The sequence below is a fragment of the Tachysurus fulvidraco genome, chromosome 24 (assembly GCF_022655615.1).
Source record: "Tachysurus fulvidraco isolate hzauxx_2018 chromosome 24, HZAU_PFXX_2.0, whole genome shotgun sequence".
Classification (NCBI taxonomy): Eukaryota; Metazoa; Chordata; class Actinopteri; order Siluriformes; family Bagridae; genus Tachysurus; species Tachysurus fulvidraco.
In genome coordinates, this window is record NC_062541.1 from 11,120,037 (window position 1) to 11,264,215 (window position 144,179).

At 39.2% G+C, this 144,179-nt stretch overlaps 5 protein-coding genes across 10 annotated transcripts in view; 3 read left to right on the plus strand and 2 right to left on the minus strand.

Moving 5' to 3' along the window:
- Nucleotides 1-6,945: 6,945 nt before the first annotated feature.
- si:ch211-57n23.4 (immunoglobulin superfamily DCC subclass member 3) lies at nt 6,946-20,138 on the plus strand. Its single transcript, XM_027175966.2, has 13 exons — nt 6,946-7,728; nt 7,854-7,998; nt 8,083-8,213; nt 8,560-8,697; nt 8,868-9,026; nt 13,125-13,290; nt 13,901-14,151; nt 14,361-14,525; nt 15,075-15,263; nt 16,219-16,335; nt 16,455-16,581; nt 16,660-16,792; nt 17,219-20,138. Exons 1-13 carry the CDS (start codon nt 7,341-7,343, stop codon nt 17,306-17,308), a joined length of 2,199 nt encoding a protein of 732 aa, XP_027031767.2. The 5' UTR covers nt 6,946-7,340; the 3' UTR covers nt 17,309-20,138.
- Nucleotides 20,139-37,050: 16,912 nt separating this feature from the next.
- Nucleotides 37,051-47,966, minus strand: gnrhr1 (gonadotropin releasing hormone receptor 1). Of its 2 annotated transcripts, none has more exons than XM_027175680.2 (4): nt 47,726-47,966; nt 43,979-44,510; nt 40,169-40,376; nt 37,051-40,089 (listed from the first exon to the last, which is right to left on the minus strand). In XM_027175680.2, exons 2-4 carry the CDS (start codon nt 44,507-44,509, stop codon nt 39,677-39,679), a joined length of 1,152 nt encoding a protein of 383 aa, XP_027031481.1. In that variant the 5' UTR covers nt 44,510; nt 47,726-47,966; the 3' UTR covers nt 37,051-39,676. The 2 variants fall into 2 exon arrangements, with proteins under 2 accessions (XP_027031481.1, XP_027031480.1); XM_027175679.2 differs by having other exon boundaries at nt 37,051-40,092; nt 47,726-47,965.
- A 9,323-nt stretch (nt 47,967-57,289) lies between these two features.
- Nucleotides 57,290-96,537, plus strand: gatad2b (GATA zinc finger domain containing 2B). 3 transcript variants are annotated; one of them, XM_047807869.1, is made up of 12 exons: nt 57,290-57,579; nt 69,309-69,438; nt 79,287-79,637; nt 80,936-81,065; nt 84,485-84,616; nt 85,785-85,913; nt 86,456-86,626; nt 87,937-88,315; nt 89,938-90,140; nt 90,230-90,340; nt 91,137-91,329; nt 91,504-96,537. In XM_047807869.1, the coding sequence occupies exons 2-12, from the start codon at nt 69,431-69,433 to the stop codon at nt 91,629-91,631; spliced, it is 1,935 nt and encodes a 644-aa protein (XP_047663825.1). In that variant the 5' UTR covers nt 57,290-57,579; nt 69,309-69,430; the 3' UTR covers nt 91,632-96,537. The 3 variants fall into 3 exon arrangements, with proteins under 3 accessions (XP_047663825.1, XP_047663826.1, XP_047663827.1); XM_047807870.1 differs by lacking the exon at nt 69,309-69,438 and having other exon boundaries at nt 57,292-57,579; XM_047807871.1 differs by lacking the exons at nt 57,290-57,579; nt 69,309-69,438 and adding an exon at nt 69,518-69,537.
- A 14,139-nt stretch (nt 96,538-110,676) lies between these two features.
- On the plus strand, nt 110,677-129,616 carry tinagl1 (tubulointerstitial nephritis antigen-like 1). The gene is made up of 12 exons (XM_027175879.2): nt 110,677-110,833; nt 114,200-114,525; nt 115,452-115,518; nt 118,657-118,749; nt 118,878-118,992; nt 123,398-123,518; nt 123,616-123,766; nt 123,888-124,074; nt 124,737-124,782; nt 125,414-125,537; nt 127,483-127,528; nt 127,608-129,616. Exons 2-12 carry the CDS (start codon nt 114,210-114,212, stop codon nt 127,767-127,769), a joined length of 1,428 nt encoding a protein of 475 aa, XP_027031680.1. The 5' UTR covers nt 110,677-110,833; nt 114,200-114,209; the 3' UTR covers nt 127,770-129,616.
- A 1,577-nt stretch (nt 129,617-131,193) lies between these two features.
- trioa (trio Rho guanine nucleotide exchange factor a) overlaps nt 131,194-144,179 on the minus strand; it is an 88,135-nt gene continuing 75,149 nt past the window's right edge. For 2 of the 3 annotated variants that reach the window (XM_027176044.2, XM_027176043.2), the window contains 23 exons: nt 143,775-144,073; nt 143,504-143,674; nt 140,665-140,760; nt 140,388-140,536; nt 140,239-140,305; nt 139,774-139,877; nt 139,569-139,638; nt 139,395-139,484; nt 139,152-139,244; nt 138,982-139,032; nt 138,826-138,903; nt 138,523-138,714; nt 138,198-138,378; nt 137,158-137,921; nt 136,259-136,506; nt 135,823-135,961; nt 135,696-135,723; nt 135,440-135,602; nt 135,192-135,313; nt 134,996-135,074; nt 134,537-134,737; nt 134,272-134,410; nt 131,194-133,917 (listed from right to left, as the gene is read on the minus strand). In XM_027176044.2, the coding sequence (XP_027031845.2) occupies nt 133,372-133,917; nt 134,272-134,410; nt 134,537-134,737; nt 134,996-135,074; nt 135,192-135,313; nt 135,440-135,602; nt 135,696-135,723; nt 135,823-135,961; nt 136,259-136,506; nt 137,158-137,921; nt 138,198-138,378; nt 138,523-138,714; nt 138,826-138,903; nt 138,982-139,032; nt 139,152-139,244; nt 139,395-139,484; nt 139,569-139,638; nt 139,774-139,877; nt 140,239-140,305; nt 140,388-140,536; nt 140,665-140,760; nt 143,504-143,674; nt 143,775-144,073 (4,070 nt within the window). In that variant the 3' untranslated portion in view covers nt 131,194-133,371. Of the gene's footprint in view, nt 133,918-134,271; nt 134,411-134,536; nt 134,738-134,995; nt 135,075-135,191; nt 135,314-135,439; nt 135,603-135,695; nt 135,724-135,822; nt 135,962-136,254; nt 136,507-137,157; nt 137,922-138,197; nt 138,379-138,522; nt 138,715-138,825; nt 138,904-138,981; nt 139,033-139,151; nt 139,245-139,394; nt 139,485-139,568; nt 139,639-139,773; nt 139,878-140,238; nt 140,306-140,387; nt 140,537-140,664; nt 140,761-143,503; nt 143,675-143,774; nt 144,074-144,179 lie in introns of those variants that run through there. The other variant, XM_047807649.1, reaches the window with a different exon arrangement.

Sequence of the window (144,179 nt, forward strand, 5' to 3'; positions counted from 1 at the left end):
ATTTGCAGACTTGCATTGTGTTCACTTTCAAGACCCAATAAAGTCCTTTCCTTTACTGTTGCTCAAGTGAACTGTTATAGTGGCCATATGGACACTGGACAGTGAATACGCCTGACCGAAAGGGTCTATGCAGCGTTTCCCTAGAAAGATGTCAGGTGAACCCCATTGATACAAACGTGTGTATAAAAGCACAAGTGGATCTCTGCTTTAATGAACATGTGCGGGTGTGTATGGTGTTAATCCCAGCCCCCATGTTCCTGCTGATCCTGATTGGCTCTCTGCAACTGTCAGGGTCCGCGTTCACTGCTGTGTGAATGACAGCGAGACGGCAGGAGACGCGCACTGATGTCCAAGGCTCATTGCGCGCATTTACGCAGGCGAAGAGCATTTTAACGGTGGCTTTGAACATGAGCAGCAGCTCTCCGCCCGGCATCAGCTGTACTACTGCGCCAAATTAGACATGTTTTCTTAATAAACCATAAATAATACATAAATAAATAAACAATTTTATCTACACTTTAATTAAAACAATAACTGAACGATTGTTGTAGGTGAAAAACGCGTTCGAATCATTTGTTTTTACACATTTTTAAGTCCAAAGAAGTTTTTTTTTCCTGTTGTGTTTGGATTTACGTGAATATGAAGCCACGGATTCTGCTGACCTTTTTACTGACGTTGATCTGTTCACGTAAGTATCATGGCATTATTGTTAGACTTATTGCTTTTAATATCTATTTCTGTTTAGACATCAGTGTCTTAATAGTGTCACAAGGTTTGTGCTTTAGGTGATGTGCCTACACACCGGTTCATCTGTTGTTTAAACTTGTTTATTTGTAGAAACATTTGACATTTTATTTCAAACTTTTGACAGGTATGATCACCACTGACACAAATGCCTTGGATATTTGTTTATAAAGCTGTTTCGTATTTGTACCTGCTAAAATGAGATCTACCAGGTTAAATAATACTATTATTTATTTATTTATTTATTTATTTATTTATTTATTTATTTATTTATTTATTTATTTTAAATTTAAACAGACAGCATGGACCGGAATCTGTTTAATGGCTGTGGTGCAATAGTACTGTATGAATATTATAATTAGTATTATCCAATGGTAATTATCCAGTAATAGCATCTAACAGACGTTTGTGTTGTCAGTTATCATTCAATTGTGGACCATAAAGGACATTATTAAAATGGTTTAATATACACTGTATGAGTTTAATGTGCATTGTATTGAAAATTCTAGAGGTTTCCATACTTTCATGGTGTTCATAATGGCCAGTCTAATATGTCATTTCTTATCCTTCTAAAATGTTTCCCCTGTAATGAATGATGATATACTTATATAGAAATAAGGACATTTAGGGACAGTCTACAGTTTTTACCCTTGATGGTGGTGTACAGTATGAGCATCAGTATACTATGGTACAGAATGAAAATAGTTCAAACTAGTTACAGACTCATTTATTATTTGTTACTTTAAGTGTCTTTACACTTTGTAAAACTCAGAAGTTTGTGTTGAACTTGGATAGAGGCTCATTTAGAAAATAAATGATTCCAAAAAGGGATTTGGAAACTAATTTGCCTTTATCCATTGATTGTGTTCCAGTGAGTGCAAAGTGTATTCAGCTAGACATTGTATTAAAAAGATTGTTTGGGGAAAAAAATGTTTTGGTCTGAAAAAGGTTTTGGAAACAAAAATCCTTCTACTACCTACCAACAATACATGAGGGAATTTTTATAGTGACATTCAGAATTAAACTCCTTTAAAGACCGTGTTCCAAAATGATTAAATTGCACATTACATGTAAACTTTTCTTTTGAAGGAAAGTAAACACTCTTTTTTTTTAAATGAACATGGTTTTATTCTCATCCATACATATATTCAATGTATTAGAGAACTCTTTTTAAATGGCAGCCTGCACTTTTAATTACAGCCTAATATTAAAGTTGGCATGGAAGTAAGAAGTTTATTGAGTAAGAAGTTTATTTTTAAAGTTCATGTTTATTTCTTTAAATCTTGTTGTGTGTATTCAAAGCCAAGATCCATAAATAATCAGTGCGCTAAAGCAGTGGAACAGAAGGAGCTGGTGTGTCCCATGAATGAGGAGGGAGACTTGTGGTTTTAGAGAGAAGGTCTCGTGATGACCTTGGGTGACATTAACCTCTAGGATCCCCCCGTCTGGTCAGTGGAGCAGTCCATAGAGGGGTCTAAAAAAAGAGCCATGGGGACAATAGTGGCCGGTTTTCTCCACCCCCTCTGACCTGACCCTCACACTCTCATCTCCATAACACTGGCCAGGCCTTCTGGGGAGACTGACTGAGATTGAAACCTTTATTAAAGCATGTGTGCACATGCATGTGTGCATCTGTGAGTGTTAGGGCAACCCCTTCACAGCTGCCCGTGATTGTGTTCAGCCTCCCCTCCTCTCTTGCATGGTGCACCCCAATCTTCAGGCAGGCGTACTAGAACCCAGTAATTCAGACAAGACACCCCTCTAGCTAATCCACCATGCTACAATAGGAGTGAATTAGACCACAGCAGTATGGTACAGAGGTGGGTGTGTGACGTCTCTATCACTGGTGGACTTAAGGTAATCCTGCAGGGCTCTATCCTGCTGAAGGTACAATTATGTTCCTGAGGTGTAGGTCACATCACAATATGGATCTGTACATCTAATCCCTTTCTAATACACTTTCCTGTAGGGATATTTGTGGGATGTGTAACCCACAGGCCTAAACACAAGTTGCCCTTTTTGTAAGGGTTGTGGGACACTAACTGTTGTGATTACTTTCTAATTGTGGACACAATGATTGTACTTTCAGATTGAGACATCTTAACCTGAACACTGAAAACTGGTGTCAAATGCCTCAGACACTTAAACAAGGGATTGGGTTGAGATTTTGTATTAGAAGACTCATCCATAAAAATTTTAAAAAACATTTTTACACTCAAGAACACTTTTAATTTTGTGAAAAATCCTGAACAGACCGTGTGATAGTTAATATTTTAACTAAAATATTAGCGTAAAATCTTGTTAGACCATTTTTTTGCACTTAACACTAGTAAAGAAGAAGCTTGGTCATTTTTATTAGGCAGTAACCTTTACCAGTTTGTGTTTTAGGGCTCCATATATCACTCACCATATATCAGTCCTACCAGATTAGGTAATAAAAAATAAGTTATTATATTCTTCTTAACTTTTTAGTAGCTCTAAATGTGAGCCATTTGAACAATTAATAACAAATTAATGAGATCCAACAATTTTGTCCATTCTTAGAATTTTATGAGATTGTGGCTTAATAGAAGTGCAGGTCCTTTCCTTTGGTCCTCCCCCCTTTAATTACAGACTGGAGACCAAACCCATGTGTTATCCTCCCCCAATTACAGAATATTATTTATTGATCCAAGCTAAAGGTTTGTTGCATGACAAAGCCTTACAAAAAGAGAGTCTAAGGATCAAATCCAATCCAATCAGCAAGAACATTTTAGCTGACACAACAAATACCTACTGAGATGAACAAGCCTGATCAGTAATATAATAATAACAACATTTTTTATTTAATATATTTTTGTTTTGCCAGTTGTTAAAAATCAGTAATAGTTTAATGAAGTTCATAAAATTATTTAGGTTTGATACCATAGGGAACAACTGAAGCATATCAAAGAGGTGTGATGAACAAAACACACGTTTCCTGGCCCAGTTGGAAACTATGGGTGTTTATATGGCTTTGAACTTGGCATATGCCTGCTAATGACAATTAGCTCTTAAACAAAAGAAAAGTCTGGCCTCCCTGCTAGCTCACAGAGGGGTGTTAATGCAGCACGTTGATAAAGAGCTTGTGGCAGTCATAGTTGGGGATAGTTTAACTCCCATTATTAATACAAAAGAAAGAGTTCCAGGCCACTTCGTTTCACGAATCCCGGCAAGTCCCCTTTTTCTCCTAGCTTCTTTACAATTCCTCCCCCAAGGTTTGCATTCAGCCATTGTTTGTGTTGTAGCTCCTGCAGCAGTCATTGACATAATGGAAGAAAAAAGGGGAGGGAAAGGAATTTGTGAATGTGCATATGCATTTGGAATTCCGTTCAAAGCCTTGTAACACATTTTGTAAGTAGGGTCCAATTGTGAATCACCAAATCTACTTACTCTTGTTGGAGCAGGCCATAAAGAAATGATAATGAGCTTAACATCAGCATGCAATCAGCATATCTAAGCACAGATGTTCAGAAACAGAAGTCTTATATATGGTGTAATTTTTACTTTACTGAACATGCTATATTTGAGCATTTTTTTTAATGAACGTGTTTGTTAATTTCTGAAATGTCTGTATTTTATTTAAATCTAAATGAATTGACAAAATCTTCTCTAATTAAGATCCACAAAGATTTACGTTTATTTTTTTAATCACTTTTCTGTATCATTTTTCTTGTTCTGTGGTAAAAAATAGTGATGAACAAGAAATTATTGTAATTATTATTGATTATTAAATTATTATAGGTATTGTAAACTAAAATATTTGTTATTTTAGTATATAAAGAAGAAGGAGAACCTTAAATGAAATTTGAAAAGCCTGTCATTCTTTTTCATTTGCCGTAATCTTGATTTTACTGATAGTCTCTTACAAAAATGCACTTGGGGTGAAATCAGTGAACATTTTGCTAATACTTGCCTTGATGGGTGTCCAGACCCAGTTAAGGTTTTTGTCTGGGGGATGGGGAAGCTTAGTGAAAGGTCTGGCTACCAAAATAGTAGCGAAGTTCAGGGCCAACCCCAAGTGAAGACAATAAACTAAAAGAGGGATAGAGATGGCTATGATGACTGGACACTGGCTGTTCTTTACAAGCCCCCACTTCTACCATTCACATATAGCCAACTCTCTCATGACCCTTTAAAGGATGGGGCCATGATTCAGGGGGTGGGGATGGGTGGAAGACTCCTGCTGTGCTGGACATCACTAACAATAATACCAGAATCTCATTTTCGCTATTCTTTAACAGTGACTGATAATGAATTCCTCTCAGACTTGAACACTCTGTCATGTAGATTGGCTGAAGGTTTTATAACCAGGAAACTTAAAATATGATTTTAATCCATGATACTAGAAAACTCCTAAAAACTGAGGTTCAGTTTATACAAATAAAGGTCCCTGGACTGTCATGTGCATTATGGTATACTATTTTATTTTAGGAAGTAGATATTTGTAAAAAAAAAAAAAAAAAAAAAAAAAAAGTAATTATTTAAAATGACTTTTATATGATGGACAACACTGATACCTGCTTTGTGACAATGTGGTGTTTATATAGACTGACTGAATCCAGTTTATGACATAATCTCCCTTCCCCAAAAGTCACCTCTGAATTATATTACCCCACAGAAAGCAGGTGGGGGGTGGACCTGGGGTCGTAAGGCAGCACTGCACAGCTGAGCAAGGCTTTCTGCATCTGCCGAGTGTGATACATCATCACAGAGGGAATGAGCATGATAATCTTTTAAAATCATGACCAAAGTGTGTGTGTGGTAATGAAACTAGATCCTGTGTCATGTAGTAACACAATATCACAGGTTTGACTATAATATATATAAGTATAATATAACAATGCACAGTACCTGAATACCAGAATGATTTTCTCATCAGTGTGGAACAAAAATGTGTTTGAAATTTTAAAAAAATGCATTACACAATATTGTGTTCCTGTTTTTACACATGTTGCCTGGTTCATGAAGAAAGCAGCTGTATGTTTTAAATATGGTAATGAACCTAAAAAATCTGCATAAATTCCTACTTTTAAGTGTAAATTGTCTATTTTGATATGATTCATCCATATCATTTAAAAGTAGCCTACATTAAAAAAAAAAACAAGCTACAGACAATTTACTAGCTCCTTTTTTTTTAGAAATAGCCTTTTAATACACTTTACAAGTGGGTCATATAAATACTTTGCATGGTTCAGCCCCTTCAACTTTACCATGCTTATTGACATAATATACGTAATAATGTCAGTATATTGTTGTAGAATATATAATAATTGAATTTATAATAAAAAAATAATATGCTGATCACAATTAAACCAATAGCCTGAGACTAAACTGTTGTAGGTAAATGTTGTGCTGTATATATTATAATGGTTAATCCCTGGAGTTAAAGCAGGTGCATGTTTACGAGGACCAGTTGTCACTGCTGTGATGTGCATAATGTGCATACCAGGTTGGGGGTGATGTGTGTCCAGAAGCATTAGATGCTTACTGCACATTTTCTAGTGCAAGTTCAAGAGCAGACCAAAAGCAATGGCTATCTCCCTGGGTCATTTCGGGGCATACATGTGGATGGGGGTTTGGAGACGTCCCTCTGAAAAGAAAAGCAAATGAAGGAAAGAGCCGTAGCGTAAAGGTTGACACTTCGAGAGGACTGGGGTTAGCAAGTGGCATGGGAAAGTCACCTCCAAGTCAGAGTGAAAGGAAAATGGTTTCTGGGGTGGGGGTATGGAAGGGTGGGGGTCTGCATAAGTAGGGGGCAGATGGCCCAATCTGAGAGGAGCACCGATGGTTCCTGATGGTTGATTGCAGTTTTTTCGGGAGTTGTGACACTGCTATTGTCATCAGGGTGGGCTTACTCAAAAGTGCTGCTTTAACTTGACCTTGTAACCCTCACTACTTTTTAGGCCTTGTTTTGTCTTTTTTTCAGACCTTTTTGGTTCAGTGGCCACACGGCATTTGGCCTTATTGTTATATCCAGACTTAGTTTGATAATACAGAGCTAAACAGGATATTGAGAATATATCACCTCAATCTAGCAAGGCAATGTAGATATGAATTAAAGCTTGCTTATATAGTGTAGAATATTGTAGTTACTAATATTATTTATAACCCTGTGAGCAAAATGGATTTCGTGGAATAGAAAAAAATATTTTCCAGTGATTTGTTTTTGGTGTTAAAAGGTTTATATCTCAGAATATTAGATAGAGAAGTTTTTGCTCAAGTAACAGTGTACCTTCAAAGAATTTGACTTAGCATTTGCTTCATTAAAAAAGACTGAAACCTGTGAACTGAATTGCAGGGGAAGTTACTGTCTCCATGTCTGATAACTCATTATTTCCATGGTTTGATATCACACCACTTTACAAAGTTCTACATTGTAAGTAAGAACTACTGTCATCGGTTACTAAAACTCAAAACGTCTACACACTAATCATTTAACCAAGCAACAGTGATCTATATTACATTTGAAGTCAAATTACTGTTAGTGTTGAAATGTCACTGCATTGTTGTAAGTTAACAAATTCATTATCTTACCATAGTATTATAAGGTTTTATCTAAGCTAAAAACCACAGAGATGGAACCTTATAATACCAATATTACAGTTTTCTACAGTCGATGTCTAAACAGCTGTCTCTTCCTCTTATGGACAGGTGTATGTCATGGCTTAGAGTTGGCCTTTCTGCTCCAGCCGATTGATGTGATTGCTGTAAGGGAGAGACCTCTCATGCTGGACTGTCGGGTGGAGGGCGAGGAACCCATTACCGTGACGTGGCTTAAGAATGGGAAACCAGTGCCTACAGGAGGTGGCACAAGGGCCACGGTTCTTTCCAATGGCACCCTGCTGATTCGGAGCTTTCAGAAGAAACGAGATGGAGATTCCACTGATGCTGGAGAATACCACTGTGCTGCCCAGAACCGCTATGGCATGCTAGTCAGCCGTAAGGCCCGTGTTCAGCTGGCATGTAAGTGAGATAAACAAGTATTGACTGTATGATATATGCTATCAGCTTAAAAAGACACTCACCCGTCTGTCTGTCTGTCTGTCTGTCTGTCTGTCTGTCTGTCTGTCTGTCTGTCTGTTCCATAGCTCTTCCTAAGTTTCACACTCATCCAGAGTCCATGACAGTGGATGAGGGAGGAGTGGCACGTTTTCAGTGCCAGGTGAACAGTATTCCGGAGGCCAGCATCACCTGGGAGAAGGATCGTATGGCCGTCAGCACATCAAATGAAAGGTAATATGAGGACTCATATTTTTTGCCCTATCCTCTCCCTCACAGACAGTCACTTATTCTCCTCTCTCTTTGTGTCAAATCCAGGTACACGCTTCTCCCCATGGGCATCCTGCAGATCACTGGGGTGAAGAAATCAGACGCTGGTGTTTTCCGCTGTGTTGCCACCAATATTGCTAACATCCGCTACAGCCATGAAGCCCTGCTCAATGTCACTGGTCAGTGAACATTTCCTATTTACAAACAGATAGAAATCATGCTGGTAATATAAATATCAAGTCCAAGTAGGCTGTGACTTTTGACATCATGACATTTCAGCTAATCAATTGGTTTGAGCTATATATGCTTCATAAAATAATAATTATACAAATCTCTCTTGAAATATTGGATGATAATTGACATTTTGCATCTTTATTATTTTATGAAGCTGATCATAAATAAATCATACAGCGACGATAGTAAATGTTTGAAATGTCTTGATTTCATATTGTCAAATTTTAGAGATAGTTGATTTCTTTTGTTTTTATTGCTCGATTCTTAACCACATTTTGACATTTTTGTCAGGTGGAGCTCCACGCATCTACAAGGAACCAGTGATCCTGTCTGGACCCCAGAATCTCACTATTACCGTCCATCAGACAGCCATTTTAGAGTGTATTGCTACAGGAAACCCCAGACCGATCGTGTCTTGGAGCAGACTGGGTTAGAACAATCCTGTAACACTCATCTTGTACAGCTGTGTATCACCTCTAACACTGCTCTTTTTTATTTTATATTTTTAATAAATTGTATTGCTTTTAATGAACAGGTGTGTAGATTTCAGATATACAGTACTGTAGTTCACCTGTGTTTCTGTGTATGTGTGTCTTCAGATGGCAGATCCATAGGTGTAGAAGGAATCCAGGTCCTGGGCACGGGGAACCTGATGATCTCTGATGTGTCACTGCAGCACTCTGGAGTGTACGTGTGTGCTGCCAATCGTCCTGGTACCAGGATGAGAAGAACAGCGCTTGGCAGGCTAGTAGTTCAAGGTAAGATAGTTAGAACTAAAACAGCTACCATGATGTACAACATGTATAACTATGAAGATGTAAATTACTCTAGCGGCGAAGTACAATCTTGAGCTCGAGCTACATGACACATGTTAGATGCTTGTATTTGTGCATGTAAGGGTACAAAGATTATAGACACATTGGCTGCAAAAATGACTTCATAGCAAGTTAAAATAGAAATAGAATAGAATAAAAATTTTATTGAAATGACCTGGTATTTACTTTTTTAAAGATCAGAAGACACTTTAACATTAGGTTCAAGCTTGAATTTTGTCCTGTTCTGTTAGCAGATGATCTTGCTATTTAAAGTACTTATTTCTAGTAAATAGCAAAATTATTTGCTAAAAGAAAAATCTAAAGCTTCCAAAATTGTAAAATATGTCTAAAAATAGGCTTTATAAAGACTAGAGTTTTTGACTAGATTTAAGATGTTTTCATTTGCTAAGATGCCATTTTTTTGCAGTGTTGATAACAAAAATGTCCATGGATGAAACCTGACTTGTGTTTAGTGATTATTTCTGAAAGCTGTTTTGCAAGTAGGAGGTATTCAGTCTCTCCCACCAGAACTGAATGGTGTCTTCCTATTTTCTCTTTTTATGTATACTATGAGACAAATAACTAGCATTTTGGTAACTAAGCACTAATGCTGTCCAATGAAGCTTGCCATAAGTAGCCTCGCACTTTGTGCCTCAGGCTGACATGGCTCATCCATCACCGTGCCACTGTCTCTCTGCTTAGCCTGCTCATATTTCTCTATGACATGACTTCACTAATTGGATGTCCTCAGGGTAACTGGACACACAGCATGGCCATAAACGTATCATAAATTTCAGACTGTATTCAGTTTTGTTAAAACTTAGTTGTAATTGTAAACCAACACATTTTCTTCCTGAAATTTAAACCTTATTGCATTACCATTACCAAGGGAATAATTTGCCTTGCCTTAGAGAGCACACAGAAAATAGCACACCGGATGGAAAAGTCATTATAATGTTCAGTGAGACTTAAACATTGCAAAAACATCTGATGCTAGTAACACCAAGATGGTGTTATAATCCACACTGTGACGCTCATCTCATGTGCTTTTGGAGACAAATTCACTGTTCTTAATTAAACTAGTAATCTATCAGATTATGTCTAATTAGTCTTAATACTGCTTTGCTTTTGCTAAATCCCTGCACTCGGTTGTTTTTTTTTTTTTTTAATTTATATACCATGTGTCCATACTTAACCTTTTCAATCAATAGCTCTACCAATCTGCCCTGTGCAAAGGGGTTAGCAATATAGCCATGGGGATTAATTTGTAATATATTCATTAATTTATTGATTTACTATTTGGTAAGAGTAGAACAAAGATTTTTACTGTTTTCAACCAAAATGAGAAATATACATTTGTATTTGCAGATTTGAAGTTCAAGATATTTCCAAACAGAAAATTCATAATAATTTCATAACTTTGGATTTCACTTCACTTACAAGAAGAACTTATGCAGAACTTCTATTGCCACATTCTAGCTGTATTTGAATAAATTATAATAATGGCCTAATCATTTTAAATACATACTAGGTACACTCATAACAGTTTTTTACTTTTACTTTTTTTATTTTATTGATATTCTGTGCTTTACAATATGCATAGGTTGATGTCTCAGACTAAGACATCGATGATTGATAACATTAGAGATATCCCTTCTTCTACATAGCTACCTCTCTCACACTGTCACACTTTCCTGTGTACTTGACCCATTTTGGTCTGGACAGACATCCTGTCCAAACAGATGCCTACATGGAAACGTATAATGAAGAATAGACGGAAGGGTCAGCAAAAATGTGTGTTTGTGTGTTTAGTGTGAAGAGCTATCACCTCTGGCCTTTGACCTGTCGGTTCTCACCTTTGACACTGACCCAGTGGCGGTTATAAAGAGGTGGGGTGGGGTGGAGCCTGGTCTGACAGACAGCCGATGAGAGGTGGAGTCCAGCAAAATTTATGACTCCCAAATGAGAAAGGGTGACCATGTCTCATGCCCCTGCCCCCACATTTACTACCACAGCAGTAGGGTTGGTCGTTTTCCTCACAGCTGGGAGTCAACAGAGAGTGACGAAGTTCAAGGTGCCGGGGGGACATGTGGCTTTGTGTGACAGACCCTTTGATATTCATTCTCTTTATATCTGGGGTGAAAATTTTCATATGAAATATTATAGCAAAGCCGTTGACTGGCTTTATAATGCAGAGTCCACAGCTGCCAGATCACCAGGTTTTCTCTAAAAATGTAGGAAAATATTATTCTACAAAGTGAGTGTCTGAGATAACCATTTATTTCTGTGTCACATGCAAAAGAGCTGCAAAGCTTTCACTATAATTTCTTCAGTTTTCTATACATCAAGGGATTCTTTAAAACGTCTTTAAAATGTTATTATATAAAAAGTGTTCTTGTTTGTAAGGGTTCTAAAAAAATTATACTAATAATAATTTATGACATTAAGACCGAAAGCAAAAAACAATTATAGATACGCATGTGGAATGATCTGATCAAACCTAAGGTCATCACCGAGTCTCTGCAGACAGGAAAGCTGATCGATACTCTTTGAAAGATTGGTTGATGTGAAGGTTAGTGAAGCTGTCTGTTAGGTCTCAGCTGTAAAGATAAAACTGATCAGGCCAAAGAGCAGGTACTTATCCTGACAGGATTTTGTGCTTTCACTGTGTTTTCTCTATTTTATATGTCATCATGTACAGTATTTGTTTTTTTGATATACTATATAATAACTACAGGCTTAGAATGGAAATAAAAACAACAAAAGTAGATAAATCCTATACAATATCTTAAATGAATACATTAATTGTCCTAAAATTTGAAAGGTTTGTAACAATTCATTTCACAGCCTTATACACATATCCATTCTTTGCTTTTGGTTGATGATGCAGGGTTAAATATCGATATGTCATGTGGGGGGTTTAAATTTCCATGTTTCATGGTCCTGTCTGGATTGAGGCATACTAGAGACCCATGTTTCTTAAAAAAGTCTATATTGCAAATATTTAAAAGGTTATTTTAACACTTTACACAGAGAATTTATGTGGGGCACCAGTTATACATTGCCTTTCTGAAATAATCTTTCTAACTGAGTTGGTTTCAATTGTGAAACCATAATCAATCAGCTCAGACACACAATTAAACTTTTCCCCCTTTAGGGTGTTTGTGCATCCAGCTGATCTATATTTGTCTATAGTCTTTAAAAAAAAGGCTTCACTGAATAAACTGATGAATGGTCTTCTATTGAAATAATCTTCCCTTTGACCCTTGACCTTCCACACCTCCATGGACACCCGCAGACCCTCTTCCCAGGGTTGGCGAGTCATGGACCTTCTGTGGGGGTGTTGGAGGTCTGATGGGGGTTTAGCCTTAGCTAGTGTCAATAGGTTAATAAGATGCAAGGTTCAGGGGTCTGGATATATATGCACGGCTATTGTGAGGCCGTTGAATGGGTGTCATGCGGAACGGCGAGCCCACATCTGCCCCGCTGTGCATACGGGCGATCCTCAAACATCACTCTGGGAGACGGAGCACGTTTGGAAAATTTAAGTTCAAGATCAAATATTTTAGGATGAATTCAAAGACTGGTAGATTCGATTGATGAAACCTCATTCATATGCACTTCCCTTTTCTGAAAATGAGGTCTCAAGCTGTCTTAATACAGACCTGATTTCAAAACCTATAGATTCTCAAATATGATAAAATGGTCATTTTTAAACCCATTTTGGTAAAAGTAGAATACAAGAGCACCACACTAATGTCTGTTCCTTATTCACCTTGACAAATATAGGACCTATTAGTGTTTTATTTCCTTTTTTCTAATTTACCATGATACATTTACATAGGTGTATAATATTCTGATGTAGTGTCATGTAACTTTGCTCATTTACATACAGATTAGCATTCAATTTTTCACATATCCATATGTGAAAATGTCCATAAATGTTAACACTGCAGGTTTTCTGCAAGTTTTTCTTTGTATTTTTACCCTCATCCATGTTTTCATTGCGTTTGTCCTTATGCCATCTGTTTGCCTCTTCAGCTCCTCCTGAATTTATCCAGTGGCCACAGTCTGTCTCTAAACCAGTAGGGGGCAGTGCAGTGTTCACATGTGTAGCTCAAGGAGTTCCTGAGCCTCATCTTATCTGGCTAAAGAATGGCAAGATCCTCACGCCTGGAGACAATGTCAAGCTCACCAACAACAACAGGTGCACAATAGCTTAATGATATTCATCCTCAAAAATTAATCAGTGAGCTTTGATCAATGTAAGATTAATTAAATTTATAATATGTTCCGATCTAAGTTTAGGGAAATTCATACGAGTCACCACAAGATGGCAGTCTACTACTTAATTCACTGAGTCTCAAGTTAATAAAAGGATGTGAACTGCTACTAATTTACATTTTGTCATCATCCTCATATTGTTATTAGTAGTAGTAGTAGTAGTAGTAGTAGTAGTAGTAGTAGTAGTAGTATCATATATTTATAATACTCAATAATAAAAACTAGCCACAACAAAACAACAATAAAAATAAATAATAATAATAATTGATCATCAATATTTCTCAGGTGAAATCATAATATTTGCATTAAACATGCCTGTAATGAGTCAAGTATTTGGAGTATTGTTCAACATATTTCCCACCATGTACCAAATGTTAAATGTAAAACCTATGAAGCTTTTTATATATATATATATATATATATATATATATATATATATATATATATATATATATATATATATATATATATATATATATTAATGCACATGTGCCCTTTGCATCCTGCTTGTCTCTGTACAAACGTATGTCCAGTACCCTGGCAGTGACTCGTATCACATCTGAAGATGAGGCCATCTACCAGTGTATAGCTGAGAACAGCGCTGGCACCAACCAGGCAAGTGCTCGCCTGGCTGTGTCTCTGGCCACAGAGCTGCCTGATGCTCCTCAAGGCCTGAAGGCCACACCTTTGTCCAAAAACACCCTGCAGCTTTCCTGGACTCAGCCTCCGATAGAGGTGACAGACAGCATCATAGGATATGTGTTACACATCCGCAAAATGGGTGGTAAGTAATACTGCTATACCCTACAGTGGGATTACTGTGTCATATGTCTGAATATTAAGATCCATTTAAATCGATACACGTCTTAACATACGACTCGTTTGATTTTTGATACCTTAACTCCCTTTGAGATTTTTACATTTTAATATCATACATGTTTATTCCATAACTCTTAATACCCATACATGTGTTTGATGATTTATTAATTACAGAGCCAGAGAACAAAGAACTTCAGGAGGCTGTGAGCAAGACAACCTACCAGCATGATCTCACCAACCTGGAACCTGCTACCACCTATTCAGTATACCTGAAGGCCTACTCACCTGTGGGTGCAAGCCAGGAGACCCGCACTGTGGTTGCTACAACACTAGGGGGCGGTAAGTAACTGTTGGCTGTGTATGCCAAAAGAACTTAAATCTAGTTGGTGAGATTTCTGCTCATGTTTTACTTATGAGAATATACTATAGCTTCACTTCATTTCTCTGTACAAATGTGTACACTTCTCAGACTTTTTTCATTAATTCAGGGATGTGTAAGTCTTCTGAAATGTACAGATGCTTGAGCATCTGTTTTCCTGCTGATCTACTTCTCCTTGGAGCTTTTGCATTTGTGACTCACTTTTTTACTGTTGTGGAAGTTCCCTTATGGATGCCCTAATGATTTGCGTCAGTTTAAATCTCACCTTTTTACTTGGATACTGTAGCACTGCCTTCATATAGTCTAGGGATCCCTTGCTGCTATTGTGGAGAATCAGAGTCTCTTTATTTTTGGTAATAATACTTACTATGCCAATCATCTCATCAGTCATCGAATCAGGCATCACCAAACAGGGAAATCACTAAACTTCACAAAACTCCACAAATGGAGCTGGGCACTTCTGAAATAGATGCTACATCTGTACATATAATATCACTCTCTGTCTTTAGTTCCTAGTCCACCTGCATTCTTCACTAAAGTGGTGAATGTCACATCAGTGCAAGTCCTGTGGGAGTTGCCCAACAAGCCGGGGAAAGTTGAGGGTTTCAGACTGTCCTACCGCCGAGTTCCTCATGGAGATTTTCATGGGCCAGTTCAGATGTCATGCCAGACTAATATCCACACCATTGCACAACTTGGTAAGTGTAAGAATGTGTGAGATCACATACTTTAATATGGATTGATTTGTACATAAATGTGTGCTGTTGGGGTATTCACAAAATGTTTCATTGAATAGAAGATCTGTATGTGTGGTTTCTTGTAAATAACACATATTATGCAATATTTCAAATCCTAAGCCAACACTTGTTTCTATGAATGATTGTAAATGCTTCAGTATTATTGACTTTTGCAATTATTGAGCTTTACTCAATAATACAGGACACAGTTCCTATGTCCATAATAAAACCAACAGTGGCAATTGAAACACTTAAAAATAGAAATCTTTAATTCATCAAGTGTGTGTGTGTGTGTGTGTGTGTGTGTGTGTGTGTGTGTGTGTGTGTGTGTGTGTGTGTGTGTGTGTGTGTGTGTGTGTGTGTTGGTGTGTGTGTATACATTTCCCTATCATATGAATTTCTGTCTATGAGACTCAGAGTATAATGCATTGTCCTTGACAGTTTAATTATTAACTATTGATAGATATTAGCTGCTATCCTCCAGCCTTTACAGGTCATTAATCTGTTATCCCTTTAAATTGAAGATATATATATACTTGTACATATATTAAATTACAGATCACAAACAGCACACATCTATGACACCGGCCTTTTACTCTTGGACAGCTGATTATGCCACTGAGCATGTTATATTTACGTTACATATTTATTAACACTAGAACAAGGTTAACCTCATTACAAGATGGATATAAAAGAACGCAGTGATTTAATTGAGTGTATTACAGACAGGAAGTAAAGAAAAGTGCAATAAACAGACGGTGATATAAAAACAGAAAAGGGAGACAAGGAGGTACCTGCACAAATCCAGTCCAATAGTTATAGTGTGACTTTGTGATTAATGTTTTAATGCAATCTCTGATAGTTTCAGTATATTTTGGTGGCCTGTGTGATTAATGCTTTTGTGATGGTGCCTCAGATTCTGGCGCTGTGTATGAAGTTAAACTGGTGGCCTACAATGGTAATGGAGAGAGTGACTGCTCCAAGAAACTGGTGTCACTGGCAGAGGATGGAACAGCTGCTAAAGCCAGTGCTGGTAAGAGTTATTTGAATGGATGTTTTGGATATTTTGGAATGACCTTCTATATTACATTTTCGATACCTGTTTGGAGAATTGTGCTAATGATAATCAATTTGGGGTTACAATTTGTGCAGGAGAGGAGAGCAGGTGCAACTGTAGGGAAACTGAGGGTTCACTAGCAGGGATGGTGGTTGGAATCCACATCGGCATGGCCTGCATCATCTTCTGTGTGCTGTTCCTCATGTTTGGATACCGTCGCAGGTAAGATTTCTTCATTGAAATGATCATTATGATATTTTAGTTCATGAGTGGAAAATTGTAAATCTTGGGCATCTTTAGTTTCCTCTGCAGGAAGGGGACTCATGACAGATGGTCTGTGCCCAGAGGTGAGAATGGAGGACACCATGTTCAAAACAATGGCATTTCTAAACATGTGGCACAACATCCTCAAGCCATCGAACTTGTCCCCCAGGTAAGACTTATTACATAAAAGAATCATTAAGATCTTCCCTTCTGGGTCTAGTTCACAACCACATGTACTCATTATATCAAAATAAGGTCAAACATCTGTCTTGTTTGGCAGGAGATTATTTCCAGGCCATTAAATGTAAATGTATGTAATGAGACATACTTGAAAAGTTTGATCTACTACTTAGAAATATTAGATCGTTGACAGATCGGCAGAATGAGTGAATTTTGTCTTCTTAAGGCTCTCAGCATTTTCGGTAAGTAATTAGAGACCATCAAGGTTTAGTCAAGTGCTGTGACATGGTAATGTATTGTAACTTGAAAGAATTACAGAGAAAGAAGTTTACAGTTTAAGGGACTGCCGTCAAGACAATTAGCTGACTGATTGCTCTAAATGAATCCTGACTTTTGCTTCTGCTCTCTATCCCAGGGACAAAACCAGGCTTCCCCAACACAGTGCCAAGTTCTCATAGAGCAGCACTCATCTGGTTTGCCTGGCACAGATGCGGGCACTGGCTAGCACAGTCTCTAAACCCACTTCAGCAGCACTCAGCCTCCCTGTGGTTTCTCTATCTGGCCTGCCAACCAAAGTCCCCCATTGAACCCCCTCAACTTACATGTCTTGTTTGTGTAAAAAAAAAAAAAACTGCTGCTATAATGAATAAGGGCTTAACTGGTCCTGTCTTGGGCCAGAATGACAGTAGTACTGAACAATTAGTCTGAACTAATACAAGATTTAGTAATTCACCTTTTGTTTATAACCAAAGCTTTAATACCTGTAAATTCTTGTGATCTTACTTGAAAATTGGAACACAAAGTGATAGCCTTATTAGGAAGTATTCATCACATTACAGAGTTAGTGTTAGAGAGCTTTATGTCAGGCATGTGCACCAAAATATGTGTGACACTGGAGCCAACTTAACCCAAACTATGTTTTAATACCGAAGGACTTTCTGCTCAAACCAAAATTCATTCTAGCAAAGGTGTCCTCTGGTAATAAGACATTCTAGTCTTGCACTATACAAACTAAGGCCTAATAAATATTTACCGTATGTGCTAGAGGCAGATGAAGGCTCTACAGAGTGTGCCAAATACCCTAGCCATACTGTGACTAGCTTTATCTTTTAGGTTTTTTCTCTTTTGACTTAATTCAGTACCAAGAATAATACATTGCCTTGTTAAACACCATACACGCCTTGAGGCAGACTGAGATAGAGGAATCATAAAGGTGGTCCCTTTGCTGTACCTTTCCCCTTTCCTATTTTCACAAGTAACCCACCAAAAAGCTGAATACCTCCAAAGATAGCTACCTTGGAATGTCTGAGCCATTGTTGCTCTTGAAAGCCAGCTGCTGTTCAAGCAAGCCTACCTCAGCCAAAAAAGATTCTGGGTTTATCAAATTTCTTTGAGTAGGAATGCTGACCTCGGAACACATGATAGATGATTATGTGATTATGTGATTATTTCAGCACTCTCACTATCAGAAGTTTGATCTATTAGCTGCCCTATCTCATTTACTCTGCATGCCAGTGCCCATGCCAGTGCCCATGCCAGTGCCCTCCATTGCCCACCTGGTTACTGCCATGAAGAGTGTGACCCTGGTTTGTCTTCACATTGCTGCTGCCTTTAACCAAAATTTAGCCTTAGTGGACCAAAGTGACTGATTGTCTCACTGCATTTCAAATGAGCACAAAGTACATCAGTGGTGGAACAGAAGAACAAACGCTTTCATACATTTTCTTTTGCCTTCACTTTGAACAGTGTGTATAAAGCCACATTGCACTAAGAGTGACTTGGAGCCTGTCAAAATTCAAAACTTGATGAAGGACTCTTGTCTCTTTGTACTACCCTCCAAAGTAAACAGAGACAGGAATCACATTTCAGTGCTTAAACTTAACAGAAGAGATTTCATATGAAGAGTGCTTCATGGAAAGTAAGGACCTTATTCATTACCTTTTGCCTAGTGGGAAATGAAGTTTTTGGCCTTCATATGGAGTACCACTTATCAATGCTGCAAAACCAAAAGCCCAACCCCATCCTTCTGAAACATGCTGCCTGGAGACTACAGGATGTGCACCAAAGCTGCCCTGACACTTCTTAGATTGTTATCCAAACCAAGCCAGAAGGTCAGCTTTTTAGATGCCAAATCGGTAGCCATAGGAACATGGAGGTGGTGATGTAACGGCTAACAAGCTTTTGAGCTCACCGAGAGGATGTAGGACCTTGATTTGCTCTTCTCTCTGGACAAACAGGCATGGCACCAGATTCCGAAAAAGCTTTTGAAATGAAAACCACGCTTTATTATACCCAAAGATGTAAAAATTAAAATGGTTTTTGTTTTGTTTTGCTCATCCAACCTTGTTTAAGAGAAACGTACACCATTAAGTTCCTGTCATGAAAGGAAGTCATTGTGAAAGTGCTTTAACTGAAGCAAACCAAAAGCTTCGTACCATTTTTTGCCTTCATGAGGATGTGTGAATAAGCCTTGACTGACAGTCTGTCAGTTTTCAGTGACATCCTCATTTCAGACTTCCTTGATTGACATGAAACTGTCACCGTTTTTGAATATACATTTTAAAGAATAACCAAAATGAAAATGGGATATATTTTCAAGGAGATTTTCTATGATGATATTGGAGAAATTGTGTCTTCATTTTATGTTAGAAATGAAATTGGCAAATACGTAGACTAATAATACTGTAACCAAATAACTTGTACCTATTTTAACATTTATTGACTTGATCTTTTATATCACTCCCTTAACCAAAGCACAGAATCATGCATATACAGTATGTACATTATGTGTGTTTGCAGTATGTATGTATGTATAAGTGTGTTGTCTGTGATTGGATAACAGTTGGCTAAACCTTGCACCAGTAATGGTCACATTTTCTTAGATTGCCTTACAAAACAGATTCAAAGGGATTCTGTGTTTTTACAGTAACATATAAATGGAACCAAAGAACGTAACTGTTTTTATGGTGAACTATTAGGAAATTGACTGATATCTTTTGCAAAGCTTTACAAGTTGGCCAAAGTCTGCACACTTCATTCATTAGGGTTAGATAATATTTTGATCTGGCCAACTCTTTCACTGGTTGAAAGAAGAACATCTAGTTTTGTAAATATATCATACTGTGCTAAAGGTTTACCTACACAACCAGGTGTTAAAAGGTTCATCTATGATTACTGCAGCTTGAACAGACCCCAATTTTTACTCCTGTCCATTATTCTGAAGACACAAATATGCTACCAAAATATGTCTAACAAGATTGTTTGAATTGTGTCTATTTTCTCCAGTGGTAGACTGATAGGTTTCTCTTTTTTGAAATACAGTTTTTGTTGGTTCTTTTTGTAGAACTTAATTTCTTTTTCACTATTTCCCACCCCAAAAAGCTGCACTTATTGTAGCTAAAGAAAATAAGGGTCAGGAACCTTTTTTTTTTTAAAGTGTTAATATTATAATTATTGTTATCATTGTTATTATTGCTATTTTTTTCCTTCCCTTTTGACTTCTATTTTTATTTCAGTGGAAGGAGCATGTGAAATGTTTTTTAGAATCTTGAGAAAAACAGTGGGTCAAATGAACCAACATTTCATAAAGACACAAAACATTTTAAAAGCAGAGACTTATTTTAAAAGGCATAATTTATTATTCATAATCTAAAACGTTGAGATTATTCTCATCATAATATCTGTTAATACCAAAATCAAGTGCAGAAAATACAAATGACGATAATAATAATTTAATAAAATTATTTTATAAATATTTCACTTTTGACCCACTGTTTATGAAAATAAGAAAAAAAATGTAGACAGCTAGCAGGCTAGAACCAAATAAGGGAGAATTTGTAGTTTAACAATTGCTTTCTTTTTGTTTTATGTCCTTCAAAATGAAACCCCAAAGCTTTAAACATAGAGACTAAGATGTCTCCAACCAAAAAGAAAAAGAGAGAGAGAGACTAGTGCTGTGCGGTGAAAAAATATTGTGTGACATAATAAGGAACCAAGCAGATTTATGTTTTTTATATATATTTCTGGTTACTAACTGTTTGAATGCTTTTCAGATGGTTGTGAAATCGTGGTACAAGATTTCTCAGCCTTTTTCAGGCCATTTTACTAATAACAGAATAACATTTAAATTCGGCAGATTATAAAATGAGATGTGTAAAGAGTACGGGGAGTCTTCCTCCTTTACTGCATTATCTGCTTTGTGTATGTCTTATTATAAAGTGAGAAAAAATAGTTTTGCAATATTCTTCTTTTAAAAAATAACCTTCTGTCATATGGGGAGCCTGTGTTTCAGCAATTTATACTGCCCAGATTCTGAAATATATTTTAAATATATCACACAAAAGAAATTTATGAAGAATTTATAGTTTATCTGCTTGGTTTTCTTAATGATGGTGATTATGGTTGGTGGCGCTGTCTCTGCTTTCTGGTTTTCCTTATGTGCTCTAATTGCATAGTGTATAATACCAAATAAAAACTAAGTGAAAAAGATGTTGAATGATCAGTATCCTTCTTTTTTCCCTCTGTCTTTTACACACACACACACACACACACACACACACACACACACACACACACACACACACACACACACACACACACACACACACACACACTTACTAAAAATACGTGTAAATAAAAAATATTATCCCAATTTTCTTTACTTTGCTACAAATATTTGTCTTTTGCTATAAATAAAAAATATTTACCTTTTTAGCAATAGTCACTTTATTGGGTTTCCATTCTCCTTCTTCCTGTTTTTCTGTTTTTCAATGTTCTTTAAAGTGATGCTAAGTGAATTATGGTGAGCATTGAATAATGCCACTTTGTGATAGGAGCCAATGTGCATTACTCTTGAACACAGAAAGTGGCCACTCTCCATAATAAACCCAATTCTGCACATAATTTTAAAATCAGGGTTGAGTCTGAATGTCATTACTTGATCCTTCAACTCTCTGAGACATTTAATCCAAGAAATAAAGAGTTTCTGGAGTGCTGCTGATTGCTCCAAGACTGTGTAATTGCTGGAACTTTGTTGAATCATTATCACAGAGATAACGATTTCATGCCAATAAATGTTGGAACTAGCTTGATGAAGATCTATCCATGCAGGGGGCTGCTAATTAATCCAACTGTACAATGTGCTTCAGAACAGACTGATCACACAATCACTCCGGCCTCTCTATCTGTAATAGTTTCCGGATTATTTAGGGGATTTTTTCCTTATCGAATCCACTAACTATCCAAGAAGGGCCTTTGTTATTTGTATTCATATCACGTTCATGAAGAAAAAACTCAAAAAAAAAAAAAAAAAAAAACCTAAGCAAGAAAAGTCTGTAAAGTTGATTAAAGTGGAATATTGATTAAAAGTTTGAAATGTGTATTATATTGTGTTTAAATTATAATTGTACACTGATATGCACTGATGTTGGGTGAGAAGGTCTAAGTTGCAGTAAGAGTTCCAATTTATGCCAAAGGTGTTCAGTGAGGTTGAGGTCAGGGCTGTGTGCAGGATGCCAACCTTAACAAATCATGTCTTCATAGAGCTCACATTGTGTATAGGAGCAATGCCATGCAGGAGCAGGTTTGGAGCTCTGCATTCATGTGAAAGAAAACTGAAATACAATCATTCATTTTGTTAGAATACATGTTTATTTATGTAATCTTGGTCTGAATCTAGATTTCTGTTATACGTGGCACAGCAGTTTTCCTTCATCATATTCGGCATGACTTGGCTTCCTTCACCTGCTCATTCAGGTTTATAAGTAAAACTTTCATTTTTCAATCTTCCAATGTCATTTTGTAATCCGACAGAGATTATATAAAACAATTTGTCATTTTAGACATTTGTCCATTTCTTTGCTCAATTATTTATAGAACATTCACTCTGGTTTAAATCAAATGAACTTTTAATACTGACTCAGCTCACTTAGATGGAGTGGTATATATGCTGGTCTCTCAACATAGAGGGCAGTGGGTGGACACAAGACAGAGCCCTTGCTACAAACAAAGCAGACACACTAAGACACACTATAGACCAGTAGAAAGGAACACGATAGTCTCCAGTGTGTCACTGAACAAAAGATAATCAACTTATATTCAGCGCCACAATAATGAATGTTCTGACCCTTTAGCACTGAAACATGTGACTGTGGACCTTATCATGGTCAAATAAAATATAATAAAATAAAATGAAAAAATGGCATTGAATATTGTATAAAATACTCTTTAATTATAACTGCAACACTGAGTACTAGTACTCAACATTTTATAGTGAAAATATATTATTGTAATATTTCCCATGATTGGTTGCCACTATTCTCTTTTATTGTACTTTACAAATGTTCGGATAAGACAAGATATTTTTCTTAAGGCATTTTATTAAGGCATTTCTTCTCATAAATTCATTCAAAATCAAATGTGTAGGACCATTGGGACCATCTAGAATTTGTCTATTAAATATAATGTAGGATTCACTCAATTCGAAAGAGAACAAGTTTTCATAAATTTATAAATTCATAAATAACAATCATGAAACGCAAAGCATAAATGTGTGTTTAAGATGTTTGTTCATTTATTCATCCATCTTCAGTAATTTTGCTTTAGCCTGGTCAGGGTCACAGAAGTAGTATTCCAAAGGCATGAGGCAGTAATAACCCTGGATGGAATTCACAGGTCATCATGCACACACAGGAAAACAGGACTCATAGGAAGGCCAGACCATTCGGAGAACATTCGGAGTGTAAGCTGAGCTCAGGATTAAACCAGGAGCCCTGGAGCTGTGAGACAGCAATGCCACGCCACAATCATTCTTCCTCTTCTTGGGCTGCCTTGTGCCATGCAAGCTAACCAGAACCAATACAGTTTTAATCCGTGCTAAGAATGGCATTTTGTTATTGCTATGCACACACACACACACACACACACACACACACACACACACACACACACACACACACACACACACACACACACACACACACACACACACACACACACACACACACATGTACATCCTTATGCTGTTGCCATGGAAACTTTGCCCTCTGTGCTCTTCCTCTTCCTTTGCCACCCAGATGTCTCACCCCTGCTTTGTACTGTGCAAGGCCATATATGAAACTATAAACAAATGAGTTTTTAAGCTAATGTAAATATAAATATGTTATATAATATTGCTTCCTCTATCTCTAGTCTGGAATTACACGAGTGTGAGCAAAAATATTCATAAATTCAGAGAGGTCACAGGTACAAAAAGGATTGTCCTAAAACCGCATTTAAGCAACATACTGTATATTCATATAAAACACAATGCAGGTATTTGGAGCAGGAAGTCTGATGGCTGTATAGGAATCTCCAAACTTTCTGTATCTTCTGTAGCTATTTCGCTGGAGTTTTCATTCTTATCTCTATCGGAAACAGCTGCATTGAATTTGACATTTGTTGCAGTTTGGATTGTAACACGGACTTAATGCTTACCACATACCCAAATAAATGTGTGAATGTAAATGGTTTGCCCTCTTCAATACTCATGTAGATTAAATTTATTTGCTTTTAGCAGGCAGTTCTTTCCTTGCACTCCTAATCAATCATAAAGTGTTAACGGCCAGTGAGGGAAGGAGGGGGTCCTGTTGCCGCAGTGCAACAATCTCAGGCACACACAGCAGGATAGCTATCGATTGATGAGTATGCTACTGTATCTGCAATAGCAACAGTTTTGGCAGCAACTGTAACTGATGGTAATTTATAAGGTGTCCATCTTCTGTCTATTTTTTGAAATTGGACACTTTTGACCACCAGCCCCACCTTCTCTTCCTATAAGGAATATTATTACTACTCCAAATCAAGATTAACGTTTGGTCTGACTCATGGATCTTTAAACATGGTGTTGATTATGGCTCTGGTATTTTAGGGGCTCTTTAATCAAGTCTGATTCGGAACCATTATTAATCCGCATTTAATTAGACTGTGACATTTTACTCAGAGCACTTAAACTATTGCAGGCTGCTGACAAAAAGGCTATGCAGAGAAGAAAAGTCGTCATATATCTGCTTGCATTGGCATACGGACAGAAGCAGAAACAAGGCGGAATACGGTATAATATGGGTCTTTATTCTTATACCTCTTACATTCATTGTATATGCGATTTGTTGGGGGGACTGACTTCAGTGAATTTCAAAACATTTTGCCATATAGCATATTGTCATATCATTTGTCTTTATCTTTCAGTCTTTCCATATTAAAGAGCTGTCGTGTCTGTCATTCACTTTAAATAAATCTGTTTAAAAAAAAATAAACTTTTTTCAGTCTTCTTTCATTCATTTCAAAATTTCAGGTTCTTTCATTCTCTGAGCCTTGTTGACTCTGTTAATACTTTCGTGATCTTTTGTCCTCACCATCACCCTCTGTCTTTTTCTCCTGACTGGCTGTATTCCTGCTAAATAAAGTGAGCTGAGTTTCTTTATTGCCTGTGATCCTGAAGTTAGTGCATGACAACAGTTGATGTATGTGAGCTGTCATATGATGTATGCATATAAATTTTCCATGAAATTCAACATAACTGTCTGCCTCAGCACTGTGAATAAATTACAGAACTACAAGGGTGACTCACAGCAAATCAGAGATAATATAGTGTATATCTTTCTCAAACAACACAATGATAGGGATTGTTTTTGTTTTTGTTCATATTTTCACCTTTTTAACATAAAAAAAATCCTATTTACTATATAATAATAGAATCAGACAATAATGCAATGTAAACGGTGACATAAAACCAGTTTTCTTCTTGATAGCAATTGTAGCACTGCCAAAATTAGACTTAGCTAATAAATAATCTTAATGAAAATGAATAATCAGCTCTAACCTTGCAGCTGTTTTCTTTCTCTTATTAATATAAGATTTAACTTCCTTTGCACACTCTTCTGTCTCTCTGCGGTTCGATTGGCACGGTTTGCCCTTTAATGCATGGTAATACAGCCGTCAGTGCTCTGACACAGAATGAGTTTCAGGATGATGCATGAGTAAGATTACAAAGCAGTCCTTCAAGAACCTTTGGATTCATGACAGTAGGAAACCAGACATCGTGTACATATTGGAAATATTGCTGTTGCTTTGGAAGCAGTACTCAGCTCACAGTGATGGGTTTCTTCTCACTGAAATTGTGTTTGCTCAGAGCATTATAACCCTGTGCTTTCATTCTCCATGAGGAAAAACGGAATGCAATGAAAACAGATTTTCACTTGAAATATCCATCTGTCTTCAGGAGCAAGGTATTACAGAGACTACATTAGTGTGCTAAAATACGTGTAGTGAGCCAACACAATATACTATGATAATGGAGCCAACATTTTCATACACTGAACTATGTTATTTATCACCTAATTGTGTGAAATGTCTGGTAAGTGTTGTGTTACTACAATATAGTGTATTTGCTTTAAATATACAAGTTTGTTCCGATTTGTTAAGCCTCATTGATCACCAAAATTCAATTTTGTCTCAGTCTTCTTGTTTTGATTCAATGCACACGAAGCAACAACAAGCCTTCTATCAATATAATCAGCTTCCCAAATGCCCTCTTTCTTGCTTATTAGTCACACTCTGTTTAGTCTCTTTTATTCGAAAGCAGGACTTTTAAAAAAATAACTAAATAATATAATTATATCATAATTATATAATTAAAATTTAGGAAACTATTCTAGATCCTTTCCTGGGATCCACATGGCACAAGGCAGGAAATACACCTTTTCAGTGCATCACATTACATCACACACACACACACACACACACACACACACACACACACACACACACACACACACACACACACACACACACCAGACAAAGAGGGAATATGGAAATTAGAGTAGCCGCTTAATATTTAACATGGTACACATTATTACACATGCATGTATGTATGTGTTTATATGTATTTACTGTATACTTACATTCATAAGTGTATACATAGGTGCATAGTTGAATCTTGAAAGTATCTATCTATCTATCTATCTATCTATTTATCTATCTATCTATCTATTTATTTATTTATCTATCTATCTATCTATCTATCTATCTATCTATCTATCTATCTATCTATCTATCTATTTATCTATCTATATTTCAAATGTTCCTCTATTTTTAAAAAAAAGATATTAATATTTGTTATATGTGTTTTCTTTCACTATTCCCTCTTCTCTGTGCTCCCTATGTGTAAGCACCTCCCTGTATTTCAGGTTATTTTTAGGAAGGCACTGCTTGACATTACAATGCCAGTGAACATAAGAGATCAAAAGACAATGATGTGTGTGTGTGTGTGTGTGTGTGTGTGCGCGCGCGTGTGCACGTGTGCACGTGTGCGCGCGTGTTTGTCAGCATGTTTAAGGCACACTGCCAATTTTTCCCATCTATATTTCATCACTTATCCTCATATCAAATCTTCAGCTTCCTGTACCAGCATGATTCCCCATGTTGACCCCATTCTTCATTTTCTACATATATTTTGTATCATCCTTCTAACAGCTTTCATCCCACACACTGATTCTGGTGTGTCTGACATTCTAATATGCCTGTATGATTTCCATTCCTTGGGTATCACACCTCTCTCTGTACATGGGCTGTTTTAGTTGTTGTCATGTTCCATCTCGATTGTCAGCAGCATCCCACATCCCACATCACACACACACACACACACACACACACACACACACACACACACACACACACACACACACACACACACACACACACACACAGATATAATTTAATTACCACTGTGTTTACAGAAGGATTAAACTCCTCACAGCAATCTGTTATGTCAACAGCAACATGTTTAGAAGGTACAGAAGGAAGAAAAGGAATGTGATTCCTTTGTTTTCACTGAATCATGTGCTAGAAATTATTCTACTAATAGCCTCTGTTGACTCCCTCTTTGAATGCTCACTGACTCAAAGACTAAAATTCATCATTGTTTTCCAAAGAAAAGAGCATCCCATCACTCAAAGGATTAATGATCATGTCACTGCCAGCTTTAACACTAAAAATTCATAAAACATTGAGCAGAGAAAATCCTATAGATTTTCCTTCAGCTACATTTATAAGTAATACAGTAGCTTTTAATCTAAAGCGATATATCTGTGTCTCTCTGGTCCCCTGGTCCTTTTATATATGACCGGTATCAGTGTCATGTCCATGGTTGGGCTCTGTGTAAAGGGAAAGGGCAAGTGCTTCAAAGGCAGGCAGCTGGATGAAGCACCATGTAGTGTTGCGTCTTTCCTGTTCAAATGCAGACTGTCAGTGATATATTATACACACACAAACACTCACACACACTCACACAAACACACACACAAGCATTTGTATTATAAACTAAAAAAATGAAATATAAAATTGTTCGATAAGTGTTGGTTGAATAGTGCATCTCATCTCAAGATTGTATCAATAGCTAGAATAATGTGTGGAAATCTGTTATACATACACAGCTAAAGGCATATCGAGTTTAGACATTGCTCTTTTTTTCTTCAAGTCTTTACTGCTCTCCTGACTGAATAATAATTATTATAAACTAGAAGGTTATATACCCCTTACTGGCTGCATAGAAATATGTAATTCAGCCCTTTTTACGAGTCCGAGAGGGCTTGGGGATAAGTGAACACATCATTTCAAAACCTTGTAATATATTTGTGCTTCATAAATGCAAATTTTTACATTTTTTCACAAGAATACAGCATAAATACAAGACTCTGAGACACTATTTTGCATTGTGCAGTTGTCGTTCATTAGTATGGAGAGGCAACCTTTAATATGTTCCTTCTCTCTGGGTGTGAAATGTTCTATGAAGCATCTACAGTCTGATGTGAAACTGAAACTGAAAAATGAAAAGGATGTAATTTACAGCAAGAAGAACCCTCTCCGTTTTAATATTACTGTAGCAATATTTTTTTCTGTTGATTGAAATTTTTGCCACAAAACACATTGTTTTGAATGAAAAACAAGCTCATGCCTCATGCAGATATAAAGCTGTCTGTATGACAGCACATCTGCCAGTGTCTCTCTTCATTATCAATGTTTTAAGGCTGTTTAGTCACAGTGGAGCCGAGCACAACGCTTATTAATCACCACAGGACATTACATGTACTCATGTTATCTTTGATAATCAAAAAAAGAATTAAAATACATGAAGTGACCAACCGTTTCAGATCCTACTACCATTACCAAGACATGACCCAGAGGAAAATTATAGCTGAGGCACAAAAACACTTAAGCTGAATTAATATCCAATATCCTACCATCTACCCGCTTCCATATGCCTTAGGTCTGAGCTACAGGATTCTCTGTAGATAGTTATATACACAGGTTTACATTTGCACAGGTAAATGTTTAATTTTCAAGGTTTCAAATGAATGTATGATTCCTAATTATAAGATAGAGCTCACAGCCATGCTAATAAGGCAGAAATAATAATAGCAATGATACCCTCAGATCAGAGTACCAGAAAGGCTAATACATTTTCATACACATAATCATTCACAAGCATGATAATAGTAATTATATTAAAGAACTAATGAATAAACCAGGTGCTATCTGTTTACCTGTTGGGAACCTGAGGAGAAACCTGAGGTCCCACTTGTTTTTCTGTACAGATACACAACATTTCTAGTATGAAAGCTTTGGTCTGTTGGTGTGCTCTGACACCCAAAAAGATTAGGATTCTATTTGTGAATCCCATTAGTGGGAGATGAATTTTACAGCTTTTCACAGTTAGGCAGGAGACATTAATACATCTTGTGGCAACATTGTCAGCTACGAACAGCTAGTCAGTTTAATTGCCTGACATTTTGACTAGGCTTGATTTGTTTCAAACTAAAATAGACAAGCAAACTGTCATGACTCGAGATAAAAACGGACCCAAACGCAGGATAGCAAAACAAACGGGGTTTAATAACAAAAACACTAAACATGACACGGACTAAAGACAGGACAATACGACAGTAGATTCCAAACTGCCATCGGCAATGCGACACACTTAAATACAAAAGACAATCAGATACAATTAGGAACAGGTGTGGAAACAGGGAGGAACAGACAAGGGCAGGGCAGACATGTGACGAGGAACATAAACAAACAAATGCACGTGGCCAAAGTCCGGGCTGAGTCATGACACAAACACTCTTATGTTACACATTTGTACACACTGTTTGTATATATAATTGTAATATATATGTGTATATATATTACAATTATATATACAAACAGTGTGTACAAATGTATATGCTATATGGCCAAAAAGATTGTGAGGATTTGGGAATCACATCCATTTGTGCTTGGCAAAAAATATCATTCCTAAATGAAGGGCATTAAAATGAGTCATTCCACTTTTTGTTGCTTTCATTTTTATTTGATCATTTTAGAAATTAAAGCTGAACTTTAATGCTAATTGGTTAACTTGTACCCTGTATCCAAGTAAATGTTCTGAGCGTTAAGATAAAGGTCAAATTTTATAAAAAATGATAAAAAAAAATGTTCTTCTCTTTCTTTATAATTTTTTTCAACAGGCATGATTCATAAACATGAACTCGGGAGTCACAGGTCTTATAATCACCCAGAAATTTTTTTTGCATTCATCAGTGACACGGGATGCTTAATCAAACACTGCTTATTAGACTGGTGAATTTACTAAAGTGTAAATAATGTGTTAATACAGCAATTCAGAAGCGAACCCTTTCTAGAACATCTATACACTGTGTAAAAATGAATCAGGGGCCAAGAATAAGTATTTTTACATATGAAATCACAATTATGTATGGGTGCATTTTACTAATACAACAGAGAAAGATTACTAATTATTTTGACTAATTAATTTAAGTAAATTAAGTCTCTCAGTGGGTTCAATTCAATGGCAGGGAAAGAACCAGAGCCAGCCACAGAGGGGTTAACTCTCAGTGCCAGGCCCGAGCCCAGATAAAACGGGAGGGTTGCATCAGGCATAAAACCTGTGCCAAATCAAAACATCAAGATCGGATGATTTTCTGTGGTGACCCCGAACAGGGAGCAGCTGACGAACAGCAACAACATTTTAAGTAAATTAATAAAGTGAAATTTTAAACTTTGAAAGGGAAGTGGAAGCCAATTTTACACAGATAAATAGTTCAGTTATTTTTCAATAAGTGCAGTTTTCTAATTCTGTAGTCACTGAGAGAAAACCTATATAAGACCTGATTATTCATATGTGTTTAAGCAGTGTTGCTAGATTTGTTTTTGGTATTAAAGAACCTTTCTTCAGGACTCACCCTTATCAGTATGTGGCATGGTTTAGATAATCATGCTGTCTAATCAGCATCTCGAAATATATATATATATGTGTGTGTGTGTGTGTGTGTGTGTGTGTGTGTGTGTGTGTGTGTGTGTGTGTGTGTGTGTGTGTGTGTGTGTGTGTGTGTGTGTGTGGTTCCTTTTCTACCACTAAATAAATAAATAAATATAGTGGTAGAAAAGGAACCCTATTTGGTCTTCCATCTATACATTTTCTGTACTGCTTATCCTCACAGGGTTGTGGGGCACAGGGCACAATGCAGGGAACACAGTAAAAAGGGTGCCAACAGATCACAGTGTACAATCACACACACTGTGGACATTTTAGAGATGCCAGTCAGCCTACAATGCATGACTGGAATGAGAGTGAATAGAGAAGTATCAGAGGAAACCCTTGAAACACAGGGAGAATATGCAAACTCCAATCACGCAGAACAGAGGCAGGAACCTAATCGCCAACTATCCAAACATGGGGTGCAAGGCAAACTTGCTAACCACTAAGTCACCATGCTCCACCTCCTATTTATCTAAAACATAAATTCTAAAGGATAATAGATGTTTCTCTTTAAAATGCTGCAGTCTGGCTGATCTGTTCAACAACAGAGAAGGATGCAGAGAAACTGTGGAAACTATAGAGAAGGATGGCCTGAAAATAGCTGGCACATAATCAGCATTTCATCTCTAAGTATGTGTGACTAGGAAATGTCCTCTCTAAACTTTTTAAGCTGCTTGAGCTCCTTTAGCAGATTGATTTTATATCTGATTATCCAGATCCGTTTTAATAAGTTGCAATAAGCAATATGGTTTGAATGTATGACGATCTACAGAAACCATGGAGACGGATGACCTTGTCTCTTCCCTGTTTCCATTCAGGAAAATGTGCTCATTTCAGCTAGAGCAGAATGACTGAGTGCTCATGGAAAATAAAGTCTTGTTCGTTTAGAGAACTTAATACTGCAAGTAACTGAATAATAAGCTAAGAAATTCAATGAGCAGTCAGCAACATACACACTTGATTCAGGCTACACAATGTCTGTGAGGCCTAGGACAATTTTGGAATGCTTCATGACAGAATACTCTGCTGTTTCTAATGATTAAATGGGGGGACAAACCTATTGACTAATTTTATCCCAGGCACGCAAGCAGCGTAATTCTTTACAGTTTCCTCACTGCCAGATGAACGGATCAAAACTACTGTCTAACTCTAAAAGACATGAAGTCTTAGAGGTTTTGACCTGGGTTATACTATGTTGGTACAAATATGATGTATATGTGAGATAAAAAGATACGATGTGTTAGACCTTTGCTAGTAGGCATCTATGACTTCTAAACATCTAGTATTAAATTGTACCATCATCACATTAATGTACCATCATCAAATTCCTTGAAAACCCCAAGCAGGTGTGTACTGTAAGTGAGACATTTCTTTCTTCTTTTTCTTCTTTTTTATCCTGCACATTTCTCAAGAAAAGCAAAAATTTGGTTGAATCATCTGTAGCACTGAGTCACACTGACACTTAAGATGATAAAACAGGACATAACATTCAACTCTCAGACAACTCTCTGTCATCTCTTGTTCATTTGTTATTTTTTGGAGCTTGGTCTTACTGTGGGCAATTTTAATTTACTTGATCATGTGGGATCTCTACAGTCTTTCCAGAATGGCCACATTAAGAGTGATCTTGGCATTATGTAAGTAAATCAAGCTGTTTCTTACATTCCACGCCTGAACAGTTACATTTCTAAACAATTGCTAAACCTGTATTTAGCTCTGCTTTAAACAGTAGAGCAGCATCAGTATTCAATGTGATCTCAGTAATAATCCTTGGTATTCTCACAGTAATAATCCCTGAGGAAATGGAGACTGCCTACTCAGCTTATTTTCTCAGTAAAAAGTCAATGAGCAGTCTATAGAACAAAATGACTTAATTTCAAGGGTGAGAACAATAAGAAGTAAAACAGAAGAGACTGTTAGTTAAGCCACCTTGGCAAACATCATTAAGCTGCCAGAGCGGTTTACTGTTAAATATAAAATAAAATAAAATAAAATAAATGCAAATTATGATAATTTTCTAACCAAGACAACGTATTCTGCTATCTCTTGCATTTTACATTAAATGTAATTTAGATATATTTCGACAATTACTTCTGCCTGGTTGAAGTTTGTATTTATCAAGCCAGAAAATAACAAAATGTATTTATAAATTGTTTGGAGAATAGTTTAAACATGAAAATCTTGTTTAAATTGACCTAATAAAGTAAACTCTGACTGATTCAAGTTCACTCAGAGACTTCAAATCATATGGCTGCCAAGGAGTTACTGCAATCTTCAACTTCATTTTGCTTGGTGTGGAATATGAAGATATTTATTTACACATTTACCAGAAGACTGACAGATCATCAGACAGATGACAGATGACTGAAACTGAGACCAATTGTGTGCAAAGCAGGTACATAAACTTTACATAAGACTTTACTCTCATGTCTCATCCTATAAGCCTGTATAGTTACGAGTGCAAAAAGCACTGAAATTGGTGATACAGATCAAACAGTTTATTATTACCACTTTTTAATACAGATGCAGAGATTAAGTTGAAATATTCAAGAGCATTTCCTAAATAGTGTTGTTATGTACGTCATGCTTTACAGAGTGTTAATCCACAGAGCTAAAAATGGCATCTCTGCTGTGCTTTTGTTCTCCCTGAAAGTGAAAAGTGCTCCTGCACAGTCTTTTCACTGATGATTCATCTCCCACAAGACGCTGACTAGATGGAAACAATCTGTGTTTTAAAATAAATAAATGAATCTGTTTGCACTTTTCTCATTGTACATTTTACACTGTTTTATAAAAGTTGATATGGAAATCATTATATGACCACAGAACCAGCTAAATGTATAAATGTCTTTAATTAGCACTTTAGATTCAAACAGATTTTCTGTTGAAATTTTGAATTTTCGGTTTTTGAGATGAAGGAATTTTTAAGGCAAATTCACAATCTTTAAAGACAACAACCTCCTAATCAATACACGACTATAAGGCTGTATATGAATATAGAAAGGACATTATTCATAATAACACTCTGTGGTGTTTATAACAATTTATATTCACACCATCTACTGTCATTCGAATGAGGATGAGGTTTTCTTTTGAGTTCGATTCTTCTCAAGGTGTCTTCCTTTTCCATCTAAAGTAGTTTTTCCTCACCTCACTCACCTCAGACTTGTTCATTGGAGATAAATACAAACACATTTAAATATAAGTCTAATGTTAATCTTGAACATTTGTATAATATTTATCTTGAGACAATGTCCATTGTTAGAAGTGCTATACAAATAAAATTTAACTGAATTGAATTAATGGTCCAATGAGTATGAGAATAATGTTCTATATGTTATGGGCCTTGCAGTCTAATTTGTCTGATCGTCAAAACATGAGCTGAGGAAGTCTCCATGTTTCCTTCAGTTCAAACGGAAATATTTCCAGAATCATAGTTGACTGTTGAATGTTCCTCTAATTTGCCGTCTGTATACAACCCCCAGTTAACTTTAACCTCAGTCTTCTCTGTGGCTAAAGTGATCAATGTTTAATAAAGCTGAACATTTTACTGTATGTCAGAAAGACTATTACTGAATCAGAGTATAAGTGTAAGTTAAGGGCAAAGGCAGAATTCTGGAAGTTGGTATAGTCTCCTGTGTCTGAAAATAGCTAATGACGTTTACACCTCTGCCAAAGAATCTTTGGGGAAATGCGTATAAAATGGTTTACAACAATTACCACAATGTTTCACTGTGAGGACAACATTCACTGCAAGATAGTGACTGTCCTAATCATAAGCATCGACTAGCTTTAACCTTCAACCTCAAGCTCATCAACCTCAAGAAAATTGAGTCAAATAGATTTTTGTTGACATATTAGCTGGTAGCTTAGTGTCCTTCTTCACATAATGATGTGACATCCCACATATCTAAATATTAAGTTAAAGAGACATTTAATTAAGTTATTATGAAGTCTTACGGTGCCCCAACATTGTCATTTGCTTTCATGAAAATCTTAGCACTAAAATTTGACACATTTCATCATGACAGTATATTTTGTTGTAGACAGGCATTCCAAAAATTCTAAATAAAACTCAGAGAAAATGTTTATAATTCTGTTTTTATAATATAATACAAATCATATTCAAATTTTTTTTTATGAGCAGACTTTCATATCAGTGTTGGCAATTTTCATAATTGTCCAATGAACCTCATTTGGTAAGTGCTGTCACATTGCCATTAAAGTGAATCTGACAATCATGAAGTATAGCACAAGCTGTTAGTTGTCTGTCAGACTGTGAAAATCTTATCTGAGATGACTGCAATAAGCTGAGATTCTTAAAATAAGACCAGACAGTCCAAAAGCACTGGCGAAAGGTCAAACTGATAGAATCCATCTTAGAAACCAGTCTCTAAGCAAAAGGGCAAAACAGGAGAATAAACCAGAAGAAACAAAGCAGCGATTACATCCAAAAAAAGACCTAAACTGACAGACAAATGACACAAGCCTTAGACTTGTGTCCTGAAAAAAGAAATGAGTGAAATGAGTGAATTTACAGAAGCTGAAGGTCTGCTTGTGAGCGTGATTAATATGAAGATGGGGATGTAGAAAACTGGGAGTTCAGGAAATTGGAATATGATTTCTTTCCTGTCTTGTAGTGTGGTGTTTACAAGTTACTGATGAAAGTAACGATTCTTTTGATTCTTCTTCTTTTCAAGCTACACTACAAGTGATTTTTTAACCTTTAATGAAGAAAATAACAATGTAGTGTGACATAAACAGATTTTGCCATTCTAATAATATACCACTCTTAATGAGAAGCTTTGGTTTAGACTTACAGTATTCCATATAACATTAAATAGCCATGTTTACTGTATATGTTTGTGGCAATATGAATAATGCTGTTATTTCATATAGCAGACACTAACTATTTAATTAAATCTTACCTGAGGTTATCTATTATTCTACATCAACTAGGTAATCAACAACCGATTAGATTTTGGACCTTGGCAGTAGTTTCATCTCTGATTTGCACAGTGATTTGCGATGTGAATCTTTAACACTTATAAAAAAAAATAGATCAATATGTGCACTGATGTTCAATATTCATTAGGAGATGCGTCCTCTGTTGTTCTGCTGCTGTGCCGTCTACGCTAAATCAGAAATATTGCATTTGGTACTAAATTGATGTGATTATTACACACACTGCGATTTTTTTCATTCAAGAAATATTGCTAAACTGGATATACAGTATGTAATGTAGAAGACAGTGTAGTAGTTTGTCATAATGGAGTCTGTTATTGGAAAATCTCCTTTATCTTGCTGCTGCTACACTACTGAAAATGTATTGAAGCTAGAAGCATTGCTGCTTGTAGATAACTAATCCCAATCGATACTGTGCCGGCTTTACTGAAAGTCTGCCATCTTGTCACACCTTCACTTAGGTTTTATGATGTGTGTCTAATGTGTGTATAATATGTATAATGAGTGTCTGCAGGTATCATTTAATTAAAATTATTTTCCAGTTTATCACAACTAAATTGAAATAGCTACAGCACGGAGAAGGAACAGAGATTATGTATTATCATCACAACCGCCTCTACTGTAGATATACAATAACTTTTTGTGTGTTTGTTTATATGTGTGTCTGTGTTTGGTGGTGTGTTGGGGTGGTTGGTGGTTTTGTAGTGCTTCTGTGTTTGTCAGTGTCAGTGATGTTGAGACTGTTCAGAGATAAGAATGGCCCTGCTGGTGTCCTGACGCAATTAGATTGCAGCGGTTACAGTGCATCCTGTCAGGATTGTCAGCACAGTGTACACAAACAGCACAATGCACTCACCGAACGTGTGCTTAAATTCACAAGCAAAAAGTCACATATGCTAGCACGCTGAAAAAGCAGAGTCATTCGTTTATTAGAAAAGATCAGATTAGATTTATTAGGGCTAGGTTGACAGTAATGTGTATACGCAAAACACTTTACCCTGCTACACTGATCACGTACATATTTTTCATATAAGACACTGTTGTGGTGATCCAATAGAGTCAAAAACCATATGTCCTTTTTTCTATCTGTCAATAATTTCATTAAATATGAAAATACTAAATGTGTAGAAGGTCTCAGGGGCAACTATATCACTATTTAGTGGTAAATGTATATTACAAGAACACTGGCAATGGATACCATCACCACATTTTATGCAAAATGAACAGAAACCAAAACGACAAAGTACACATACTGTATAATGATATTTCGATCGTTAATACAGCATTTTGTTTAATCCCAATGGATGATATAACATAATGTTTCAAATATAATGTAACAAATGTTTCAATCCTGTATTAATTAAAGCTTCTGGAAACAACATTGCCATTTATTTCATTTCACCAAACTCCAGCTCTCTCTAGAGACATCTTCTTCTATCCAAACCTCTCTTCAAAGACATGCATGCATTTACACGCCAATACTCATATTCTGCATTCATACAGCTACATAAAGCACACCACCGTGTTTTAGTTAATTCTGTATAATATTACTGCTTTTGAGCATGTACATTGCAAAAAAAATGATATCAAGTGATTTTATTTTCAACAACCTAAAATGTTATTTCTCATTTTGAGATAATTATATAACAAATTCTAAGCTTACTAATTTCTGGCATAAATTTGTTTCATTTTATTGGCACATAATTTTGATTCTCTCTAGAAATAAATGCCTGAAATTAGCATTCTGTCAATAGAATCATTACACAACAAACAATTAAACAATAAATAAAGTTGTTTTACTTACTAGGATATAATTTTTTGCAGTATACCACCAGAACTTTCCAAGCACAAAAAAAGGTTTACACACTTCTCTCTAAGAAGAAAAAGCACACAAACATCCAAGCTTGTCACTTGCTCACTCTCTTCTTCTTTGGATGGTTTCTGTTCTGTTGCAATATTTATTGTTTCAGATTGTTTTGTACTGCAAGCCAATATCTTCCACTGCGTCCATTAGATATACCGTATCAGTGACTTTACTTTAATCCTTGCCTTATCTCCTTCATCAGTCTCGCTTTTTTTATTTATAGCCTACTTGTGTACAAAGCGTTGATGCCTGTGCTAAATAATTGATGAGGAAGGAGCACTGCTTCTGTGTGGAAAACTATCCTGGTGTGATATTTTGAAATCCCAGAACTAAGGACAGACACAAAAACATCGTAATCAGAGTATCTATTGTAATTATACAGTAGCTATCAGAATGCGAAACCAATTTAATCAGTGGGTTTTTTTAACGATTAAATCAGCAAGTTAAAAAGCAACCCATTATGTCCTCAGGTGTTTGTGTCCTCAGGTGTCCACTTATCTGCACTTACAGTACATCTATTTTTCAATTTACTCCGTCATATGACTAATTCCGATTATTAAGTTAGTCAGAGGATCTATTGAATTTAACACAACAGAATAACCATGGAAACCACATGAGATTTAATATATAGTTTTTGTTTAAGTAGAATTGTTACATGCTTTTTCCCCAGAGATTGTTTGCTTGATGTTACACATGATCAGCAGAGCTCAGGCTCAGGCTCTGCTGCTGCCACATCATCAATAAAGATAAGTGAGCAAAGTTCCAATGATGAAGACATGCTTTTTATCAGTACAAATTCTGTACAAATTCCTACTCCTACATCTTTCTTATAGCAAATACGTATGGTCAGTAACATCTATAAGTCATTTAGTCAATGTGATCAAAAGCAGCCTACAAAAAGCATAAACTTATATATATTCATGGGTCAAAAGAATCATATTGTATTCATAGTATGCATGGATCTTTTAGTGTGATGAACCTGCCTACATCATGGACCATTCCCAATTGTGCCATATATACCCAGAAGAAATCCATGAAAACACAGGGAGAACATGCAAACCTCTGCATGTAAAAGTACGATATAAAGAGAATAAACAAAACTTGTGAGGTTGTGTTCATGTACTCATTCTTTAATGTACGAGGAAATATGTGAAAGTTATATTGCTACTGAATATCCTTGAGAGTGCTGTTAAATAGTTTTTCATCACATTCAAAGCCTGTTCTTTGGTGAACTACTGCTGTGTTCTTTCATAATTTACCAGGTCCCTTGCATTCTTGCTTCAAGTTAATGCTGTACTACTGTAACTTACTGCTGGTCTTGGAAATCAACTCTCTTTTAATAACATCCTAAAACTGAGGTATGTGTGTAAGAGCTACCCTACACACTCCTACCATTCACAACCGATATGCATATACATATAATTAATGGCGACAGTTTGCAAATAAATATGTCACTGTTTCATGTCAAAGCCAGTCTTATAGATTTACAGATTCAATGCAACCTAATTTGTGTCAGAATCTGGTTACATATGAAGTGGCCTGTAATAGAGATCTCTAACTGCGCTTAGGTTGAATCATGATTTGAGATTTCTAAAGCACATGGAACAGTTACAGATTGGCAGATAAGGCAGAAGTAAAAACAAAAAAAAACAAAAAAAACCACCATATTTCCCTCAAAAACATAACTGAGTTCAAATCATTTGTGCTTGTTGTCCACTGGGTTGTTCACCACTTCCCAAGTCTGACTCTGCTTCTCCACTGACTTCTCTCCTGTGACCAGAGAACTGCACCAGAGATTTGCCTGAAGCATTTTGGTTCCTCCAGCAGAAACATCTGGACAAGTCTGCACGGAACGATGGCGTGAAGAAACCATATATTACCGGATCACAACATGTGTTGAGGTTTCCAAAAACAAAGAAGACATGGTGAACATAATCAGGGATGACTTGCAGCATCTGTGGCTGGAACCAGTACCAGATCCCAAGAAGGTAATATGGTGTCCAGCAAATGACAAATGATGCAACAATAATTATGGTCATTTTTAGGGTCTTCATACGAGCTTTAGGAATCATATCCGTTCCACTGCGTCTCAGACAAGGCTCTCCTGCTGGAGACACATATCCTGTTAGTACAACTTAGGGCATATATATCAATTACATGACCATATCAGGAGAGTCACTTACCTTTGTCCTTGCTCCTGTGCATCTGGCGGTTGATTTCAACTAGGATACGTGTATAGCACAAGCTCATGACAAGCAGAGGGAACACATAGAGTGTGACGAAGTGGAACATGTTATATGCCGTCTCCTGCCAGTGCTTCTGGAAGCTTCCGTGTGTAGCACACTGGACAAAATCAACTCCCTTGGCCTTAATTGCCCGGAAAATGAATAACTATCATATAGAGACATAAATGAGATATTTTAAGTGAATACAGCTGAGTAGAAAAGGAAAAATTTATTGCATCAATTTGATGTTACTATACATTTTTTGTTACTATATATTTTCTTACATTGTAATAAGTTCAACTGTACTAAATTTGACTAATATTAACTAATCCAGCAAAATAGTTCTCAGACCAACAAGCAAAAGTGAACCATAGCAAAAGACATAGAACAAGCTAGTAGTAGTAGCAGGCTAACGAACAAATTCTGTCATAGCCCAAAACAGCCATTAATCCATTCAGATAATGTGTTCAAACGGGCATAGACATCTATATGATTGAGTGCTATTTAAGTTCCAGTCAGGAATATAAGATAAGATAAGAAAAGATAAGATAAGATAAGATAAGATAAGATAAGATAAGATAAGATAAGATAAGATAAGATAAAACCAAGACCAAGCTTATTTACATTTATTTACAGATTTAAACATGTACTTTCATTCATCCTTAGTAACTGCCTGGTGAAAATTAAGCTAATAGTTTGTGTATATTTTGGGAAATAGAAACAAACTCTCAGTAGAAATTATTGCAGTTAAATCAGTTCTGTTGACATCTGTAGTTGAGACCAATTAACAACTTGAGCATGTAGCCACAAGTGAGGAACTGCCAGAGCCAGAATTCTTAAACACTGCTTATATTTCCTGTGTTTCCTGGGGCTTTGTGTGACAGGAACAGCTGATTGAGATACTGTATAAATAATGCAGTGTTATCGACTGCTTGGTAGCTCATGTTAGTTAACATCTTCAAAATATAGCTAGTATTAATGACATATATCTAGATCCAGACTTGAGTTTGAAACACAGACATAAAAAACTCTGGCCTGAGGGTATGCAAGAACACAGGCAGGCAGGCCGTTACACAAAGACTGGACCAAAGGTAATGCTATGATTAACTGTCAAATTAAAAGCCTGGTCATGCCTGGCCTGCTCTGGCAGCCTGGCAAAAAGCCCTTAATGCAAGCAACAGCTGAAAATGGTTGCATTACAGCCTCGATAAATCATCAGCTGAGAAGCATCCGCCAACATCTGCAGATGTTTTTAAATCACAGACTTCAACCTTTCTTCGTGTGAAAAGGATATTTAATTAACTTACTAAAATGACTTTTGTTTGTTTGTTCAATCATCTGCTGTTTTCTGAAGCGAATAAATAATATTATTCTTTAAAAAAAATCGATTCTTAGATCATTCCCCTAATGTAGCTGCAAGTCTTCTTGACATTAAGCTCATATGCTGCATTCTAACCTTGTAGTCAGTGCAAAACAATATACGGGACCAGTCTCGCAGGACAGGAGGGACGATAAATGTTCAATAAATGTTTACTGTTGTTTGGAAAATATTTAAAATGTATTAAACAGTCATTTTGTGTGTGCCCTGCGATGGGTTGGCACTCCGTCCAGGGTGTATCCTGCCTCGATGCCCGATGATGCCTCCCCGTGACCCGAGAAGTTCGGATAAGCGGTAGAAAATTAGTGAGTGAGTGAGTCATTTTAATATCATGATCATTTTTGAAAATATTTGTATTTCCTGAAATTAGAAGTCTATATTTATGTTTATTTGAATTCTTAAATTTTAATTCATGTAGCTAGATTTACCCAAAATCGATCCATGAAACCTGTACTTTAACCTCTGCCTATGCGAGGAATACTAAATGTTTTTATCCAGTAAACTGAATAACCATATCTCTGTGGTCTTGACACTAAAGATGATTTATTTTTTATTTAAAGATTTATTTATTTTTCCTCTGCTAGCATTTCAGGCAAAATCTAATAAGGAACATCAAAATGCTCTCGCTCATGACACAATAACCCCCGAGCCCCCAGCCCCCGTCCACAGCCCCTACACACAAATTATTTATATCCACTCAGCAAAGCAGTAGTTTAGGACATAAATAATAAAGATGCAGAATACAGAAAAACAATCCATCTTACAGTTAAAACATGCACCGTATTAAGATTAGTAAGGGTATAAATAACAGTGTTCTCTCCATATATGATTGACAGCAGACACTGAACTAATTCAAGTAGTTTTTTTGCAAAAAAAAAAAAAAAAGAAAAGTTGCAGTTTTGCAAGTTGCATCATAACATTTTGAAAAACATTACAGCAAAAACAAGCATTCCTGCTGACATCAGTCACCAAAAAAGATTACAAAATCCTAAAGAGACTGAATAGTTTAATGTGCAGCCTACCTGTAGAACACCCTATTCAACAACATCATCTGGTGTATGATCTTTATCTTCCTCTCTATGTGTGTGTGTGTGTGTGTGTGTGTGTGTGTGTGTGTGTGTGTGTGTGTGTGTGTGTGTGTGTGTGTGTGTGTGTGTGTGTGTGTGTGTGTGTGTGTGTGTGTGTGTGATATACTTCCTGAGAAATGTCCTTGCCTTGACTCACTCATCTCTTCCTTTATTAGCTAAAATCATTTACAGACCCTTATCTTTGTTAGGAATAACTGTATAGAGGCCTGATTCATCATCAGCTGGGAGTTTATATGCTTCAATCAATGGAATATTCAAGGTCTTTCTGAGACTGACCAAAGCTCTGAAGTTTCTTTTCAATGTCGTCAACTCTGTGGTTGCCAATTAGCTGACAAAACCTGTACGTCACAGATCCTAATACCATAAAGCTAAATAACATAAATACCATAACTTCTATTCATTAACAAAAGGACCTAAGGTGCGTTTAAGCTTTATAATATGTTAGGAAAGGAATAATAATAACAATAATAATAACAATAATAATAATAATAATAATAATAATAATAATAATAATAATAATAATAATAATAATGTCTGAATTATTATTATTATTATTATTATTATTATTATTATTATTATTATTATTATTATTATTTCAGGTCAACTCTTTTGAAATGATTATGCTTTATTATGTTCAATTATTGGTCCCTTAAATTTCAAGTGGTGAGTTATACAGGTTTATGAAACTATGAAATAGCAATTAGACATCATTTAAAAGTAATACTAGTTATCTCATAATGCACATGCACTCTTTTAACACATGGACTCATAACCATATTGACTAGTCCTCTCTCTCAGTCTGTGAGTCTTAATTAGTCTACTTTAAATTGTTGTTGTTGTTGTTTTTTTTACAATAACTATTCAAATTTCCTTATGGAATAATGTATAGTCTTCATGGACAATATGTACTTTAAGATGAAAAACTGTACAGGTATAATAAGGCATGTTAAATGTAATGGGTTTTAAAAGCAAAGCCAGTCTGTGATTTTTAATTGTTGTTAGAGTGTTGTTAGTGGGTTCAGGAAATCCCAACCCATTATTATGAATTTTTTTTTCATATCGTTATCGTTATATTTATTACCATTAGTTCAATAACTCAGAAACATGTCAGCTTTGATATAATGTGCTGTCAGTGGAAATGCTCTATGACTGCAAAAGTTATAATATCATTATAATCAATAATAAGTCTAATATCTGAACAATTAGCTTATGTTCATAAAATAAATCTATACTTAGACACACCCATGTTTAATGTCTTGATTTTAGTTAAGACACAGTTGTGTAAAGCTGAGCTGCACTGACCTGTGGGGAAGCAAGGAGCAGGCTGAGTATCCATGCAGTCACCAGCATCCTCCTGTTCCTGCGTCCCGCATCCAGTGTGTCCAGCGGGTGCAGGATGGCATGGTGCCGGTCCAGGCTCACCACCACTAAGATGAACGCAGCTGAGTGCATGGCAAACAGCTTCAGAAAGCACATGAGTTTACACATGGCATCCCCAGCATACCACTGCACCGTCACATTCCACACTGCATCAAGTGGCATCACCACAAAAGTCATGACGAGGTCAGCTGATGCCAGACTGGCAATCAGCGGCCGTAAGTGTGAAGCCAAGCGCCTGCCCCGACCACGCGTCACACTTAGCAGCACAGACAAGTTACTGACCGCTGCAAATACAAAGAGCACTAGGGTGGCAATAACACGGAATCGAGCAGCTGTGGTGAAAGTTGGGGTCTCCCAGGAAGGAAGGGGTGGTGCCATAGAGACATTGAGCACAGAAGAGTTGTCCAAGATGTTTGTGGGGCTGGAAAGCAGAAGTGTTGTGTTTCCTGACATGCTGAAAATAGAGGGAAAATAACAAGACAGATATGTCCACAGTCAGCTTTAACTCCTGGAGGACTGTTATGAGTGATGTATAATTTCCTCCTCAATACAACAAAGAGCAAAATATAATCAAGAGAAAATAGAAAAATTGAGATGGATCATGTAGGAATTAGTTAATTAAGAAGTTTCCACTTCACGCAAGCTTCACTGTGCAAGTTATAGCCAATGAGAACAGGACCATGAAGGGAGTGTGCCTCATGTGTGTGTGGGTTAAAGTGATTTTTGAAATGTAACCTGAGAATCAGATAACACTTCATTACTCAACATCTCTGTGCTATTATCCATGTCTAACCAGGTCTGCATGGGACTCATCTGGATCTGTCTCATTATCTGTGGCCATTACCTTCCTACAGCATTTTATCATAAGATGAAGACTTTGATTAAAAGGCAGTCATGCCCACTGCACTATACCGTGTTTATATCTGAATCTGCAAGAAAACTACGCTGTGAGCAAAATAATACGGAAAGTGTTATTCATAACAACCTTTCATAAGCTCAGGGTAAGCACATTGCATTACATCGTACGTTACATCCCCTGATGGTTTTATTCTCCAAAAATTCTGTTCAAATTTTAGACCCAAGGTTCATTTACTAATTATGCAAAATTCTAAACTCTATGTGAGTATAACAACAAATAAACAACAGACAGCATTAAAATTTTGTCTGGATGGTGTTCCAGCACTTTCCACTTAATATCTTGTCAACCATCATAGCTGAAGTATCAGTGTGGAATCTCAATGAGGATTTACAGGATTTTTCATTCCTTCTGGTCCCCACAGATCTGCCTCGACAAAACACGCAGCGTTATACTGTACCACAAGTCATACCAGATAAAGGAAACTGGATTTTTACAGACTGATGCTGGGTTTTATTTTTGGCTAATGGTGCAATACTGTTACTGGTGTGTTTCAAGAGATTTGAAACACAGGTATCGCAGCAGTAGAGTATCCTTGTCTCTTTCAGAAGCTGATTTGACAGGGTGAGAATTCAACAGCTCTAGACACAACATAGAATTTGAGTTGTTGCCATCTCATTGCCGAGCCACATTATCTGAATAACTGTCCAGATAACCACCAGTGGGACTGAAAAATGCATTCTTAATGTGTGTGTGTGTGTGTGTGTGTGTGTGTGTGTGTGTGTGTGTGTGTGTGTGTGTGTGTGTGTGTGTGTGTGTGTGTGTGTGTGTGTGTGTGTGTGTGTGTGTGTGTGTGTGTGTGTGTGTGTGTGTGTGTGCGTGTGTGTGTGTGCCAACTGGTACTAACTGGAATAGCATTAATGAGCACCAAGAATATTTGTATTATTTATATATGTAATATTGATATTCATTCTCTCCCATGTGTGACCTCTGAACTTATTTCTATATTTGAGATAAGTCCTCCATAAGAAGTGAATAATTAAGAGTTGAGCCTCCTATCTAGTATCAAAAACGTTTTGCTGCTGCGATAGACACATACACATTGATCCCTACAAATTATACAGCTTAGCTTCAATATGGAAATTTTGGAACCCTTTTAATTATTTGTGAAAAAGAAAAATCAGTCTGCCTTCAGTGCTGCTCACCTAGAAAAAGAAGGATGAAATGTTGTATTACATATTTTTACCTCTTTGTTTTCCCATTAGTGAATAATATACGATTATACAGTATGCTTAGTTCTGATTGGTCAGGTTCTCTCAAAGACTATTAAAGCTTTAAGGTGTATATTAACGCTAGTTCTAATACATTAGCAATTCAACAGTAACAACTTGTAATAAGAATAAGAATAATGATTTTTGTGAATAATGATTGTCTGTCTGAAGATGTTTATTAAGCATTCCAGGAGTCTTTATTATCAGCACTTTGTAACAGTTGAGGTAAAACTGGGGTAAAATAGAGGTTTTCTGACATGGGAAAGTCTTCAGTATGGAGGGCTTTGTTGATTTTGTGACCTTAATGTATGATCAATCGTTTGGTCATTAATTATTTTCTTAGAAATACATACCATTACATATCTAGCAAACCACACCCACTTACTGCAATCTAATATGTTATTTGCTGATCAAATTGATGATTTTTCTATAAAATCTTCACAGGCCGTATAACTGATTTTTAAAATCTGTTTAAGCCCAACCAGAACATTAATCTTTCGAAATATGCAGGAAGGTGTCTAATACAGAAAGATCATCAAAGTGATAGTATTTCATCCTGCAGCACAATGATGATAAAAATGCCTTAAAAACAGTGGTGTGTCTTGAACTTTACCATGAGCCACCCATTACAGAGATAATGTCTATACTATAGAGTACTTCTTATTCATTCTTAGAGGCTTTGGAACATAGAAAACATTAGTGCGGATTTCTACTGACATTCAGTATAATACTGGAGCAGCTGGTACATATCTTTGGGGAGCATTTTGGTCCAAAGCAGGTGTGATGTTGGATGCCACACATCATGAACATTTGTCTTGCCTTCTTCAACCCTTTTAAAAATGACATACTGTCCTTCAAACATATGAAACTCATCTCATATCACTAACTATGAATTTTTGAATTTGAATTTGAACTTAATTTATTTTCTAATTCCCAATGTATGTTACAACCGAGTGTTAAGACTGACAGATCTGTGAATAAGGACGTTCCCTTAAATCTTTTGGAGCATTAATATGCATCTTTTACCTAGAAAGGTACAATGTATTGTACCAGAAAGGCTTTTCATCTAAATTGTAATTTAATTTGTTTTGAAGATATATTCTATCCATGGTTGTAGGTTACAGATACACATTAAAGGTGCTATCATTATCTGGTGGTATCTCACCAGCAACAATAAATGGTACAGTAAGTTTGTATTTGTTTCTAGTCCCAATATTCCATTTAGCTTCTACAAAAGTCTGTAAAATCTCATGATTGATAAATGATGTATCTGTCTTTCATATCTGAGAAACATCACTAAGGAACATAACTAGATTAGTGATGTACTAATTCTATTTACTTAAACTTTACTTAAATTATCAATAGCATCAGGAAATCAGAAAAAGAGAAACATATGGAAATGTAAAAGGAGATGTAGACTGTCTATTCCAGTGAAATATAAAACTTATAGTCTCACTCTGAGTGATTCATCTGACTAACACTTGATAGACTGATTTTTAAAGTCTAATGCACAGAAGTGTTTTGTAAAATCCTGAAACATACCTGAGGGCAGCTGATGCTAGAGATTATTCCGCAGAACGCCCACTTTCCCCATTCACAAAGCTGCTGTTATCCAGAGGAAAACTCGCTTCATCGACTAATAAGAATTGTGTCACATGTTTCTAATGTGTCCTGGAAATCCCCTTAAGAAAAGCCCATGTTCCGGATGCTACTGAGGATGTTATCGCTTCATCAGCTCTGAGTGTGTGCCGAGCAGGTGGGCTCAGTGTGTGTGTGTGTGTGTGTGTGTGTGTGTGTGTGTGTGTGTGTGTGTGTGTGTGTGTGTGTGTGTGTGTGTGTGTGTGTGTGTGTGTTTGCGTTCGTGTGCGTGTGCGTGCGTGTGCGTGCGTGCGCGTGCGTGCGTGTGTTCAGCCGCAGTCAGTTTTCAGCATCTCAGTCTGGTCTCGGCATCCAAATGGAAAGCGACAGTCATTCATACCAGATTTCTGACCAAAGTATTGTGCAGTGCGCAGTGTATGTTTTACTGATTCAGTATACAGTGAACAGAAATAGATACAGACACAGGCTGTGTGTTGTGTCACAATTATACATTAGCGTGAACACGGCCAAATCCGCATAAGACTGAACTAAATAGTGTGTTCTTATATACACAGGATATAGTGTGCTGCATTTAGTGCTTCACTACTCAGCCATTTATTGGAGACCATTCAGATAGATAGATAGATAGATAGATAGATAGATAGATAGATAGATAGATAGATAGATAGATAGATAGATAGATAGAACTTTATTGTCATTGCATAGTACACAGCAACAAAATGCAATTTGGCATCTACCAGAAGTGCAAAAAGTAGCAATTGTGCAAATAGACAAGTGCAGATAAATGTGTGGTTAGATTTAATGGTGAATTGTAACATTTTATACAATGGAATCTCCCAATTTCACTCATACTGTATGTATTGTATATATGACATATATCGTCACTGTCGGGCGGAATCCTCGTATCTCCAAAATCCTTATTTTTCAGGAAATTAAAAAAACGCCGTTTGTGTGTGTGTGTGTGTGTGTGTGTGTGTGTGTGTGTGTGTGTGTGTGTGTGTGTGTGTGTGTGTGTGTGTGTGTGTGTGTGTGTGTGTGAACTCTGGGCTGAGACATTAGATGTCGAAATAAAAAGAGGATAAAGATACAAAAACCAACAAAACTATATAAGAACTGTAGGTGAATTACCTGTGTGTGAAGCACAGTTGTGAAGATATTCAGTTTTTGCTATAAACATGAACTTATTATTGTCTAAGTGACATTTTTGACACAAGCGTAAATAGTGAAGGTAGTGAGTGCATCACCATGTGCACTGTGTCAGGTACTTAACTAAACTCTGAGTCTCAAATTGCATAGAGATGAAACATTCTATACTGTTTTTGAGTCAGTCTTCTGGGTTTTCAAGTCAAATCAAATCAAATCAAATTGTATTTGTCACATACACATACATACAGGGTATGACATGCAGTGAAATGCTTTTTGCATCTGTCCAGTATTTAAGCATAAAAGAAATGCAATTAGGGATAAAAAAAAATTAAACCAAAACCAAAAGGAGATAGATAAATAAAAAGTATAATCTATATAAAAACTATATAAAATATGAAAATATATGTGAAAAAATAATGTATATACATAAATATACATAAATGCGTATGTTTTTTTAATGATTGTCCTTAAAGTGTCTATGTGCAATATGGTGTGTATAGAGTGTATAAAGTGGCACTGTGATGTGCAAGTCCATAGCTAAAGTGTCATAGTGCAAAAAAGGTGTGCAGAAAAACAGTGAAGATGGAGGGAGCGGTCCAGTACTGGATCCTTGGTGTTTCCTGGTTTAAACTCTGAATGGCCTGCGGGAAGAAGCTTCTCCTCATTCTCTCTGTGTTTGCTTTCAAGGAGCGGAAGCATTTGCCTGAATGCAACAAAGAAAAGAGTCCATTGTTGGGATGGCTGAGATCCATTACAATCTTCCTGGCCCTGGTCCGGCACCGCGTGCTGTAGATGTCCTGCAGGTCAGGGAGCTCAATGTGGATGGCACGTTCAGCTGACCACACCACCCTCTGAAGGGCTTGCCTGTCCTTCATGGTACTGTTCCCGAACCAGGAAGTGATGCTACTCGTCAGGACGCTCTCAATGGTGCAGGCGCAGAAAGTCTTTAGCACCTGAGAGAGTAGGTTAAAGTCCCTTAAGCGTCTCAGATGGTACAGACGCTGCCGGGCCTTCTTCACCAGGGTGTTGATGTGACAGGACCAAGAGAGGTCCTGTGTGATGTGAACACCTAGGTACCAGAAACTGTCCACTCTATCCACTGGGGTCCCGTTGATGTTCAGCGGTTGGTATGACCACTCCCTCTTTGTGCTGAAGTCCACTATCAACTCCATAGTCTTGCTGATGTTCAGGAGAAGATTGTTCTCCTGGCACCATCTCTCCAGGTTTTAGTCTCCTGTAGGTAGGCCATCTCATCGTTGTTGGAGGTCAGGCCCACCACAACAGTGTCATCAGCAAACTTGATGATGGTGGTGGAGTTGGAAGTGGCCACACAGTCATATCTGTACAGTAAGTACAGCAGGGGGCTCAAAACACAACCCTGGGGAGCTCCAGTGCTGAGGGTGAGGGTGGATGGGGTGTGGTCAGTCTGTCAGGAACTTGGAGGTCCATTGACACAGCGGCAGGCTGAGTCCCAGGACCTCCAACTTAGAGGTGAGTGTGGAGGGAATTATGGTGTTGAACAATGGTACTGTAGTTTTTGCATAAAAAATGAAACTCGGGGAAGTGTACAGAGATCAATGGTTTCCACTGAATATAAGAATATGTGAGAATATATGAGTATATGTGAGAATATTTTGGCTTCGTAGGCCAGCATCAGTGTTTTGAATCTGATGCGTGCAGTTACCGACATCTAGTGCAGGGATCGCAGCAGCAGGGTGGGATGCGAAAACTTAGGTAGGTTGAAAACAAGCCATGCAGCCGCATTTTGGATCATTTGCAGAGAACGAATTGCATTCATAGATAGACCTGGCAGCAGTGTGTTGCAGTAGTCCAGTCTTGAAATGACAAGAGATTGAACAAGTACCTGAGTAGCCTGTGTGGACAAAAATGGCCAAAATCCTTCTAATGTTATAGAGAAGGAACCGATACGAGCAAGTCACATTAGCAACCTGAGAGGAAAAGGACAGTTGATTGTCCATGGTTACACCAAGGTTGTGAGCTGTGGCTGAAGGGGAGAGCGCATCGTTATGCAGGGATATTGCAAGATCATGAATTGGGGATGAATCGCCTGGGATGATCAGCAGTTCAGTTTTGCTAGGATTGAGCTTTAACTGATGAGCAGTCATCCGTGACGATATTTCTGCCAGACGTGCTGAGCTCCGATCAGAAGCTGTGGTATGAGGGTGGGAAAGAGAAGATACTGTAAGTTGTGTATCATCAGCATAGCAGTGGTAAGAGAACTCTTGTGAGGAAATAACTTCACCAAGAGAGTGAGTATGCAGGGAGAAAATAAGAGGACCAAATACTGAGCCCTGTGGGACACCAGTGGACACCTGATATGAGCGTCCTTCCAGGTAGGAAGCAAACTATTCCCAAGCTGATCCGTAAATCCCAAAACTCCTGAGGGTGGACAAGAGGGTCTTGTGGTTGACCATATCAAATGCTGCTTAAAGGTCAATGAGTATAAGGATGGATGACAGGCTGATCTAGCAACATTCAGTTTCTCAGAAACATCCAAAAGGGCTGTCCCTGTGGAATGAGCTGCTTTATAGCCAGACTGGTTGGGTTCTGGAATGTTGTTATGTGAGAGACAGACAGACAGTTGATTATAGATAATATGTTCAAGAATTTTTGAAAGAAACAAGAGAAGTGATACAGGTCTGTAGTTATTGATGTCTGATGGATTCAGAACAGGTTTCTTTAGGATGGGAATAACCCTTGCTCTCTTGAAAGTAGTTGGTACCTAGTTATATAATTAGTTAGTAGTTATATTATTAGTAGTTATATTATTCTTTATAATAACATTTTGTTCTATGTTTATGTTATGTAAAGCTGCTTTGAGGCAATGTCAATTGTAAAAAGTGCTATAGAAATACATTTTAATTGATTATGTGAGAATATGTGAATGTTAAATTTGGCAGTGTTTACAAACTGAAAAGCTATGTAAGGACATAGCTGCTAAGTTGTTTTTGATACACATAGTCTTGAATTGGAGATTAATTTATTCATGACTCTTTTCATTTTATGCAAAAAAACACCATAATTATTTTGAGTCTATTTTGTAACTTAAAAATGCCCATTTTAAGAAACCTCATTATGTCATATAAGTTAATAAAGTTGCTCTAAATCATCATTGTCTATTCTAATGTGAACTTGTTTCACCAAGTTCATAAGTGATCCATAAAAATTCTATTATGTTGCCACATATGCACCTTGATATCATTTGTTCATCAACTTCAGTAATCTCTTGGTCCTGCTTAAGATCATAAAGGATGCAGAGCCAAGTTCAGGAATTTAAAACTTAGAGGGAAGCCACACAGATACAGGGTGATAGTATGTTCTGATAGTATGTTCTGATAGTATCTTAGGCTCAGAAGTGAACCAAAAACCCTAAAGATTTTTGCGTTCAACATAGGTCATTTGCTTGGGTGAAGACTTTTTAAATGTTTATACTATAGTTTAATACACCTTAAGAAATCTGAGGCAACAGTGGGTACAGGAGCACTGATACAAGACACCCTTCAGTGTCAACAGCATAAATCTCTGTTGTAGTGCTGCCCTCTGCTGGTCATATCTGGGTAACGCGTTTTAGTGAAAGGAAAGCTTTGGGATATCTTAACAACAGAAATTGTTTTCTTTTTACTCAAATAAATGCAAACGTATTTCTTACTGTGACAGAAAATACCACACCTAGTATTTACAGTAATGATAAATAAAACTGAGTTTTAGGACACATCATCAACAACTGTGGGGAGTTCAAATTGTGGAACTTTTAGTGTTAAATAGGGAATACTGAATATTTAAAAGTTTATTTAGGTTAGTTAAGCCACTAGGGTAAATTAATAGATATACTGAGAACTTGCTTTAATCACAATTTCCATAATGTCATAGAATATTATTCTCACATTAATATGGATATCGGTTATCTTAATAAAATAAAATTAAAAATCAGTTTAATGAAGTAAAATACAATGAATTCTACAATGAATTCTTGTTTTAGTCTTTATAAAAATAATTTTATTTCTAAATAATAATATTTAGATAATAATATCTAATATTTTTTCTAAATAATAATAATAATAATAATAATAATAATAATAATAATAATAATAATAATAATAATAATAATGTTTCATCGTATTCCCGCCTCCGCCTTGTGTGTGCGGAGTTTGCATGTTCTCCCCGTGCCTCGGGGGTTTCCTCCGGGTACTCCGGTTTCCTCCCCCGGTCCAAAGACATGCATGGTAGGTTAATTGGCATCTCTGGAAAATTGTCCATAGTGTGTGAATGCGTGAGTGAATGAGAGTGTGTGTGTGTGCCCTGCGATGGGTTGGCACTCCGTCCAGGGTGTATCCTGCCTTGATGCCCGATGACGCCTGAGATAGGCACAGGCTCCCCGTGACCCGAGAAGTTCGGATAAAGCGGTAGAAAATGAATGAATGAATGAATGTTTCATCGTTGTTTTGCTAAGACCAGGACCTTTTTTTTTTTTTTTTTTTTTTTTTTGCTCTGCTACACCATTATAATAAACCATGCATCTTTAAGATGCGCTATATCGCTGGCAGCCAGCAGAGGGCAGCAGAGGCGCACAGTCAGCGCGGTCATGCAGGAGAATTCAACTGACTGAAAGCTCCAGGCTCATTAACCTGGACTGCCAGCACCTGCCAGGTAGGTCAGGCTTTAACACAGCACGTTTGTACAGGGGTGACATGTCAAGGTAAAAAGGTTTAAAAAAAAAAAAGAAAGAAAGAAAGAAAGAAAATGAAAAGAAAATGAAATTTAAGAATGGAATAGAAATAGAAATTATTTTATTTTTCTTGGTTTGGTTAAAAACTTACTTTATTTGAGAATGCTATCTTGGTGTCTCCTTTGTTCGGAAATTACAGCCTTTTTTCTGAACTTGTGTACTTCCTGTAGCTAAACCTTCTAACCACGTGTCTAACGATTAGGATGAGTCCTGTTCTCAGTCCTGCTTAGGGCTGTTTTTTTTTACTTACTTAAATAAATGAGCAAACAGGGTTTATAAGCAAAGACTTTTCATTCTGTCAAGGTGTTCACACTGAATTACCCTATAACAGTGTACCACACCTACCACATGGTCAATAAGTGTGTATAATGTATAGTCTCTAATGTCTAAGCCTACTGTGTGCTAAAACAGAATAGATTACTATTTCTTAGTAGCACTTTTTCTACTCTTATGTTTTATATAATCTGAAGAAAGGGTTGTTTGAAATTAAAGTTTGAAAGCTCTAAATGTCACAGACGATGCCATAAATGAGACTGTCACTGAAAATAACTGAAAGGAAAATAAAATAAAGGGAAATCCTTCATCATTCTTCAGTTCTATAAGAGAGCTATTTGAATTACTGAGCTTACTCATCACAGGGTTTAGTTATGTTGTGGAAGTGGGTTTACATTTGTGGTAAACCTCTTACATGTCTCTTTGGGTCATACAACTTGAATTTCAGCCTTGATGAGCATTATCCATCCATCATCCATGTTCTGTAGAGTTTATCATACACAGGATCACGTGTAACATGTAGTCTCTCCCAGGGGACTAGGGGCACAAGGACATCCTGGATGGGGTGCCAATAATATTATTATTATATTTTTGCTTAGCCTATTTGGTACAATTGTATGTTGATACTCATGTAAATGTCTTTATATGATGTATTGTATTATTATTTATGATATAAGGGGGGCTCTGTGGCTTACAGGTTAGCACGTTCGCCTCACACCTCCAGGGTTGGGGTTCGATTCCTGCCTCCGCCTTGTGGGTGTGGAGTTCACATGTTCTCCCCGTGTCTTGGGGGTTTCCTCCGGGTACTCTGGTTTCCTCTCCCGGTCCAAAGACATGCATGGTAGGTTGATTGGCATCTCTGGAAAATTGTCCGTAGTGTGTGAGTGAATGAGAGTGTGTGTGCCCTGTGATGGGTTGGCACTCCGTCCAGGGTGTATCCTGCCTTGATGCCCGATGATACCTGAGATAGGCACAGGCTCCCCGTGACCCAAGAAGTTCAGATAAGCGGTAGAAAATGAATGAATGAATGAATATTTATTTAAAGCTGCTCCTCCATAAGGCTTTTATACATGCTCTGTTCTTGTTAATACTGTGTTACCAAAAACAACATCCTTACTTATTAACCATAATTCAAAAGTGCTGAATGAACACAAAATCTTTTTACAATGTAGCTACAAACCCACAGAACAAAAGTATGAGTGCCGTAACACCGTGCAGGAAAAAAGTCATGATCATTTCATTAAAAACATCTCGGTGCAGCAAGAAAAAGATCACAGAGAGAAAACTCATGTAAATGAGTATTTTTATTCATTTAAATTTTATTTTCCTGCCTGATTTACAGTGATCTTAGAGATCACTGTAAATCAGGCAGGAAAATAAACTTTTTAAATCTCATTTTTTATACAACTGAGCAGTTGAGGGTTCAGGGCCTTGTTCAGGGGTCCAGCAGTGGCAGCTTGGTGGACCTGGGATTCAAACTCACGACCTTCCACCACATCCAGACTTAACTACAGAAAAGGGAGAGGGGAAAATAAAGGGATTTATATGATGCCTGACTGTGCTGTATTGTGGGATTTTATATCCATTGGATGTTATTTTTATGAAGCACCTTAAGAAGCATAGGGATAAGTTAGACTGATATGGCAGATGAGATAGACTCTCCATTTACTATAGTTAAGTCTGGATGTGGTAGGTCGTGAATTTGAATCCCAGGTCCACCAAGCTGCCACTGCTGGACCCCTGAACAAGGCCCATAACCCTCAACTGCTCAGATGTATAAAAAATGAGATAAAATGTAAGTCGCTCTGGATAAAGGCTTCTGCTAAATGCTGTAAATGTAAATGTAAAGTCTGTCCTATTTAACCTGAACCATCCTTCTCCATACCACTAAACCAATTTCTGCTTATTTTGTTACAACGGTGCATCTAATGTATGCATAAACGTGTAATAAATAAGTTATACAATTATACAAAACATGTTATTTTTCCTATCACAAGGATTTCAAAATTTAATTTTCCTGCCTAATGACTGAAAGTCAAAACTTTTGTTACTGAGCAAAGTGTACTGGAAGTGTAAATCCCCTGGCTGTAAGAAAGAATCATACGACTTTTTATATGAAGTGACATCATAATACTGAAACTGACCACGCCCCTTATATAACCACGCCCCTTATATGATGTAATATCACCCAAGTCGTGTTGTCTCTTTCAGGCTCCTCCATTGGAGGGTCTCAGTTACAAAACTTCTGATTTTTATTTCTCACACAACAAGCTAAATCCTGCTCAAGCTTAACTGTCCCAGTTTACCTAATGTCCCAGTGAACCGGAAACACAGAAGCCAGACTGAAATGTTTGCGCAGTAAGCAAATTAATCCATATCTTTTGTGCGAGATGCTGCGCTGCTCCCCGCTCCCTCTAGAGGGCGCAGTGCACTGTTCAAAAAAAGCCTAATAAAGGGTTCAAGTAAGCAATCTTTATTATCCATCGAAATGGAATCTATAAATTTTTATTATTAATATAATAATAATAAGAATACTAATAATAATGATAATTATTATTATTATACTAATTATTTTTATTGTTATTATTATAAGTATAATTAATAATAATAAGAGAAATTATAATAATAATAATAAAATGCCCAGATTAAGATAATTTAATATGCAATCAGCAATTATTAAAACAAATCATTAAAATTATATTTTGAAGTAAATACGCTTTATTAAATCTGTGTATATATTAATATAATGAAGGACAATTAAACCGATTTTAAGCCGAATTAATTACCTTAATTTAACCACTTGGCTAAAAAACATATTAAAGTATTAGGTCAATAAGAGACAATTATAAGCGGTAAAATATGACCTGGCTTTGGTCATTCTTAATCAATGCTATAATTTGTAATTAATTAATCAATTAGTTAACGAGGTTCGTCGCTAATTATGTGCGTCTTAAATAAGGTGACAATAATAATAAAAACAATAATAACAATAAATAATAATAATAATTAGTATAATAATGATAATAGTATTTATAATAATAATAATAATAATAATAATAATAATAATAATAATAATAATAATAATAATAATAATAATAATGTGTTAGACATTACAGGATATCTGAGACCTTTTATATACATATTTCGGAGCCTTTGCAAAGTTCACGTTCATATAACGGTCCAGTGATTATTAGACACGTGTAAAAGCGTGTTTATTGCGTGTGATCGTGTTAAAAGGTTGAGTTTAAGTGTATATTAGTGCGATGCGGCCTGCTGGAATGAGCAGGGAGTTAATATGGCTGTCCACAGTTCATGTGCCAGTGTAGTAGTAATCTCGCCCTGCGCCGCTGACACGACGCGCATAACAAACCCGTGGAGCTGCTTGTCTCCTCCCCTCCAGACACAGACAACAACATTCACGATAATAGGGGCGCGTCTCCGACACTGCCGCCGACCAATAAGCCGCGTGTCTGGGCAGAGAGCGAGCGGCCGAGCGCATGCCGAGGCCCAATCAGCGCTTTTGTGTTCACTGCCGGCGCCGGGGACTGCACGGGAAAGAGGTGCCGCAGCGCTTCAGGATCGGAGAGCGAGCCCGGAGCCAGAGCAAACTGAGGCGGTGAAGGCGAGTCAGGTGAGTCCGAGGCTCCAGTCGCGGCCTAACCAGATTTTTGAATATGCAGCGGCGGGTTTATATATGAACTAAAACGAAATATATCGCTTCCAATAGACCAACGATAAACTGTTAAACCCTACTGAATGTTCCAGCATTCAGACAATAGCACGGTTGGTTTTTAAACAGTTTAAAGTGGCTTCGTTAATAACTGTTTATAACGCCGTGACACGGTCTCAGCGGCTCCCGCTAGGAAGCGGATAGAAAACCGAAACGTACGATAAGATCCACGGACACAATTGTGACACAATGCAACATTTTGTGCGTCTGAAAAGCCGTTTCATTGTTTCATCTCGAGTCTCTGGGGGTTCAGGCAGAGCGTCCTGGCTTTAAGAGACAGAAAAGCTGGAGTTGATCAGTGCAATAAAAGCCCTCAGTGCGCTGTAATTCATCCGCGATTGGGATTAGACACAGTTTGTTCATTCCGAGCTACAGTCGTGCTGCTCAGAGAGCTGGACATTCGGCTGAAGTGTGGCGAGGGCACACGGAAGCGTACGGTGAGAGCTGGTGTGTGTATGATTAGGAGGAGGAGGAAGAGGAGGAGGGAGCAGATCCGAAAATGCATCAGCCATTTACGTAAGTGAGGACGCGGACTCACTCTGTGTGTGTGTATATGTCTGTCTCTCTCTCTCTCCCTGTGTCTCTCTCTGTGTGTGTGTGTGTGTGTGTGTCTGTCTCTCTCTCTCTCTCTCTCTCGCTCTCTGTGTGTGTGTGTGTGTGTGTGTGTGTGTGTGTGTGTGTGTGTGTGTGTGTCTCGCTTTCTCTCTCAACTTGCTCCATATGCACGCAAATGGCTGCCCACAGCACTTTGACAGGCGTGAAACAGTCTTCAAAATGAATCCCGGCGCAAATCCACGTATTGATCAGCACCAAAACAGACGCACCGACAAACGTGTAGAGAAGAAACTCAATAAAAACATCTTGTCCTTTTTCGTGTTGTTTCCCTTCCTGTCCTTACAGAGACAACAAAAGTCAGTATTTAGTCTTTTCTAGTCTTTATTCTCTATACAGTTTGTCTCTGACCTTTCAGGGCTTTTTTTAAGAGATGATTTGATTTGCTGAACTTGCAAAAAAAAACATTTTTTTTACAGCATTCAGCAAAATGATTCTAGCTTTTCCTTTAACATGAATATATATAGAAAGCGTTTCAGCATCTATTCTGTTTGTTCATTAAGGTTAACTCAGGTTGTCTGCACAAATATAGAAAACTACTGATTTCTGGTTTCAGAACATGCTGAACGGCTTTTCGTTTGTAAGGACGTCCTTGTGTTACATTGTTTTCCAGGAATATTTTTAGATGTGTACTCATGCTCCTGACATTTAAAATAGCACTGAATGACTGCTTTTGTCATAAACATTTGTAACATGACAACAACAATGCTGGATTTTTTGACCGTGAAAGACCTCGCTTTCTCGAATTTTAATGGCCGATACCTCGAAACCAGACCGATTCTCAGTTTTCTCTTGCCAAGTCAAGTGAAACATCAGACCACAGGCATGCTTGAAAATAAACTATACCACTGGATCAAATCAGAAAGCGTCAAATCTGATTCGATCCAATGCCAATCTCACGTTTCTGTATCTGTATCAGATCGGTATAGCCTTCCAAACTTTTGTCAAGAAAGTTGTGGAATTGTTCCACTACCACTTCTACAATTTCATGTATAGTAGCTTGTGTAGATCAGGGTTTTTTTTTCAGTCTTCTTTCATAAACAAAATCCTACCCCTTAGCAGCCCTGGTGCTTGTGAGTCATCTGATTTTTTTTCCCATATCTGCTAAGTTGAGTGGGTTGTCTATCTCACCACCCCATCATCTGCAACTCAAATACATGCTTATCCTATCGTGTCCAAAACAGCCACGCCAAACGGGAGCCGATTGCTGTTTTCTTGCTCTGCTCATTTTAATAGCAACCACTGCTCACTGTGAGGGCACCCCACTAGTATTACATCCTCACCAGGAGTCCAATGTTCTTATTGACTGTTGTGCTTAAGGACATTTAGCTTGGACCGCTGTCTTCTCCTCATTTCTCTCCAGATGCGAGATCGAAAAGTAGAGCTGTATTTGTTTCTATTCTGTCTACTTTTTTAAGCTATTCATCACTTCAGTCAACGCACCCCAGCTTGTGGTCACAGCCTGTGAAAGGATTTCATGCAGTGTGCTCTCTTTAATTTCCACGGTGCATGGTTGCTGTATCTCGAGCGACTGCCTGCTGTAGCTAAACCCATGAGATCTGCGTTACGTGTCGCCAGGTGATTAGATGGAATGCACCGTGCTGAGGTACGACTCTGTGGGCTGCCTAATTTTTATCAACATAAATTTCACGACCGATGCATCGCACTGTAAAAGTGATCTTTCTACCAGATGTCGTGGTGGTGCAGTTCCGTTCAGCACGTTCTAACAATATTACACCTCTCAGGTCTGATGTGACTGCATCAGTATCATATCAGAATGAGATGAGATCTAATGCCGGTTATTTGTTTTCTAAATAAGCCATTATTTGTCAAGTTCTTGCATCCACGTAATTCTGCTCCCTGCTGATGTAACATACTAGAAATAGCCTGCATTTTTAACTGCTCTGGAGACTTGGCTTCCAATCCCAGACACTTGTCCTGGCTAAATCGTCAGAAAAGGCAGTGTTTAGAGTTAGCCGTGTCCCCTTGGCAAAGATCGCTAGTAGACGCAACAATGTGACTTGGACCATAAATCTACATCGGTAGATTTATAACTGTGACAAATGACCAACTGCACAAAGTTTTGAAAGTAAACCAAGTTATTGAATGGAAAGAACATGACTTGTTTTTTTTAAGCTTTTTTATATTCTATTTTATTTTAATATTTTATTTCATTCAAGGTTTCATTCATTAGTATATTATTTTTGTGCTCAAACCAAAAATCCACCTTGGAAGACTTTCATATCTCTATTATTAACATATGCACTTCAGTGGTGTCCAAGATTAGTTGTATGATAAATGAATTTTTTAATAGATTTTTTACATTATCAGTAGTGGCGCTTGAAAGACAACCTGCTATCTACCTACCTCCACCTTGCTCCTCACATCTCTCTCCATCCTTAAGAAAGCTCAGTTCTTTTAGTGTGTCCGGCTCTCTCACCTCATCTACTATACACTTAAACAAAATGTTCCTACGTGTCAACTTTCCTGCTAATATTGTTGCTAACAGCATCATGCTTGTCATCTCGTAGATCTCGAACTAGCCGAGCCGAGACTCTGTTGCAGCTCCGCACAATCGTCACGCAGCTGCATTGCATTCTGGATCCACCGGATTTCTCATTAATGCGACTTTCAATGGTGCAGAAAAATGTTGAGACGAGAAAAGAAGCCCTTGCTGTTTTGTTTTGTGGCGCTAACAGCGAAACCTGTGCATTATTGCTTTGTTTGAGAGTGTTGAAGTGGTTTCTCATATCAAACACAGTTGTAAACGCATTAGCAACGTCCTGTTGATGACAGCACAGCAATCAGCTACTCACTTAAGAGATACAGCCACACGCTCACTCATCACGTCACACATACTGCAGTGTATTAAACATGTTTAAGCAGATTCAGTGTTTATTCTTCAAGTTTAACTTTAGAGCTAGAAAACATTATGGACGAACTGTCTACTTTGATTCGTAGGCACTTTGATGAGCTGCTGTTCTCCGTCCTTCAGAGGAGGCCTGTAGGTTTTGGTATCGGAGTAATGAACACGTCCTGGTGAATCTATAAGAAAAAGAGAAAATTCGTTTCTGTTCTTTTCACGCTGCAAACAAAAGGGCATGCTTATGTTTAATAGATCTTGTTGCTCGTCCAAGAACTTTATAGTTGGTTCGTTCATAGACATGCTGCATTATTCATTAGCTTTCAGGGTTTTAACTTGGAGTTAATACATTTACCTCATCCTTTTGTGCTGAAACTTTTTTCCCCTTAAAGACTTGCATAGCTGTATATAAGTCAAGTCTTAACATAAGAGATGAAAAAACACGTACAACACGTATTCTTAGATGACTGAGTGCAGAAGTTTGTATACCCTTAGGACAGACTGAAGAAGGCAAACAAATGTATGTGAACCAATAAGACGAAGCCCGTTGACACTCATAGAACTTTATCACAAAGACAAAATTAGCTAGATTATTAGTTACAATATTAAATAAAAATGAAAATATCAGTTCAAATGTTTGGCTCTAGCACCTCTTACATGAGTGTACCATCTCACTGCACGTTTTCAGTCGCACTTCTGTCCTCTGTATTTCAGCAACTTATTCCTAAAGCTGTCGGACGCAGTCCAAACACTTCCAAGCCGTTTTGTGATCCGAGCGTTCATAATCATTTAATTGAACGTAAATTGTTTATTAGCATCGAGTGCTGAACATTATTAGCTCACAATTAAGGCAAATTAGATAAAGTTTCTATTCCCCGCAAACCCTGAAACGGAACTCTTTTTAGCTTTGTCGATGGCTGCGCGTGCTGCTAATTGATGCTAATGAACCCTTGTGAAGTCTAGCGATAAACAGGGATTTCGTTTTCCATAGACTAAAACTAAAGTCTGCGGTGCAATCTCTTCCTGCTGTTTTGATTTGCCACCACGCAGCAGGTCGAATGCAGCAGAAATCTATAGTATCTGTTTCACAGTGATGGAGATTAAGGTTGTCGCAGAGATTGTGAGGACATTTTGCTCACATACACACTTATTTACGCCCTGCCCCCATTTGCAAAAGCATCACAGTCTGACGCTGTAGGCTCTGTAATCTCACCCAAATATACACATTTGTGTGTTTACAGCAAATCCAGCAGTGTCCAATTACCATTTCTTTAGAAGTCTCTCTTCTTGCAGCTCAGGAGCGGTAAAAACCACACACAGCGTCTTTGATGGATATGAAACCTGCTTCTGTGTGATGATGAAGCAGCATCATAAAGCGTCTCGACTCCATGTTGGATATTCTAACGTATTCAAGATTTTATTAGTTACGTACACACTTATATACAGTACACAACTCGCGGTAAAATGAAAACCCGACCTGCTCCTCCTTAGACTGTGTGTATAAATAAACTAGCTAAATTGTGCCCAAAAATAAAAAGAATAATATTTAAAAATAAAGAATGCAGTGATTTACAGTATAGAACGAAAAGGGATGTACCAAATGTACAGGACATGTGTTTCATGCAGTAACAGTAAAACTGCAGAAGGTCAGTGGAGTGAATTTTTATAGAGACTTTAATAGTTTGTATTGAGTTTGGTCTGGAATCGGAGCAGTTTGGGACTTTCATGTGGACTGCAGATTATTTGTTTCGTTTCAAGGCTGTAATTGTGATTTCTTGGCTTTATGATGACGCAGAATACGAGCGAGCGATGCACTTGACCGGGTTTTGTTTTGGTGTATTGTGGTGTATTCTTGTGAATGAATGAAGCGGCTGGTAAACCAGGCCTCGTGCGAGCGTTTTGAAACCCCACACAGAAACAGTCAAGCTAGATGAATGGCTCACTGTGAAGTTTCATTAGAAGGCCTTTCTGACATTCAAAGTTACAGGAAGCATGCCTCGAACCATGACAGAAGAAGACCTCGTATACACAAGAAATAGAACTGAAGATGTCTACAATAGTGACTCCCAGGAAGAAGGGTAAAAGGTTTACAGCCTCATAGCATGGAATGAAGGTTTGTTGTTAGGTTTGAGCATTGAAGATTGAAACACAGCATAAACTGGTGGTACACTTCACATGACAAAAAAGGAAAACTCGAGCCTTGAAGTCATTTCTATGATATACACTCTATTATACACTCGATATACACACTGATATTCTATGGTATACACTCAGCACGTTATATAGAACACCTGCTCACCTGCTTATTCATACAGTCACCTACTCAGCCAACGGTGTCCAAGTCCAACAGGTACAGATCAAGAGCTTTAGTCAAGGTACCATCAAATAAACTGCACTTTACCCAGCACACACCAAGCCTGGTTACCTCATCTGTGCACACTGTAGCCTCGGCTTCTTGTCCTTGGTCTTCGAGAGCGGCCGTGTCGAGAAGCTGACCTGACTTCAGAACCTCAGGACTGTTTTGCTGAAGATTGCTACAACACGTTCCACTGGAACCTCTGTATTTGATTTCATGTAGTTAAAATGAATTACGTGTCTAAGAGTTAGAAGAATGTGGAATGTTGGATTTGTTTGAGGTTTCTTAGAAATGCAAGCATGGCAACCCAGTCTAACCAAACTTTAAACAGCAGTGAATGAGGCTTAAAATGTGACACTTTTTTTGTTTTGTTTCCCTCCGAACGTGTTCATGCTGCTGCTTCAAAAACCACGAGCTTACCGTAAACCTTGTATCAGTTAATCTCATATACGGTCTATTAAGCAAACGTGCAGCCAGGTGACCTGGAAATCAGGCAGCGAGTCTGTGCAGTGATGCAGGCCAACATGTGATATTTAGAGCCATCACAGGCAGCGAGTCGGGCACAGACGGGTATCAGTGCAACACAGTGCTTAGGTGTTGTTTGGAAGCCCACATACACTGCATCATCTCGTCTCAAAGCTGCCTCATATCTCGTTTTTTTTTTTTTTATATCTCTCAGCAGTCAGCTTATTTACTGTAATGCGCACACACACACACACACACACACACACAGCAACAAAATGACTGGAGATCATCCATTTTGAATGAGAACTAATGATTTCTAGCAACACGAGCGACAGCGAGCGTTTGTGACTGGATGCGACCGTGTCCGCTGCCCATTATGCAAATATGGAGCGACTTGAACGCACGAGTGCCAGTAGGATCGAAGACACACTGCTTGTCCTTCATACGATACGATGCGAATGCACACTGCTGATTTTTATACACAAACTCCAAATCTCACTCCAGAATGTTTCATTTTTGAGACAAGAAAACAGATTTGTTGTCAAGTAGGCTGCTAGGAGCACCACCCATTGATAAACATTATATTATGGCAACCAGTATTAGGAAAACCTACCGGTGACTTCATGGTACAGCGACTGGAGAAGGATGATTCTCAGAGCGCTAACGTCCGTTTTGTTTTCAAATGGAAAAAACGAGGTTTTGTGCTTTGTTTATATTTAATACGGACTGTAATGTGGATGTCTCACTTTAGGGTTTCTTCCATAACATGCAGAAAGACACGGCTTTTCATCTTTGACACACACACACACACACACACATACATCATATCATAATATGTTCACTCACCAGGACAGCAGTGTTTATACTTTCCAAGTATCTTTCTACTTCTTTATGCTTGACTGTTACAGAAAATGTACATCACCTGGTTCTTGTTCCTCTAGTCTCATGACCCATATACTATTCCTGCATGTGTCATCAGTCCACAGCTGCTTGGTCTATAAGCATGAAGCAACTTTCTCCGCTTTGATAGTGAGATCGCTGCCGGTCTGTGCTCAGCTTTTCAAGAGACTCTAAATGATATAGTCATAAAGCTCCACTGCTGACTATTTAAAAGTTCTTGCTCTTCTGGTACCTCTATTTTGTGATCTGGGGCTCATTATGTAGGTTACACCATAATATTAATTTTCATAACGCGACCCCTTTGGACTAATCACATGACTACTTCATCAATTCTTCCTGTCTTGCCTGCGTTTTACAGCAGTTCTGGGACATGTCATTACTTTGCCCTTTTACCCGTAGAGACTTCTCCAACTTGGCACCTTCTCATCACCTCAGGCATCTTTCCCTACACAAATCTGTCATCTCTAAGGCTCATTGACCTTTTCCATAAACTGTATTCCTGTTCTGAAGACGTCTGTCGTGCCAGTCTGACTGTCATACTAGCAAAATTGATGTTTTAGATTAAATGTTTCAGATCCCAACTGAGCCGTATTTCATGCTGATATACGGCGCTTTATTCCTGGTTAGTCATCACGTATGAGCAGATGGTTACTTTTTCCAAAAATACAGATTAAAGTAGATTTCTGTCTATTCCATTAGTGTAATTATTATTATTTTTATAACCTGATCAAATTCCTTACTGCTTCTCATTCTTTATCTGTTCGACTCGCTCCCTCTGGACTTTCCCCTAAACCCCCATTTCTCAAAGCAGGGGATGTGATGGCACTGAACTCTTTGGATTTGGATTTCATTACTGTTGGAAACATGCTACATGTTTGTAACTTAATCACACACACCACCTTCTAAAGAAGAACACAGTGACCAATAATAAAACAAATGGCTATCTATCTATTTTTGTCCTAGCAGTGCTGTAAAATGCTATGCTGGTTTCACTTTTGCAACAGATTTCTTCCCTTTCTGTTTCTGCCATTTCTTGCATGTACAAAATGTGTGATGATGTTTTAAATGATTGATTACTACCATGATCATGGAATAGCAGGATATTTTTTTGGACTAGGTTATGCTAGCGTGAAACGTTCCAAGCGTGTTCATGGCTTCTTTATTGTCCCACAGCTGTACAGACAAATCCCACCACTCGATCCTTTTATTTGAACGCTCATATGGATGATCTATTTTTAAGCTTTCTGGAAGGTGTAACTCAACCAAACTCTGCATATCCTCCCATGCAGTCCAGCTCTTTATTCCCTGCTTTCTGTTGGAGTGTGGATATTTTCCAGCAAACATGTAAAACCTTGTTCAGAAAGGTTTCTTACCAGATTTCTGCTCACCTTTTTAAAACACTGGCTCTTTTAAGTGTGTGTGCGTGTGTGTGTGTGTGTGTGTGTGTGTGTGTGTGTGTGTGTGTGTGTGTGTGTGTGTGTGTGTGTGTGTGTGTGGTTTCAGACTGTCTGCACTCATTCTGTGTTTTTGATTAATAGGATGCACATTCACATTAGACTGCTTGTGTGTCATTTCGTATGCTTAATTGCATTTGCTGGTTCTTGCTCGATTTCTTTGTTTCCTTCAGCGTTGTCTCCTTCCCTCTTTACCCACATCAGCCCCATTTTAAAATCTCTCTGCTACCTCACTCTCTCCAGATGGCTCAAGTTCCAGCATTCCCCCCCCCCTTTTTTTGTTTAAACAACGTATGCCCCACCCTGTGGTCTGAAGTTCCGCAATGAGCCTTCTTGTCAAGGTGCCAGGTTTTAGATTCAGCGTCTCGTAAGAAGTACATTTTCCTCTTACTGCCCTGGAAGCACAGGAGCTTCATGTCCCTCCCCTTACTCTCATGCCCAATTCTTTCTCTCCCTCCTTGTCTCTCTCTCTCTCTCTCTCTCTCTCTCTCTCTCTCTCTCTCTCTCTGTCTTCGTCTGATGTCTTGACCACTAACGGCTACATATTAAGAGATAATTCCATACCCCGAGGTTACAAACCGGCTTAGACCGGCTCTCTCGCATTCTGACTCCATTGGGTACCCTGCGTTTAAAAAAAAACATATTGTGACTCACCGCCTCTTTTTTTTTTTTTTTTTAGTTTTAAAAGGAGCAGCAGTCTAATTCTCAACTGCACAACAAGGTACAAAGCCAGACACATCATCGATGCAGTACTTTGCAAGCATGTACATCTCCGACACATTCTGCTTTATTACTTGGCATCAGTTATAAAATCTGCTCGATCGGCGTTTACATTTTGTGATACAGTTACAATAACAGCTCTAATCTTTTGTAGAGCAAAATTCCACACTCTACTCGCATCCATAATTTTCTCCACATATGTTTGCTTTAGCATTTTTGTGGTTTTGTTATGAGCATGAGTGCATTTTTTCTGTAATCCAGGGACTAGAGCTTGACTGTGCTGAGTCCCATCTAGACTCTTTAGCTTAAGGATTCTCGTATTTCAGATCCCAAGTCTTTAAATCGTCCTCTCTTTTTAAAATCTTATACCTTCAAGTGTTTTTTTGACACAGAATCAGGTTTAGAGTTATGGAATCCTGCATTTGAATGTTTACGCGAAGACGTTTATCATACGTTCACTCTGTACCTTCAGTGACTTCTTGTTCCTGTTTGGATTTTTCTTGAGTCTTTTCATCCATTTACATTGTGGCTGGAGCAGACGGTCCAGTTGGCAGCGAAAATGAGAAACAGCAGAGTCGGGTACGCGAGTCGGACAGAACAGCGGTGTCCTCTCTGTGTCCGTTTGGCACCGGACATGCACCCAGACGAACCCCAGCAACACCGTGTCACACTGATCTCGCATAAACGGAAACGAATTTGAATATTAGGTTATGCAAGACTGCTGAGTGTGTAGGGAGATGAGCAGGATGTGCAGGACATGGTACGCATCTTTGTGTACCTGCTGTCCATGTGTTTAGAAGGGCTTTCCTGTTTGGTCTGGTCAGACCACGCAGCAGGGTATTTGGGGGGGGTTGGTGGTGGTAGGGGGGGTTGTGCCTCTCTAAAGCATTCCCTTACAGAAACTCACTTGTGCCTTTCTCTCTGTCTGTTTTTACTCTCTCATTCTCGTGTTTCTTTGTCTTGAACTTGAACACCCCCACACAGCCTTCCTCCCCTTTTGGCCCGTCTCCTCCACCCTTCTCCAAAACATCCACTCCCTCCCTCGGGCGACAGCAGAAGAAGAATTGATTAGTGGCATAGCGTAAAAATAGAAGGGCCTGTTGTCATGGCAACGGACACAATGAGCTGTTGTCTTGTTTAATGAAGATCAGGGTCTTAAGTGTTATGGCTGAACGAGCGTGTGCAGGAGACTCGCGTCTAGGTGAATCGTACGTGCATGCGGCGAGGCACATTCGCTCGTTTAGACAGCAGGGATTGTACCAGTTCTCCGTTTCCTTGCCTTTTACATACATGCACACAGATGTGTGTAGTGGGTGGGACAGTCGTAGCGGACGTTTGCAGTCATAAAGCATGTTATTGAAGGTAAACCTGTGTTTTGTTACTCCCATCTCATAAAAATCGGAAGATGACCAATTACAACTCTGTTGCTCAGGGTGCGCCGTCTTCCTAATTGGCCTCATTAGTGTCAGAAAACTGGCCTGGTGCAAATTCTGGTTCCATTTCCTGCAGCCTCTCCCCTGGAGCGCTAAACGGACAGTTACAGTAGAATAACGCGTGGGCTGGTCAGGTCCCTGGTTCAATTAGAGAAGAAACCAATGAGTTTTGTTTCGATTTTCAGCAGCATTAAATGATCAGCATTCTCAAAGCATGTCATTCTCAGCGTCCACTGTGTTCCTCCTCACCAGTTCTTAGTGCAGTAGCTCGATTCAGGTATCTGTAAAGAAAGAAAGAATGCCGTCTGCTCATCTGCTATAGATAACCACACTTTTAATGGTTAATTGTTCACCGATGGTGCTTCTAGTTTGCAGGCAGGACAGTCAGCATCTGTTCTGAGAGATGATACAGCGTGCTGGTTTTTCTCAATTCTAATAAGCACATGGTTCTCTTCTTTCTCCCTGCTACAACGTTCCAGTGCGCTTGTGAATGCTGGTAATCCCTTTTTTATCAGATTTGCCGACTGATTATGGCGCTTTTATGTTCCTGTGAAGAATGGGGCTGAGCTGTTCTCACCCTCGCACTCTTCGCTTTGCTTATTTTTAGCATTCCATTGAGGTGCAGCGAGTTGTTAATAGAGCTCAGGTCCCATTCACCAGGTTTTTATACGCAATACGCTACACTCGCAGGTTTCAGGATGATATTAAAATGCAAGTCTTTCCCAGATTCCTTAGCATTTCTTTTTGAAAAACCTCCTCACTAAATTACTTCATCTGATCGGTATCATGTAGAAGTTACATACACTTCAGTTTTACTGTTTTCACAGATCACTGTCCCCCTGCAGCAGAGTGTTAGACAGGCCAAGTGTCAGGTCTGAGATCAGTGGTGTTCGTCACCTGCTGTCCCTCTCCTCTCCTCTGGAGCTGGGAATGTAGCAATGGCTGCCTCATGATCTCGTAAGTGCATTGCTGAAGTCGTATTTCTGCTTTTGCACGCCCTCAGGGAGGTCACACTTGCGCTGGAGTGCTGCCGTCTGTGAAAGTGAGCTCACGGAGGTGAGTACAGCACAAGGGGCTCGCTGCCTCGCTGTCATTTTAACATCTGAATCATACAAAGGCAGGAGAGGATATGGGCTGTGGAAACCGGAAACGGCTGTGTTCGGAATTCTGAAAAAATATAAATCCTTTTTCTCCCACACACTTTCTCCCTAATTTGGTTTTGCACCCACGAGACAGCTCTCCTGTATTATATGACAAGTACAAACCGGGCAGGGTGAAGGCTAGCGTGTGCTTCACCTGAGACGCATCTGCTGCTCATGCTGCATCACATGGCAGAGAATCCCCTCTTACCCTCTACCCTCTTATACATGCCCCAGCTCCCAGATGTCCACGATTGGTCAGTGTCGATGTGATTGACAGGAGAGTGAGTACGCCTTCTCTCTCACACGGAGAGCATGGTGAGGTTTGCTCATTCCCGCTTTCAGCCACAGACGTCTCACAGTAACAGTCTCGCTGTAACAGAAGGGAAAGGTGGTTGTGTATGTTTCTTGTTTACGGACATGTTAGTAGTCTGTTCATTCAGATGGAAAAAAAAACTCAGACTTCAGCATATAGCTGCAGTTTATTAGTGTAGTAATAGGTGTTTATTGATTAGGGTGCTGTTGCTACATGTTTGGGGAAAAAGTATCTCAAATAGCCTCTCATCCCAACATTTCCACTTAGCCTGTTTATGCCTGGCCAGTGAGGTCAGAAATTCCAGCCTGATCTGTAATTTTTGTATTTATTTATTTATAGTCAGTGTATTTATTTATTTATAGTCAGTGTTAACATGATGCAAAATTGTTATAGTTTTAGACACGACACATTTCGTGGGGGGTTTTTTTTGTGTGTGTATTTTTTCTAGGTTTTCTCTTTTTTTTTTTTCTCTCAAAAATTGCCACTTTAAGTGTAAGACCCGTTCTGACCAGCTTCTGACCCGTACATTGTACCACTATGACTAAATCTAAATTACTTAACAAAATCTAATTCTACAAAGCGGTCTTGGAAAATCCAGGTGTGGCACGTACCTTTAGACAAAGCAGAAGTAATCAACACTTTCAATCGATTGCAGGAGTAGCAGAATGTCAGTTAGACCATTAAAAAAAAAGAAAGAAAGTAAATAGTCAACAGACAACTTTAGAAGACTTCAGCCTGCTCTAATGTAGCGAGGGGATGATGACGAGTTAGGAGATAAGATTAATTAGATGGCATCAGTTATTCTTTTGAAATGAAGAAGACAAGCTCATAAAACATGTTATTTAATAACACGTCTCTTAACCTACTTTCATACATTTATGCAAATAGCTTTTTTAAAAAACATATTTTTAGCAGCAATTAATAATACTGTCTCCTAGGAATAAATAAGTGGGAATAAGTGCAAAGGTCCAAGCCGAGCTTCAAGGAGGATTTCCTCATTAAACATTCCCATACAGACGCACCTCAGTCCTGCAGACTGTTAATGCCATGTAGATCTTTTGGGACGTTTTGTTTTTCACTAAAGTTTTCCAGTACTTCCAGTATGTTGAGTGATCATGAAGCCCCTCAGGAAGTGCTAGAGGATCTCTTCTACAACCCGAATAATTGTGTAGATCTGTGAAACTCTGCATAACAGGCAAAGAGTTTTTTCCCCTCTGTCTTAACTAGGTGCTATTTTCATTAGTCTGCTTATATTTTAGAGTAAATATGCGAGAAGCCTTCAAGGCTTTGCTCAGCACGGTTGGCTGATTTTGCACCAGTTACATTTTACACCTTTAAACCATCCAGCACTGCTCCCATATAAAGACCGTCGATTTGTAATCGCATCTCGTTTTCAGAAAGAGCAAGTTAGTTGTGGGAAAGTTCACGCTTGAAACCTGAAATTAAACTTTTTGAATTTTGAAAGGTTACATGAGGTGAATTTGTTCATCTTTCATTTCTGTAGTCTGCTATAGATCAGAAAAGTGTGTGTGTGTGTAGTAAAGATGAACTCGGTATGGTTTTTACACACTGCAGAATCAAGAAATCCTAAGCACGCTTTATGAAGCTCCTCCATCTTCATGAGTTATAAAATCGCAGAGTTTATACACTGTCTTTAACTGATTGTTGTGATTTAATCCACATCTCAGTTTGTGCAGGTTAACATCTATTTCTGTTCCCCTTACATTTATTCCTCCACAAGTTTTTCCTGAGCAGCTGTTTACAGACCGGTCGCGTCTTTTTATGAGGTAGACTCTTTAAAAAGAGACCGTTCTCATCTGCTCTAATTTCTGAACTCTCCTACCTAACATCCACATGCTCAGGAGTGTGTAGCAGTGTGAAGCTATAACAGAAAGGCCAGCTGTCATCTTTCTTTCCCAGCATTGCTAGCGCTTACCCTGCGTGACCCTGTACCAATCCTACTCTTAGCAGCTTCAAACTGGGTTACTGCGCCAAAGGCTTCTGTTTGCAATAAATCACACTCCTTACATTTAAGGTCAGGGAGAGTAATGTGCGACTGCGCCGAATCACGGGGGATCCGAGAGCTTCGAGCTGCACGTTTTGTTGCATATTGGTGAACATCACTGAACTTGTTAGCTCGCTCACTCGCTTTATTCTAAGTACACACCTCGGTAATGATGCAGAAGCCATTTTGAGATCCGCGAAGCTCGCATCAGATGGAGCAAATGGGGAAGGTTTAATCTAGCCAACTGAGCGGGTGGCTGATCAGACGGACTGGATCAGCGCGGGCACGTTTGGGATACAGGCCAACACGGCTGGGGCGACAACCCCTGCACACTCATGATAAGCTCTGTGCCCTGGGACGAATTGCAGAGAACAGTTTGAAAATTAAGAGGATGCTCTGGTGCTCTCGCGTAAAGGAATCAAGATTTTTTTTTGTTGTTGTTGCCTTGTTTTGAATAATGCCATGCTCAGACTGCACATGCTCCTGCTGCCCTGTGTGAGCGATGTGATGCCATTAGCACACGGGTTTTGTGAGGTGGGGTGGGGAGTTGCATCAGCCAAATGAATTGTCATGATGCAGATCATGCGTGAAATGAGCTGTGGATTCCACCATGCGCTCACAAATGGCCTTATTATTATTACACCCCATCGGCTGGCTTTTGGCCTGCTTTTACCAACCTCTCCAAATCTGTTATGTCTTTGTGTCAGACTGGGTGCCTTCACTCTGTGTGTGTGTGTGTGTGTGTGTGTGTGTGTGTGTGTGTGTGTGTGTGTGTGTGTGTGTGTGTGTGAAGGATACAGGTTTACTTTGCTCTTCAGGGTGTGATGGCGTTTGGAGAGAGGGCAGAGGGAGGAGGACATCTTTGTTCACGCAGCGATCTGATCGACAAGCAGCCGTGGCGTGTGCATAAAGAAAGCGCAATACTGGAGGGGGGATGGGCAGACAGGGGAATTAAGGTTTGGCATTATGACAGGGTAGTATGTCAGGAGAGCGCACTGCACTGCTTTCTTTTCCATCTCTTTTTTTTTTTTCCCCTCATCCACACTCCAGTTTATTACACGGTTTCCTCACTCCCCTCATAGGCAGACTTTTTTTTTAATCTCACTACATCATAAACGCACAGACTATGAAAAAAAAGTCCGCAGTCGACTCTGCACTACCTTTAAGGCGCCCCCAGAAAGCAAGCGTGTGTGTTTATTTTTACAACACAGTGAGGGAAGAAATAAGGGGGGGAAAGGAACACTTTTTTTTTTCTTTCTTTCTTTTTTTGTAAGGAACAGGGAGGAGGGGTGCAGAATGACTGAGGGGCCACTTTTGGCTTTGTGGCTTGTGGCACAGCTGAAGCAGTGTGGTAAGGGTGGGGGGGCTTAAGGGTACAAAAACAGTCTTATATTGGCACGGTCTATGAAACTCAGCATCATCCTTACTAAACATCAACCGTTAAACTGCTTTAGTATCAATAGCGGGGTAACTTGTGTCCCAAAGGGCAGAAATGTAGGCGCCTGCTTGGGTATCAGCACTGAAATACCGGCCGCACTATTACTATTACTACTACTTTTTTTCCTCTCTTCCTCTCCCCTTAGTGTCTGAGTGGTTAGACGATCCTCTCTGTAGTCGAACTGATAACTTCAGTCTCTTTTCTTCTGTAATCAGGACTGTATCTCGACTCCTCAGTCTCCTTCTTTCCTGCTCAGTTTCTCCCTCTGTCTCTTTCTTTTCATCCTCCCTAGCTGCTGTTGCGTTTGTTGGCCGAGGGCCCGACGCTGCGAGTGTGTGCTGGATTGCGCGTGTGCAGGATTCTATGGAGGGGGGTTAGTGGAGGGGTCCAGGGAGATGCACAGGAGGAGGAAAGGAGGGGGGGGAGTCTGGTTTTTGTAGCAGCTGACTGAACTGAAACAGTCATTATATTATGTAAAGGAGGGGGTCGGGTGCGCGAAGGGTTTTCATGCTGACGTGCAGCACAACGTCATTTCATTGGCTGGATGCTGCCATTGTTGGTTTGGTTGCATGTGTATTCTCTCTCTCTCTCTCTCTCTCTCTCTCTCTCACACTCACTCAATCACACACACACGTACACACATACGAAGTGGGTGGTATTGAGTGATGGCATGGCATGGCATTACATATCCAAGCTATTTTTTTTTTCACCTCTCTCAACTATTAAGTCAGTATTTGTAAATCGCAGAATAATATTTTGCTAAACGCAGGAGAGTGTCACTTTGTGTCTAACAGTTTTTCTCAAGAGTTCTTCTTGGATAGCGATCACGGTTCCCTTTGTGCATGTGTGTTAATGAACCTAATGTAGATCTTGCAGATACTCAACTGCAGCAGCGTGACAGCCAAGAGACTAGGCACGATCAGAGCGCAGATATGCGGGGCTGTGAGTGATAAAACGATAGAACGAGCAATAATGAGATAATCGAGCTATGATTAAGTGATCAAGGGGCCAATTACAGCTGTGTTTAATTTATAATTGGGGATGGCTGTACAATGTGGCATTTTAAGACCAGCGAGACGTGGCTCCCTGGAGCTTAATTGCTTTCAGGGTGTAGTATGGCAGCGAGGGGTTCTTATTAACATGGCAGCTGATTGGCTCGCAGCAGTACAGGCATTTAGGGGCTTTGTGACGTCACGTTTGAGCGAGCGCTTCGATTGGTTTAAGTCCCACACGATCCACTTGCACAACGTTCAGCTTTCGTGACAGGGTGTGTAAAAGTTTGGAATGTTTCTGTCTATGTGCGTTGTGGCACATGGATGGTATTTTTTGGTCTCGCAGATCGAACGGACGTGCCGTGTGCACTCCACCCACTTGCTTTGTTAATACAAGGTCGAGCCGGCAGCCCTGGTCTATAATATTCTCCTTCATTAGTCATGTCTTACAGGGGGAAGGAAGAATACAGCTCATGCACTTTTTAGAGCTGGAACTAATATTAGCTACCCTGGAATGCCCCCCTCCCACGGCCAGCCCTCAAAAAAGCGTTTTGGTTTGTGCGTGATTACTGCTCTCCCCTGAGGTCTTGCAGTAGGGTTGGTGCAGTGCACCCATTGCAGCCTCACATGCACAATCATTTGTAATAGATTAGATAGAGTCTCTCTCTCTTTCTCTCTCTCTCTCGCTTGCTTCCTCTGTTGTGAATTTAACGTAACGATTGCATCAAGGAGCACCGCTTTAGTCTGACGTGCAATAGAGTGATAAGAATCACATCACATGGCCATAGCTTTGCAACTCTTGCATTATAAACTTACTTTCTTGCGAATCAGATTCCCTGGCCAGCTCTGAACGCCATACTGTGTGATAATAAGCGTTCAAGGTGCAACGTTTCGTGGGATGAGGAGTCCAGATGGACGGAGTTGGAACATTTTTGGGGGAGTAACAGCCAGATCCAAAAAGTATGAAAATAACTCAGGAAGGAATTTGATGAGATAAGATCTGAACAGGTAGAGAGGAATAGACCAGCCCTTTATTTAAACAAATTCTAAACACTGTTACTATTGAGGAACTGTATGATCATCCACCATGAAACCAGAGACGTGGCATCACTCAATCAAATCTTAATTTCCTTAGTATTTCTTACACTTGGGACGGTGAGTACATATCAGATTCACTGAAGATATGTGATTGAATCTTAAAGACCACTGTTGGACATTATAAGATGCATATATATTGTTTGTGCTTTGGAAAGCAAAAATCTGGCTGCACAGCACCTTTTTTCTGGCCATGTATCTTATACATGAGGGATGAGTGAAGCCTGAGTTACTAAATTTAGTCCTTTTTTTTCCACCATGAGGATGTTAGTCAGTTTGCAGGATCCTGGGCACAGATGGAAGCTTATGGTACTTTTTTTTTTTTTTTTCCCCTCTTCCTTTTTTCCCCCTTCCTTTTTTTTTACCCTTGTGCATTTGTGTACAGTGTGTTTAGTCTTTAATTCTTATTATATTATTCACTATGTTATAATGCAAAGATGATCAAATTAGAGCTGTGTGTGCACGTGCGTGTGTGTGCGTGTGTGTGCGTGTGTGTGAGAGAGAATCTCTATACCACCAGGTCTGATGTTAATGGCCCACCTTATACTAGCTGCTAGGACCAGAATACAAATGCATCAGACAGATAAAGAGGTTCCACTACCAACAATAGCCTGCTTATATTCTCCACTGTTCAACATTCCCTCAGTGTGTGTGTGTGTGTGTGTGTGTGCGTGTGTGTGTGCATAATTAGTGTATAATATATAGTGTATAACATATAGTGTGTGTATGAGAGAAAAAGGAAAGGGTAGAGGTTCTGTCTACCCCTTGGTTACGTTGTGCTTGCCCATGCGTGTCTAACTCTCTGAGACAAGCATACACACACATGATCATTTAGATCGCTTGTACGTGACACACGGCCAAACCTGAACAGACTCCTGTGTGTATACACAGATTCACACACACACTTGATTATTTATGATCTCCTTTTCATGTGCTTCGCAGGAACACACACACGAGCACACACACACACGAACACACAATTAGGTCCAGGCCTGTGAGCATGTCCTCCCCTGTGGATGGTGTGTTGTAGCTTTGTCCACTTTTAGGCTAATGACTGTCTGATAGAATGGAGCAGTGGAGACCATTGCAGTTTCATCCTGCTCCTGTTTTCCATTTCATGACTGCGGATTCTTGATTAGCCTTACTGAGGATTTCACACAAGTGATGGTTGCGAGCGTTCGTCCTGTTTGTGCTACTGTCTGCTAGTTTTGTCACGTAATGCAGCCAAGAAACATCTAAACATCTACATTCAGTGAAAGGAACTACTGACCGAGCAAAGGACTGAAAAGAACAAAAGAAAATAAAAATGATCCTGCATTCAGCAACCTGCCTCTATTCCTATATAACACTGGAGACTAGAAGGTTAAAGTCTGAGCTATAACTGTGTCAGCAAAAATACTCCATTTCGTCTGTTTGCTGTTTGTTTTGGGCCGATTTCACAGTGCTCATAATCTAACAAAACTAAAAGGAAATAAATGGACATGTAGGAGGAGACGGGAGCAAAAAAAAAACTTAAACGCTCTCATTCATAGTTCAGTAATACAGCAATGGAAAAAGGTAAACAAATCCATCTCCAGCCAAGAATGAAATACAGACACGGCCCACATTTAAAATAAAGAAACAAACAAATAAATTAAATAAATTCATAGATATAAATTGTCATGTCCAGTTTTTGATAGTTTTTTTTACTAGGATTCTTTGGCCTATTTTATGTGTTGGTATGAATATGTATTTAATTCTTGAGTTTATTTATAATTTACTAGTTGCGTTATCATTAATAAATACATTTCTGTAACTCACTGTTGTAGCTCGGCTTTTCTGCGTTTTGAGTTATTGTTTTATCGGCACATCTGTACTGCAGAAAACAAACTCTTGCAAAAACTATTTTCTGTGGAAATGGGGTTTGATAAATACACCTTAATTGTAATTAAGTGGTGAGTTTTGAGGGAGATGACACATGCAGCCTTGACTCACTCACCACGTTCATGTTTCATGTCATGCGTTTAGTCATTAATAACTGGGAATTTAATATTCAGTGCATAATGTTAAACATTTATTTATGAAAATTTGTTCCTTCTTGTTAGAAGGCATGTGGGTCATTTTAAACTTCCCTCACAGCTTTTATGTTATTTTTCTTCAGTATTTCTTCGCCGTGCATCAGGTGCATGATGCGTTTATGCTGCTTGGTCACAGTGAATAATCCAAGTGTGAATAATCTTCAATTGAATTATATTAAGAAAATAATCAAGGTTTGATTTTGACAGTTGTTTGTTTTTTTGTTTGTTTGTTTGTTTTTTGAGTAGCTCTAAAAATAGGAAATAACTTGTTTGTTTTCTGTAGGATTCATGATTGTTCTTTTCACAGTCGAGTTTGCACCGCACAGGTCACTTTAGCAGCTTGCATTAAATAAATAAATAAATAAATAAATAAATAAATAAATAAATAAATGCTGCTCGCAACCCAAAATACACCGCGTATTCAATCCACTTCCTGCAGCCAGGTCAGTTCAGGGTCAGTATTGCATTCGCAGGACAATCAAATCACGCAAGAGGATTGTTGGAAGTCAACCTTCAATCAGAGCATCTTGAAGATGTTGCTTTGGTTCTGGACAAGTTCTAAAATCAGGATGGTTCTGTTTGACCAGTGCGCTTCACTCGCTCTGCTCTTAATGTTTTTGCTTCCTAATCAGAGAAATGGTCTATATACTATTTTGTATATGTAAGGGAATCTAAGTAAATTCCCCTGTAGATTTTGTACTTTGGAGTAGAAATAAAAAAGCTTAGTACCACTTATTCATTTTGGACCTCGGCGACATTTGTTTATCACTTTATTTTTAGTTTCCTCTATTCCTCTGCTTCTGTTACCTGTTGATGCAAACAGGGTTGTGTCTGATGATTGTGTGTGATGCAGGTACTATCAGTTAAAAGCACACGACCATTATGTAAAATATTTAGAATATATTTTGATTTATTCCAGAATTTGACTGGATCGTCCCTGATACTGATACTCGGTATTGATCAGTGCATCATAGCAGTAACGTTTAAACGGTGAGAACTGACTTGTGCTTGTCAGTTGTATTAGCACTTTTCAGCCCCCAAAAGAGGCTTCTTTGCATTTTCAAACAAAGTAGTCACTCTTTTAAAATTTTCAGTCTTCATACAAAAGCCTTGGGCGTTCATTCATCAGCACAGGGTTCGTTCACCAGAGAACAGAGACTTGTGTAATTAGATTCCTCAGATAAGAGTTAAATTCTCAATCACAGTAATTAGAAGCCAGGAATATGATCCCATGCTGGGAGATTGAAGGTCACCCTTTTTATCCAAGTGCACTGCATGAGCTGGGAGCAGACGGGAGCTGTTGGGGAAAGACCGGTGGTTTCTCCCGCTATGCTGCCGGGCTGGGGGACACTCTCACACAGAGAGCTGAGAGAGAGAGAGAGAGGAGCTTTCATTCACTCAGCACACTCTTGTCGGACCATGAAAACTACAATGATTTGATTGTAATTAATTAATTAAGTCTGGTTCTTGCATGCTGCAGCCTCCTGGCCCAATGAGTGGCAGGCTGTGTGTGGGTGTGTGAGAAGGAGTCATGACAACATGCTCACTCTCACTTTGTCTCCCTCTTGCAGCTCTCCGTTATAGCACTTGGTCAGGAAAAGCCTTAAGACAATTGACTGATTTTGCATTGAGCTCAATCGGGGTTTGTAAAATCTGAATCGATCGCAGCTTGAATGAAGCCACTCGAACGCGGCACGGTTTTCAGAGTAACATCGAGACTGTTGTGTGTGTGTCATCCTCTGAATCTCTCTCTGTGCACACAGGATGGAGCGGATGTCTGAGGAGGCGTTGAGGTTGAACTTGCTGAAGCGCGGCCTGGAAACGGCTGACGAGAGGGAAGAAGCTCTGGCCAAGCGACTGAAAATGGAGGGTCACGAGGCCATGGAGCGGCTGAAGATGTTGGCATTCCTCAAGCGCAAGGACCTCGCCGCTCTGGAAGGAGCCACTATGGTGGAGGGGAAAGGACCCGGGGCCAGCCAGGGGCTGATGGTAGCCTCAGCAGTGTATGAGGAGAAGCTGAACGGGAGCTTGAGGAGCACAAGTCATGGAGGACCCAGTAAGAATGGCAAAGAGAACATGATGGATGAACCTGTGGACATGAGCGCCAAGAGGAGGTGAGAAAACGTGCAGGATGGGGTTCAGGTCAGGGCAATTATAACCACCTTATTGTGTGCTTGATGAAGGGTAATTAAACCTTTCTTCAAACTGGTTATCATATGATGTGAAATGTTTGTCTTATTGCTAATCGTTTTGATTTTATAGCTAGGAACTAATGTCTAAATAATATTTCATTAATAATAAGTAATTTCGAAATTTCCAGTGGATCCTTCCAATGATGACATGATGTGGAGTGTAATGGAATTGCTCAGTTCATTAAAGGTTAATTTAGATGGTTTTTTTTAGTATTGAAAAAAATGTAAATAATAATATAGTTCAGCTATTCAGATAGTCTAGACTTAGCTTTTAATGCACTTTTCTGGCCCTGTGCTTCTGAATCTTGAAAGCTGCAAACAGGAAACAAACCAGATCATTTGATTTATAAAGAAAAAATCTAACAATCTAATGTAATCAAAGAAAAAAATAAAAATTCTCATTTAACCTTGTCATGAATAGAGTTTTGTCTGAAGCAATTAGTTGAAAGTCAATGAGATAAACTTGCATATTTGCTGATGGGTTGCTGGAAAAGGTCTGCGATTGGTTATCTGTCAACGATGTCATGTAAATGACCCTTTTCTATATAAAGCAGGTTGTTCTTGGCCATGCTTATTTACAAAATGTCCCAGAATCCTTAGCAAAACAATGAAGTCTTGTGAGATTGCAAGAAGATCTACAGAAAGACAGTTTGAAATTCTGGCAGATCAGTTACCAGCAGGAAAGGTTCTTATTTATTTATTTGTTTAATTTTTCTGAGGCCTTTTTATTAAATGTCATTTTATTTTCTTACAATACAGGACATCTATTTATTGCTACAGGTGCTACATGCTTTTCAGTTGAGCTAGTTGAGTTGTATTTCCTGTATTTTCATCATTCAGTGTGTGACACTTCTTGCCGTTAGAGAATAAAAAGCAGCTGGAATACAGGACAGGAAGACCTCACCTCACCTTTTTAGTTTGGGTCCCTGTTGTCAATAGTGAATATTTTTAGTCCTGGACATATAACCCTCATGTAAAATGTGGTCCAGAGCAGAATCTCCATGTTTGTTTGTCACCTGTCCTGCTTTATATCCTGTATATCCTTTATATCCACACACACACCAGTTCAACCAACAGACTGACACTTACAATGAAGACAACAGAAAGCTGTATTTAAGAAATAAATCAGATTCCCTGCAATATGACCATACAAGATTTTACTAAACAGGTTCACGTCACAAAACGTTTTTTTTTCCCCCCGTCTGCTCTTTCTCCTTCAGCGGTGTGGAGCGAGAGAGGTGTACTCCATCTCCAGATGTGATTATCTTGTCAGATAATGAAGCGTCAAGCCCGAGGAGCACTCCACACCCAGAGGAGCGCCGCCATCACCCCAACCTAGACATGTTCAAGGTACAGTGTCTGTCAAACAAATGATCTCACACTGTTGTTTCTACACACTAACTGTAACGCACTCGGTTCACTGTGCTGCATGCACTGCTACAGCATCTCCCTTACTGACTGTAACACATTCAGCTCTCTGTGCTGCATGTACTGCTACAGCATCTCCCTTACTGACTGTAACACATTCAGCTCTCTGTGCTGCATGCACTGCTCCAGCATCTCCCTTACTCACTGTAACACACTCAGCTCTCTGTGCTGCATGCACTGCTCCAGCATCTCCCTTACTCACTGTAACACACTCAGCTCTCTGTGCTGCATGCACTGCTACAGCATCTCCCTTACTGACTGTAACACATTCAGCTCTCAGTGCTGCATGTACTGCTACAGCATCTCCCTTACTGACTGTAACACATTCAGCTCTCAGTGCTGCATGTACTGCTACAGCATCTCCCTTACTGACTGTAACACACTCAGCTCTCTGTGCTGCATGCACTGTTCCAGCATCTCCCTTACTGTAACACACTCAGCTCTCTGTGCTGCATGCACTGCTCCAGCATCTCCCTTACTGACTGTAACACACTCAGCTCTCTGTGCTGCATGCACTGCTACAGCATCTCCCTTACTGACTGTAACACACTCAGCTCTCTGTGCTGCATGCACTGCTCCGGCATCTCCCTTACTGTAACACACTCAGCTCTCTGTGCTGCATGCACAGCTCCAGCATCTCCCTTACTGTAACACACTCAGCTCTCTGTGCTGCATGCACTGCTCCAGCATCTCCCTTACTGTAACACACTCAGCTCTCTGTGCTGCATGCACAGCTCCAGCATCTCCCTTACTGTAACACACTCAGCTCTCTGTGCTGCATGCACTGCTCCAGCATCTCCCTTACTGTAACACACTCAGCTCTCTGTGCTGCATGCACTGCTCCAGCATCTCCCTTACTGACTGTAACACACTCAGCTCTCTGTGCTGCATGCACTGCTCCAGCATCTCCCTTACTGTAACACACTCAGCTCTCTGTGCTGCATGCACTGCTCCAGCATCTCCCTTACTGTAACACACTCAGCTCTCTGTGCTGCATGCACTGCTCCAGCATCTCCCTTACTGTAACACACTCAGCTCTCTGTGCTGCATGCACAGCTCCAGCATCTCCCTTACTGTAACACACTCAGCTCTCTGTGCTGCATGCACTGCTCCAGCATCTCCCTTACTGTAACACACTCAGCTCTCTGTGCTGCATGCACTGCTCCAGCATCTCCCTTACTGTAACACACTCAGCTCTCTTTGCTGCATGCACTGTTCCAGCATCTCCCTTACTGTAACACACTCAGCTCTCTGTGCTGCATGCACTGCTCCAGCATCTCCCTTACTGACTGTAACACACTCAGCTCTCTGTGCTGCATGCACTGCTCCAGCATCTCCCTTACTGACTGTAACACACTCAGCCCTCTGTGCTGCATGCACTGCTCCAACATCTCCCTTACTGTAACACACTCAGCTCTCTGTGCTGCATGCACTGCTCCAGCATCTCCCTTACTGTAACACACTCAGCTCTCTGTGCTGCATGCACTGCTCCAGCATCTCCCTTACTGTAACACACTCAGCTCTCTGTGCTGCATGCACTGCTCCAGCATCTCCCTTACTCACTGTAACACACTCAGCTCTCTGTGCTGCATGCACTGCTACAGCATCTCCCTTACTGACTGTAACACACTCAGCTCTCTGTGCTGCATGCACTGCTCCAGCATCTCCCTTACGGACTGTAACACACTCAGCTCTCAGTGCTGCATGCACTGCTCCAGCATCTCCCTTACTCACTGTAACACACTCAGCTCTCTGTGCTGCATCTACTGCTCCAGCATCTCCCTTACTGTAACACACTCAGCTCTCTGTGCTGCATGCACTGCTCCAGCATCTCCCTTACTGTAACACACTCAGCTCTCTGTGCTGCATGCACTGCTCCAGCATCTCCCTTACTCACTGTAACACACTCAGCTCTCTGTGCTGCATGCACTGCTACAGCATCTCCCTTACTGACTGTAACACACTCAGCTCTCTGTGCTGCATGCACTGCTCCAGCATCTCCCTTACTCACTGTAACACACTCAGCTCTCTGTGCTGCATGTACTGCTACAGCATCTCCCTTACTGTAACACATTCAGCTCTCTGTGCTGCATGCACTGCTCCAGCATCTCCCTTACTGTAACACACTCAGCTCTCTGTGCTGCATGCCCTGTAGTCTCCTGTCTTGGGGTTAGGACCATATGAGTCACTCTGTAAATCAGAGTCAAACCATCTCTTGCTCATGCCTCTGACTAAACACTATTTCCTGTTACTCATCATTGCATTAGAATTTGAAATATTGATATTGCACCAGGCAAAAACATTTTTGTTCCATTTTGTGAGCAGGATAAACAGCAAGCTTTCAGCTTTTCTTGTCCTCTCTGGGTGTGGTGTGCTGTGGTGTGATCCAGAACTGGTTAACTGTTCTGTTATGAAGTTTCCGAGTTTGTTTTAATGTATCGCAAGCCACCCTGCCATTTTAGTGGTCAGCATTTTAAAGTGGTGCGATTTTTGTCCATATTGTGCAGCAGTATTTCTTATGCCATACTTCTGGGTTGAATTATTTAGCAAGTGTTAGTGAGTGCTTGTCAGGGAGGGAGTACCTAAATGAGGTACCTTTTTACTGTCAGTTCTGTGCTGCTGCTGCCTCAAAGTTTTAAGCTCTCAGGGATGAGCTGCTCGGTTAACTTTAGGAGTGAGTGAGCGAGTGAGTGAGTGTGTGTGTGTGTGTGTATGAGTTAGCGAGCGAGTGATGCCCTACAATTGACTGGCATCTCAGCTGGCCACAATCCTCACCACCACGACCCTCTCAAGAATAACCTGTTTCTTTAGCAGATGTTGAGTTTTTTTGTTGTTTATTTAGCTCTGTAATTAGCTTTAAGAGTGTGTGCTTCATTCACTTTATGGCTATATTTAAATATTCAGAGCTGCATAGTACTGCACTTAAATAGTAAATCAAAATGCTATGTCATCTGTGCTCCCTGACTTGTTTTATTAGCCACAGCAAGACTCCTTATCACGGTCTCCAACCAAACCTCCCTTCTAACTATTATGTCAAATACTACACCATCTGTGCTCACATTTGGTTGGAAATATACCTAATCAGTGTGGATTGGCTACAGGCCTCTCTGTTCTTGTCTCCAGTGGGCAATTTGCTTAGTGCTCTTGGCCAGCAGCTGCTATAAATCGGCAATATTTGGACGTGGCCTTAAAGCTGCTGCAGAGAGGATTGTTGGCTATATTTGTACATATAGAACTGTGTCTTGTGACAGGCCCGGTGTACAGATGCATCCCATTCATCACTGTCTGCATATCTCTGACTGTTTTGTTGCATGTGTGTATATGCGTGTGATGCTCTACAGGGGAAGACGGGTGAGGAGAGGCAGCAGATGATCAAAGCCCTGCGTGAGGAGCTGAGGCTGGAGGAGGCCAGGCTCGTGCTGCTGAAGAAGCTGAGACAGAGCCAGATGCAGAAAGAGAACGTCGTACAGAAGGTCAGCACTCCCACTCCCTTCCATTAGCTCCACTTAGCAGCACCGCTAACACCAGCTGGACACCTGGCTCACACAGACTAGATTTTCACAGTAAAATGCCAAGACGCACATATGACCTGAACCTTTCTGCATGTGATCGGTCTTACCTGAGTTACGCTAAGCACCTCATACAGCCACAGTGTTACTAGGAAAAGCTGCTTAACCTTTCCATTGCAGGGGCACTGTGATTAGCTCATTCTTGTTGGCTTGAGTATTGAAACCCTTGTGTATGTATCATTGTATCTTTCCAAAGGGGTGAAAAGATTATGAGTAGTTAATGCAGTGCTTGCTGACCATTTTACTTTAAAATGATCTACACCCGTCATAAAGTAGCAGTATTTTTACTGGATTATTACGCGCTACACAGTTGGTTATTGACCTTGATTGACCTGAAAGGTGTAAGTTTGGTATGTGCCCTCTGTTTTTTGTTTTTTTTGTTTTTTTGGCAGGTCCACCTGATCACGATGCTTTCCTTTTTTTTTTTTTTTTTTTTTTTTTTGTTTTGTTTTGTTTTTTTGTGTTTGGATAGAAAAACAGCCCTGGACCTTCCAATAATATCTAATACGGTTAAAAAAAAAACACTTAAAGAGGGATCTTGTCTTGATAGAGAACATTTCAAACTGTGCTGTATTCTTAGTTTTGTGCATTTTACATTTGCATTTACGGCATTTGTCAGATTTTCGTGCATGTGTGCTGGCCTTTTCGGTTCAGGCTTCAGGTGTTCAGTAGATTTCAAATTCAGAGAATTCCCTGATCAGTTTTCTGTCTGTATGCGTGTGGATTTCCTCTTGTTTCCCCAGTCACTCTAGAAGGATTGGCTTTGTATAAGTTGCCATGTTGTGAATACGTTTGTGTTCTTGGTGCTGTGTGGACTTCAAGAATGTATTCCCATTTGACATCTAGGGATGTCATGAAGCCGCGTCGCGGCACTGTTATGAAGCCGCGTCGCAGCACTGTTATATGTTTGCTTCAGGGCCACAGCAGTCACGTGTTTCAACTTTTAATTCTCTACATGGCTCTGTGATACTTATAAGATAAAATACATTCTTGATTACACTGAGGATCGAAGTTCACGTGTTTGTGAACATGTTTATGGTGTTAAAGTGTGTGTTTGTAAATCACTCTCCAGGTTCCAGTCGTTCAGAATCCCCCCTCTTCGGTTCAGCCCTCCACCATTCACAGTTCACAGGGGATGACCAAACTGCCTGTGCGGCCTGGCATGCATACGTCTGAGCCCCAGAACCTTCGCACAGCACAGGTGTGTCTGTGTGTGTTTTTCTATGTGTGTCTCTGGTGTGTCCGTGTGTCTTTACATGTCCCTCTATGTGTGTGTCTATATGTTTGTGTCTATATGTGTGTGTTTTTGTTTCTATATGTGTATGTCTGTCTCTCTACATGTCGCTCTACTTGGCCCTCTATGTGGCCTGTGTGTGTGTCCGTTTGTGTGTGTGTCTAAATGTCTGTGTGTGCGTCTGCATATGTGTGCATCATGTCAATATTGCCATTTCATATTGTACTATGCTGTAATAGTCTCTTCTTGCATTTGCCATTTTATTTCTGCTGGAAGTGTTCCTTGCCATTTGATCTTTCCGCATAGCCAGATTTTTATAATTAAGAGAGACACAGCCTGATTTTTTCTATTGTGTGTAGTGGTAGTATATCTTACCAGATTTTTGCACAGCTGGTTAATGTCCCTTTATTAAAAGTGACACAGCATTAAGAGGAAATCAGGCAACTGCTGATCTCTAGTGGCCATCTGTTGTACTGCACTGCCTTTATTTATTTGTATGTTTGTTCCAGGGCCACACGGTGATCAGGTCTGCAGCCAGTGCCTCTCTGCCCCCCATGATGATGTCTCAGCGGGTGATTGCTCCTAACCCAGCTCAACTGCAGGGACAGAGACTGCCCTCTAAGCCGGGCATGGGCCGACCCTCCGCAGGGAGCTTGAGCAATGCAATCAACTACCAGCAGGTAGGAGCAGCCTTCAACAAGGACACCAGCTTTCGAGCACATGCAATTACACTCTATATGCTGAACAAGAAACAGCACCACAACTGTTTATATATATATATATGTGTGTGTGTGTGTGTGTGTATATATATATATATTTACCAAATGTCTGAGACCTCAGCGTGTAGAAAAGCAGAGCATCACTTGGAACAAGAAGAAGATTAATACTTCAAGTTGTATTGTTTTGTTTTTTTTTTGCGTTGTTGAACAAATGAGACTAACATTTCCTTTTTCAATTCAGCTGCACACAATTAAGCAGTTTAGAGGTCTTTGTCTGTCTCTGCAGGCGGTGTGTCAGTGTTGGCATATACCCTCTCAAGCATGTCTAAAACCTTGCACTTTTCCCTGTTGTGCCACACTGCATATATAAAGCCAGCTGTATTAATCACATCTTAACTAGGTGCAGAATTTTAAAATGCTGAGCAAAAAGTTTGATCAAGATTCGTTTGACCGATCAGTAGAGCAAGCTCCATCCACTAGTTGTGGGTCCAGTTGTGACTCTCTCCCTGACAAGCACTCACTATTAACACTTGCTAAATAATTCGACCCAGAAAGTGTCTAATTTGGAGCAGATGCTAAAATTTTTGCTGGCATTCAGTTCAAAAAGAAACAACAAAAAAGTGTCTTTCTTTGTCACTGCGTGGGCTCCTCAGGAAGAAATTCTCTGTACCACTAATCGGACTCTGTATCCTGGTAAAGTGGAAATATTTGCTCCTTAAAGATCATTTTTACGTGAAGAACCAGACGTTAAACACTATAAACTTCTCACAACAAAATATGCTTTATACAACTTTTACAGTGTTCAAAATTTAAAAGCAATTTATTCCTTTTTTTTTTTTTTTTTTTTTTTAAAAGAGCGAAGAGCACAGGAAATACAATTGACCCCAGTTCCTTTAGTGAAAGTGCATCTTATCCTGCATACACACCATCAAGTGTCACACTAGTGTTTTTTGTTAAACTGCACACGGGAAGTAATTGTAGGTGAGCAGGGAACTGAATAAATAGCAGAGCAAAGACACCATAGGATTGGTCCAAGAGTTCGTTCAAGGAATGAATAATGGAATTTACATTTTACGTTCTTGCTCTGTCTCTTTAGGATTAGGCGAAAGTGCTGTCGATGTTTGTGTCTGTATTTAATCCATCACATGTCACATGACTGTACTGTACTTCAGCATGACCCAGCGTTGATTCTCTCTGATTTACTGAACTCTCAAACAGAGGCATCATTGTTTTACCGAGCTCATGAATAATGCTTTCTCTGTGCACTGCAGGCTGCTAGCCAACAGGTGGCGGCCTCACAGCGCTCCGGCTCCTCGGCAGCCCTGTATATGAACCTGGCCCACATGCAGGCGGCCGGGGCAGCAGGAGTGCCAGGTGTGCCAGGTGTTGGGGTGGGTGTGAGCGGCGTGAGTGCAGTTAGCCCCTCTGCGCTTCCCGGCAGCTCTAGTGTGGGCTCAATGAGTGATCAGGCCAGCAGCCAGGCAGCTGCCAAGCTGGCCTTACGCAAGCAGCTGGAGAAAACGTTGCTGGAGATCCCTCCACCCAAACCCCCTGCACCCCTGCTCCACTTCCTGCCTTCCGCCGCCAACAGCGAGTTCATCTACATGGTGGGACTGGAGGAGGTGGTTCAGAGCGTCCTCGACAGCCAGGGTGAGCCTCATAACCACACAATATATGGAGGATCTGTGGGACTGGGAATTCTGGGCTAGGGTCTTAATTCTGAATTGAAAATGATTATACCAGTGTTTTGGCATATAGGTGGATTTTACAATTTCTTTAATATGTACAAATATGAAGATAAATGGATTTTAAAAAATACTGTCCTATTTGGATTTAGTAAATACGCCTGAGTTCAAGAAATACACCAGTGTTTTCAGTTATATCTCTATTCAATGCATGTGTCTGGTTTGTCTGACAAGAAATTGTACACAAAAAAATACACACTCTTTTATTAAGGTGGTCTAAGGGCAAGTTAAGTTAATATATGTTTGCTATTTTTGTGCTATCCTGGAAAACACTTCACATGGTCAAATTTAGACAATTCCTCCTAGATATAGTTAAAATGATCGACTTTTACTGAACTGAAATATGTTTCTCTTTTGCATGTGTCCCAAAGTATCCACAGCAGTGTAATGGGACAAACATTGCATGCGTTTATTCTAGTTGAGTTTGTATGAAAAGTTTTACTCGGCCCCTACGTCTGTATATATAACTTGAAAAACATCTGGACTAGCTGGACATCATAACTGACAAATTTACAGAATTCACTTTATCAGTATCATCCACATCTGTCTGAGGTAAAAGTCACTCAAATCAACTGGGAAATAATCCCAGAGTAATTCCCTTAATTCTGCCGACTGAATGTCTTGTTTAAAGCCTCGGCTGCATCATCTGTACAGCATGTAAGCGCTATACTGTGTTGATTATGCATCATGGACATTTATACAGCCGGTATTTAATCACAAACTGAATTGATTAGACTATTGTCCATCGTGTGTTGACGCACAGCTGTTCAGCAACTTTGACATCGTGAGGAATCACACTGACCTCCGAATCAGACTCTTTCCTCAACATGATCTTTGTTGGAGGACAAAAACATGAGAACATTTTATGTCGTTTTGTTCGAAAATATATTTGTTTTCTGCAAAGTGAGAGAAATGTCAGAGAGAACCAGGTTTAAAATATGAGCTGGTCAGAACAGAGTGATAAATAATGTCATGTGAATTGGAACTGTCTTTATTCCATATTTAAAAAGAAGAACGATGCTGTTAAAGTGAAGCATTCTTGAATGGATTAGTTGGCTGTTTTTTATACTGCCTTTAAGGCCTCTTTTATAAATGTGTTTGGGCTGCTAGGATCTTTCAGGAGATTACCACAGGTTTGGTTCATCACAACAGACATTAAGCCAAAGCCTCTTCAGTTCACGTTTGTCAAAAATGAGTACAGCTCTCATGGAAAGTTATTTACATATGCGTCTTTACTGGTACTTTAAAAGAATAGTCTCCCTGCAATTTTGTCAATTCAAGTAGTTCTCTGGGGTGGAAAAAAAAGTACAAACTACAAAGTGAATTAAAATTTTTGAAGAAAAAAAAATACAGCTACATCAAGATTTTTGGCCATAATAATGCTACTGATCTTTTATCAATAGAGGGAAATATGTCAAAAGTGAGTGATGCTCATAGCTTAGACATGAGCAGTAAAATACACAGTAATTGGCCATTAATAAAGTGGTGAGAACTGAAACAGGAGTGTTTTTCATGTTGCTGTTGCAGGTAAAATAAGGGGTTCTCTATCACGCACGGAGCCGTTCTTCTGCGCCCAGTGCAGGACCGACTTCACCCCCCACTGGAAGCAGGAGAAAAGCGGGCGCATTCTGTGTGAGCAGTGCATGACCTCCAACCAGAAGAAGGCTCTAAAGGCTGAACACACCAACCGTCTGAAAAACGCCTTTGTCAAGGCGCTGCAGCAGGAGCAGGTTCGCTTCCAGACCAAATCCATAATAACACACACTATGCACAGCACTAGCTAAATTTCCAAAATCTCTTGTGGTTTTGTTTGTGCTAGGAAATCGAGCAGAGGCTTCAGCAGCAGGCGGCTCTCTCCCCGAGTACGGCTCAGACTGTCCCCAGCGTCAGCAAGGCCGAGAGCATGATCCGGCACCATGCGCTTCGACAGGTAAACCCGGAAAACCATAGCATGTCGTGTGTTACTGCAAAAATGGTTAGTTAGATAGGTTTCCTAATGACACATAAACAGAGCTGAAATCTGACAGATCAAACTCTGACACCTTTCTGGAGTTTCTGGACCACTTCATTGGTCAAAAAATATCCATTTAACAAAGTAGTCTTTATAAATTCACACCTATGATGAGCTAGACAATCACACTCACAGTTAAAGCTGTGTAGCTTTCAGACGCTGGGAAAGAGGCTGGTGAGAGAAAGACTGATTAGAGCTGTTATACACAGACATTCCACAACAGTAAACATACACAATATATATAAATACAAACGGTTAAAATAGGACATGTACTTTTAATAAATGAACAAATTGTAGTTGTTGCCGCAGTATAACAGGAGAAGCACCTGGATGTGTTGTTATTGGAAAAAGAAGCAACGTTTGGGCAGTTTGCTGCATGACAAAACCCTGTTATTGATTGATTTGTATATCCACACACCTCATCATGTCGGATTCCTTCCTTATTGTCTGTTTCTATCAGCTACAGTTATGTGTATATTTTTAAATAGAAAGGATAAAGATGGTGGGTTTAAAGGGGTTTCCTGGTATCTTTATTTTTCAGGCTGTTCAATCACTCTTCATTGCTTTTTCTCATTTTTCTTAACTTCACCAAGCAAAATAAAATTCTAAATTCAGCCATTTCATATATAAAACCAAAGTTCACACAAAAACTGGCTATTCAGCAGCATAAACTGTTTAAGCGACTAATAGCCCAGTCTGTTTTGTGTGTGTTTAGGCTCCTCAGCCACAGGCAGCTCTGCAGCGGGGTTTATCCAGCTCGGCACGTGGCGTGCTATCTAACTTTGCCCAGGCTTCACAGCTCTCAGTGGCCAGTGGACTGTTGGGTATGACCAGCAAGCGTTGTGGAGGAGGCAGTGCCAGCAGCAGTCAGTCACATGAGAGCCGCAGACAGATTTACAACATCCCCGGTGAGGACATGGAACACACACACACACACACACACACACACACACACACACACACACACACACACACACACACACACAGAATCTAACTCTGGTTTGGTCCTGTGTCAACCTGATTAGGTCTGCTTTCATTTTTTGTTTATTGCCTCTTCATTTTGTGTCCTCTGTCCCACGCAGGCTTGAATATTGCCTATTTGAACCCAGGAGGTCACAAGGCGTCCAGTCTGGCAGACCGGCAGAGGGAGTATCTGCTGGACATGATCCCCCCACGCTCCATATCCCAATCTATCACTGGCCAGAAATGAGCTCACACATACCCACACTGCAACCATCACCCCTGTCGCATGCAGTGCCTGTCCGTGTGCCTACCCAATTAACCCATGAGAATAACTCAGCCAGATGAACACCAGACTGTCTCAACTTCCATTTCCTATTATAACAAAGCTCTTTATTTCTTGCTATTGCTCTGTCAGTTATCACCTCTATTATTAATATTATTATTAATATCATTATTGCTTGTGTTACAGGTATTCTTATGTTTATTAATAGTTTTAGTGACTTGTGGATTATTTTTTTTTCTTTCTGTTTGACATTTTTAATTTATTTTCTTTCTTAAGGAAGGGGCTAGATTTCAGGGTTACTTGAAAACGTGTTGCTCTTATTTTCCTTCTTAGCATCCTCCCTTTTGCACCCTATAAAATGGTGAGAGTTGGCTCTCATTACAAAAGCCCTTCTTTTTTAATTATGTAGCCGTTTATTGAAGCTTACGTCTATAGTTAAGCTTTTTGGAACGAGAACAGTCCATCTATGCCATGTGGTAAAAAAAAAAATAATAATCTTTGTAGCAAACACATTTTAAAGAGAAAGAGCCCTGGTGGAGACTGTGTCTGATAGAATGACGGACTTTTCTAGTAAACTGATCTTAATGCACTGAGACGCTAACGGTTGTTCTGCCTTGAGAAGGCAACATGATACGAGAACACTTGGTGCTGTGTGCAGAGTCTTTGAAGGATGTTTCTGTCACATACGACACATCAGAAGGATGGCTGACAACGAGCAGCGACGGAAGCATCGTGATGATCGAGCTAAAATCACGCAGTGGGTTTGTGATAAAGGCTGCCATTGAATACACAGGATTTGCAGCAAATTTGGAGACCTGGGTTAGCGCATCTTCCACATCCCCTCAATGCCTTTATATTCACCACATGGATGCTGTGAGATCGTCTCTTGCAGTGCTGTGTGATTAGCTGCGTATGGAGGAAGTGAGCATCCAAATGAACCTACTTTTCTTTGTCAGTCTTAATTCTCCTTCAGCGTCCTTAATTTTTCATTTCCCTCTTTGACGGCGTCTCCTGCTGAAACGGTTGCGTATCTGAGAGGTACTTACCACAGGAGACGATAATCATCAATACGGTAAACGGACAGAAACTATTCAAATATCTATATGATGTGTGTATAGATTCTTAGCATGAGATAAGGTTGAAAATATGGAGGTCGTATATCTATAATAGCATAGGCAAGGGTCAATCACCGTGATGGGGACAACTCATGTGAGATGCCTTTTACTCCAGGAGCACTTTTTTAAATTTTTTAAAAATTGAGAACTGAAAAACTAAAATGGTTAGGAAAGAGGACAAGAATGTTTCAGCTCCCAGGCTCTTGCGGTATGGATGTCACCAGACCGTCTCAGAGAGAGTTAGGAGAGAGATCGTGTTGTGAATGTCAGACCATCGGTTCATTTCTGCTGTCATTTTGTAACTGTACACTTTTCTACATTTCAGGCCAGAATACAAACAGGGCAGTAATGCAGATGTTGCACAAGGTGGCAGCATTTGCAGTGTTTGGTCAGTATGCAGTATTAGTTTCTCCTGTAAGCTTCAGACTGAGATCAAAACTCCTTGTTTTTCGGTGCTAGACAGCATTAAAACTGCATGTCCTTTTCTCACTCTGCTAGTGAATTAGCACTTACTTGACTCCTGTCAATTGCTTTATTGAAGCAATATGTGTTGATTACACAAAATACAAATGGGTGACCGAGAAAAAAAACTGGTGGTTCTGTTATATTTACGTTGGCTTTCACTATTGTGGTTTGGCATGGAAGAGTCTATAAACATCAATACAAAGCCCTTCAGATTGTTCAGCTTTATCCTGTAACGAACCATTTCTACTCCCAGAGCCTTCTGAATGGTTTAATGAGTGTAAAATTATGGCATTTTTTTAATATTATGGCTTCCACATCTGGACCCAAATCAACTCCTCTGGTAGAATTTAGAGTATAGTGTACACTGTCTTTTCAACACCATCATCAGACTACCAGTTGAGGGAATATTTAACATTCATCCTTACAATTCAGTTCCCCAGAGAAGTGTCCATGCCTGCATTAAACTTCCTGCTTGTTCTGGTGGCTCATGGTGGTCCAGCAGCTTAAAGATTCTTCAGGATTTTTCAGGGTGCCAGTGGATTTGGATAGAAAACCAGTTGTTTTTTTTTGTTTTTTTTTTGTCACCCATTTGTAGGTTCATTTGATAGCTTCAAATGTTATAGTAATCATTGGCACACTGCAAGAACATCGGTAGTTCAGTTACCACAGACTACAACAAGCACTGAAATCATGTGTTACTTATGAGCACTTTCTCTTCAAGTGCTACATTGTTTTGTTTTGATTTTGAATGAAAAGTGACAAAATCAAGTTGTTATGTGAAACCATTGTTGTAAAGGTTTTGTGTATTGTTCTTGCTTGGAACAGAAAAGATGCAACTTTTAAACAAATTCATTAGCTGTGTTTCAGATTGTATACAATATTCACTGAACAAATTGTGTTGACACTTTTTTATTTTATTTTAGTTATATAATTTTTTTTTGCACTAACCTGTCCCATCATGCACCACAGAACAAAGGGAAGGGGTTTAGTCTTGCAGCAGTTAACGACCATATCAGCGTCTGCGGTGCTGTTTTAAACATTCCCTATCTTTACATTTAAAATGAAAAATGAACGTAGCACAGAAAATGTTAGTTAAGTGAGCTAGCTAACATCAGGTAGCACTGAACCCAAATCTGGCACTATTGTTTATCTCTTCTTATTAATGTCATTTCCCTCAAGTCCAAAAACGGTTTGTATTTGAAATAAATGATTCTTTCATGGACCTACGGTCATCGATTTTGACTTGAGACACAGCTATAAAAACTACCTTGGCTTTGATTCACAGGTGCAATATTAAATGATAGAAAGTTTATGCTTTAGAGATTTCTTAGTTTCCAGTTTTACTGACTATAATCAGTCCCCTTTCACGACATCCAATGTTTTGCTTCTCTGATTTTGAGTGTCTTGTAGGCTGTGTATAGTCAGTCTCCCTTCTCTCTGCTAATCTCTCTGCCAGACTGTAACGGATGCATCCATACACATTTATCGAGATCTACCGGTCGGATTTCTGATTTCTTTTATTTTTTTTCCGAAAAAGTTTTCTAGGGTTTTAAAATGAATTTTCCTTCGATTACCAGTTTTACTTTCATTCGATTTTGTTTTATTTAATTTGTGAACTTTCATACAAAAAAAACCTACATGTAATCAAACAAAAAAAAAATACAGAACTATGAGATGGCAACACAATATTTACTAGGTCATAAGTAATAATGACTTATTGTACATATGCTTTTTTTCTCCTTTGAATTAAAAAATGAAATTAAAATGGTTGTATATTGTGTAGAAACGCAAGCAAAAAGCCATGAATATTGTGAAGCTTGTCATTTCGTTTAGTGATCACTGTGTATTATTGTGTAACAAATGTGCAAAATGTATGGGATTATACTTCTCTTGTTTTTGAGCTCTTTTTGATGCATTTTTCTCCCAGGCTGTATGTTTTTGTAGTATGTAGTATTTGCAAAAGGAAAAAAAAATGTCCTGGTGGAGCATTTGATCCGTTCTCCGGTCTTTGGACGAGGACACAATGGGATAATCTTGTATATGTTATTTTTAGTGTGTGTTGCTTTTTTGTCAATAACATTTGAAGTTAAACCAATGTTTGGTAAATGCGTTGATTTCTCTCGCTATCCCATGCAAAGTGTCGGCCTCACACGTACGCAGTGGATCAGACATTTGATGACAGTATTAACCCAAACCAGACCAAACCCAAAGCGCTCAGCTGTAGATATGACATGACACCGTTACCTTGAGTTCAGCTACAGGGTGTCCTTTACACTTTTGGGAGACGATGTATATCTTCATTTTCTACTTCTCATGCTGTACCATCTTATTTCCTTATGCCTTTTATTCATGTCTTGCCCCAACTGGGGGGGATTTCGAATTGCTCTTAAGTTTCCATGGAAGAAATTTATACGTTGTATACGTCCACAGGTTAAAGAAAATGTTTGCCTTTGACTGTTCTATTGCTTATTGCTTTGAGTGTAGTACGTTTTTAAGACAAAAAGAGACAATTTTGCACACTTTTAAGTATTGATTATAAGAGTGTGACCTTTCAATTGTCCTCATCGTACACTAACTGTCCGTAATTCCTTGATTGGACAATCAGCATTTTCTGGAGACAAGAATTTTAATTTTACGTCTTTCCACTATGTAATGTCTCTCAAGTACTCATCATTGTTTCACTTCTTTTTATTGTTTAATTTTTCTTTCTTTTTTCTTTAAAAAATCCTTCTTTGTTCCAAAATACAAGTCACTTTTGATGAAGTTTGGGAGAAAATCAGCTTTTTATTATTACTATTTTAATTTTGTGGGGGGTTTTTTGTTTGTTTGTTTGTTTTTGGTTTGTTTGTTTGTTTGTTTTTGTTTTTAACAGACTCAGCTGCAGTTCCACCAGTTTGAATACTTAGAACACTTGGCAATATGTAAATCTGTTTTGTTTTAAAAAAAAAAAAAAAAGAAAAAGTAAGGAAGAAACATTGAGAGTAAGATAGTAAGTAAAAACTATAGTTTGGACTGGGGATTTAAAAGAAATGAATTTGAATCAAGGCTGAAAATGTGCTTTTTGTCAACTTTTTATTTTTATTTGGAACATTTAATCCAGACCTTTTGCACATCCTTGATATTTAACTGTCTAAAAATGAAGCTGAAAAACAAAACGCTGTTTGATTACTGCCGATTGATTAACAATTATGCGTTGACTGAAAAAAAAAAAATAAGCTAATTTTGGAGGAAAATAACTTTGTAATATTTATCTCTTGCAAGCTATGTTTAATAAAGGATGGAACAGTTTACCTCTGTGAATGAGTCGCTTCTTTGTGTCTTATATTTATTTTCTTTTTAAAAAATCTTTTTGACCGTCTGTATAGAACAAAAATGAGCTTTTTTTGTTTTTTCTTTGACGACAAGCTCCAATGTGTTTTTATTGTTCCTAATTTGTGACTTTTTGTGTGTATAGAAAGCTCTAGATTACGCACGTGTCTTCAGGAAAGTAGAAAGTAGAAAGACTCCAAACTGAGAAGAATGCAGAGGCTGAGTGGGATTAAACCAACCCATTCACTTGGGAATAATTTCTTGTTGTTTACGTGCCTGTTGGAGGTGTGTGGTGAAATAGTTGGGAGCGCTCTGTATGTTCTTTTTGGCATGTATCTCTGGGAAAGCGTGACTGCTTGTTATCCTAAGTGATTTCACAGGAGAGCGAGTGAAAAACTTTGCATAGACGAAGAACAAACAGTACTGGGAATGTTCTACACACACACCTTTTTAAAGGCTCTCCTGGGGTTTTGTCTCATTGGTAAGTGTTTGTGTGTGTGAGACGGTTTCTGTTATTACTGCACGTAGTACATCCATCAATACACCCTCTCACTGGTCACTTATAGTAACAGCTGTACAATTACTCATTCATGCAATTATCCAATCAGATAATCATGTCACAGCATCACAGATAAAGGTCAAGTGTCTTTTACTCGCCATCATCATATGCTAACTGTCCATAATTCCTTAATTGGGCGATTAGCATTTTCTGTCTTTTCACCATAATCAGTACTCAGGTCAGCGAATCTCTCTCTCTCTCTCTCTCTCTCTCTCTCTCTCTCTCTCTCTCTCTCTCTCTCTCTCTCTCTCTCTCTCTCTCTCTCTCTCTCTCTCTTCCTTATTTGGTATTTGTTGCAAAATCCAAGTATTTAGAGAAAATTGCTTTTTTTTATTATTTATGTCCACATCAAGTTCAGTGATTTGCTTCTTGTTTCCTGTTTGAATGATTTACAAATGATAGATGATGATCTGCTTAGGAACAGAAAACCACAGATCAGGTCCCAATCCTTTCAGCCAAGAATAGGATCCTGAAGCTATAATGATCACATGCATGCTAAAGGGTAGCAGTTATGAGAATGAGAAAAACAGCTGATCTTTTTACAAACTTCACCTGTCCAGCTAGTTAATATATATTGTAAAGTTCATTCTAGTAATAGTACTAGGGGTGTCATGTAGCATTAGGTCTTTAACACACCAAAGGTCTGTATCTGTATTCAGAAGTGGGTGATTTGTTTTATTATTTTTTTATATTATTTTATAAATATAAAAAATTATTATTTTAATACTTTATTTTATTTCAATATATTATTTTATTATATTATAAATATATAAGTAAATATGAATATTACAATTATGGTCTTGGAAACACAGAATAATACACAACAAACTAAAATAAAATTCATCCACTCAACCTGCCATGTTTGAGCCCAGCTTGTTTTTTTTTTTTAAGCATTGCTGCAATGTTCCTTTTTCCAGGAATCTCTTTCACAGTTAAACCTCTGTGACATGATGAGTTGTAAAGTAAAGTATCATTAAATATTTACATCCACCCACCTGTTCCACATTGTGTAACTGACTGAATTCCTGAGCAGTGTGGAGACATTTATGTATCAGTGATGGGAGTGAAGTTTGTTTGTTCTCTGCATGCATTCACCCCATTCTCAGTCCTCTGGGTATGTGGATGATATGAGGAATCACAAGCATTATGTCATCAGATATTGTGCAAGACAAACAACTTCATCCTGATTGTGCTGTGTTTATTTCATAATATCAATTTTGCCAAGAATCGATGTTGTGCATGAAATAATTATTGTTTTAGGAATAAATACAGTTGCGGTCTTGTAGAGAACAACATGTTTATGTTTCCAGGCTGGGGCAGAGAAAAATATTAAGAAAAGCACAAATGATATTCTGAGTGAAGTAAGATAACCTTTCGTAGCAAACCAAAGTGTACTTTAGACACAATAAGTGAATGTGCTGATGTTTTTAAATGATAGAAATCACACTCATTTTAATCAGCTGAGTGGAAACGGTTTCGTTTACTTGTTTATTTTTATACAATGTCACAATTTCAATAAGAAATTATTGCCAGTAGAAATGAAAAATAGTGAGGACTGAATTGTTAACATTTGATGATTGCTATGCATGTCACATCACACACTGACACAGTATATGTGTGTGAACAAGCCATTTTCAACAGCAAAATTCACATTGTTCAAGTTTTAACATTTTTATTACTACAGTAAAAGTGATGTGTTATGGTTGTGAATAATCTAAAAACATGTACTGAATGAATGATAGAGTAAAATGGTTTCTATCTATAGTGTCTTGCTCTAATTCCACCTCACTGCCAAAAGCCCTAGCAGGCTTTAATACAGAAATTGGTTAATGAGTAACATTTGTGTCATGAGGCAATTTAAGTCTATTAGTCAGTTATTGAACTTCAGATATGCTGGACTGTAATTTTCATGTCATTTACGTCTGCACAGTCATTTTTTCTGACTGGCAGAAATTAGTCATCAAGAACGTCACCGTTTAAGAATGCAGCCTAAACATGTACAGATATGAGGCCAGTTGCTATACACCAGACCTTCAACAATTCAACACTTGTTGCTGTTTGCCTGTCTGATTCCTCCCCTTTCTGTTCAGTATCCCGATTCATTCAGTTCCCCGATTCGTTCAGTTCATACTGAATCACATGTTTAAATTCTCTGCTCATTCACTGTTGAGTTTTTCCAATGTTCATGGATATTTAGTTTGAAAGTGTACTCATACATTTCATTAAAGCCTTCATGTCTTATTGCTATTGAAGAACCTTGAACCACTGTCAATGTGTGAAGTCTTGGGTATTTTTCCACAGTACAGCAGACAGGTACATGTTTATTTCTTAAGGTATAAAGAATGTAAATGTAACCTTAAATATCCACCAGTGGATTTAACGTAGCACTTAAAGGAGCTATTGAGAACAGTGGGTCAGTAGTACAGATTTAATTTTACTACAAATTTAACTTGTGAGTTTAAACTTTTCCAAGTCCCCAGTCTGCCATAAACTCCTGTAAAGTCATGTCAGTTTAGCAACTAACTTTATAGGATATGGATTTATTATACCTTAATAATTTGAAGAGGGGAAAGTCAAAAACAAGGGATGTGCTTTATGTTTTTACTTACTTTGACATTTCACCTCTGTAATTTGAATGAAGAGCAGCGCTGGTGATAAAAGATCACTGTCTGTTTTTCAAAGCTATACTTTAAAAATCTAAGCAACATTTCTGGATATATTATTAAAGACACACATTGCAATCACTTAACTACTTTAAAAGAGACAAATTTATGAGCAAAAAAAAAAGAATTACACCTCACCTCTGACTAGACTTGTTTAAAAAGCGCTGACGATGAAAGTAAAATGTTTAAAGACAGAGGAGTAAGTGTTTATCCCCCCACCTTCAAAACAGATTTCTGTTTAGAGTCCACAGTGATAATTAACAGTATGGTTTTTTTTTTTACATTTACAGCATCTTTATCCAGAGCAGCTTACATTTATACAACTGAGCAGTTGAGGATGTAGGACCTTGCTCAAGGGCCCCAGCAGTGACAGCTTAGTGGTTCTGGGATTTGAACTCAACCTTCTGATCAACAGTCTATCGCCTTAACCACATTGGTACTACAAAGTAACACTAACAATTGTACTACCAATGCCACTATGTAATTTGACTATGTAATTTGACCACTTTGACTTTGAATTTGACGTTGGTTATAACGTGGGGGGGAAATGCAAAAGTGGGCATGCTGCTTTTAATGTGTGTATTACATTGCAGCATTGATTAAATTATTAAACTAAACCTTTAAACACTTAAAGACTGCCATTGTCTGACTTTAAAGTTAATCATCTGCCAGCTTATGTTTTGATTTTGATCATTTTTATAATTATCACACATTTTTAGTCACTGATTTTAAAGCATTTCACAATCCAAGCATTCACTCAAAATATCCGTATGCTCTTTCCACATTCAGGACAGTTTCATTAAAAGCCTCTAAAACATGTCTTGTTGTAACCAATAATCACCTTTACTGTCTGACAGGAATACAGCAGAGCATTAGCTATAGTTAGGGACAGGCACACAGATATCCTCACACAGATCTATAATTGTAAGTCTATGGAGCAGTTTGGAGTCTTCTGTCTATCTCTATAGTAGAAGCCTATCTAACCACAGGTGCCAGAGCCCACTAAGTTTATACACATTTCACATGCTTAAGGCTGTCTCATTCCCTGGTGTGAACAAATTGTTCCTAGTTTAAGTATCCAGTCATAAATCTTTACATTTTTCCCTAAAGCATCATTTTTAAAATTCCATACTGAGAATCTGTTGAGAGAAGAGATGTTTTATTTACCAATACTGCTGTTTTGTGCTCAGTAGCCTAAAGGTAAGGTTACACTAGCATAGAAGAATTTACTATGATGAAGGCACTGCAAGATTTTGAGTAAGAGAGTTTGAAAAGTCAGAAAAGCAGGAGGAAATTTTGTGGATTTAAATTCCAAATGGATTCTAGTGGACGCTGAAATGGTGGACCCTTAGTTACATTTTTTAATGGGCAATGATCTGTCATCACTCTAGAAAATTTGATTATTTCTTGTTTCTAATATTTACATAGCCTTTGTTTTCTTATATTTAATGAAATTGAACGAGACTTCTGGAAAGACTAATAGTGCATAGCAGTCTTAGGGTCTGGGTGACATCAGACCTGTGGGGAATTTTGAGAACTCCACTTTGTCATTGGCCCAGGAGGCATCTAAGAGGCTTTTATTGATTTCCTTTCAGTTCAATTATCAAAATGCTTTTTATTGTGAAAAAGAACAGGTACTTAGTGTTCAGTGCCATCCTTCAGCTCTGTGACATGTCCATTAGACTGCTCTTCTGCCAGAATGACAAGATTAGGATGTACCTTCATCAAAGAATTTAAACATTATGATTTTATTGAGTTTCCATTCAATGTAATCACTGAGTTGTTAAAAGCTTTTCTCTAACACATTTTTTTGTTTAGATTTCTCGAGACTCATGCACAGACTCATTTTGGTGGGTTTTATAATGATCGCTGAAACTTTATGCTATTATATAGTCAACATCCTGTGTATAGGGAACAAAGGAAAAATAAACATCTTGTTTATCACATAACTGTATGTGTTATTAAAAAAAGAAACAAATACAAAAATATACCAAGTTACTCTGCATTATCTTCTGTTCAGTATCGTATGTACTGCAGGATATATGGAACTACAGTATGATTATTCCTAACACATTGCCCTGGATCAGGGTAAAGTTTGGTTTATTTTTTTATACCATGCTGAGGTCCTCTGTCCCAGATACCTTTTACCTTGGTTTCCCAGGTGACCTTATCTTATAAATCTGCCAAGAACCTTGCAGTAAAAACGAATGTCAAACCCTTCATTTGCGAGCAGGTTAGAATGAGCTATACTTTCCCAGATTTGGCAAATGTTTCTTGTTTTATGTTTATTTGTTCAGTAAAGGAATACCAAGGCCCTCTCATGTCACCATCAGACATGGGAACACCGGAACTTTCTCTCTCATTGGCTCTCTCCTCTCTATTGTTTTCTTTGGTTCTTTTATGTTTCCATTCCACTGACAGATAAGCATATCTAAATTATGCAGGAACATTCTGGAGTTAAATATGACCCAGGCATGGGAAAGCTGACAAAATGTTGTTGACCAAAAGGTAGGAGACCATGAGTGAGTAGGGGATTAACTGTGGTGCTGGTTCACTTTGTGGTTTTGGTCATTTGGTGGTACCTAAAATGCTTTTTCTCTTACTATGCTTTCAGTCTTTCGCTCATCTTCAGTAACTATCTGGATCCAGAGCTTATCCCAGTGACACTGAACACAGGGCAAGTGAATTTACCCCAGAAGGGGCTCCAGTTCATCACAAGGTCACTATGCTTGTGTTTAACCCTTATCATGCTGTACTGTATATAGTTCTTCAATTCTGCAGTAACTCCAGATGCTAGACATCATTTTTTGGAGACTAAAGCATTTAGAACACACAATGGCTGCATTAATAAAATATTTTGGTTATCACATACTAGTAAAACAGTACACCTCCATTTCTGTGGCCTGCGTTAACCCAGTGCAGTAGCTTAGCCATTGGATTATAAACTCCTGCTAAACAGATGGTAAATTGTCTCTACTTTAAAAACATGGAGGAGGATCTGCATTATAGAATCCTCAGTCTAGCTGGGGTTGAGTATCAAAATTTAGAGAAAGGAGATCACTGAACATGTTAAATATGAGCTGCTTTAATATTTAAAACATATATAGAAAAATAAAATAAAACTAAAAATGTTAAATATTGTTGTTTGAAGGGTTGCCAAGCAACGTTTCAGCATCAGTCCTGTTGGGTGAAAATAGCAACAACCACTTCCACAATGAACTCGGGTGACAATTATCTCATACTCTCAAAATTACAGTTCTGATCCAATGGGAACTTTCTGAAATGGATTTTCTGTGTCCATCACTATGGTAACAGTGTACAATTTGAGATGGAACAGAGTTCTGAGCAGTTTTTTCCTACATAGATCCCAGGCTGACCCAACCCTAATGATCTGCAGCCTGATCACTAAACAATGGCTTCCACACATACGAGTCGGCGCATCACTTCCTGTCTTGAAAATATCAGATCAATTGGATTGTCAGTAAAGACAGTTACAGTAAACACACAGATGACTGAAATAGAGTAGTGCAAACATTTTGCCCCATACAGTATATGCCTCAAATGTGCTTTTTGATCAGAACTGAGCAGTTTAACAGCATCATAGCAGAGAGGAAAGAATCTAACTCCATCCAACTAAGCTAAGAATCTGCTGAGTAATTAGAAAATCTTAGAAAAGCCACAGAAACACAGCTTTTTCTCAAAACAGCTAAACACCACCAATAGTCTCACAGGTGAAATGTAAAAGCAAAACAGCCAGAACACATTATCTGAAAAACCTTGTATTCTTGCACAATCTATTTTAAACTTTTTTAAAAAAAAGAAAGAAAAAAGAAATAATTTAACTGTACGTGTTCTGAATTTGGTTCTGTTTCCGGTCATATTAAAGGATCTGTGAAGTAGAAGGTTATCTCAGAATAACAACAGTAACTATCAGGGCTTTCTTATTGGAAGCTTTATTACAGCTGAGCTCAGTGTGGCTAATTCTAAGATGCAAACGGTCTTAATATCAGCTTTATGCTTTTAAGCTACATTTTTATTCCCAATTGGTCATCTTCAATCTTAGTCATCATCATCCCTAATATAAATTTCATAGCCACACACAGTTAGGACTTTCAGTATATTTACAAAGATAATCTATAGCCATGGTGTTTATTTATTAAATGTTAAACAGGCTGGAGTCTCTGGGGTTTAACCTGAATGAGGAGTTGTTACATAAATGACAGGGGAGAACAGTATCCATGGGTTCGGCCAGTAAAAGATAAGATAGAGTTGAGAAGTAAGCACAAGTTTGAGAGCATTGAGCTGTGAAGTTAGTACTCATGAAAGCATATGTTGAGCACAAAATTGAATCCATTAGGACAGTGTTGGGTTGGGGAGACTTGTAGGGTTCCTTTATTGCCCCAGTTCACTACCTGTGCTTGACTAATAGAAGAAAATGCAGTTATGACTGAAATTTCAGTAACTGAGTAGCTGAGTGAAAGGCTTTACAGTTACTACAGAATTAGGGATTGTAGATGAATATAGATGAGTCAATTTATTTCATCAACAATTCAATAATTTTATGAATCCGGTTGGGGGAGGGGGTGGTGTCGATGGCCTCACAGGTATTGAGTGTATGATGTACTCCCTCCGGGATAGCGTTCACAATGAGGTGGAGTAAGTAACACCTGAGGCCTGCTCTCTGAAAAACACAAAGCAAGCATGTTTTTTCCCCCTTGAACCTGAAATGAAAGACATATCTTACTAATTACAGTCTTTTTATCCACCGTATTTGAACAATGAACCCTTGTGCCTGATTTCAGTTCCTTCATTTGTCAGTACAAAGCCAACATTGGGTTTAGTCACTTGGTATATATATATACACATATACTGTAATATCTGGGGGACACGGTGGCTTAGTGGTTAGCACGTTCGCCTCACACCTCCAGGGTTGAGGGTTCGATTCCCACCTCCGCCTTGTGTGTGTGGAGTTTGCATGTTCTCCCCGTGCCTCGGGGGTACTCCGATTTCCTCCCCCGGTCCAAAGACATGCATGGTAGGTTGATTGGCATCTCTGGAAAATTGTCCGTAGTGTGTGTGTCCTGTGATGGGTTGGCACTCCGTCCAGGGTGTATCCTGCATTGATGCCCGATGACGCCTACCCAAAGTAGTTCGGATAAGTGGTAGAAAATGAATGAATGAATGAATGAATATAATATATAAAACAAGACACGTGATAATGTCATAAATCAAGAATTGTTTTTTCAAGAAAACAATAAATCAAACAAGATCAATAAAACAAGAAATCAAGAAAAAAGATTATTTGTGTTTATATGCAGAGTAGCGGTGCATAAGTGTAGAAGGGCCTTTTAGGCTATAAGCCTAAAAGGGATCTTCCTCAAAAAATAAAAAATAAAAAAAAACATAAAACACAGCAACAAGCCCCAGCATGTGTCACTTTTACCACTAAATATGATGCCTTTTTGATGTGTTTCAGTTTCTATATTAGAAGCTTGTAAAGGATATAAAATCAAGCAGATGGAAAATAACAGATCAGTAAAACAGCATGTAAGGCTTTGTGCAATGCCAGTCGTTGTTAGTTAAAATCACAATGACTATGTGCAGCTGAGAATGTCAGACCTCTGTTAAAGACGAGGTACAAGTGGGGGACATGACATGCAGAAACTTGCAGTAATTGTTAAGAAGAACGATGCAGGAAGTGCATACCACAGACTCAAACCCAGAAGACAGGTGTGTCAACAAAAAGAGAGATCGAGTGAGTAAGCTGGTGTGTGATAAGTTCATAGAGATCTATATACTGTACATATGATGTGTGTCATGTGCTCTCTGTCTCAGTTTGCATGAACAGCACAGCATATCAGGAGTTTGTCTATCGTCAGCTCTGACTGTTATATTTCACAAGCATATTTGACAAATATGACTAGTGACATAACATAAAAGCCAAGAAAGAATATTTTAAGAATTTACAGGAAGGAAAATCTGCTGATGAAACCCTCCACTTTTCCCCTGTGTCAGCCTGAATCATCATTTCCTTTATCTATCTGTCCACTCTACAATTTCCACCAGTCATAAAAGTAAGAAAATACGGACATTTAAAATGAATAACATGCATTAAGTAACATATTTCATAGAATGATAATGTGAAGATTTTAAAATAATCTGCTTTATATATTTAAGATATGGTTATGAGTCATTGTATTTTACCCCCAGAGAACAATAAAGGGGCATCACAGACAAGCTGAGGTTTAGTATCTGATGATGAGCAGATTAAATTTCCTTTATTTTTGTAACACCAATTATTTATTGCATGATTTATTTTAAAACAGGGTCGTTGTTAACTCATTTAGTTTTGCTTGTTTATTATCCTTAATTTTTCACTTCAGCAAACTAAGAATTTAATTGTAGAAGAACCTTCCGCATTTGATAAAGTCTTTAAATGCTTAAACAAGATCATTATGACTAAATAAATAATAAATGGAGAGCTGTTGGAACATTTTTGACACTTATTTGGGACGGTTATGTTATAAAACATTTTGGTAAACAGGAGAACATTTTTGCTTCTAAAATATCCTATTCAAGACTGCAATAGAAGACAACTGTTTAAAACATTACTGTACTTTGTTCTTGGCTCCTTACATTCAGAGGCTCAGAGGAGTATTCGCTGTAATAAAGCACAGGCTTATTTAGTATAAAGTCAGATATTTGGTGAAATATGGGAGAGAGTTGTTTATGAGGCACATCGGGCTCTGTGGAATCTATCATTTTCCTGTTATAACAGGAATACTGCACCATGCAGTTGTTATTTCTGACTAATAAGGAGGAAATGTTCATGCTACCACAAGCAGATTGACTCCTAAAGAAAAGTGAGTGCTTTTCCAGGCTGATACACTCCATGTGCTGTTCTGGACTGATGAGCTCTGCTGTGTGTCACAGGCTGCTGAGGCCTGATGAGGAGAAAGAAAGAGCTCAATTGTTCAAGAATATGTTGATAATGTCCAGTGCATTACTTCTAATCTGAACTACAGTGGTGTGAGAAAGTGTTGGCCCCCTTCCTGATTTTTATTTCTTTATTTATTTTTTTTGCACGTCTGTCACACTTTAATGTTTCAGATTGTCAAACAAATTTAAATTAGTCAAAGATAACACAAGTAAACATGACATGCAGTTTTTAAATGAAGGTTTTTATTAAGGGAAAACAAAATCCAAACCTCACATGTCCCTGTGTGAAAAAGTGTTTGCCCCCTAACCCTAATAACTGGTTGGTCCGCCCTTAGCAGCAAGAACTCCAATCAAGCTTTTGCGATAACTTGCAATGAGTCTGTTACAAAGCTGTGGAGGATATTTGGTCCACTCATCTTTGCAGAATTGTTGTAATTTAGCCACAATGGAGGGTTTGAGCATAAACTGCCTTTTTAAACTATGCCATGCAGGCCATTATTGCCCAGTCTCTTTATTATGGTAGAGTCATGAACACTGACCTTAGCTGAGGCAAGTGAGGCCTGCAGTTCTTTGGATGTTGTTGTGGGGTCTTTTGTGACATCTGGATGAGTGGGGAAACTTGTTCGGCCGGCCACTCCTGGGAAGGTTCACCACTGTTCCATGTTTTGTCCATTTGTGGATAATGGCTCTCCCTGAATTTCTTTAGATCTCGGCATGATGTGTAGCTTTTGAGGATCTTTTGGTCTACTTCACTTTGTCAGTCAGGTCTTATTTAAGTGATTTCTTGATTGTGAACAGGTGTGGCAGTAATCAGGCCTGGGTGTGGCTAGAGAAATTGAGCTCAGGTGTGATAACCTCAGTTAAGCTGTTTTAGAGGGCGGAGGGGTGTCATAGGTTTGGATTTTGTTTTCCCTTAATAATAAAAACCTTCATTTTAAAACTGCATGTTGTGTTTACTTGTGTTATCTTTGACTGATATTTAAATTTGTTTGATGATCTGAAACATTAAAATGTGACAAACGGGCAAAAAAAATAAAAAATCAGGAAGGGTGCCAACACTTTTTCACAATACTGTATCTCAGCCTTTTACGTCACCAGGCTTCATCCTTCTTTTCTTTCTAGAGCTTGAAGGTCAGCCTCCTGATTCATTCCTGGTCCTCAATGCACACTTGGGAATTCTATATAATGGGATCATATTTGCTTCTTTCCCTGACTCATTCATGAGACGTACATGATGAAGTTGCTGGGTCACTAAATCATATCTTTGTGACTGCTGGACTGGGATAAAGAGGAGGGAGTGGTGAGCGCTTGAAGATTAACCTCAGCCTACACATTATACTAACTCTTTCTCATGGCTTTACAGAAACACAGTTGCGACACAGTTACCATAAATGTGTCAGTGTAGGTGTTAGGACAAAGCTGCAGTGTGGGCTCTTGTGCTTCCCGGAGGATTTGCAATGTCACAACACTGACATGTGATGTGTAGTTTTGATAAATTGTTGAATTACATTTACACAACACAACACTGCCAGTGCTCATTTTCTGAATGTAAATTAAAACGTTATATATTTAGTACAAGCCAGACTACTGTCATGGTTAAAAGTAACTGATACCTAGTCAGCATTTCCATTAGCTACGTTCGACTAGACAAACTTTAAAGTCATTCAAGGTTTTTGAGCTCCAAATTGAGCAGTTTAATTCTGAGCTTGGGTTAATGTAATGTAATGTGTCTGTGGGGCATCTTCAGCATCAGTAGGCAGATTGACATGTACATGTTTCTTCTTCACAGTGTTCCCAGAGTTCACACTGGAACTACAAGTGTGCCGCTTCCATCTACAGGTTTGACATGTAGTACATTCTGAGATGCTTTTCTGCTCACCACATTTGTACAGACTGTTTATATGAGTTACGGTAGCCGTTCTGTCAGCTGTAACTGGTCTGGCCATTCTCCTGTGACCTCTCTCATCAACAAGGCATGTTCGTATGCAGAACTCCTGCTCACCATTCTGAGAAAAATTTAGAGACTTTTGTGTGTGAAAATCTTAGGAGATCAGTATAAATACTCAAAACCAGCACATCTCTCATTAGTAATCATGCCACGGACAAAATCACCAATCTCACCTTTTCCCCTATTCTGATGATTGGATGTGAGCATTACCTGAAGCTGCTGATGGGTATCTGCATGATTGTATGCCTTGCACTGCTGCCTCATGATTGGCTGATTAGATAAGTGCATGAAGGTTGAGGTGTACAGGTATTTCTATTTAAGTGAGTTAAGTGAGTGTATATCAGTTATATTTAGTTAGTAGGTGAGTGAATAACAACATATATTGAAGCAGATGACACAAAGTGATACAGTCAGAGTGTAAATCGACGCGGTCAGGAAGACACTTTGTGTGCGGAAAGTTTACTGACGTCCAACCACAAAAATAGGAACTGATTGTGAACTGAAAAATAATTTGCCAAATAATGTATTGTCCTTGTGCCTGCATAAACCCTAGACAGAGCTGTCTTGTACATGAACTAAAGATAACATCATTTAACACTTTCCATCTGATGTCCAGAGCTAATGTGTATCAAAGCCTAATGGAATTAAAAAGCAGGATTGTTCTATAATAAGTTATAAAATAATATATAAAAGATCTCAAATAAAATACACACTCCTCCCAGCTTCTGTGCCATTGAAACCGGATTTATCGAGTTCTCTTCGATTTTTGTAAATCATTACTGTTGGTCAAATAAATAGAAATTAAAAAGGAGAGCTGGAGTAGATGAAAAAAATTAATTCCTTAGCCATTGTATGCGTATTGTAATGAAAATTTTAGATGCCTGTAAGCAAGTAAGAGATCAGAGAAAATGTGCTTAAATAATCACTGCATCATGGAAAGATCTTCTAACACTTACTGCAGTCTTTAAAAAAAACTGCTTAACACACTAAATGTTCTGATTAGTCAGTTATTCATCTTAATGCTCAGTAATTACTATAAAAGTTTCAATAACTACACATAGGACAAGTAGGAAAGGTGACTTGTAAAATTCTGTACCTGTGATGAGTTTAAGGAGTTAAATTATTTAGGACACATTTAATATTTTGGTTTATTATTTTTCACTTTATTATCTTTTTTCACTTACTAATAAGTACTTAGCTTTTTTGCTTGAAAAGATTTTTTATCAGTTGTATTCCTACTGATTTGTCGACCATGGCACTGCTCTGGGGAAAAGTCTCTGTCACTACATGTCCTCTGTGTCTTTTTACCAAACAGTCGGGAGATTTAACTCTATCACTATTCCCAGGTTTCCTTACAAGACCTTTGGGGTTTAAAGCAATATTTCAGGCAGTGACAACAAGACACTTCTCCCACTCGGGTTCCTTTCATGCTCCCTGTTCACCAAATCTCTCATATCTCAAAATATTCTGAATGTTCACACTATTTTTATGCTTGCTCTTGCTCATACTTCTGTCTACTTTTATCACATTCAGATTACGTTATCATCATGTTACTGTAACCAGCATCAGTTCTGTATCTGGTGTCACTAAAAGTATCTCTCAGGGAAATTTAACAATTCTAACAAACAAGGTAATCATATAGCCATCTGTTTAGCATCATGCATAATCTTAAATAGACTTACATGTACAAATATGTTGCAGAGCTGAAAAGCTGGAATCATTTCTAAGTTAAAGATGGGGTTGTAATTAAGTGATCCTATATTTCATTATATTTTACACGTGTGTGTGTGTGTGACAATAAAGTTGTGTAAACTGAATTAAAATTAAAATTCAGTGCAAATACTGTACAAGGTGCAGGTTCAGAGCTGGAGGTGGTGCAGTAGGTCTCATTGTCCACCAGGAGGTGAGTCATGCAAAGTCATATGAGAGTAGAGAGTGAGTGATAGAGTAAGTACTGTGAGTAAGTGAAAGGAAGAGAGATCCTCCCCCTTGTTTCAGTATAAAGGCTGGCACCGAGTCTGAGAGACAGACAGCTGAGAGGGACTGAAAGGTAGAAGAGGAAAAAGAATTGAGAGAGACCACAAACATTTGTTCAACTGAAATTTGTCCTGTTCTGTTTCTCTTCCGTAATAAAACAGCAAAGAGGATTTATTACACACAGTGACAAGGTAGGAGAACCCTTTCTTCTTTGTTTCTTTCATGTGTGTGTGTGTGTGTGTGTGTGTGTGTGTGTGTGTGTGTGTGTGTGTGTGTGGCTCTCTCCCTTTCTACAGACCACAGACAGACAGGTGTGCAGATGCAGATATTGACTCTCTAACCCTCTCTAGCCAAATCTGTAGGCAGTGAAAGTGTGTAATAAGGTTTGAATTGAAACAAGTACAAAATGTCTTTACACCAGAGACTCAACTCACCTGAGTGACCATTACATCATTCCATAATTACTTATGTTACTTTGGTGGGAGCACATTTATAGAGCCACACTCCACTTAGTGAGATGTGTATAAAGGTATATCACGTTCACATTATAAGAAAGTCGAGTCCAGATCAACTTAAATTGCTGTATATTTAGTTTTCATTTACTTTACTACTCTTTCTGTACCAAATATTCATTGTTAGACATTTCAAGTACACATTAAAGTATTATTTCACCTTTCAGAAAGTTTAATGACTCTATTATTATTATTATTATTATTATTATTATTATTATTATTATTATTATTATTATCCTTATTATCCTTATTGTTGTTGGTGGTGGTCATTTTATTGACTGAACAAGAAAACAGTCTTTATTAAGATTTATTAAGAAAAAAAAATGTATATCTGATCCAACAGATTTAAATTTAATTAATAGGGTTTTTAGATAAAAAACACATGAAATTATAAAATAAGGATTATTCAAAGAACAACCTAATTAATATTAAGAAAGGTCACTTAGCTGAGGTGAATATTTGTTTTAAAGCTTTATTTTAAAGGCACTAAAAGGTTTTATTTTTTATTTTGGTGTGAACATTGCCTGCATGCCAGAGAAGGCTTGTTTAGTTTAGGTGGCAGTAAGAGGTTAGTAAGAGCTTGGGATTGTTCGTCATGGTTGTGTCATTTACATGCTGAGAACACTCTAGAAACAATGAGAGAACATGCTAGAAACAATGAGAGAACACTCTAGAAACAATGAGAGAACATGCTAGAAACAATGAGAGAACATGCTAGAAAGTCTGCTGTTCTGAGCAAATCTCTTCAGCTGTAATCTCTTACTTTGCTTTATGCAATGTTTGAAAGCATACAGTATTTCACATTAATGTTTTTTAATGCTTGGTTTTTCATAAAAATTAGATTAAAACATTCTAAACTTTTCATGATAGTATCTGAGCATACTTCCTGAGCACTTGGTTTGTGTCGAGTGTTTAGATGATAACTGGTAAATTACCGTAAGTAGAGCAGATCCTCATCTCATCAGCATCTTGTAGCTCATCTGTCCATCTGCTCTGATGTAAGGGGATTTGCTTATGGGTCAGTAGTTCAGTTTGGGTTTGGAGCAGCTGGGGTTTGACCACTGAGTGCTTTAAGCACTTTATAGTAGCCTTGAAAAGATGGACACATGGAGCCTGATGTACTTCCTGGTACACAATGACAGTTTTATAAGTATATACACTTTTAGACCAATTCCTAGATATAGTTAAAGTCATTCTATCTGATATCCTGTCTGATATTAAGATAAGACAATAACAAGAAACCACATAAGCTTCTATAGTTGACTTCATTTTCTAATAGTGCAAAAACTTGCAAAATATCCAAATGATCAAGTTATTGTGTATGGATCTGATGCACTTACCTCAAAGTTTACTTTCAAGTAATATCATAAAAAAATTATATCACACACTCCATAATACTGTTAGTGACTGTTACTATGCACGGACACTCAAACCTCCTTACAGAAATATTTAGTGTTGATCGTGTATTAAATAAATATTGTTAGAAATGAAACTTAATCACAGGTGACAGTCGGGTTTGAGAATTCAAAAGCCAAGTGGTATTATTTGATTTCATATTTATGAAAATGTATTTTATGTATCACACAGAGATGGAGGAGAAATAAAACATCCAGTACAAAAATAGTAAATAAAAAAAGATAAAGCTTTTGTTAATGCTAGATGTAAAGGCCTGTGTGTTTGGTCTCTCTTGTCTTTTGGCTTGTCGACATGTTCAGTAGCCCCTGTACTGTCTCTGGTCAGAGGTCAGACCATGGTCAGTCACTGTTACACAAGTTTTTATCAGTGGGGTCAAAATGCCTTCCTGTTTCTGACAGAAACTGACTTCATCCTCTTTTAGTACATCTGAAGTATTTTCTGCCTCGCTGCTTGGTAAAAGTCAATGAAAAGGGCTTTGGTCATAGAGCCACTGCATCCCACTGTGTGTATGAGTGTATACGAGCAAGACTTTGTGTTGGCTAACTAAAGGCACAGTCATGCAGAAAACTGTAAAGCAATAGCCATTTTAAAGAGCTGCTGTCAGTGCAGATGTGGTATTGTGCTTGCTGCTGAGTTGATTAGATTTAGATTAAATTATTGAAGCTATTTCTGTAACTCACAGCCGTCGCTGTGTCTTTGTCAGGACTCTGCATGCAACCTGACTCCAGAGTAAGCACTTCAAAAGCAGTCATGTGTGGTCTTATGCCATTGTTCCCAGTCTGGGGTTAGGAAAGAACACGAGGGCCAACAGGTTGTGCTACAAATGACCAAAGCTTGAGCGGAGACGCCACAATGCTCCATACAGAGAGGGCCAGAAGGGCCATAAAAGCCATCACAGAGGAACATATTAAACCTGAAACCTGATATGTTCTTGCTGTTCCATAAAGTGAATGCATGCATGTGAGAGCGTGAGGCACCTGTACACATTCATACCTTCTCTAATGTTGAGAAATGAGACATTTCTGATATCCCAGAGTGTTGTGCTTTTTGGCTGAGTTTGTCAGCAGGAAGTCGCTGTTTCCACACTGATACAGTCAGACTACAGTATGTTGATCGTGGCAGTACGGCCCCTCTGCAGAACAGCTGCTTTTTAAACACATTTAGATTAATGATGACTTTCCCTCCTTCCTGAACCACTACATATACTTATATTTAGTTATTTACAGTATAATTGATCTAGGTTAATGTCACTTTCAGTCACTTAAATAGGATAAGGAAACAGTCATAAGAGTTTGATGTAAGCCAGCTGAGCTGCTATAACCCAAATGCTTCTAAAATCAGGAATAAAAATAAGGAGTTGAATTGAAGAAAAAGAAGAAGAAGTAAATACTACTACTACTACTACTACTAATAATAATAATAATAATTATTATTATTATTGTTGTTGTTGTTATTGTTATTATTATTATATAATTATATATATTAGCAGCTGATTATTTCTGTTTTCTAGTCGCTCATTAAAACAGATAGATGAGATGGAGAATAATGGTTCATGTTTCATTTTATTATCTAATTCACCTGTCAGAAATGCTTAGAGATGTATAATGATGTTATGGATATCCTTTACAGGTGATTACTGATGATGATGATGATGATGAAGCTGGTTGTGGTGGTCAGTGCAGTGCTTTTCCTGATAGCCGACAGCAGCATGACGGAGAAGATTCTTTCCCGCAGAAGGAGGACACTGGCCAGCCCGCTGCACGCTCAGGGAATCCGCGACCCATTCGGCTCATATTGTGAGAGGAGAGGGGGCTGTTGTGAGGGCAGGAACGATGAGTGCACCATGCCTTACCTGGACACCATCTGCTACTGTGATCTGTTCTGCAACCGCACAGTGAGCGACTGCTGCCCGGATTTCTGGGGCCACTGTCTGGGAATCCCGCCTCCTCCCAGAGGTCAGTGATGAGGTCATGACCCTCGAGTAGACTGTATTACATCTAACATGCATTGACCAAAATAGATAGATAGATAGATAGATAGATAGATAGATAGATAGATAGATAGATAGATAGATAGATAGATAGATAGATAGATAGATAGATAGATAGATAGATAGTACTGAGATACAATTGGCACACATTACATTATCAGGATCTTCTTATAGACTTTACAGACTTTAAACTCACTCGCTGGAAACTTTACAAAGCAAACCAGAAGCAAAGAAATGTATATCTCTGTGATTGTTCAGCTGGAGGTAAGAAGTCAGAAGTATCTAATACAGACGGAGTGATTCGAGGGACAGACAAGCAGCAGGAAAAGACCCCCACACTGCTGACAGAAGTCAGCTGAAAGCAGTTGTTTTGACCTTTCAGGTCATGTTCCCAATTTGGTTCCTGGAACACCACAAGAGCAGACATTTCAGATTAGAAAAGACTAGATCATTAATAAAATCAAAAGTTTGAGAACACATTACAGATAGAGTTCTGGTCAAAAAGTCACTGATTGCACCTTTAATGCTGTTATGTGCTTCAGACTGCTTCAGCTATGGAGTTTAGTGTAGATTCTTCATTACAGCATGTCAGCAGCTGGGACGTAGGGAGTGTACTGTGTAGTGTGTGGGCTTCACACAGCACTGCTTCCTTACACCCAGGCAGGCAGCGTAGCTCACATTTAGCTTATGGCATGAAGGTTCTCCGGAGAAGCAGAGCAAAGCCAGTGCCAGCAGATATGTTCCAAATCACTGAGGTACTGATTATCTTTCAAACCAGGAGCAGTGTTCCTCATAGCCTCTTACACTCTGAGATGTTTTTACAGAAAGGGTAAAGTTGTGTAACCTTGTGGGGTTTTATGCTGAAAATCCTGTAAATGCACTTTGTTTCAGGTAAATGTGAGAGAAATGGCCACTGGTTCCACTCAGGAGCAACCTACAAAGAGAACTGCAATTTATGGTAAGACTAAACTGTACACATGCATGTATACACACACACACACACACACACACACACACACACACACCTTCTGTGTTGTTCTCCAATGCATGAGCTATAACAACAGAAGCTGTAGAGCTATGCACATTGTTGCTGGGAATTTTAGAAGCTTTATTCACAGACCACAAGCATAGACATGGTCTCAGCTTGCTCTGTCTCATTCTTCTTTGTCTGTCTGTCTGTCTGTCTGTCTGTCTGTCTGTCTGCCTGCCTGTCTGACTGACTAATTTCTTCCTTTAAAAGCCACAAACCATGTTCCAGTTGCAACAGATACCTGACATTTCTCTCCACTTTCATCTCGCCCTGCTAATGAGAAGAGATTTAGTTAGTATTTTGTCAGGGCTTCTGACATACTGATCGACAAAAGTTCCTAAAACAAACATTGGAATGTCATAATGTTACACAATATTTCCATGAAGGGTCTTCGCTGCTTTTTGCTCTTTAAGAGTGTTTTTTCACTCCCATCTCTCTAGGCTTTCTTGTGCCTTTTACCTTCTTTTTATTTCAATGAAAAATTTCCCCTGAGAGCATATTTGGTGTTACATACTGTAAGCAAGCAGAATGTATTCTAATGATATCTTAGCTGTTCATTTGATCCTTTCCTTGTTATGAATAGGTTTCATGGCCATTTATCAGCACTCAGTTGTGTTTTGCTGTTGTTTGGAGTGTGTATTGAGTCATGAGGGAAAGGGTTACTCTGCTGAGCTGGAGGAATTCCTTACTTATGTACTAAACCTCTCTGGCACCTAGGTATCATGAATCTATGGCTCTATGAACGTGTTTCTATGAACAAGTGTGCACTTGTGGCTGGTTTTAGTATCTGTCTGGGTTAGGAGTGTCCATGCTCTACTGTCATGTCAGATTGTTCATTTCATCACTACAGTGCAGATACAGTCCAGCGATCCGGAGGGTGAGTGATATAAAAATATCTCCAGGATGCACATTCAATATAACTTTGAATCCAAGATGACAGGAAGAGATTAAGAATATCAGAAGTTTTAACATTTAATTAAATAGAAAGTTTTCTTTAATAAGGACAAATAAGCAATAAAAATATGGAGTAAAAGTGGATGTACAAGGGAGAAACAATGAATTGTTTATATCTATAACTAGAATAACATTCACTAACAAAAATACCGGTTTAAAGTCACAATTAGTGCAGAAGAGATCTAAACTTTCCTCTGCATTGTTCATAAACACAAACACACACACATCCTCTACGGCCAGTAATCAGTACATAGGCTGAAGCTCTGGGTGGAGAGCAGGACGTCCGGCTGTTTTTAACCTGTTGGCTCTCCTCCACTCGCTCCTCCAGCTGGCCCGAGTCTCTCCTGCTCTCTTCTTATCTCATACATGTTCAACCTCCCTCTCATTCCACTCCTCTCATCTTCTCATTAATGTCTTATTTGTCATGATGTTGTTTTGATGTACTACTTCATACAAAAATATTTATGACTATAACTACTTAATTAACCCTAATGCCCTGTTGCTTGAGATGTATTCAAATGGTATAAATTTCCAAATACAGTAAAAGACATGAAGCCAGTCTAAATGTGAACATATCTAGGGAGCTCAGAGATTAGATCATATTAGCACACATGAGAACTTTTGTACTTTAAACCCTAATTTTGATTACACAAGCTGGTATGTAAGCCACATGACTCCGAGGAAGGTTGAGATCAATGTTAACACTCTTTCCCACATGCTCCACAAGATCCCACAAGACTCTGTGTACTATGTTTACTGTAATCTGGTTTGAACTGTTTCTGTGGGCATTTTTTATTATTATTTCTTCTCCCCACAACATGTCCGTTTTGACCATTGGGGCATTTGGCTCCATTACTCCATGAGGAAAATCTGCCCTTTTACTTTTAATGGTCTACTTTTGGCAACTGAGCTTAAGGTTAGTATAAAATGTAGCTGTATGTATAGCATTAATAATTGTGTCCTTGGGATGTTCTCAGAAGTATAGATGTACAGATGTACTATAGATGTACTATAGATAGACAATGTACACTGGGCTCCAGACATGCGTCAGGATCCTGAATTAAACGGTTGCACTGAACTGACGAGAAATGCGAAACATGGGTTGTTTATTGACGCAAAGCTGTCTGACACCTCGAAACACTAACTGCTTTCACAGGTGACAGAGATCTACTTTTTTTCAGCTTTTTTTCAGATAATGCAGGGGAGAATTTAGATCATAACCAATGTTGTGTCAGTCAGCTGTATGGTCTGGTTTTTATCAGCAATCAATCACTGAACTCAGAGTTTACGATGACCCATTAGTTCCTCAGGAGCTCTCGGTTGCACTATTATACACTGTGGTAGAACAGTTTTTACATTATTTATTGTAGAGTGTCACCCAAATGAGGATGGGTTCCCTTCTGAGCCTGGTTCCTCTCAAGGTTTCTTCCATATATCCTCTCAGGGAGTTTTTCCTTGCTTAAATTGAATTGAAAGTGAACAGATTTCCCCAATCAGATTTAGCAAACATTCCCAAACATTTTTTTAGAGTCATTTGAATGTGTACATTTATGCCATTCGTGCTAATACAGCCTCGACGGGAAGTGCCTTATGAATAAATATTTTAGTATCATGACTGTAAAAATACTTGTTGAAGTAATATTTTAGATCTATGTTTAGGGTTATTAAAGTTTGTGAACTTTTGACTTTTTGGAAATAATTTTCTCTGGAAAGAAAGTCCCCCGTGACCAATTATGCATTCGGATTATGCGAAATTTTCCTCAGCACATTCAAAAGTTCCTTCGAGTACCAGAGACGTGTGTGCTGCCGTCTTCTCTCTCACACACTGCCTAAAAATGGGGATTTATTTTAGCACTACAGCCATAAAAGGTTTACCATTTCAGTCTTAGTCCACTCTCATCTCCTTCCTCTCTTCAAGGCAGCTAAGTGCTTTCTTTCCACTTGTTTTGTTATCATCAGTGAAATTCCACAAAGTATTTCTTTTCCTACTGTTTCTATTTCCATGAGCGTTTATCTGTGTGTTTAAAGAGGGCCTGTGTAAACTGGACATCTAAATTTGAAAAGGAATGACAGACTGTAAAATAACCATGTCTTGGTGTCTCTCTTTTTTAGTACATGTAGTGTGAGTGGCCAGTGGGTCTGTGAGCAGCACGTCTGCCTGATAGAACAAGACATGATCCAGGCAGTGAACTGGGGAAACTATGGGTAAGAGCCATGCACTCACTGAGCCTCTGCCAAGCCACCTTTTATGAGTTCTTATGTAATATTTGTCCAAAAATTGTCCTTTCATTAATCTCTTACTCAATAGATGGTTTGTTTTTTGTGTGCTGTAGCTGGAGGGCAGCTAACTACAGTCAGTTCTGGGGCATGAGTCTGGATGAAGGTTTGCGCTACCGTCTGGGCACTCAGAGGCCTTCCCGAGCCATCATGAGCATGAATGAGATTCAGGTGAGTGGTGTCGACACAGTATGTACAGCAGTGTGCTAGTCTACAGCTCACATGCTTTACCATGGCAGGGGTTAAACAGATGATGGAGGTTTTTATGTGTCTCAGAGGAAGCAGCTCTCTGTCCTTTAATGGGTAGGAATAAACTGGAAGCAAAACGGTGTAATATGAAGTCATGGCTCCTTGAAATGTCTGTCTAGGCCCTGGAACGCCTCAGGCACATCAGGTTAAGACTTTATCCACAGTAATTAGATTAATGTAACAAGTCATTCATGTAAAAAACATCCAGTATTTCAACATGTTAGAGCTCTGAGCTGTCTGCTTTCGTGACTTATCTTGTAAAGCTCTGTAAGAGAGATCTAATGGCACGGTTGGTTGGTTGCTCCCTTATGCTGCCTCCGGCTGTTTGATCGCACTCGGTGAGGCCTTCAGTCTCCTGCTAGAGCAGCTCCACATTCTCCACAAGCAAGAGAGAGAGAGAGAGAGACAGAGTGAGAATGAGAATGTTCCAGACAAGAAGGGAAATGAACTGGAACAAGATGAGAGAGAAAACACAGCTTGCCCAGACACTACAAAACATATTCCCACCCTCTCCTCTAACATGTCTCCACCTGCACCATGTCTCTACACACCTCCATTCATAAAGCTCTCCATCTTTCCCCTACACACACTTTAACACACTCGCAGGAAAAACAGATATTCCTCACGTCCTTAACCTCAACGAAAATGACACTTGAATCATTGCATCAAATGAAACGTGATGCATTCCAGAGGTTTATGTCTAATAGACGTCAGCTTAAATCATTAAGATATTAGCAAAAGGAATGCAGGCGTGCAGGAATGCATGACATTGCTTTTTTTTAAAGGACTGGAGTAAAGTCCAGCAGGTTCCAAAGCTACGATGCCTTTTTAGTTACTCAGTGACATGACCTGCAACAGCTGGACAGTTTCAGGTTTAAAGAACTTTACATAACATGGTGTTAATCATTAACGTTAAGCTCACTGAACAGGAGAACATCGGCTCATCAAACAGATAGGTCAGATTTTTTCAATTGCAAAATATTTACACAAACACTGAGACGGTTTCCGATACTGACACAAGAGTAATCTGTATAAGGGAAAATGTATTTTACACAGGTTTTCATTAAGGTGTCTAACAGCTGAGATTTACTGCTAGAGTTCATGTAAAAGATGTTCATGTTAGTGCCATGATTCTTACTCTCAGGGTCATAAGCATTACCAAAGTTTCACTGAATTCCACATTGTAGTTACAATAAATATATAAGAATGTGCACGCAATTAATTGCTAGTTTTAAATGAGATCTTCTAACCGATTTCTACAATTTCCACCCTCTAGCCCGCTCTCTAAAATAACATGACAGCTAACAAGCATGGAGAGAAGAGGCTAACACGTGCTTCCTCTGAGACATCACCGCTACTCTCACTGAGTCACAGGAGAGCGTAACACACATGGAGAAATGTGCTAGCTTTATTTATATAAAGTTTTATTATGTTATACATTTCATGTGATTAGTCTGTGTTGATTTTACAATATCTAATAGCAGGGGTGTCCAATCTTATCCGCTCTCGTGTTCGCATTTCTTAAATATCACACAGACTTCATATTAATGCATTATGTTGTATATTTTGTATTTCTGAGTTTCTGTTGAACAACACAACCAGAATGAACATTTGATTCTAGAATATGGATTATATGAGGTAGAAATAAAGTAGAAGAAAATGTGCATGTCCCCGACCGATCAGAGAGATCTTCAACTCTCACCTCCGGCAGAGCTTCAACCAGATCCCAAGGGAGGTTGGAGACATTGAGTCCGAGTGGACCATGTTCTCCACCTCCATTGTCGATGCAGCCGCACGGAGCTGTGGCCGTAAGGTCTCCGGTGCCTGTCGTGGCGGCAATCCCCAAACCCGGTGGTGGACCCCGGAAGTAAGGGATGCCGTCAAGCTGAAGAAGGAGTCCTATCGAGCCTGGTTGGCTCGGGGGACTCCGGAGGCAGCTGATAGTTACCGGAGGGCCAAGCGAGCTTCAGCCCGGGTGGTTGCAGAGGCAAAAACTCAGGTCTGGGAGGAGTTCGGTGAGGCCATGGAGAAGGACTATCGGTTGGCCTTGAAGAAATTCTGGCAAACCGTCCGGCGCCTCAGGAGGGGGAAGCAGTGCCCTGCTCACACTGTTTACAGTGGGAGTGGGAATCTGCTGACTTCGACTGGGGACATCCTCGGACGGTGGAAGGAGTACTTCAAGGATCTCCTCAACCCCACCAACATGACTTCCATTGAGGAAGCAGAGGTGGAGGGCTTGGTTGTTGACTCGTCGATCCCCCAAGCTGAGGTCACTGAGGTAGTTGAGAAGCTCCTCGGTGGCAAGGCACCGGGGGTGGATGAGATCCGCCCTGAGTACCTTAAGTCTCTGGATGTTGTGGGGCTGTCTTGGTTGACACGCCTCTGCAACATCGCGTGGCGGTTGGGGACAGTGCCTCTGGACTGGCAGACTGGGGTGGCGGTCCCTCTGTTTAAGAAGGGGGACCGGAGGGTGTGTTCCATCTACAGGGGTATCACACTCCTCAGCCTCCCCGGAAAAGTCTATGCCAGGGTACTGGAGAGGAGAATTCGGCCGATAGTCGAACCTTGGATTCAGGAGGAACAATGCGGGTTTCGTCCTGGTCGTGGAACACTGGACCATCTCTATACCCTCACCAGGTTGCTGGAGGGTTCATGGGAGTTTGCCCAACCAGTCCACATGTGTTTTGTGGATCTGGAGAAGGCATTTGACTGTGTCCCTCGTGGTGACCTGTGGGGGGTGCTCTGGGAGTATGGGGTTCGGGGCCCTCTGCTAAGGGCTGTCCGGTCCCTATATGACCGGAGCAGGAGTTTGGTTCGCATAGCCGGCAGTAAGTCCGACTTGTTCCCGGTGCATGTTGGACTCCGGCAGGGCTGCCCTTTGTCACCGGTCCTGTTCATTATTTATATGGACAGGATTTCTAGGCACAGTTGGGGGCCGGAGGGAGTCCGGTTTGGGGACCACAGGATTTCGTCTCTGCTTTTTGCAGATGATGTTGTCCTGTTGGCTTCTTCAAATCAGGACCTTCAGTGTGCACTGGGACGGTTTGCAGCCGAGTGTGAAGCGGCGGGGATGAGAATCAGCACCTCCAAGTCCGAGGCCATGGTTCTCAGCCGGAAAAGGGTGGCTTGCCCCCTTCAGGTTGGTGGAGAGCTCCTGCCTCAAGTGGAGGAGTTTAAGTATCTTGGGGTCCTGTTCACGAGTGAGGGAAGGATGGAGCGGGAGATCGACAGGCGGATCAGTGTATCTTCTGCAGTGATGCGGTCGATATACCGATCTGTTGTGGTGAAGAAAGAGCTGAGCCACAAGGCGAAGCTCTCTATTTACCAGTCGATCTACGTTCCTACCCTCACCTATGGTCATGAGCTTTGGGTCATGACCGAAAGGACAAGATCCCGGATACAGGCGGTCGAAATGAGTTTCCTTCGCAGGGTGGCTGGGCGCTCCCTTAGAGATAAGGTGAGGAGCTCAGTCACTCTGGAGGAGCTCAGAGTAGAGCCGCTACTCCTCCATATTGAGAGGGGTCAGCTGAGGTGGCTCGGGCATCTGTTTCGGATGCCTCCTGGGGAGGTATTCCGGGCATGTCCAACCGGGGAAGACCTAGGACACGCTGGAGGGACTATGTCTCTCGTCTGGCCTGGGAACGCCTCGGTATTCCCCCAGAAGAGCTGGAGGAAGTGTCTGGGGAGAGGGAAGTCTGGGTGTCCCTGCTTAGACTGCTGCCCCCGTGACCCGGCCCCGGATAAGCGGTAGAAAATGTAGAAAATCTAGTGTCTACAGTGTAAGTAAAATAGATGAGTAGCATCAAGCTCCTGATGGTTACAAACTTCATCTATACCCACAGCTAGTTCTGATCATGCTTACTGTAGATCAGACCTTTATTATTGTAATTCCTTCTTTATTATTCATTACTCAAGCAAATGTCTTTAGAGCTTTAGTATGTTAAAAATCTGCCTGTTAGAATTCACTTGCACTTATAAAAAGTAATGTGCTTTTATTCACTCACTCTCACTCACTCACTCACTCATTTTCTACCGTGTATCCGACTTTTATTCACCTTAAAGCATATTATTGGAAGACCTCTATAAATTGTACAGGCCATATGTTGAGCGAGAAAAGGTTTGCAGTTATGTACTGCCGGAGCTGCTGAGAGGTTCTGGCAGTTACAAAGTGCTTGTGGTGGCAGTTCCACAAAGAAAGATCATTAAACAAAAGGAAAGCTTTTGCTTTCATAAAATATACCACCATATGTTACTACAAATCATTGCAGCAACTAATTTAGACTCATTAAAATTGTAAAAAAAAAAATCTTCTATATACATTCTTTAGATGAACATGGATAATAATGATCTGCCCAGTTACTTCAATGCTGCTGAGAAGTGGCCAGGAAAAATCCACGAGCCCCTGGACCAGGGCAACTGTGCTGCATCATGGGCCTTCTCCACTGCAGGTGAGTTGAGATGTGATGTACTGTATATCTACACACACATAACCATGCAAGCTTTACTTTGCTTCATTCATCACCTCATCTCCTTTTACCTCCTCAGCTGTAGCTTCAGACCGAATCTCCATTCAGTCCATGGGACACATGACCCCTCAACTGTCACCCCAGAATCTGATTTCCTGTGACACGCGGAACCAAGGCGGCTGTACTGGAGGCCGCATCGACGGGGCATGGTGGTTTCTGAGGAGAAGAGGGTAAATTCTCTTTATTTAAAAATATTTTTAAAATGACAGAAGGCTGGGAATTCTTCTCATCTATTATTACACTGCAGCTAGCTGTTTTCTTATTGCTTCACTTTCTAATCCTCTGTTTCAGGGTGGTGACGGAGGAATGTTATCCGTTTAATCCGCCCCAGCAGACCCCTGCTGAAGTGAACCGCTGTATGATGCAGAGTCGCTCGGTGGGCCGAGGGAAGAGACAGGCCACAGCGCGCTGTCCAAATGTCTACAGCTACCACAATGAAATCTACCAGTCCACCCCGCCCTACAGACTGTCTGCAAATGTGAGAAAACACACTCCCATGCCATGCAATATCCTCACACCCAGTAGACCAAGAACACACTCCTTGATCTTATCTAATAGTTTGGTTTACATATGATACACATAATGACGTAATCTGCCTCACGCGCTTGCTTTTCTCTATACAGCCTCCTTTAGTGGAAATAGCAGTAATAACAGTGTACTGAGATTAACCAACTCATGTAAACATTACTGATCATTAAATGCAGCAGCTTCAATCCCGCTAACCTACATCCCACGTATGTCTTTCCTTCCAGTGCATATAAATACTCAACAATTACCTACACCATGACTGTCTTCTGTCAAACACAAACCAAATATAATCAAATGACTGTAAGTGAGCTAATCTAAGCAGAACAAGCCCCCAGTATTTTATAGAAACTCATTTATTAAACTCTCCGGTCTGATTGGTCAGACAGTGGTGAAGGACTTTGTGACAGCAATTTTGGCTATAATTCCAATCACAAGATGAAACATATATTAATAAATTACACACTCGACTCGTGCTCACATTGTTGTGGTATAAGAGGTGGTCTAACTCAGGATAACAATCAATTCCTTACATAACATAACATCTACCTGGTTGTGATCTGTATAGTTCACCAGTTTATCACCTTAGTGAACTCTGTTCCATTTCATTCACAGGAGAAGGAGATAATGAAGGAGATCATGGATAATGGGCCTGTGCAAGGTATGGGATAGGGGTGTGGAACTGTACGACTGATAAGGTGAAAGTGTACAATGCACTTGTTAGCACTTGGTGTTATAAAAATGTCCTGATTCCCTGATTCGTTACCACAGATACTCAGTACAGTACAGTAATGAGAAAGTCTGCATGACTGTCCATACTATGCAGAGGTACTTTGAGTCTATGCCAGTCTTCTGTTGTATTGTTTCACACAGGAGGGAATTTTGGCCATAGGCCACTTTTTCCCCCTATTTTTTATCTTCTCTGGCTCTGATATTCTGCAGTTCTGGGGCTATGAATGTGTATACAGACTGTTCAGTTCTCAGTGTTTGGTTTCGCTGCTTGTTTTCCCACAGAATATATTTTACCAACTTTTAGGATTTAATATGAAAATATGAACGGAGAGCCGAATGAGCTTGCGACAATTTAGTATTGACTTTATTATTTTGAATTATTATTACTCAATTCTGCACTTTGGTTGTAGTCTAAAATGTCAGCTGTAGGTGGATTTCAGCAAAACACCACTACTGTACATAAATAGACTCACCATTGAAAAGCAATTCTATAAGAACAAACCTGACGTGGCTGTGCTTTATGTAAAGGGTGTGTCTGCTGCCTACTTTTCCTTTTTTAGCCATCCTGGAGGTGCATGAGGACTTCTTTGTGTACAAGAGTGGAATCTACCGACACACTGGCGTGAATGCACACAAAGCACCGCAGTATCGGAAGCACGGCACACACTCCGTAAGGATCATAGGGTAAGTGCTGCCCTTTTCCCACAGCACTTCAGCAAAATGTGACCTTTCCCTTCATGTGGTGGAAGCAGGCAGGGGGATGTGAACACACCTAGTTAAGGCCAAAACAGTGTTCTATTCTCTTAATCGTGTCTTGCTTCGGTTTAAAAATATTCATCTGATAAAATGGATAACCAGGATGAGTAGAAATCATTTCATGAAGAATAGAGATAAGTCAAGTCTATAAAACTCTGCTAAGCATCCAGACATGCTTCGAAAATGCAGACACAACAATCAGACGAATGGCTCCACATCTTCATATCCTCACCCTCATGATGTGTCTACACCACCTTCACTTAACTGTCAAGCCTCAAAGCCAAAGATCTCATCTCTTCAGAGACTTAAATCATGTTTTCTGCTTCTATACTTAAGTGTTGAGGCGAAACCAGGGTTTGCTCAGGATTTGCTGTTTCAGCACAGGCTCAGACAAGTACTTTAATTCAGTCATGAAATAAATCTAAAATAAATATAACCATGAACTTGACACAAGTATCTTTCTCAACTTCCCTTCAGTGTTTAGGGATTAGTTACATAAGCAATATGCATTCCTCTATCAGGACACTGGACATTTTTAATTTCCCATCTTATAAACATTACTAAGTGGAGACATATTAATGACAGTCCTCACTATACTGTGTAAGAGTAAGCTATAAACTATTAAAATGTCACAAGGCATCAGAACATGATTGATTTCACTTGAGCTGGAGGCTAACAGATTTAGCTGTCATGTTTCAGTAATCTAGTGGTGATGTTCATGGCGGATAAGTGGCAGTCTGAACCCTGGCTTTTCTCCTCTCTGTATCATTCGCTGACTTTGCAATTCTTTAATGAATGGGGCTCAAGGCCTATGGATTTGGGGAAGAGGGGCAACAAACAATGTTTTTATGGGGCAAATCCTACCATGTTGTGTTTTGTTAAGCTGAGGGTCTGGGAAAGTTTAGAAAGCGTGTTGATGTCTAGTGTGGTGAAATAGTGTTGTCTGACTCACTGATCCTGACTCTATAGAACAGAGAGTGGGCCTAAACCTACAGCAGGGTTGTGTAGGGATGAACCAGAAGCCATGCTATATCTGGTATTGTTCAAGACCAAGGGCAATAAAGAGGAGGAGACATTTCAGCAGACTTACCCGCAATTCATCATAGTTGTCCCTTGAAACCCTATTTATTCTGGTTTCTTTATTTAAGTACACAGTGTTTTTGTTCTTCTATTTCTGGTTTGCTGCTACAAACCAAGATTTGACTTTTGCCCAGATTTGATTCCCAGATTAATTCCAAACATTCTGCTCTCGTATGGAAGTCAATATGCAAGTATCCCCACAGAGGTGACAGACCAACTATTCTGATCCCTTCTGCAAATAAAAGCAGGGAACATTCCGAACTGACCTTTGGGAGCATCCGGCCATCAGCTTGCTATAAGTGATGCTTTAACATCTTAGGAAATGCAGCTCTGCCTGAGAACACGACGTGCCCCGGCTCAGCGTTTTAAAGAGTCTTAGCTCACATAACTCTCTGATATGTGGTTGTTGGTGCACTTAGAAGGCAGGCGGCAGGCGTGTGCTGCTTCCTGATACACACATCCTTCCTAAAGCCAGAGGGAAATGGCAGACTGGGAATTCTACCTCATCAAGTGAGAGCTCCTGGTCTGGAATGTTGGCATCTGTGCAGCAGTGTTTTCTGGATATGTTTAGTTCTTGTGAGAACAGTCCTGTCTTTGTTGGTTTCAAGGGCACTAGGTTCAGGCTTAATCTGAGAGTTGAGATCAAATATATTCAAATGTACCAACTTTACACTGATAAACTTATTTAGTGCTTTTACAGTTGGTAAGAATTTATCTCTCAAACTCATTGTACATGGCTGCATTTTGTTACTATAAAAATATAAATTGTTATTATTGCTATGTTTTTGTACAGGTGGGGTGAAGAAGCAGACTATAGTGGGAGAACACACAAGTACTGGGTAAGAAATCTCTCCTCCTCTCTCTCTCTCTCTCTCTCTCTCTCTCAACACGTTTAACAAAAATAATGTTCTTCTGTAGATTGCTGCCAACTCATGGGGAAAGAACTGGGGTGAAGACGGCTTTTTCCGCATCGCACGAGGAGAAAACGAATGTGAAATTGAGGCTTTTGTGATTGGCGTGTGGGGCCGGATAACCATGGAGGACATGCACAGCCATCACCATCATGGAAGACGTAAATAGAGACGTCCAGTCACGTGCATCTCAGATCCTTGTGCCTCCTGACTTCCGTATGCACCTCATTGTCAGAACGACAGCAGGAGACTGCAATATGGATTCCATAAAGCCATCAACATCTACTGAACATCATATTCTCACCAGTGTTCAGAAACAGCCGGTCCTTATTGTAGCGCGAGTGTAGATGGTTTCAGATTGTGGTGATTCTAATGCTTCCCTTTCAGTATGGTAGGAAAATGGCATTAAAAAGTCAGTTCCGTTATTGGCCAATGAAAATTCGTTCTCGGACACATGCTTGCAGTGATGAGCTCACTAACACCCCCTGCTGAAAACATCACTCAGTTACAATTACACATCCGCTTTTACACACCATGATGAGCCCCATTATTGATGACAAAAAAATGTTATACTATTTGTTTGTTTGTTATTCACTTTCACCTTGTAGGTAATTTAGAACTGTATGTAACAGAGTCTGTGAAACTCAAAGGCATTTCAGACAGTACATTTGAGCACTGCGATTAAACACACTGGAAAAGGCTAGGCGACGTGAGGTTGAATAAAAAGGTTGAATTTATTACCAATTATTTATTTTAAAGAACTATTTTTACAGTAAATATGTATATGGTTGTCCTTTTGCTGAATGATTGGCTGCTTTCTTTTTAAACATTCCATTTTTTCCCAAGTGCATTAACACTCCTAAAGCTATCAGACTGCTATTCTTTAACAAAGTAACAGGTATAATAATGACCACAGATAACAGCAGTGCTTATTCAGTGTCAGTTTGCTGTAGACAGGGACACCTTTAACTATAAACTACAGACCCACGTTTTTTTTCCTGAGCCCTTTTTATTAACACACTTTATTATTCCCTATAATTTCCACAGGGAAATCTTAGAAAGTTCCAGAAAAATTTAATTTAACAAAAAATTAAATTAAGGTGTTCGGTTAAGGAGGCAGTATGAAGACGTGTGAAGGATGAAACTTACTGATCTAGGGTTAAATTCTTAAAATATTACAACTAACACTTTATTCATGTTTGTTTTTTAATTTTTTCATAATGCTGTGATTTATTAGGGGATTCTGACACATAATAATTTTGAAATATAGAAATAAATCTCTAAAACTTTCTGGCACAAACATAATATGAAATGCAATGTTAACTAACAAGTGAAAAATTTTTGGCATCTTTGTTATTACTCTGCTGACTATTGTCCACATAATAACAGTGCGAGTGCTACTGAGTGTGACGTGGTATCATTTTGTACATTTCTACCATCTACTAATAGAAATCTGACCCAACATGTCCATGACAGCTACATATTTCTCTGACTAAGTTAAATACTCACCACAGGAAATGATTTTTATTTTTTTTAATTCCCCCTCAGCTATGTGGCTCAGTATAAAGGTATTTTTATCTTGACCAGAGATGAGATGTAAATCACACCTTTTCGCTTCACAGAGTCACAAATGCTTGAATAAAGAGAACATCAGAGAGTTACTGAGTTCCAGTCCAGCACTGGGCAGAACTAACACAACTGTTCACGCTGAACATTATTTACACCACCTTATAGATGTCTAAGCAGTCACATGATGACCTGTAACTATATCTCTGAGCACATAATCACTAATCTTGTTACATGCAGGGATGTGAACGCTTGTGATGAATATTAATGTTGACTGTTTTCTTCACATCTGTTCAGATTAGCTGTCTATTTAAAATGAGTGTTTGTAAATTATATCCCTTTGGTGCAATGTATATTATTCTGCTGTCACTTGTACTGTATATATGCAACATAAACCACTGTAATGTCCACCTGTGTTATACAATAAAAACCTAATTCATTATACAATCACTCAGTTTCCTTCTGAATAGTCTATGAGATTACAAGTTAAACATGTGCTCAAAAGTGTGACTAAACCTTAGTACAGATTACAGGAAGATGCCTTGTTTATGTTTATATATATATATATATATATATATATATATAGTCCTGAATTGGGCAAACTTCCATAGTTATCTCTCGTCATTTATAAATAAACAGCTTAGTGACAACACAAGCGACTGTTGGAGCAGAGACTGTTGGTGCTGCTATGACATTTAATGTGAATGTAAACACAGAAGTAAGAAGCTGGTACCACAGCACCCTCTGAAAGTCTTCAACAAAGCAGTGACTTGCAGCCAGGTTCAGTTTATAGCAAGTCACCACCAAAGAAAAACAGTCTGATACATAAAAATACACAGCTACTGAGGTGACAATTACAAAACACTGACACTGGTGACTCTTTATATCAATGAGCATTTAGATTCAGATTATGTTGTGTTTTCCATTCAAACCCATATTGTTATTTGATGCTATATAAACTTATTACACGTTTAATATAAACCTGTCATTTGCCTTGCAGCTGGGATTCAGCAGCCCTGCAGTGCATCCTGCAGTATACCAACATCCCTGCACTGCTCTACTCTATAATAAAGTTCCAGTGCAGCACCACAATCTTAACTAGAATCTGCTTGAAAATCAGCAGAATAGTAAATATTACGCAGTCGCGCACACGCAGTCGCACACGCAGTCGCACACGCAGTCGCACACGCAGTCGCACACGCAGTCGCACACGCAGTCGCACACGCAGTCGCACACGCAGTCGCACACGCAGTCGCACACGCAGTCGCACACGCAGTCGCACACGCAGTCGCACACGCAGTCGCACACGGTCTCTCTTTACATTGGAAAATGCAGGGTGTAAATCCAGGAGAAAGACTAGTTTACTGGCCCTACATGTAATGTACTTTCCTCATTTTAACTTTTGTTATTAATACATAGCAGAATGTTTTTGGAAGCAAGTTTGGACAAGCTGTGTGAGATTTTTTTTCCCTTGTGTTTTTTTTCCATGAGTAGAGTTCAGCTGCACTGAACCGCCAAAGCCCATCAGCTTGAGGAGCACTGATCCACCACCAGATTTTCAGGCTGAACTGGCATTTGTTAATTGGTTGGATGTCTGGAATGAAAAAGAAGAATGCCTGGAAGGATTGCAAAACAATCCTAAGTTTCAGAGGGAAGGCAACAGATTCCACTCCAACAGATATGTAGCATCATGCATTTGACCTGCAGGATGTTACTACAATAAGTGTAATAAGACAAATACAGAGGGACTAAAGTTCTCAGTATAAAATGCAATCATTCCCAAGTATTATGGTCTCATCAAGACAGATAAAGTTCAGCTCAGTAAAATGTGCTGTTACAAACAAGACTTGCTTATCGCAGCTCCTCAAATCTGAACACATAACACAAGTCAATTCCTTAAAAAAAAAGAATCACAAGCACAAATGAAACACAGCTTGTAGAAGGACACGTTGCAGCAGACATGGGGACGACTCACTGTTCACTAGCACTTACACTGCAGATGCATCTAGGCAGCACAGTAGTCTAGAGAATGTTCCATAAGTTTAATTTCAAAATAACTGATGGCAAAACTGAAAATATTTACAGCACATATTGCGTAAACACTTATGGTGTATGTACAAAGAAATATACATGCAAAAGTATAAAATAACTGGAATAAAACTTTTACAATGATCATACATACTCTAAAAAAAAATAATAAAACGATTAAAAAAAAAAAAAAAATTAACAAAACATTTAAACGCATCCAGTCCCACACCGCATGATGTAACAGCATCTGTACAACTTTACAATGACAAATAAATTAGAAGACATGATATGGATCGACACAGAGCCATCATGTTCCTTCCTACAGGAAAGGTTCTCTGGCTCCACCAATCCCACATTCGACTGAGTTTCAGAAACTGAATGATAACAAGCTAAATGAGGTGATGTGACAGTTACAGGTGCATCGGGACACCGACGGCGGCTGTAGGCTACGCACCAACAGAAAGCTCTAAAGGAAAAATCTCTTCAGTGCAAATTTCACTACGTTGTCAAATTGCTGAAAATCTCTTCCTAACCACTGTATCACCAAAAGCTATCTGAAGCCTTGGACATAGGATCTAAATTTGTATAAAAACTATCAATGAGATATTATATAAATATCATAATTTAAAGGCTTCACATTTATGTTAACGAGTTCTTGGCATCACAAGAAGCTGTTAAATAACCAAAAGGGCCTGATAAACCTGTCTGACTTCTAGTGTGATAGTGTGAAAAGAAGTTACTGTATGTCTGTGAAATGTCGAGAACATTCAAGAGAAAAATCTTCAGACGTAAAAAATAAAGCTATGGTAAACACATGTAAACAACATGGCATGTATAACTTAAAATAGTGAAATGTGATATTTAAAAAAAAAAAAAAAAAGCCTCATGAAGCTTGCAGAGCTTTGGTACACTAATAATATTAACAAAAAAGTGACAAGAACGCATAAGTGCCATGTAGACGATGACCCTGTGGTGTTTCAGGGAAATAATACTCAACTGAAGTTAAAGTCCAGGTTAAAATAAACGCAACTAACAGCAGAACTTGCAGTACCAAGTACATGCTTGTCTATATATTTATTACAGGTACAACAAGATGTCTTCATAAATAGTTGCATAAACTGGTAAGCGGCAACATTGCACATGATAAGAATCTGGAACATAACATACAACGTGAGTGCATTTACAGTATTCAGTCTTAATTTGAGCTCATACGTGAACTGCCACTCAGACCGTTTGTCTGCCCTATGGCTATCTTCCCTTGGGAATCATCTCCTCTCCCATGCTGGGACGATGTCTCTGTGAACAAATAGCATTAAAAAGGAAAGATCATGAAATTAAATGTAGACACTAACTATGTACAAAGTAAGGCTTAAACATCTTTAAATTGCACAACACAATTTGTTCTATTTAAAGCAATTTAAAAAAAAAAAAGTGTTTAAGAGGTTTCACTTGCAGCACTTGGAAATTGTTACAGCTAAATGTGGCATAATGACCGTTGTTTGACAAAGCAACTTATTAAGCTAAGCAACCAAACAACCTTTGATTTGAATGTAAATGAATCAAGATAAACCGCAATCTTAAGGTTACTTTGCACCTTTCACACTGAATCCAAAATGTTTTTGTGGATTTTATGCATTTGTTCCTTTTTGCTTCATTAGTGTTGAGTTTGTTCAAACTGTGTACCTATAGTCACTCAAAAGGACCCCCCCCCCCCAAAAAAAAAAAAAAGTTTTGACTTGAATACTGTAAAAGCGCAAAAGAACTGATTGCTCCCTCTGGCTCAGGCAACATGGGAGGAAAAGGTTCTCTCCACACTAGATTCATCTGCATCACTTTTGTCACAGAAAAGATCTGTCACTGTTCTGTACATTTTTTCCCCACACAAATGAATCTGTGTGGTTTAAGTGATCGTTGATCAAACGGTTCCGTTATATATTCCATTCATTAAAACTCTTACAAATCTTCATTATATTTTGAACCAGCCGGCAGCATAAGACTGGAAAAGGACATTTAATCCACAGACGTCACTCGTCTCTGAACTGTGTTCTACACGGCTCTGATTGGATGCGGCAGTCATTTCCACATACTTCTATTGACGCAGGACTGACAGAAGATTCTTCTGAATCACATTCGGCTGCTGAAAGAGGATGAGATTAGCTTTATTTTTTTTTTTTCGATCAGATCCGGGGTTGGAGTCTGCTGTGTAGGAAAGGTTTGATGCCCCCTAATGGCCGCAGGTCATTGTGGTGTTTGCGCCGCTCAATGAAAGAGATGAGTCTGGAGGTGTCAATGCCCTCAGTAGACCCCTGGCTACTCCCCGGCCTCAACCAAGACTCCTGCAGGCAGACAGAAGGGGTGGGACGTTTGTTTGGCTCAGTCCTAAGCAGCAGACACACGAAGTCCCGCGCCTCCTGGCTCACACCCTGAAAATAATCATCAGGGAAGCTGAAGTCTAGCCGGCAGATGTTGAGGCACGTCTCCTCCACACTCTCATCCAGGAAGGGTGAAGCCCCGCTCAGGATCACATATGTGACCACTCCAAGGCTCCAGAGGTCAGAGGATAGAGATACAGGCTCCCCTAGAACAACCTCTGGGGCAGCAAATTCAGGGCTGCCCAGGAGAGGGTGAATGTAGTGAACGGAGTTCAGCTGCACCGCATCCCCAAAATCTGTCAGCTTCACCGTCAGCTGAGAGGAGCTCTGATCCACCACTAGATTCTCAGGCTGAGGAAATAAATGTTTAAAGATTAGAAATGCATTTGAATAGAATTTTATTAGGAACATTATCATCATCAGTTATGGATATACTGACATCGGCACAACCTAAAAAACATATCACCTGAATCAGTTAAAGATTTTTTAAATCATTTTACGTAGATTAACCCTGAGGTTAAAATCAAGAGGTCTAATAGTTTTAACAGAATGAAGGCTCCACATTCTTCTTGCTACCCAGCAGCTGCTACCTGTAGGGTTGTATGTACAATGTGTGCCGGAGGATTTTATGTTCAGGTTTACTTTAAAAGCTTACTTTTTGATTCCTCTGTTTAATGCTACATCTTATGATGTGTTCCGACTGACCTTTACATCCAGATGAGCTATTCTGCAGTTATGCAGGTAGTGCAAAGCTTCTAAAATGTCCCGCAGGTAAAAGGCCACTTTCTCCTCTGTGAGGTTCCCCCAGCTGACAATGAAGTCCAGTAGACGTCCCTGATCAGCCCTGAGCACACACAAACGCACACTAGGTCAGACACACCCACAGGCTCTGGGTAATAATGCATTTATGTACCATGTAAGTGTTTATGTGGGTGTCGCTACAACGCTACAACTAGTGTATATAACTCACATCTCCAGTATGAGCGCGTAACTACTGGGGGTCTCAAAGATGTCCTGTAGGCTGATTATACTAGGATGCTGCAGTCTTTTTAAAATGCTGAGTTCCTGTGTGACCTGATCACGTTTCATTAGCTTCTTATTGACCAGTTTAACAGCTACAGTCCGTTTGGTTCCCTTTTGGTCACAGCGTTTCACCACAGCAAAGCGGCCCCTAATACAAAGAACAATGAATGTTTACAATGAATTTAATTGCATGTAATAAAAGTTAGACGCAACCTCACACAATCTCATCCTCAGCTGCATCACAAGCAAAGTGGAAGTGTTCAAACAACAAACATTTATCTTGCTATATTAAAATTTTGGATTAATATATTATTCTGCTTTAAAAGACAGCCTCGAAATTCCCACCATGGCTCTGCTCCATATCACAAGCGGCTGATCATACAGACTTGGAGGGTTTTAAACTTACCTGCCCAATTCTGCCACCTCGGCGTAGAAAGAATCAAAATTGTCTTTCCACGTGACCCGGATTCCATCACTGGAGGTACCTAAGAGCAGACACAATTCATGAGGGTTTTTTTTTGTCTATGTTTCATTTGATCAACAGTACAATAGTGTTTGTGTTTTGTGTGTGTGTATATATATATATATATAGGTGTATTTACCCAACACCCTGAGACTGGCTGACGTCACCACACTCCCTACATCATTGGTGGCGATACAGGTGTAAATACCATCGTCCTCTGAAGCCACGCCCACAATGCGCAAAGTGGCCTCACCAGTCTCACTGCAGGAGGACACCATTGTAAATCCATCGTTACATGCAGTATGTGTTGATCATTTACAGCGTAGTGTGAATCTTAGGATTCAGAGGGTATAAGAATCAATACAATACGACGACATGATCATGTACCTGTAAGCTGTGCTGAAGTGGCCGTTGTTACTCAGCATGCTTTGGTCGGGTCCCTTCCATGTGACCGTGGCTTTGGGGCGGCTACACACTTTACACCTCAGTGTGACGCACTCACCCTTATCGCAGGTCACGTCACTTAACGGAACGACAATCTCTGGCAGAACTGGGTTTAAAAAAATCATCATAGACATTAAAACACAACTAATGAGCAAAGAGCATTTTACGTAGATTAAGAAAGATGAATAAACAAACCTACCATCATAGATGTAATTTGGATTTAGAAGCTAAAAAAAATTAATAAAAAAAAAAAAAATAGTTCAGTTATAAAGCTCACCAGTGGGATAGTGGACACATTATAATACTAGGTCCTACAGTACTAGTACCTTTACAGACACCTTGTTGGGTAAACCCTCTCTGGATTTCCTGTATCCATTTTCAAGTTTGGCCTCTTTCTTTCCCTCCTTTTCTCTCCTCTCTGATTTCTTCCGGATACGGAGGGACGTGTGCCAAGATGATGACTTCCTAGTTAAAAGAAAAAAAGAAAAAAAAAACATGTTCCTGCTGTAATACAGAGGTGTCTAATCTGATTCACAAAGCGCTGGTGAGGGTAAAGGTTTTTACTCTAGTCAGGGAGGAAGCTCACTTGATTTCACTCGTTTAATTAGACGATCTTAGCTTTTAATAGATTATTGGGTGTGGCTTCTGTATGATTAAAATGAAAACCTGCATCTACACCAATCAAATGACAAACTATAGTACAAAAAAAATGTAATTACTGAGAAATAAATTTGACTAATGTGTGAATGTTGCCCCTCTTACTTGATGGTTCCCTCTGGGGCATCAGGGGTGCTGGCGGAGGTGTGGCCTAACACGTAGCCGGGGATCCAGCCCTCGGCGGCTGGGCTCTGATCTGTGGCGGCGCGGAACACCAAGAACATATTTTGCTGGTTTGAGGCCAGGATCTGCACCACTTCACCCTGACACACATTAATCTCATCCTCTTTCAGAGCCACGTAGTCCTGCGTCACGAGCATTGTGGAAATGTTACTGCTGCTGCTGCTTTCACTCTGTAAATGTCAAAACACACAAAAATCATCTGTAGCCTGGATTACATGAGGTTGTTTTTGTTAGACAATGCTTATATTACAGTTAGTCACACCCAACCACTCTACCATACCCATGCTGCTATATGGTTAACTACCTACAAGATGATGGTCACCAGACTGCACTCAGCAGTTTATTAATAGCTTTTGGCTGTTCATGTTTGGAATGTAAACCAGGCAGATGCATCATAAACTTTCTAAAATTATGATTAAAACACAGAATTGAATATTATTGTCCTATTTTTATGAGGAGGATAAAAAGTGTTAATATGGCAGCAGTCCAGACAGAGGAGAGAGAGAAAGCCTGTCCTCGAACAGTATAAAAGGATGTAGAGAGATAGTGCTGTGAGAGTTTGTAAAAGAGGAGAGAATGAGATCTCTCCAGAATCTGCCCCATACAAAGATGCACAAGTTAGTACAGAGAGTGGCAGTAAAGATGTGTTACAGTTCAGGAATGCAGAGTTGGAAATCCCAGTCACTGAAGGCAGAGAGAAGACAGATACTAAGTGGGGGTTAGTAAGTACTTCAGTATGCAAGAGAGGGACTAAAGCAGCAGAATTTTGTAGGAGAGCTGCTGGGGTTGAGCTGCAAAAGGCGCTGAAGCAGAGCTCTTACCCCATTACTCTGGGTGGACTGGACAGACTGCTCGCTGGCCGAGGAGCACGTGCTCATGCGGTCTGCATCTTTACTGTGGCTGGAATGCCGGTGGCTTTGATTCTGATTAGACCGGCTCGGCGTTTCACACGCCTCGCCAGGAAAGGTGAAGGAGCCGGGCCGGCCGGCTGGAGAGCCTGGTATGGAGCTCCAGAAGCAGGCAGAAGAGGAAGGAGTGGAGCAGCCACCATTTTTTGGCCCTGGGCTGCAGGGTGCCAGGAAGTCTTTGATGCCTGGCGCAGCCAGAGGAGTGCCCACTGGGGAGATAGTTCCCGGTCTGGGCTTCACCAGTGCTAATGGGGGCACTGTAGCTCGAGGAATCTGGGCTGGAACGGACAAATCTTGATTCTCTTTGGAAACATCCTCCACAGGCTCACTGCGTTTAGACTGAGGACTGTCTGACAGCTTCGGCTTAGCAGAGTCTCGGCTTGTGTCAGGGTCTGTAGTGCAAGAGGGGAGGGGCCTAGGGGGCATACCTGAGATTTTGTTGGGGCCATCCGGCTCACTGGCTCCAGGGCCCAGGGCAGGAGAGTGATGTCGAAGAGGCTGAGGAAGGCGAGAAGGTTGAGGGATGCGGGAGGGGCGAGAACGACAGCCTGGTGCGACTGGGACTGCCGCACCCCCTCCACGAGCCACTCCCTGCCCTCCAGTACTGACCGAACCAATCGGTGTACCCACACTCCCTCCCACATGATTCCTCTGATAGTCAATTGAAGAAGTCAGCGCTGTAAAAAACACAAAGACAGAAAGAGATATCATCGAGTAGTAAGTGTCCTGTTAATCCTGAGTTCGGCTCAGTCTTCAGATGATGATTTTTAGATGTTTAGTCTTTTGTTAATGTAGTTTGCATTGTAGCCAATTAGGTATTTTTACTGGTGCTGTTATGGAAAAAAAACAGTAGCTGGAATTGTAGCCCACAAACTACCAAGTTACAAAAACCCCATGGCTAGAAGAAAAAAAGCATAATTATTATTAAGTAATACAGTGCAGTGATGTTATACCAGTAAGGAAGTTACGCTGAGTCTCCAGGATCTGGTTAATCTGCATGGTCCAGACCTGCCGGACTCCAAGGTGGGAGGAGTGCAGTAGAAAGGCCTCAACGCTGCCATTTGGCATTCTGGAGGTCAGAGTAAACTTACACGGGTCGCCATCTATACTGTCCTCCAGGCCCAAACTGCTCACCTGTACACAAACATTGTGCAAAAAAGTATCATAAACACTTCCTTATAGTTTATTATTTGCAGGTGCAATAATGTTGCCTAATGTTCCATCAAACATACAGACCTAATATCAATCCAAAAAAGTGACCTGGACAGAAGAACATACCTTAATGCTGTTCTTATAAAGAAAACCAGGCATGGAGAAACCTCTCTTCTTATCTAGGGGCTCACTAAAAATAATAATCTGCTCAAAAAGGAAGACTCTTCTCTCCTTCATCCTGCCCAGCAGGCCTCCATCAGAGTCTGACACCATGAAGGTGTCCTGCAGGAGGAGACGACCCTGAGCTACTATCTTCCCCTATAAGACAGAATAAGAACAAAACTAAATTCCCCCTTTTGATGGATTATGGTGAAACAAGCTATTGGTGCGCACAGATTAATATTTCATTTTGACCAAGCAGTGTCTTACATCAAATCCCTGGAGTCGTCCAACATTCATCATGTCATTGCATCGCTTTGGTACAATGCACATGACCTCGAGTGATTTCTGTAATAAAAGAACATCATTGAGCTTTCTAGTGCAATCCAAATATACATCAACACTCATAAAGAACATCTCGCCCACCTCCAAATCCAGTGAGTCTATCCCAGCCTTTTTGGAGAACTTTAGGAAATCCTACAAAAAAAAAATCAATCGTACACTTGAGCAGGAAAGCGAGTTAGGCAGCTCTGTAAAAAATTATATAAAACACTCTACATCTGGAAAATTAAGAAATAGACAGGAGATCCTCAGACCTTAAGCAGCAGCTGGTACTTCATGATTCTCTGCACAGGTTTGATAAGTAAGTCAGTGATCTGCAGCCTGTGACCCAAACGTAGCTTTAGGTCCTGTCAGAAAAGGGCAAAATGCAAATGTTACATATAATCTCAAAGCACAGGCTAGTCTTGCATATTTATTTATTTTTTTTTAAATGTAAGTCCATCTCTCATTTTATTGTATTATACAATCTTTGTGCTACAGTTTTATGAAGCATGTACCTCAAAGTAAGTGTCAAGATACTCTGCGACAATGTGCTCAGATTTGGGTTTGTTCTGGCAGTAAACAATGTACATGTGCAACCTCCGCTCCTGTAATAAGAGCAGACATAATAAAGACGAAGGCTTGGGAAAACAGAAGGTCTGAATGGGCAGCACATGTAGAAATGAACTCACGTGTTTCACAAATAGAGTGCCAAGAAGATCAGGTTCATCAAGGCACTTTTCCAATTCTCCCAAAAAGAAACTGAAAGAAGAGCAATTATGAGTATTAAAAATGACAGCTCACATAGAGAGCATCTCAACACTGTGTTTTAAAGAGCTCTAGATGAGAAAAAACACTGCATGTCTGCATATTCATAGCACGAGGAGGATTACATACTCCCGGTGCCAGTCATAGATCTGGTGAATGTTGCCAAAAACGATCTTGTCTTTTCCTTTCATGTCATCTGGAACGCCTTCCTCTTTCATCCTGGCCATATAACCCTGTAAGGAGAGATAAAGCCACATTACTCAAGAGTACAGAACATTAAAATGAATCATCCCTAAATAAAAGCTATTCAAATGATCTATCTAAAAAAAGGGGTGTAATTGTAAGACATGGTTCATAGGAAAGTTTTTCTATGCTGCGGTCACCACCGGTCTGTCTGATGTTGTGAGCTGTGTGATAACATAGAAGCACTCAACATTAAACCGACAGTTTATTCCATTTTATTAATTTATTATAAATATTAACATAAATATGACCTTTAGTAAGTATCAAAAAACACACAGAATTAAGTACAGGACCGAACCGAACCAATCAGTGTGAAAAAATTCCTGTGCAGCAGGAAAAAAACCCACTTACCTCAACAACCAAACAAAGATCTCTCACGTAGTCCCTCTCGGTCTCAACCAACTCCAGCAGCACGTAGCTACAGTTAGACAAAGAGGACAGTGAGGATTGTAACATCCTGACAGGGAGGAAATGATTTCAGGTGTAAAGTAAAAGCTTACTGGCGTCTCTTGAGGAAGCCTGTCTTGCGTTCTTCCATCTCATCAATGGGGGAAGAGGAGGAGAGGAGGGAGTTGTCTGAGGGATTAAAAGAAGGACTACTGCTGTCCCCCTGCTCTACAGACAAAGAGCTGGGCCTGTCCTCAAGAGCCTAAGAACGGACAGCACCATTACACACATTTACCCAAAACACTATAATTAAGATGTCCCTTTACTTCCTGTACCATAAGAAACGTCCAACATTTCAAACACCCATATAAATGTTTATGTGACACTCACCATCTTGCTTTTGACCAGCTCTTCAATAGCGCTGACTAACTCTGCAGCACTAGGCGTTTCTGAACTGGACGGGCGGACTGAAAGACGGGATGACGTCTGTGGAGAACGAGCAGGGAAAAATGAGCAATCGTTTAGACAAAAAAAAATAAAAAATCTGCTGATAGTCTTCAGTTCTACAAGGATAGTCGTAGAGATACACAGAAGGCTGGTCTTACACCATTACTGTCTTACAGGTAACCAATTACGCAAAATCTAATTACAGTAAATGAATGAATATGAAATCACTGGCATTTCTGAAGCTGTCCCAGATTCCCTTATAACAGGATATAAACACTGTTTTCTAGATCAACAGACCCCTGGGCTAAAGCTTATTTAGCAGAGAGCACAAGAATTTAATAATATACATACTCAATCGATCAGGGATGTCCTTAATACTGTGCCCAACTGTGATATGGATAGACGCATGTTTATTACGAAAAAATATGTGCCTTTAAAGGAACATTCCCCCAGACATTATGTTCAGCAACACACCAGTGTCAAAATACTGTTAACTGAAAACTAAGCAGAAAGGAAATATTTAAAGCGAGAGTCGTCCACAGGCAAACTGCAGTCCAGATATGACCAGGAAAGCATTTCAGTGGACTAGATGGAGTACTCGATAAAAGCATGAAGCAGCCTCGGCTTCTGTAACAGATTTCAGCTCATCCAATTAAGCATTTATCCAGTAAATCGGTCAGCTAAATTATTTATGTAACCAGGCCATTCCAATTTATTTCTTTTTTCCCGCTAATCTAAACAATCACAATCACAAAAAATTTAGCAGCTTCATATGACACAGCTTCATCTCACAAACTGATGATACTGTTCAGTTTAACTGCAGACATACAAGAGTTGACAAGAGTGTGAAGTGAGACATAATATGATGTTAAAAAGCAATGTTCCTTTATGAGTCTGTATTATGAATAATCAGAAACAATTCAGCCATAACATACAAGTAGAGTGAAGTCCAGCAGAAAATCTCACCCTTGCTGTGCCTTCCAGACTTTCCAATTTGTGTCTGGCAGTGGCCTCTGGTCTGCTTAGCTTTTACATGCCAATTAGACACCAGAGTGGATAATGAGGGGTAAAGCACAGAGGAAGGGGAGGGGAGGGCTGATGGGGAATGGGAGTGGTTGTTAGAGGGGTTTAGGAGCGAGAGAAGCTCTCTGTGATTCAGAGTCATTTGACACATGACCCCCCCCTCTGACCCACATACACCCACATACTCCTCTTTGCTTCACAGCGTACATGCCTGCTAGTAACCTGAAGCTACAGTCAAGTTACGAAACACTCTGAGGCACCCAGTCGGTTTAAAATAATAATAATAATAATAATAATAATAATAATAATAATGGGGAAAAATCCTCCAGTAGATCAGGAGGAACTGGGTTTGATGATTCTTAATTATACATGAAAATTTTACATAGAAAAATGACAAATAGAAAAGTCAATACAAAAGTATAAAACTAATTGAAGAAGGAAAAAAAAAACATGCAAGGAATAGTGCACTTGGGCAAGCGTTAAAGCTTAAATGTATAGAATATGTCTTAAGTGGGTGGAAATACAACAACATCCAGAAAGGTGAATCTGCCTCTAAAGACACCTGGGGGCTAATGACCGGGAAGGTGCTTTCTTTTAAAGAAATAAAGAAATAAATAGATAAATAAATAAATGAAAAGTGGTGCATCTGTGTCTCTAGAATCCAACCAAAGTAAGATCAGAATAAAAGCGTTAAAAGAAAATCCAAAAGAAATGAGTTTTGTGTCTTGCGACTAAGCGGAAGCATGGGAACAGAAAGCGAGATGGAGGGAGGGAGGCCATAAAGGGAAGGAGTCAAATGGAAAGGTATGGAAACTGAGATAAAACAAAGACAGGACACAAATCAACATAATGCTATGGCAAACGATACAGCCGAGAAAAAAACAAAGAGAAAAACAAATTAGTGTCACAAGCTGTTCTTTGGCACGACCGACCCCATTTACACCTGGTGCATTTCAGTGAATTTGGTCACGTTAGAATAAAGAGAAAAGTCATCTAGAAGAGGATGCAATAAAATGTATATAATAATAAAAAATAAAAAAAATCTCCCTTCAATAAAATGTATAAAAATAAAAATCTCCCTTCAAATTCTACATTACAAATAGAAGTGTGCTATGCGAGTGTACTAAATAAATAAAGTGTCGTGTGCTATGATTAGTATTAATCTTTTAGTTGCTATAACATAAGTAATAAACTTGTTTAAAGAATATTAAATGTATCTATTAACAAAGTTAATCAATAAATAAATAACATTTTACATATAAATATATAAATAATGGCAAGCTGCTTCAGGATGTTGTGTTATAGCAAAATAACCAGCTTTATGGAGGTAACAATAATTGCACTTCATGTTGGGTCACATCATGATTATTTTCCTATAACACTTCACCCCGGTGTGTTTTTGTCTTACAGTCTCTAAGGCTAGAATCCAAACCCAAGTATTGCAGGCAACCAATTTAAAGCACAAAAAATAAACAAACAAACAAAAACAAACAAAAAAAAAAACAACCAAAAAAAAACAACCAAAAAAAAAAACAAAACAAAACAAAAAAAAAAAACAATAAGAATTGGCACAAACTGAACAGTTTAAAGGGTCAGATTAAAATTTGGAAACAATTAAATACATTAAAAATTAAAAACAGTGTCTTTAGTCCAATGCTATGTTTGAAATATTCTATATAGATTGACTGTAGGGTTATGGTTAGATGATTATAGGTCATTTGATCATGATCCCACAGCTGATCTGATCCGAGGAGTTCACCTTGTCATCCTGAGGGTCAGGTTGGAGAAGGCTGTGCTGCTGGATGGCCATTGGTGGAGGGAGGGGCACCGAGTCAGCGCCTTCCTCTCCCTCTTCCTCACCACAGCTCTGCATACCCGAGGAGGAGGATTTGGAGAGTGTGCCACTGCTCAGTCCTTCATTCCTCACCCTCTGTAAAGAGAACCATGGCAAATGTTTACTGGGAAGATCAGCTGACTAAGCAAAGACATGATAAATTGGCATCTCAGTTGGAGAGAGAGTCTGATCTGACCTCTTCTACAGTCTCATCCTGCGGCGTGGCAGCGCTGTCGTCTGAGTCTTTCTGAGAGCCCACTTCTGCGCTCTTGCGCACATCGGCACGGCTCTTCTTGTGCTTGTGCGCCAGTTTCTTTACATGGCCGTCCGCCTTGCCGCTGCTCAGTCTCCTCACAGGGCTGGTCAGCCACTTCCGTAAGGTGTTGCCTGGTCTCTTGGGTCCTGGAGAACTCTGAGAACCCATCATGTGTCCAGGCTGTAGGGTGGCAGATGAGCCAGGGAGGATGGCATCATTGCTGCACACTGATAGTGTGTCTGGAGAGAAAAAGGGAAGAGGACAGTGAGCTAAAGTCCTGTAAAGTAATACAAGTAGAGTGGTGTACTCCGTATAAATAACTTCTTGCAGTTCAAACATGTGGCA

Bases quoted from the DNA above. Each gene is read 5' to 3' on its own strand.
- si:ch211-57n23.4 (XM_027175966.2), top strand. From the start codon at position 7,341: ATGGAACCTTATAATACCAATATTACAGTTTTCTACAGTCGATGTCTA. The intron at 13,291-13,900 runs GTGCACAATAGC...ACGTATGTCCAG, and splicing joins AAGCTCACCAACAACAACAG to TACCCTGGCAGTGACTCGTA. The intron at 16,793-17,218 runs GTAAGACTTATT...TCTCTATCCCAG, and splicing joins CCATCGAACTTGTCCCCCAG to GGACAAAACCAGGCTTCCCC.
- gnrhr1 (XM_027175679.2), bottom strand. From the start codon at position 44,509: ATGTCAGGAAACACAACACTTCTGCTTTCCAGCCCCACAAACATCTTG. The intron at 40,377-43,978 runs GTCAGTGCAGCT...TCTATATGATAG, and splicing joins TGCTCCTTGCTTCCCCACAG to TTATTCATTTTCCGGGCAAT. The intron at 40,093-40,168 runs GTAAGTGACTCT...ATGTGTCTCCAG, and splicing joins GCACAGGAGCAAGGACAAAG to CAGGAGAGCCTTGTCTGAGA.
- gatad2b (XM_047807869.1), top strand. The intron at 79,638-80,935 runs GTGAGAAAACGT...TTTCTCCTTCAG, and splicing joins GACATGAGCGCCAAGAGGAG to CGGTGTGGAGCGAGAGAGGT. The intron at 91,330-91,503 runs GTGAGGACATGG...TGTCCCACGCAG, and splicing joins ACAGATTTACAACATCCCCG to GCTTGAATATTGCCTATTTG.
- tinagl1 (XM_027175879.2), top strand. From the start codon at position 114,210: ATGATGATGATGATGATGAAGCTGGTTGTGGTGGTCAGTGCAGTGCTT. The intron at 114,526-115,451 runs GTCAGTGATGAG...ACTTTGTTTCAG, and splicing joins AATCCCGCCTCCTCCCAGAG to GTAAATGTGAGAGAAATGGC. The intron at 115,519-118,656 runs GTAAGACTAAAC...TCTCTTTTTTAG, and splicing joins AAAGAGAACTGCAATTTATG to TACATGTAGTGTGAGTGGCC.